Below are 144,179 nucleotides of genomic sequence, written 5' to 3'. Positions count from 1 at the left end.
GACTTTGAACGGAGCCAAAATCATTTTCATGCAAGTGGGACAAGTACAGTTTAGAGATTCGATGAGCTATTTGGCCATGCCTTTGAGTCGAATGCCTAAAACGTTTGGAATGACAGAAATGGCTAAAGGGTACTTTCCACACTTTTTCAATACGGAAGCCAATCAACATGCCGTTCTACCCCATTTACCTGAGGCTCACTATTACGACCCCGACAACATGCGTACCGAACAACGAGAAGCTTTCTACGCTTGGTACCAGGCTCACGCCTCGGACCCTTTCGACTTTCAGGAAGAAATGCTAAAGTATTGTCGTTCCGACGTGGACATTTTACGGCGTTGCTGTGGAAAATTTCGAGAACTGTTCATGGAACACGGAGGGGTCGATCCTTTGAAAGAAGCTTGCACCATTGCCAAAGCGTGTTCCTTAGTGTATCGAAAACGATTCATGCCTGAAAACACCGTGGCTGTCATCAGCCCTCAAACGACCCACTTTGTCAAGCGTCAATACTCGGTCAAAGCCCTACGTTGGTTACATTACTTGTGCGACAAGGAAGACAAGTGGATTCAGCATGCCCGCAACGGAGGAGGCGAAAAGACCATCGGAACGTATTCGGTCGATGGCTGGGACTTAGAAAACCCCAAGATCGTGTACGAGTTTAACGGTTGCTTATTTCACGGATGTCCCGTCTGCTACCCTGACCGTGACACTAAAAATCAGTTTTTGCAACGAACCATGGAAGACTTGTACCAGGACACTTGTCAGCGACGCCTAAAGTTAGAACAGCAAGGATACCATGTGGTGGAAATGTGGGAACACGAGTACGATCACCGTTTGAAAACCGATCCCGAGTTTAAACGCCTCGTGGAAAGTTACCAGTTCATGGACCCGCTGAATCCGAGGGATAGTTTGTACGGAGGAAGGACCAATGCCACCTGTTTGTTGTACCAAGCCGACGAAGAGAAAGGAGAAGAAATCAAATACTTGGACGTGTGTTCGCTGTATCCCTACGTGTGCAAATATTGTCGCTTTCCTGTAGGGCACCCGCAATTGCTGACGGAACACATCGACCTGAAAAACATTCGACAATACGAAGGCTTGATCAAGTGTAAAGTTTTGCCTCCCACGAACCTATACCATCCCGTCTTACCTCACCATTGTCAAGGCAAACTGATGTTTCCCTTGTGCCGTACTTGTGCCGAAACGTGCAACCAAGACCAACCTTGTCAGCACAGCCAGGAAGAACGGGCCTTGACGGGAACCTGGGTCAGCGTGGAATTGTTCAAAGCTCTGGACATGGGATACCAACTGTTAGAAGTGTACGAAATTTGCCACTTTCCCAAGACACAACAATGCCACAAGGGTGACCCTACTCAGAAAGGCATTTTCGCAGACTACGTGGATGCCTTTTTGAAACTGAAGCAAGAAGCTAGCGGCTATCCTTCCTGGTGTCACACTCCCGAAGACCAAATAAAATTCAAAGAGAAATACTACGAACAAGAAGGCATCCCTTTAGATGACATAGAGAAAAACGAAGGCAGGCGATCGTTTGCCAAAGTGATGTTAAATTGCTTGTGGGGTAAAATGGCACAACGACCGTGTTTACCCAAGACGGAATATTTGACAGAACCTTCCCGCTACTTCCAGATGATTCACGACAAAACCAAATACATGAAACACGTGGACGTCGTTCGAGAGGATTTAATCTTGGTCAATTACGAAGAAGATCTGGACTTTGTACAAGACGACCCTTTTGGAAATGTCATCATTGCGGCTTACGTGACAGCCCATGCTCGCTTAAAATTGTACGAAGCTTTAGAACTGTTAGGGGAACGCGTCCTGTACTTTGACACGGACAGTTGCATTTACATCCATCACCCGATTCAACATCACCCTGACATCGAAGGAGACCGTTTAGGAGCCTGGACAGACGAGCATCCCGACGACAAGATTCTAAGTTTCGTCAGTGGCGGTCCCAAAAATTACGGCTACGAATACCGGGACAAACAAGGAGAAGTGCACACGACGTGAAAAGTGAAAGGACTGACTCTGAATCATCGTACCAGTCGAGTGGTCAACTTTGGGGTATTGAAAGAAGCCTTGCAATCGGGAGAGGATGGAAACTTTAAAGTGACCACTTACCAACCGAACAAGATTGTACGTTTACCCACTCACCACATCGTCAGTCGACCTTTGGAAAAAGTTTATCAAATCGTGTACCAGAAGCGAGTTCGACTTCCCAATCATTTCACCTTACCGTATGGACACGTTGGTATAAAACATTGGTTGTAAGAGGATAGTTACCCCACCAGAAAGATGACTTCGCCACAGCAAGAATCGAGTGAGAAACCCGATGAGAACTCCAAGTTCAAACCCTACCATTTTCCAGTCTTCTTACCTGACTATTGTGATTGTGCCCGTCGATTGGACACGTTTCAGAAATGGCCTACGGATAGGGAAGGATTACCTTCTTCGCATGTTTTAGCTAGAACAGGATTTGTCTACTTGGGACCTGAGTCAGGATTGGGATACGAGGTACAGTGTTTCGCTTGCGGACTGAAGTTACGAATGGATCTATGTATCTATAAAGATTCAGCTATTCTGGAACATACTCGATGGTCTCCGCACTGTCCTTACCTTTCTATGGCCTTTCCACCCATCACACTACGGTACAATGTTGACGGTACCTTAGAGATGGTGCCTTCCAGAACAGGACATAAAAAACGTAAAAAAGGAAAGATGTACAAGCTGGAGACTGCATTGCGACTAGTATAAAAAGGGGCTATGGTCAAGATCGATAGTTCATTGTGACTACCAAGACCGAGCGAACAAGATGAATACTTTCAGAGAAACACAGAACAAGTTGTTTAGAAGGGCACAATTCAAGTGTGAGACTTCGGAAGTGGAATGCGATTGTGAGCCTTGCGATGGGTACGATGCTGTACCTTGTGACCTGAGCGATGCCGTAAAGCATCATGGGAACTTTAGTGTCCCTACCCCTGTCATGGAAAGTGATGCTGTGCGTGTCAAACCTGTGGGATGCGAAAGCGATGCCGCTCGTCCTCTTGGACATTTTACTGGGTTTCGTTTTAAAGGGGAATGTTCACCTTCACGTCTACCCCCTTACGGATGTCATCCAGCCCTGAGCAAACTCCTACCCATGTCACTCAACCCTCATCGAAACGAACCTGTGAAAGACGAATATTCGTTCCCTGTGCGTTTGTCGGAATACTGCGACTTTGAAAATCGTCTTCAATCGTTCAAAGGAAAATGGCCTAAGTATCTCGGAGGACCGACCCCTGAAGAATTAGCCAGAGCCGGATTTTTCTACTTGGGCGAAGGAGATAAAGTCAAGTGCTTCAGTTGCGGTGTGTCACTTCACCACTGGGAACCGCAAGATTCGGCCTACGTAGAACATGCTCGATGGTCACCGAATTGTCATTACCTACCCTTAGTGGGACCGAGACATTGAAGTAACTTCTTACCATAATAATCTGTTCATGGATACTTTACAAGAGAACATTCGTGCCTTGCCTGTGGAGTTGAGAGAACGCATTTATCGAGAACTGGTCAAAATACAAGTAAAACGTAAAGAACAATTGCATCCGTTACGTCACCGGTGTTTGAACCACTGGTACCTTCAGGCTATACAAGGACTGATTGAGTTGAAAGCGTTCCATTGGACAGACATTGATCAACGACCTCCTGGTTATAAAAAGGAATGGTTTGGTATGGACGATTCTATCTACTACATTGTAAACGTACTGCATCGAATTCCAGAGGAAGAGTTAACGAATTACCAACATCTTGAACACAATGTCAACTTGGTGAAAGAGCAAACTTCTGAACGAATTGTAATGTGTAGATAAGTGGTGAAACGATTTAGATTCGACAATGAATTAAAACCATGTTTGTGCAAAGAGTACATTTCTTGTGTCAGACCAAAGAGGATTTAGTATGACCTATTCATGGCTACTTTGCTAGAGAACATTCGTGCTTTGCCTGTGGAGTTGAGAGAAAGCATTTACCGAGAACTGATCAAAATACAAGTGAAACGCAAACTCAAAGTGATTCATTCGTTTTTAAATTATGCTATGTTCCAAAGTACAAGAAGACTGATTATGAGTGGATATTACATTAGGCACAAAGTTAAACGAGGCTATTGGCCACCACCCAGCGATTCCAAAAACAGTGTATATACTTATGGATACTTTACAAGAGAACATTTTGGGCTTGCCTGAGGAGTTGAGAGAAAGGATTTATCGAGAGCTGGTCAAAATACAAGTAAAACGTAAAGAACAATTGCATCCGTTACGTCACCAGATCTTTAACCACTGGTACCTGAATGGTATAAGAGGACTGATTCGTCAGAAATTTTTTCACTGGTCAGACCTTGTTGAATACTTTCAGTATATGAATGATGATGATGGGTCAGACGTTCGTAATTTTGGTTACTTGGAGATTCACTTACTGCAACGTATTGAGGAAGACGAGTTAAAGGATTACCAACGTTTGTTACATGGAATCTGCTTAGAAAAAGACGAAACATCTAGACAAATTCTGACGTTTCAGTTACAGTATGTAACATTTAAATTCCCTACTGGAGAACGAACGTGTTTGGTTAGAAATTACCTTTATTGCTTCCGAAACAAAGACACTATAAAATCAAGTTGCCATGCCACGGATTAAGTCACATATCATTCAACAGATTCCGTGGAAGGAACTCAATGACCATATTCAAACCGTGGATCATTACCATCGATTATTACAAGAACTGTATCCATTCAATTTGGGACGACAAGTGGTGTGTGTCTTAGTGACTTGTTTTCTGGGATTTCGTTTACCAGCCGATTCTTTGTGGACTCTTTACGATCAGTACTTACCATACCCCCATGGCCTTAAATGGTCACGAAAAACTCCTTTTGCTCAAAGCCTTGCGTTTTCATCTGGATACTTCTCGACCTCAACAGGAAAAAAAGATTCGTCAACTTTTAGCGACCCAAAACGTGTATGACGATGTGTGTGTAGCTTGTGACTTACATCCCCATTGGACAGATGTCCGTGCCTGGAAAGAATGGGGTTTTGAGGCTTGGACCCAAGAAGTGGCCCAGTATGCACGAGAATTGTTCAAGGAAAAAAGTTACTTTTCAACCCGTGTTAGTGACGGTGCCAGAAGAACCCGTCACCCAGGACAGGACTGTCGTGGACAGACCTGAAAGACCCTTTCGGGAGGACACTTGTGTGACCTTACCCCCTACTATAGAACTGGTTAGAACATTACCCAAAACATGTGGTTGTTGTACAGACACTTGTGTTTATTCCACGTTCATCGTTATCATGTGCCTTTTATCCTTGTACTTAAGCCTTTGGCTTTTATGTATTTTTGTCTTTCGTATTCATGTTTGAAAAAAAACATTCAATAAACGTGTTCTGAAAAAGTATATAAACTCTTGTCTTGTTTGTTTTTCGTGTCACAAGTGACATTTCTCACACCATGGCTACCTCTGCTGTCTCTGCTCCCTCTTCCTCTACTGTCAAAGTCATCGACGAACACTTAGATCGTGCCAGTTGGGAGGCTTTGTATCTTCGCCATCCCTTTAACATGCTCATTGCTGGACCTAGCGGTTCTGGCAAAACCGAATTCGTCAAACGTTTGATCGAACATAAACATCATTTGATCGATCGGCCCCCTCAACGGATCGTGTGGTGTTACAAAGAGTGGCAATCGGCGTACAGCCTCTTGCGAGAAAGTCAAGGAGATTCCATCGTGTTTGTGGAAGGCATTCCTAAAGAAGACGACGGCATCGTCTCTGACTCCCGTCTAACCCATTTGGTCATTTTCGACGACATGTTAGGAGAAGACGAAGAAGAAATTAAATTGTGGTTCACGCGTAAAGGGCATCACCGAAATGCCAGTGTCGTTTACATCACCCAAAATTTGTTTCAACAAAGTAAAGCCCATCGCACCATCAGTCTCAATGCGCATTACGTGGTCTTGTTTAAAAGCCCTCGAGATAAATCGCAAGTGCAAGTCTTAGCCAAACAGTTAGGAACGCCTTGGCTGACTCAGGCGTACGACGATGCCACTCAAACGCCACACGCCTATTTACTCGTCGATTTGAAACCTACCACCCCCGAGGATTTGCGATTTCGTACCCACTTGTTTCACCACTGGTGCCAAGACGGAGGGCCTGTCCTGTACACGTCTCCGTCCTCGACTTCATTTCACTCCCCATAAAAAAAATCTATAAAAACCTCAGACCCTTTTTCGTCTGTCTCACGCACAGTGTAAACATGACGTCCCTTCAGTCGCATCTTCCCGTCAAATTGATTCGTGCCTTGTATGGCATCAGTCGAGAAAAAGATCCACAAACACGAGCTCGTGTCTTAGAAGCTAGTCTCAAAGAGGGAGGGAGCGGTCTCTAGGAGGGGTCATCATTCGCTCACTCTTAAGATGGGATCCTAATGCCCCCAAAGTTATCCCCAAGAAGAAAAAGAAAAAGACCAGGTCCCCAAGAAGAATAACTTCTCCAGTGGCAGGACCGTCCTCTTACCAGACACCACCCCGGAAAAAGAAAAGAAGCCCCCAGAAAAAGAAACAGAGAAAAAGTCCTCAGAAAAAGAAAAGTCCACAGAAGAAAACTAGTCGCAAGAGAGGCACTTCGGCCAGGACGCAACCTTACACTCGCAAGCCACGGTCTGCCACAGCGGTGACTGCGTCCCCGGCAGCCTCACGTTTATCCACTTCTCCGTTGATGTCACCAGGAACTGAAGAGTACTTGGAGACGTTGATCACACCAAGAACTTCTCCGTTGATGACCCCCAAAAGAACTTCCCCAGTGGCAGGACCCTCCAATTTAGTGGCAGTGGCTGCTGCTCACAAAGTACCTTCTCCCAAAATCAAAGTCCAAGAAAGATCGGGCATGTTACAAAGTTTACTGGATTTGTCCAAGCAAGAACTGGCTCGATTTAGTCCGTTGCGTACCCCTGCACGACGTGTCATGCCTGTCATGAAGTTGATACGACGTAAAGACAATCAGTGGCGACGCGTTCCAGTATAAAAAAGGCCTGTGACCCAGTAGGGTATCAGTGTTTTTTTGGTGCTCCTGAAGACTCAAAGATGTCACCCTCCAGAAAACCCCAAGGAAAGAAAAGGAAAGGACTGCCACCACGTTTAGCCAAACATGGGGACATGTTATCTGTCCTGTCCAAAGCTTCTCCACCCCTACGAAAAAAACTCATTCAAACGGACTCCAAAGAGGTCATCGATACCGTGTGCGAATGTTGTTTGAACGTTTTGAAAGGCACAATCCCTTTGTCCAAACACCAGAAACAATGCTTAAGCAAACATCGTCACGTTCTTCGCCAAATGGTTCGAAAGAAAATTCCCATTCGTCAAAAAAAGAAGATGTTAGTGCAACGTGGAGGCATTTTGCCCCTCTTGTTAGGCCCCATACTGAAAGGAGTCTTGGGAACCATGTTGGGAGGACTGATGGGAGCAAGATAAAAAGGCCCTCGGAAGTCCCAAAATCTCAGAATCGACCCCTGACAACCCCATGGAAGGACGAAAACTAGCTTTAGTGCCTTACAAACGATGGATGGAATACCATCGGTGGCAAGAACAACGCACCCCGCATTTACCTCCCAATCCCAATTTGAGCGAGATGTCCCAGTTACAACACGAATTGCAATCCTTGATGGATCGCCAAGATTTGTCCGAAACAGAAAAATCGCAAAAGTACGGTCAACTCTTGCAACGACTGCAACTCTTTCACCAGAAAGCTTTAGACGAAACAGCTCTACCCACTTTGAAAGATTTTAAGACCTTGATGAAAAGTCCAGCACCATCACCAGTACCAGTACCAGTACCGGTACCAGTGGTCAAGACAGAAAAAGGAAAAGAAGAAGAAGAAGAAGAAGAAGAAGAAGGGTTTCAAACTCCACCAGAAAAAGTACGCAAGTTAACAACACCACCTACCTCCAGAATTGGATGGATTAAAAAGATGATGGCCACCCCTTCTTCATCACAAGAGAAAAAGAAAGTGAAGACAGAAGTGAAGACAGAAGTGAAACAAGAACCGATATCCCCCGCTCAGACATCCTCCTCCTCTTCAACACCTATTGCCGGTCGCACACGCAAAGCATTGCAATCCAAGAAAATACCCCAAGAGAAAAAGAGTAGCATCCTCCAAGAGTGGGTGCCTTATTAACACAAGTGCAACGATGGTTACAAGAACAAGCTACCTACACTTTACACAAACCCATTCGACGCAAGTTTGCCAGAAGTCGCACCCGAGTGGAAGGCATCGATCATCAATGGCAAGCCGATTTAGCCGATGTCTCTCATTTGGCCAGCTACAATCGTGGTTACAAATATTTGTTTTGTGTCATCGACGTCTTTTCCAAATTTGCCTGGGTCGTGCCCTTGACTTCCAAATCCAGCAGCGAGTTAGTGCGAGCCCTGCAACGGGTGTTGAAACAAAGCGGTCGTCACCCTCTTCGATGGCAAACGGACAAAGGCACCGAATTTCTGAACCAAGCTTTCCAAAAAGAATTAAAGAAACGTGACATTCATTTTTTTACCACCGAGAATCCCGAAACCAAAGCCAGCATCGTGGAACGTTTTCAACGCACTTTGAAAGAACGCAAGTGGAAATATTTTACGCATCACCACACTCTGAAGTACATCGACATCTTACCGCACCTGGTGCAAGCGTACAACCAATCTTACCATCGAAGCATCGGACGTGCCCCGCAAGACGTGACTCCCGAGAACGAAGTGGTGGTGTTTGAGCGCCTGTTCGGTACGTCCCCGACGAGGGCTGTCCCCAAGAAAAGTGGCGAGTTGACCGTAGGAGATTGGGTGCGCATTGGCAAAACCAAACGCACTTTCGACAAAGGTTACTTATCTAACTGGACGACCGAATTGTTTCGTGTCACTGGACGAGTGCATCGCCGTCATCCTGCCGTCTATAAATTGGAAGACATGAACGGAGAAGTACTCAAAGGAACGTTTTATTTGCCCGAGTTACAACGTGTCACCAAAAAAGAAGACGACGTGGACGACATCGAAAGCATTCTCGAACGCAGAACCCGTAAAGTGGGCAAACGACGTGTCAAAGAAGTCAAAGTACGTTGGAAAGGATATCCACCCAGTTTCGATTCTTGGATCGACGCTTCGCAAGTCATCGACTATAAAAAGAAGAAGTGACCATCATGCCCTTTCACACAACAGACGCAGCTACGTCGACCAGTCCTTCTTCACCTAGTTCTTCTGTGCAAGATTTACAAAAACAACCCTTGTGGGTGTGGTGTGGAGAACGTGTGCCTAAAACGCAAATCGTCTTTTTCTGCCAAATCTTCGTGGTGTATTGTGTCATCGGGGCAGCCATCGCCAATTTGAGTTTGCAACAAGGAGACAAACAATTGTGGACCATTTTATTGAGCAGTTGCATCGGTTACCTGCTTCCCAATCCCTCCCTGAAATTCTCCTCGAACGGGAACGTTGTGTCCAGTGCCAGTGCCAGTCACTACTCCAACAACCACAACCAGAACCCCATTTTGGGCGGAGACACGCCTCTGACGTCCAGTAATATCCCCTCGGACAGCCACAGAACTCTGGAATTATGAGTCACCAAAACCAATTTTGCTTAACTTTACCCAGTGACAGTTCCATGGAGGTGTTTCCCAATAACACGTTGTGCTGTTACACGGCCAAATTACCTCAAGCCATCCCCTTAGATCACGAAGCCCATTGGGAAGTGGCTTTAGTAGAAATGATTCACCCGACCCAAGTCCTCAATGTCCTTCCCAATCAAAATAAATTTGATGTGGAAGTTTATGACCAACAATTGCAACAGTGGATGGATACCCATAGCAAATATGAAAAGAAAACCCCTGGCACAAATAATCAAAAGTACACCACCTATCACTTGTTCATTCCCCCAGGCTATTATTTTAGTGGTCAACATTTGGTCAACACCATAGCCACCAGGTTTAATGGTGTGTTTCTGAAAGCTTTGGAAAGTGTCAAAAAAAGTGTCACCCTGGAATACCACAAAACAGCTCGTCGCTTCCTGATGAAATTTCCTGAGGGGGAAAAAATCATGGGTTTCTATTCTTTTGATGAATTGTTTGACATGTTGGGCGGTAACATGGAGCTGAGGAAGAAAGTAGAACAACAAAAAAAAAAAAAAAAACCCGAATTATCAGTCATTTACAACAACGAGTCTTTTGGCCAGTATTTTTGTACCCCGGTAGAACTGAACCAAGGACTGAATTTGATGTTCGTGTATTCCGATGTGGTGGAATACAACGTGGTGGGACACACCTCCGTACCGTTACTGCGTGTCATTCCTTTCAAAGTGGATTCTGCCGCAAACGCTGAGGAGGAAGGTGGAAACACTTACCACGTCCACCGCGAATTTGTCCATCCTCACTATTTGCCGGTCAGCAAGTCGTATTTGGACACGGTCAACATTACTATAAAAGGAGATTTAGGACAAAATATTCCATTCACCAAAGGAAAAGTCACGGTGAAACTCCATTTTCGAAAACGGTTTTCTCACGACTCGTAAGTAAGTCATGTATCCAGTGTACCGAGGGGTTGCACGACAGCGAGGACACGGCTTAGGAGACATGTTAAAATCGGCCTTTCGTTCGGTGGCCCCAGTCTTGAAACCGATGGTGACACCCGGATTGCACGCCTTGAAAGATGCGGCACTGACGCAAGGCAAAGAATTTCTCCAAAATGTCATCATCGACAAACAAAACCCTAAAGAAGCCTTCATGAGGGCTGGCAAAAATGTCTTGCTGCAAACGGGCAAAGACATTTTGGGCCGACGAGACACACCTATAAATGTTCTGCACGCTATCGAGTCAGGCATTCAGCAAGGACAAGGCAGAAAGAGACGACGAAGAAAACACCCTTTCACCAGACTTCAAGCGAGAAAGGCCAAGAAAAGAAGAACCGTTCGAGACTTAGACGTTTTCGATTATTGAAACACAGAAAAAAATGATGCACCGAGAATCTTGCGCCTGTTCCAAGACGGAACTGGATCTGTTTGCCATGCCCCCCCCCCCCACGATGATGACGATGCAAGAATCCCAATGGGTGGAATTTCATCCCGTCTCCTCACTGACCGATTCCGCTCCCATCGAGTTTGAAATCAAAGGACAGCCCGAAGATTACATCGATCTGAATAGCAGTTACTTGTACCTGAAAGTCAAAGTTGTAGATAAGACAGGAGGTGATATAGACACTGAAGCGGTAGCTCCCGTCAACAATTTCATGCATTCCTTGTTCAGTGGAGTGGACTTGTACTTGAATAACAAACTGGTCAGCAGCAGCATGGATACTTACCCTTACCGTGCCTACCTGGAAAATCTCTTGACGTACGGAATAGACGCCAAGAACACTCATCTCAATGCCTGTGTGGTATGGGAAGGTGACGATGCAGGCCAGTTTGAAGAAACCGAAATTGATACAAAGAAAGAACACAATGCGGGATTTGTAGAACGAAGAGACAGAATCAAAGGAGACAACAAAAGTTTAGAACTGATGGACCGTTTGCATTTGGACATGTGGTTGCAAGAGAAATATTTGCTGAACGGAGTGAATGTTCGCCTGAGACTGAATCGGAGCAGTACCGCTTTCCATTTATTGGCTAATGATGACGATTACAAAACCAAAATCCAAGAAGCCAAACTCTACGTACGCCGTGTGGAAGTGTTACCCAAAGTGGGAAACGACATCAGTCAGACGTTGAGCAGAACGACCGCCAAGTATCCGATCCGACGCGTGGAAGTGAAAACGTTCACCATTCCCGTTGGACATCATTCCATGATCGAAGATCATCTGTTTCAAGGACAGCTACCGAAACGTTTAATCCTTGGTATCGTCGAGAATGCAGCCTAAAAATCCGTTCAACTTTAAACACTTTTTAGTGAAGAAAATCGAAGTCAGTCGCGATGGCAAGACCTTGTGTACCCGACCTTTCGAACCTGACTTTGCCAAGAAGAATTACTTGAGATCGTACTTGTCCCTGTACGAAGCCACCGGACAGTTAGGAACCAACACCAGTCACGGTATTACGTACGAGGATTACGCAGGAGGCTATGCTTTGTGGGCTTTCGATTTCACTCCAGACCAAGGCAGCTACGAGGGACATTTCCACCCTATAAAATCTGGCCAGATTCGTGTGGAACTTCAGTTCGCAGATAAACTGCTAGAGACAGTGAACGTCATCCTGTATGCAGAATTTGATAATACCATAGAAATCAACAGTTTGAGAGAAGTCATTCTAGATTACTAGAAACCATGGAAGACTGTTGTCCCTCTTTGCCTAGTGGAGAAACTTTGGAGATGAAATGTGAGGAGACCGTGGAAGGAGAAGAATCTCAAGACAAAGACGAAGAAGTTGTCATGATGAAGTCGAGATGGCCAGAACAAGAAGCCCATTTAGTCTCCTGTTTTGCCAAACACTTGGTCGAAAAAATGACGGAATTGATCAAGAAAAATTGCTATGGATGTCAAAACGATCATCCCAGTCAAATTCAACACGATAAATGCCTGATGTTGAGTCAAGAAGAAAAATTGGACGAGTATCTGGACGATGCTTGGAGTCTCATCTCGAACAAAGACGTGTTGCATCAGTGGTATAAAGACTTGCGTGAACATTCTTGTCCACTATTAACCACTCAAGAGATCCATCGTATCGAAGCTCTCCTGAATCAGAGTGAGAAAACAGAACGAATAACCGTTTATTCGTCAGACATTTTCAAGCAAAAAGTCAGAATCGAATTGACGACTTATTATTACCTGTGAAGAAGAAGAAAAAAACACACACAAATCAATGGATACCTGGGAACTTTATTACCTTTTGAACCACAGTTCGTATACGGTTTCTTGGAATCCTGTCGTCTGTGCTAAAGATGAACTTCCTCATCGCAAACCTAAAGACCATCAAGCTTACGTGATCAACACGGACGACAGTCATCTCCCAGGAACCCACTGGGTAGCCGTTTACTTTCCTCAAGAAGGATGTGTGGAATATTTCGATTCGTACGGATTGCCCCCTTTGGAAGACGATATCATCGACTTTATGAAAAGAAATGCTCAAACCACCCGTTTCAATAATGTGAAATTACAAGGCACAGATTCCTTGGTGTGTGGACAGTACTGTGTGTATTTTCTGCGTCATCGCAGCCTGGGCTATTCCTTAGAACATTTAGTGACTCATTTTGATCCTCGTTCTTCTGCTAGAAATGATGTGAAAGTAGATCGATGGTTTTGTGACCATTATGCTTATCTTTTGTCTCAAGCTAGGAAACGTAGTGTCCATCAATGGCCTAATGATTTCCAACAGTGGAAATCACGATTTCATTCACAACGTTGTCAGCCTTGTTTAAAGTAGATTGTCTATTGAGAAAAAATGTTAGTGATTTGAAAAAAAATTGTTTGATGTTATAATGATGGATTATTGTTAGAGTTGTTGTTAGTTAGTGTTAAGTGATTTTTGAATAAAAAATGTTGTGTTTTGAAAAAAAAATGCCTCTGTGGTTTGTTTAGCTATAAGAATGTTGGATTGATGCTCTTTCATTTCTTACTATCCCTCTCATGACACTCACTGAACGTTGCGGCTCGAAAACCGTGTGGGGGATGTTTTCCTTCACGTCCGCGCTTTGACTTTAAGAACCGGGGTTGTTTCCAGTCTAACCATCCATTGTCGACTCATCCTCCTACGAAGATGTGCTCCAAACTAGCTAAGCTCAACGAAGCCTACGTGAATTTGCATAGGGTCAGACACAGTCTGACACCGAAGCCAGAAGAAATAGAGAATGTGAGAATGTTAAAAATCACTGAAGACCTGATAGAAGAGTTCTTCAGAGAAGAAATGAACAGGGAAAAAGAAGAATGGACAGAGAAGTACAGACTTCAGAGACAGCAGCAACAGCAGCAACAACAGCAACTGCAGCAGCAGCAACCTGAAGCTGACAGAGGCTTTGTCGATTGCCGTATCGACACCAAAGAGTTCTTCTTCTCTTTCCGAAGAAGCAGACCTATTGCCAGAAAGTCTATCCTCAGAGGACATCGCATTCTTAGAAACTAAAAAAGAATGCCATAGCAAAACAAAAAAACAGCCCTTTTCAGGGCTACCCAATACTCTAGAAAAGAAATAACGATCAATTTGCCAATGTGCGTAGGTAGAGTAGTGTGAAAATAAACACTAACTCTTTCTTAAAAAATGTGAGGGTATGTATTTGTGTGTTTGTGTTTGTGTTTGTAAGTGATAAAGTAGGTTGGTGTGGATAGTAGATTAAAATGATGTTTATTTTGGTGTTGGAGGTGTATATTTGGGGTTAGATTGGATTGCCTTGGGTATGTGAATAGTTTATTGAAGTGATTTATAAAAATTTTACAATAGTAATGGGTAGCATAAAAAAAGTGAGTGAGTGTTTCTTTTAGGTCCGCGCGTTCTTGTTTTTTTTGGTCATGATCTAGGTAAGATGAATTTTATGTTATTAGGGGGATGTTTTCCTTCACGTCCGCGCTTTCACTATAAATTGAAACTCGTTCGGCAGTCCAGCTACCCTTGTTGATTGATCAACACCAAAAATGAACACGAGACTGGAGAAACTGTTGGAGCTTCATGTGCATCTGGAATATGCCAGGCGCATATTAAATGAACTGGCCGCGGAAGCCATTGTCGAGGAGGGAAGAATAAGAGAGGAGGAAAGAAGAAACAAAGAAGAGGAGGAGAGAAGATATAAAGAAGAAGAAGAAAGAAGATATAAAGAGGAAAGAAGAAACAAAGAAGAGGAGGAAAAGGAGAGAAGAAATTTCAAAATCCCAGAGAGCGAAAATTGGGATTCTGAAGCGACATATCCTGCCTCTGCTCTCTCCCCCCAAAAGGTAAAAAGTAACTGGGGGATAAGATATGTATGTGGCGCCAGGCCTGGAAGGTGCCACCATTAACCAGGTGTCCATGAAATTCCAACCTAAACAGCCCTTTTCAGGGCTACCCAATACTCTAGAAAAGAAATAACGATCAATTTTGCCAATGTGTGTAGGTAGAGTAGTGTGAAAATAAACACTAACTCTTTATTAAGATAGTGTGAGGGTATGTGTTTGTGTGTTTGTGTGTTTGTGTTTGTGTTTGTAAGTGATAACGTAAGTTTGTGTGAATAGTTGATTATGGGTTTCTTTATTGTTTCTTTATTGTTTCTTAGCGTATGTGGAGAGTATAGTTTGGGTTTGATTATATGAAATGAGAAAGTAGGGGATGTTTTCCTTCACGTACGCGCGATGTTGGGTCATCATCTAGGTAAGATCCATTTTATGTTTTTTAGGGGGATGTTTTCCATCACGTCCGCGCTTTCAGTATAAGAACCCACCACGTTCTTCGTTGGTACCATTCTACAAAGAAGATGGCTTGTAACCAAATGGACAAGATGCAAACCTTGCAAGAGGTTTTAGACAACTTAGGAATAATGGAACAGATGCTATTAAGACTGGTTGAAGACCATTATTCCTATAGTCCCCATCGTGTGAAGATGGAAATTAATAACTTAAGGAAAGCAAAGGACAAGATTAGTGGTGTCATGAAAGAGATCAAGGAGGAGAAGGAGGATGAAGAGGAAAGAATAAGAATACGCAATTGGAACGAAAAAATTGAAAAAGAAGAAGAAAATGAAAAGAAGAAGAAAGAAGAGGAGGAAGAGAAGAAGAAAGAAGAGGAGGAGAAGAAAAAAAAGAAAGAGAAGAAGAGTGTAGGAGATAAAATAAGAACTTGGTGGAGGAAAAGAAGAAATTAGAAGAAGAAGAAGAAAACCCAAAGGCCCTTTTCAGGGACAGCCATATTTCTCGAAAAGAGATAGCCTTTCAATTGCCTACCCCTTTTTTTATTTTTTTTTTTAAAAAAAAAAAAAATCCCATGTTCCATTTCCCTTGACGCTATACAGTCCCACCCTGTTTAAATTCCTTTGACGCTATACAGTCCCTATTCCCATGTTCAAATCCCCTTGACGCTCAACAGTCCCACGATTTTTCTCCATGTTCATTTCCCTTGACGCTATATGTTCTCACGATTTTTCTCCATGTTAATTTCCCATTGACGCTATATGTTCCCACGATTTTTCTCCATGTTAAATTTCCCTTGACGCTATATGTTCCCAAGGGGTCCTGTAATGCTAATTCCCATTGACGCTATAATATCCCCCTTAACTACTCCTATACGTTATTTTATATCTGAGATGTTTCAAGTGCACCATTTTATGCATATGATCATGATTTTGTACATTATAGAAAATACAACAACAATATTCTATCTTTATAATGTCCATCATTTTTTACAACATTAAAAAAAATACTATTATACAATTCTATGTTGACAATGTTCATGATTTTGTACACTATTTAAAATGCTAATTTGCCAGTCTACGTGAACGATGCTGTGATTTATTAAATTACTTAGAACGTTTAGTTACAAGTAGAGTGAAAATAATGTCAGTTCAACGAATTTCTTTAGATTTGAATTTTGTTATTTCCAACTTATATTCAAATGTGTGTGAGAGAGAGACAGACAGACAGACATACAGACAGATGTGTGTGTTTCTATAACTACCCTGCTTTAGAAGATAAGAATAACGTGAGTTCTGATTGATGTTTTAGCTGCACAAAGTCTGAAACTGTACATCTTCTTCAAAGCAGTGAAAGTGTACGTGTTGATAGCAAGGTGTATGTTTTCACTACAAAATACGTAATGTATAAATTGATGAATGAAGCAGGGAGATATGATTACTATCATTTGAATAAAAACAAATGTGGATATTATGGATGAACATTTTTTTCTGATTACAATTCATCAAGACGGGGAGTCTAAAATATCCAAAATACGCCTGTGATTAGTGGTGTGATTCCAATAACGGACGGTCTGATCTCAATTGTTGGCTCGGAATTTACCAAAAAACCTTTGGGAAATTTTAATGGCATATGAATAATTCTTCTAATAATGTATCATACATCCAATAAATTATGCAAATGCAAAGAGTTCAGCCAAATGCACACAAAAAAATATTCAACATTATATGTTATCAGATTTCTATAAAATCGTTAAAGTTTTGACTGGTTGTCTACGTAAGAATTGCACTTTTGAGTATCCATATAGTTAATTGCAAAAAAGGGCATTCGTTTGGAAGACAGCATCATGTCGCAACGAAAGAATTATGTAGAGTCTTTGGCCAGCTGCATCAATGTCTTCGATGTTTCAGAAAAATTCAGTTTCAGTGGAAATAGTTTCTCACATGAACATTAAGGTAAAAAGTATAACACATAGTGAAAATAAAAAGGACATAATGAATTAGAGTACAACGATATAATTAATTTATTCAAGAATGTCTGTAATCGGTAACCTCTCTTTCTGCCTTTTAAAATTTAGAAACTCTGATATACTGCTGCCAAATTATATATATATATATATATATATATATATATATATATATATATATATATATATATATATATATATGTTCCTGTGTGTATATGTGTGTAATGAAAAAGACAACAAGGAATTGACGTTATTGTTTTGTTGTTTTGAATGAGAGCGAAATGGGATTATTTCAAGATAAAGTTTAAGAAATTTCTATAATTGTTACGTTTTAAGAATGTGATGCAGTTGTCTTTACCTTGTGTAGGTCTTACACTGTTTATCAAAGTGAATGTGTGGTCTCGAAAGCACGTACTACTTAAATTTGATAGTTAAAGTCCGCCATTTTTTAAAACATTATTGGAAGACAAGGGCTGAACATGGATTCTAAAATATTATTATATTCTTTTAGTGTCACTGCAAGATAAAGAGTTTAACAATTATCGTATTGATTTAGCCGTCCAGGAAACAATTAAACTAACTTCTGAAATGAGTTGTGTGATAGAATCGGCAGCCATTCTGACAACAAGCACACTCTCGGACTGTACCATTAAAGCCGGGGAGACTGTAATGGACTTATGGATGCTTTTCTGGTTACTCCATTAAGCAGTCAATAAATTATGCAAATGCAAAAGAGTTCTGTCAAACGTGAAAGGACACTCAATATAAGGAATAATCAGGTTTCAAGAAAATTTCTAATCGTTTCCTTCTAATCAATAAAATGTTTAAATAATGTATCTGCTAATATTCATTTTGATTGAGTTTCAGTTAAATGTTTGGCAGTTTAGTTGATCACTAATGTGTCTGTGGAATTATGAATACTATTACACAAATCCTGTGATAGGTGTTTTTCGTTAGATGAGACAAAGTTCTGTGATCATATTACACTTTTCTGACGTCATGAACTTGTACGTGAAATTAGAGTGTTTCTTTCCCTGTTTCTTTAGCTGAAATAATATTTTCACTAAATTAAACATATTGAAGTTTAATATTATGAACAAATTCAGGCAATAAAGCAGGCATTTATAGACATCAGTTAAGGCTAATATTTGTTTGACTGGTTCACGAAACTTTTTATGTAACTCAATAGAGGTGTTTAATTGGACATCGTTGAAGAGGACATTTCATTACGTTAATGGGATATAAATCTCTTGAAACGTAATTCCAAAAGCGTTTAAAATTAGAAATAACAGCAACCTAGAATGGCTTTTGTAGCTGTTCACCATTCTGAGGCACTTTTATATTTAATATAGTCCATACTATTAAAATAATATAAGCTATTAGATATTTCTATTATATTTTAATTTCGATTAAACTAATGATAATAGATGCCATTTTGCAAAAAGGGGAGAAGAAAACAACCGATATGACTACTGCAGAGTCTGCAAGTATAGTAGAATCGTCATCGGTGAAAGAAGAAAAGAGTTCTACTGCGGACGTTATGTGTAACAATCCACCAAATACAATCGATTCTTGTAAAACAGGTACAAAATGTGATTTCAGAATTGTCAAGTGGTGTCGGGGAATATAAAGCATCCAGCGTTATTTTCCATTATATGCTCTTCTGTGCATGACTTTATAGTCAAATTTTCTAGTAAATACCTATGGAAAAACTGAACCTATCAAGCAACCCCCTGTCTTCTTGGGCGTATTTTCACTTCCCATGGGTGACTTCTTTAAACAAGCAGACAGTTTTTAAAAAATTAGCAGAGATCTAGAACTGCCAACAGTTGAAGTTGGGAAATATAATCCTGAAACATTCACATTGTTTGAACTGATGACAAAATATGTGTTTATAGGAAACCTATACTTCCTTAGTGTTCAAAAGAAGAGTTGCTGTGTTGTTGAGACATATAAGATGTCTTAGTGAAACTGAATCATCACCATGGTCTTCCCAGTAACATTTATAAGGATAAATCACTTGCCAATATGACTTGCTTTCCAAATATTAAAACAAACATTTAAATATAGGGTAACTTCTTCCAACATATGGATTTCATATGACAGCGAAATCTTTCTTTGGTGCTTGAATTGTTGACCTAAGCAAGTGAATGGACGAAACTGCAATTATCTTAGATCAATGAAAATTTTGATGGTCAGACCTGCATCGTTAGGACGAGATGATGGAATATATTTCTCTCTTTTAAAATTATTTGTTTGGCAATATTATGTCACCCAACTCATCAATAAGTTCTAAATTTAAACTCAGTCCCATCCTTTTCCCAAGCTATTTGTCACGTTGAAAACAATCCCACTCGAAACGCAATGGTCCTTGAAGCGGTGATTTTTTCTAATTAAACCGTTATTAACGAAAAGAGCATTCGGAAAAAGGTCATTAAACATATTTCCTATAGACATATATTTTGTCATTTGATCGACTTGGTCCACGTGAGTGTGATATTTACGGATGGTATAGGTCACATTAGCATCAGAGAGTTCAGGTTATCTGACTAATACTGAAGCAATCGTACAATAAGCTATTTTAGTGTATTTTTATTTCTGATTATAAAGATCGTTGCTACCTAAATTTATACATAAATATTAATAAGAAGATAGTCAATGAGGATTGATGACATTTATGGTGACCATATTAGTTTCTTATAGGTTATCTCTCAGTCATTGCTTATTGTTTTAGGCATTCCAATGAAACATACATATTTTTATTTTAACTAAAATGGCTTTCATTATCCCATCAACTGTCTCGTATATACGACAACTGATGCATTATTTAGTTTCCTAAATAGCCATCCATCAAGATATCTGTATATCGTATAACTTTATGTCTTTAACTCCATTTTCAGTTTCTAACGGTGAATATTACATCAAAGTGTTCAAAACGCATCAAGAGGTTACATTTGACAGTTTTGCGAAAAAAGTGTATCTCACTCAGTCTTATGGGGCCATGTTCAATTTTGAGAGTCAAGTGGATGGTTCCTACCTAATATATGTCAAAATCAGCATTACTACGAACTATTCTCTTTATGTGAATGGAAGCTCTTTGTATGTCCAATCGTCGAATTCGTCTTCTTCTGTGCATCAGACATATTACTATTTAGAATACCAGTACGAAGGCAGTTTCAAGCTCAAAGTCAAATCGTTAGATTACTACATATCTACATTGGACCAATCTCTCAAATTAACAAAACAAACGTATGGAGACGATGGAAAATTCCTAATTGAAACTACTCGTAAGTAAAGTATATATTTTTTGTGTATGTGTATGAGTGTAAACGATCACGTTTATCACCATGCTAAACCTATTCCGACCAAATATGTATATCAGAGTCAAATAATTGTTTCTGATTCAAGAACATCACTGTCTATTTACTTGACCGATACATCAGCTTACTGTTTTAGTGAACTGCCAAGCCTAATACAATCATAAGAATGAGCACTCTAATTGCTGTTACAGCAACGGCGAAAAGTAAACTGCCGCGGCCGTTTGCAAGGTAAAATATTGTTTCTTACAAGTGGTAAACTCGTTCTAAGCAAGAGTTATTTAGAATTTAGTACGCATATATTTGAAATACAGTGAAGTTAAAATTCAGGAGACAATATAGAACATATTCTTTAAATTGAACTCGATTTCCGGGCATGGGTATTTTTGTAAGTTGTATGAAATAAATACTTGGTCCAGACTTCATAAAGATGACACGTCCACTTTGTCATTTGCATATGCTCTAGATATATGCCTGTCTCGTTTCAGATTCTTTACTTGTAATTGTTGCTGGCAGTGGAGACAAACTTATCACTATCGCATTTTTAAGGAAATAGTAAAGATTTATCGAATACATTTGAATTTTAGAACTAATATCGGGAATAAAATTGAAGAAACTCATTAACACTTAATGAAGATGGCCTCAAAAAGGGGTGTTTTCGCAGCGTACTCGAAACATTAATTTCAAAAAGTCGTTTAGTGTGTAAGTTTATTCTTACTTAATTATGTCTTTACATTCATAAACTAAACCTTTCTTCATGGATCCTTATACAAATAGCTGAGGTAATGCAAACAACTGCTTTGAATATTATCATAAGACACGCCCATGACCTTATATATTTCTAAAGTGCACAATTTGGGGGAGGGTATTTGGCAGAAAATTAGAGTTTTGGGACAAATACAGTAATCCTCTCATTAAATGTCCTAGAATTACAATATCATTACCATGGTTTTTGAAACTGCGATGTCAATTGTTATTTTATTTGCTCCCAAATCTATATCTGAGAAATGAAACAAATGTCGATGGCACGTTCCTCCTACAGTATTTTTTCTAACACCGGACAAAGTGGACAGTTAAAATTTAAATAGCTCCGAGCCCCCATCAGCAATGCAGACGGTCTATGTGTATAAAAAAACTCAAGATGAAAGGTATAACAATGTAATAAAATATCAACGTATTCAATTATTTCATCGACAAATTTCTCAATTGCAATTTTTTCCGAACAAATAGCAACAATTACATATTCACATCTGCCAATTACTCTCATCGTATGAAATTAAAGTCTTAAGTGAATAAGGCTCTCTTCGATGTTGATTCTTTTATTTATCTGTCCGCCTCTCGTAGCTCTCTTTTGGTAGTTCCGGTACCCTCCACCCCGTGCTCTCCTGGCACTTCCAGATCCGTTATTCCGGCACTCTCTTCCACGTTTCCTTCTGGCGCTACGCCTCCCACAACTGCTTACCTCACAATAGACTCACACGTGCTCTCCATGTGTCTTCCCTCTCTCCGATCATCGGGTGTCGCCTGTCACACACACCAGGAAAGCTGGGAGAACGGTCTAATGCCTTTCAACTTCTCTCGATCTACTCTTTGCGCCGATCACACATGTGCTAATCGGAAAATGGACTTAGTCCGAACAAATTATTATTTAGACTTATACCTAGATTTGAATCCCTCGGTTTCGATTGGATACGATCCGGTCTCTTTCAAAACTGCCCTGGAGTAATTAATTTAACACTTACCAGTCGCTCTCAGTTTCCGGTCGTGACATCACTGAGTGAGTGCAAAACAAACAAAGGCGTTTCTAACTGGTCGTAGCATTCGCTTTGAATTTAACCATGAACGGGTCGTTGCCTAATGGTTACACAACAGACAGGCAGTTTCTTTGTCCAGAGTTGGATATAATGTCGAAATATTGCACAATACGTATGGACATTACTCAAGGTGTTCTTAGCTGCAAATTAACTATAGGTAAATATGTTTATACATGAACCATGAAGCATTAGCAAATTTTCCCCACAACGTGACAGTCAACAAATTTCTTTCTTCTTCAAAACCTGCTGAGATGAGACTTAATAATGACGTATATGCTAAAGACATATATATTACTTTTGGTGTAAGTTAACGAAAAGGTTTTATGGTAATCTAAAATAACTTTACAAGGCTGGGTCCAATCAAGAAAAGTAATTTTTCAGAACTATTGTAATCTTTTCCACGAGCAAAATCATTAAAGACATCAAGGAAACGAAGGCTTTGATATCATAACACTAAATTACTCTCTTAAATCAATGCTGCTATAACATATAATTCGCACAGTTTATGCATAAGCACAAAACTACCACTTTCGTTTTGTTTAGGTCCAGCGTGGGACATTATTTTTCAAATTCCCATCGGCAGTCCCTATAATATCTACCAAGCCTTCCTTTATGGCAAAAAACAGCTGATGACAAATTCATGTGAAGTTAACACCGATGGTACATGCAAATATTCCTTTACTAGAAATGACGGTATATTAAGAGACTGGTGAAACGGATGTTAAAGTGTATGCAAGGTAATTAGCATCTGTAATGTACCAATAATCCGATAAATTTTTATGCGTGTACCCATTAAAACTCAATCTTTTTTCAACTATTGATATATTTAATTGCTTACTTGTCAGTCAAAGAATCATTTCAGGATTTTTTAATGTTATAACAATTTTAAAATACTTCATGAAAAGTGTACTTTAGAATCAAAACTTAAATCAGTTTTAGGAATGTTTTGCATTTTAATGAAAGTTTGAACTCCTACCTACCTACCTAGAAATACAATGCCAAAACTCTCGGCACATGCGATACGTTCAACAAACCATGACTTGCTATTGCTTACAAGGTTTTAGTCTAGGAAGCGAAGAGTGTCTCTAAAATGTTTATTTAGAATCAACAACAAAAAAATTATAATTCATACGAAAAGACGTTTATAAAATTCGTAATAACATCGGAAAGCGAGGACAAGACGAAAACGTTAAGATTATGTCACTAGAATTGTTGTTTGTTTTGTTGTTGCTGTTTTTGTTTTTTGTAAAGGTATTTCGCTCTCGCCTTTACGACCTACAATATTGAAAGGCATAAACCATATTTGACAGTTATAACCCATGACTGATTGGCCTTATGGTCTAGCATTTAAGTTCTCCACTGATTGAATCCTTTGCACAACGGTTGAATATTCTTAAGAAATACTGGCTTCCCATTACACCTCAAGTGTATATATGTTTTGGTTAATTAATTGTTTCGTTATTTAAAAAATATTACATATTTCAAATACAGAAGTTCTAGAAATATATGAAGCTGCTAGTTCTTAATTTAATAAAATAATGCCATGTTGTCATATATAATTTTAGAAATAGAATGTTGTTTGAGTTACTATAGGACAGACCCTCGAAATTTTACCTCCCTTAAGGGAATGGCTCTTTTCTTGGCACTGTGACAATTCAGAGCTGTTCCTGCCAAACAAATCTCATGAATGTCAGGGTGAAAACATAATCGTTATGAACAACCCGGCAACCAACACAAATTCCCGCACAATAATGGGGGGTGGGTGGGACATTTCTTACATAAGACTTACTGTAAAAAGTCTCACTTGATAAAGAAAACACTTTTTCGCTTAGAGAAATGCATGAGTATAGTGACAGAGCCCACGATAGTTCAGCAGGACCAGATAATATCCACCATCAACTTTACAAACAATTACCTGACAGCGCCCTCAATACAAAACGCAACATTTTCAGTAAAAGTTCGGACACTGGAGACATTCCATCAACCTGGCAAAAAGCAAACTTAATACCAGTATCCTCGCCTGGCAACGACCATACACACCCTTTCATCGGTCGTCTTGTAACATGAACAAGCTTTATTTGTAAACACCGTATAACGACTGATTCATAACAGAGCTGACTGGTGGCATGAATCCAACGAACGAGTGTCAGACTTTCAATAATGTAGATATAACATCTATAAAGGAATAACTGACCATCTAGTCAGAATTGAAACCTGTAAGAAAACCTTTCATAAAGACAGAATATTAGGTAACCATTGAATTCTACAAGGACATTATTTATATCAGATGGAGTTATGGAACATAAATGACATATTTAACTTAGGGCCATCAATCGACACTCGTATATTATTTTTAAAGGTAGGCAAAATAGAGTTGAGGTATTTACCATATTTTTGAAATCTTTTCCAAATATATGGGTGTACATCAGGGCAACATATTGTCATCATAAAATTTAGCAACATGCATAACTGATAAAATTCATGGAATGGCTGTTAATTATGTAAATAGACATTTCGCTCCGCAATAGGTAACTATTAGTATATCACATATTCAATGCAATATACACGTACGCTTAATTAGACTTCAGAAAGCTTTAGAGAAACGTTTCATATTTTTTAAATCAGAAACTCTCTGTACTCACATATACGTTATTACACCCAAAATTATAAAACCGCAAGTCTTTTGTCCAGACGCATCTGTTTCCTTTCAGATCAAATATTCCTTGATGAAGAACAACGTGGAAATGCTGGCTTTTGTTTTTGACGGCGTTAACACCACTCCTGAGACATGGTTTGTGGCAACGAAAGTTCAGTGGTGTAGCTACTTTCAAACTCTAACTGGTCTTTCATTGTAAGTCATAAACTAGCAACGAAGATGGCACTATAAATAGTTTTCTCTTTTTTAGCATTAATTTTATTAGAGTGTATATCAGAAATGAAGTCTGCTCCGCATTCGTTTTTATTAGTATAGTACAAACGTTTGCGATAACGTTTCCAAGCCAACCTTCACCATTTGGTATTTTTAACTCCTCATAAACCACCCCCATCTCCCCCGTTTCTTCGCTCAAGTGTATGTAAAGTACACCCAATTCGTAATGCACATGAAGTTTCATTATTACTGTAATTTGTACAGAAGATATTAATAAGAATGATTTTCTGAATATGAAGCGATATCTTTACGATTATAAAATGTAAAACAACGAAAAATAAGTTTTAACAAACATTGATTTTTCTTGATTTTACTCTGAGCTTATATTTTCGACTCTTTTTATATTATTTTTTTCTATTAAGGACCGCAGCTGAATCAGGAGACTGGTTCTTTAAGATTACAGACAAACGTAGGAATATCAACATCTTTGCTGCACATTATGAGAACCAGGCAGCTCCAAATAGGATATTTACAGCTGTCATCTTCGATATTATAAGTAAGAAACCCTTTAAAGACAGCGCGATTGTAAATTTGTAACACAGTTAACAACAATTTTAGAAATTATTAAATAAATGGTGATAAATATGAAAATGAATACGAACTTTTAACGATAGTGTAATGTTTTTATGATGTCATTATGCATATCTTTATAATATCAAGGCCGGGTTGATGTGTTGATGTAGTGTCTGTTAAGGGTATATCTGTATTTAGTTTTCTATTTCAATAGATTGTAAACACCTGTAAGTATAATGTGCATAAAATAAGACGGCACATTGTTGATACAGCGGGACCTACACTATTGAACAGTAATGGTATTTCATAAGCTCCTACTCGAAATTAAATCATGTTAGTATTAAATGCTGATGAATATTATTAATCTCGTAATCGAAATTAAATATTGCCATTGTGTTGGTACTACATACTGGAATCCATCTGTTAAACATTGCGTGACATTAATTGATTTAAGTGAAAGAATGGTTATATAAACAACACAAATTTATGAAGCTTCGGTCGATCCAGCCTCGCACAACTGAAACTAAGTTTGCTTTATATTTTTTAAAACTTTTGCCCCTGTTGCACTTTCATCAATATATTCCAGTTTTGCAGAAACACTTTATTTGTTTCACGTTTCTATTATGATACGTATGGAAGTTGTACTTTGATGCGTACATACATACATGCATACATACATACATACTTTCGGATCTAGAACATTGCCTTAGTCTAATCTAGAATGCAATCTAATAACAGACTAGAGTCAATATGCCGACTATGACATACCATGTAGTCCGTATTCCGTAACCTTTGATCAGTAGAAGGCTAATGCATACGCTGTAGTCCATAGGCAGTCTGTTGAACTTCCCGTAGTCCGTATGTCATAATCTTTGTTCACCAGAAGTCTAATGCATACGCTGTGGTCCATAGGCAGTCTGTTGCATTTCCCGTAGTCCGTATGCCATAATCTTTGTTCACAAGAAGGCTAATCCATACCCTGTAGTCCATAGGCAGTCTGTTGCATTTCCCGTAGTCCGTATGTCATAATCTTTATTCACAAGAAGGTGAATACATAGGCTGTAGTCTTTATGCAGTGTATTACATACCCTGTAGTCCGCATGCCATAATCTTTGTAAGAAAGCAGTCTAATAAACAGGTTGTAGTCAGTTTGACGGAACATTTGGTCAGTAGTACATTAATAAAAGCCCATGAAAATGGTCAGTGTCAGAATCACTTTATTTTCTATTCATATTTTATTGTTATGTCCTTACTGCTTTGATAATAATAACAATTATTAGATTAATGATAATTGGATTTTTTGCAGCATATACAATACACATGTTGTAAGTTGTGAAAAACATTTACTAGCTTACATGCAAACGATTAACATGATGCAACAGATTTAACGCCATATAGAAATGATATTATATTTACCTAACCAGGGAAATTTAAAATATGTAGGAGATAGAACCATCATCGTGTGTGTGTGTTTGTGTGTGTGTGTGTGTGTGTGTGTGTGGGTGTGTGCGGTTCAATGTTTCCAGCCTGAGACAACTATTCGCTTCAATAACCTCGTGACGTTATGTTGATAAGATAAAACTCCATTGTTAAATGCTTGACTCAGTGCAGTAATCACAATGATAAGCATATGCTTGAAAAGCTACCAAGTGATAAACTACCACATGATACCGTTTTCTCGTAGTAAGGCAGAACTCTGAATTTACAAGCCATTTGACCAAAGCATCTGGAGAAAAATCAATACTGTAAATGTGCGGCTCTAGAAGAGCAAGGTTAAAGCTATTCACAGTTTGGGCTTGATACTTTCACCTGTGGAAAAGAAGTTACAGTTCCTTAAGCACTCTTATATTCATGCATAATGTTATGATAGGCATATAGTATATCCAGTCAGTGTTCTTTTATTTACCAAAGTTTAATACAGTAACATAAAATATAATCATTAGCTGACTTCCTTGCCACATGAGGTTTTAAAAATGTTATTTGTTACAAATTTAGTAAACTTTATCAAGGCTAAATTCAAAAATTGTCTTATTCAATGTATAACTTAATTTAAATCTTCAGATTACAGTGACAAATTCCAGCAAAGGCATACCTTCTTTTGATTACAGTGACAAATTCTGGCAAAGGTATGCCTTCTTTTGATTGCAATGACTAATTCTGGCAAAGGTATGCCTTCTTTTGATTGCAATGACTAATTCTGGCAAAGGCATGCCTTCTTTTGATTACAATGACAAATTCTTGCAAAGGCATGCCTTCTTTTGATTACCGTAACTAATTAATATATCCAGCTTAAAACTTACAGTCAACTTACAAAGCATTTTTCAACAGCGAAGCATTATATTTGCCGGAAAAGAACATGCCACCGTTATGTCTCTTCAGCCGCACACTAAAACAGGTCAGTCAAACGTCAGTATTAGAGCCCATTAATGTTTCACTTAATGTTCCTTTTGTAATAAGCACGTATAAGACACTGGTACTGATATTAAATCAATATATTTTCAAAATTTCAGGTGAGTGTCCTTTTTTGAGAAACTAAGCTTATTCAACTTATAAGCATGCATGTATAAGGGAGACAATTCAGGTTTTGACATTGTTTATAAATAATTACCCTAATACATGGGAGAAATCAATTGTGCGAAGCGATCAAAGCTGAAAGATGTTGGTATATGCTACCGTGTGATAGAGATCAGTTTTCTTAACTTGACAAGAGATATGAATATATTGTAGGACTAATCTGATCTTGTTCTGGCAATATCATTAGTACCTTCATCTATTTTTCTGTTTAGTCTTCTCAAATGTTCACAAACGGACATTCCTATGTACTTGTTGTCGATTCTTTGATAATGTCTAGTTCTCCTTCCAGGCCAAACTTGGCTTCATCATTTGGCTTATGCAGTGCATTTTTTCCTTCATTCTGTTATAGAGTCTTAATGCACCAAACCTAACTAGGGTCTGTTTTTGCGCAAATTGTCATCTGGGAGTATATTTGTTATACATTACCGTGTAGATGACGCTGTTAATAGAATCCCTGCTGTGTATATTGCGCATTCCTAACAAACATGTCATCACGAGGATTTAATGTCCGCAACTCGCGAGTACAAAAAAAAAACACTATCCAAATGCTTTTTTGAGCTCTTTTCCATAATTCTTTAAATCTCTGATCTTTTAAGAATGGCTAATCTGGAGTTAGATTTGGGTTTAGTTGGTACATTAGTCCCCACGTTTGGGACACATCAATATATCTGCTCCATTGCAACGATTTTACTGAGTAATCTGACTTTTGTCAAATTTGTTTTGTTTATCTATATTTTCTAAACTCCTGGTACATGATTTTATTTAATTTTTGTTATTTTTATTCATGATTGTACATTGTACAAAATATTTTTTGCTATAAATGTGTGCGCGTGACCTGACTCTTTTTAAAACGCAAATTACATAGGATCAATAAATATATGAAAAGTCAACAAAAAATGAGTAATGTATTATGTCACGTGGCATCTATTGCGAAATACAATCTCATTCGACTGTGTATATAAGGAGAGTTTTAAGCAATCAGATTCATTTTGATTTTGGAATCATTCTCACTTCTTGTAATTTCTCTTACCAGTATGCAAAAGTGTTTTATGTTGCACTTAGACATTATTCGAGAAGAAACATAATTTTTGGACTGTGGAAATAGAAAGTGTTCATTATTTGCATTATAATATTATTCTGGAACTGTGATACATTATTCGAAGAAATTCTGGATAACACCATTTTGACAACATCACAGTTCATGGAGGACCAGTACATTTCCAGTTTTCAAATGTATGAGGAACTTTTCATTCATTTAGGACGTTCATGGAACTTTATAAAGATTAGTTTGGATTCACTTCGTAATGCTGCAAGTTCCTCTCACATTTTTCATTTATGACTTTTATAATTGAATTTTTTAATGTTTCACAAAACTTGCTGATTTTGCTTATTTCTGTTACTTAGTTTGTGACCATAGAGTCATAACGCATTATCTTTATTGTTTTAACACGTCATTCAGCCTCTCCATTGTTCTGGGTGTATCTTGGGATGCTAGTGTCCAGGTTATGGCATAGTTTCGAACAAGCAGTACATGTCAATTGAGGTCATTATGTGATATAGGAATCTGAGATTTCCATTGTATAGCAAAGACAGGCTTAAAGTGATTCTTTACAATTCTAGAAATGGCAGCAAAGATCTTTTTATAGCTTAAAAATCTTGAGAAATTATCTACAACAAGCAAATAATGTTCACATTTTAACTCCAACAAATAAGTGCAAAGGTATTGCTATGGCCAGTCTGATAATTTGGAACCTAGTTATAGCTCTATGTTAACAAGACAGTATTTCGAGTGCTTTACATCCTTAGACCTTATCATGAAGTTGCTCAGACAGAACAAATAATAAAATTGTTGATTGGCCAACTCTGTGCACTATGCTATGCAAGTCTGATAATTTGGAACCTAGTAATAGCTCTATATTAACAAGACAGCATTTCGAGTGCTTTACATCCTTCGACCTTAGCATGAAGTTGCTCAGACAGAACAAATAATAAAATGGTTGATTGGCCAACTCTCTGCACTATGAAATACTTGATTCCCCACATATCAACGCTCAAGTGGTTCTTATTGCATCATTAATGGAATATTCAACTGACAATCCGTCGTCAACAACCTGTAAAGTACAGTGAAATCATCATCTAATGGCTAGCCTGATTTTAGTTCCTTTTTCAGCTGAGTCATGCCAGAACAACCATTGTTTCCTTAAAACCATACTTTCCATAAAACCATCCTTTCCATGAAACCGTCCTTTCCATAATAAAACCGTCCTTTCAATAAAACAATTTTGCTCATAACAGCATATCTATTTTGAGCTTGTCGAACTTCATCCAATATTATTCCCAAGGCTGCAAGAATAAACTCTGAATACAATGTGTGTACGAAAAAAAAACATTGCATAAAATAATAATCAAAATGCACATGTGGTTTTCTTTCCGCGTTGTACGTTACCTGAGATGTATGGTTTATGCCTTGGCTATTTCAAATTACATGTATAAAGTGCTGACAGCGAGAAACCAGATTACTCGAGTTCGCCGGTCGTGGATTTGACCGAAATCACTGCATTTATGGCTCAAAATTACGATACAAATACAGCATGTCAGGCAAATATCCAATTAACGGAAGCAATCTTTCGCTGCAGAGCTCTTCACAAAGAGTTATTTGTGGGGTTTTGTGTAAACCGGATGTTGTGGTCCATTGTGACATTGGTTCGAAGGACGCGATCGGTTGTGCATTGTGTGGGGCCAAATATTCTCAGCAGGGCTGCAGGATGATGACAATCATGTGGGATCATTCGGTGTGCCCGGAGTAGCGGGCCCTAAGACTTAAGCTGTGGAATCTGACACAATTTATCATACATACATACATACATACACACATACACACATACTTACTTACTTACTTACTTATTAAGGGACGATATATCAGTCATAATTGTTTATAAACTCCATACTTTGATATCAATTTTCTATATATTATATCATTTGGTGAGCATTTTGCATATTATTATGTAATATCCACTGATGGGCTTTATGTTCATGATAAAGGTGTCATATTCAGTCATGATTCACATATATTATCAATAAACATCTCAGTCTCGTAATTTTGCTAAGTTTTTTCGTCATATTCGATCCAACCCACAAAGAGGATTTGTTCACTAACATCACGACGACAATACACACATGGAAGGTGATCACTGCAGAAAATGTTTAAATTTGATGGTTTATTTTGTTTAGAAAGCGACACAATGCTAAGGCACTGATATTTAATGTTTCAGTGAAACTTGTTGGGTTGTTCAGTTTGTACACATCAAATACAAATATTCCTTTCTGTTATTGACGTTTTTGCCATTACTGCCTCTCTTAGTGTACTTAGTGTAACTGAATTGGAACTATATTAAAAGTGGTGCAAAATTCAAAGCAAGATCTTGATTGATTTAATCTTTCCTGGTTCCAACGACTTTACTGTTTTGTTTCTGTGTTTGCTTGCTTTGTTTGCTTCTTTTGAACAGTTTTCGCTTCGAGAAACTACTAAATATTGTTATATTTGTCTCTTTATTTCTTTGCCTTTTTAAGTCTTGATAACATATTTCTTTTGCAGCACCTGCATCTGAGGTACGAATTTCCGTGACAGCTAATGGAGGAGGTGTTTAGGATGGTAATTGATCTTAGGCATTGATGATCTTGACCGAGTGAAATGTATTTTTTGTCATGTAATTGTCTTGCTTTTTCATTGTTTTAAAAAACTGCACTACACTTTCCAGGCTAGCAACTTTAAAATTTATACAACGTTTGTAGCAAAGCTTCGTTGATTTATAAATTTCCCAACTAAAAGGTGACATATGTAACCAGCTGGAATGTACAGTAACTGAATCATCTGGTGACTTACCATCATGAAATCAAATGTACCATCTGATGAGTTACCATCATGAAATCAAATGTACCATCTGGTGACTTACCATCATGAAATCAAATGTACCATCTGGTGATTTACCATCATGAAATCAAATGTACCATCTGGTGACTTACCACCATGAAATCAAATGTACCATCCGGTGATTTACCTTAATGAAATCAAATGTACCATGTGATGAGTTCCCATCATGAAATCAAATGTACCATCTGGTGACTTACCATCATGAAATTAAATGTACCATCTGGTGACTTACCATAATTCAATGAAATTTACCATCTGATGACTTACAATCATGCAATCAAATGTACCATCTGATGACTTACCATAATGAAATCAAATCTACCATGACGTGACTTACCACCATGAAATTAAATGTACCATCTTATGACTTACCATCATGAAATCAAATGGTCTATCTGGTGACTTACCTTCATGAAATCCAATGCACCATCTGGTGACTTACCATCACGCAATCAAATGTTCCCATCTGGTGATTAAGATACTTCGATACTTAGTTCCATTTCCTAGAGATAATATAGAATATAATGTTTTGAAAATGTTTTTACTAATCAACCAACCAAATTGTTCAACTGTATATGGGAAACAAGGCTTTATTTTTTCTTACCAAGATACTTACTTTACCATTGGTCGTACCATCAGCTTCATCCAGCAAATTTGCCATTCTTACTTGCATGCCTCATATATTTCGTTGTAACCGTGGCGGGATTACTTTTAAGATGATTAAATCTCGGATTAGCTGCTGGATGAACGCCAGTTAATCTTCCGATAAACAGAACCATGCTCCTATCCATTTTTTTCCAGCATTAAATGCTACATCTGTGTGCCGTTGTTTAATTTCATTTAGCATTACGATTTACTTTAGCATATTACATTAACCGGCCCATAGTACCCGTATAATAAGCGAGATGAGAAGCTCAGCTACAGCAGACTGTATGCTAATCACATCTAAAACTAACACAATTTGATTTCATCATCGTTTGAACGCAAGTCTTACAAAACAGACAAATTTTGAAACGGTGAAGCCTTTGGGATCAAATTCGGCGGTTGCGTTTTCAGTAGTTTACAGTGATGGCGAGTATTCGAATACAGCTGAATTATAGATGTTGTCTTATATTGTTCAATAAAACTAAGAATCTGGCAAAAGAAAAATTACCGCATATAAAATAAAAAAGCTGTTACAAAAGAATATCTCATATTCAATATTTAGTGTATGAAAATGTACAACAGAAAAGCGCGGTAGCTTAGTAGTCAGTGTGCTTGATTCATCTGCAGACGTATGAAGTTCAATTCGGGTCGACTGTCGTATTATGTCCTAAAACAATACACCTCATTCTCATCGTCCATTGGGAGACACAATACAGTACTGTATATCTTCATGTAGACCACTATTTTCCATTGTTATTCTGCAGTAGCAGCTGATCTGAAGAATATGAAATTAAAGAAACACTAGTTAATCCGACGAAGAATATTAATGTATTTTGAAAGATATTAAATTTCTTGACTGTATTCGAAGAAACCAGCACTTGTACTTTCAACAATGTCAAATTACAAAATGCATAGTCGGTACAAATCTTCATTACAATTTGTTTTCAGTGTTTACTTATTAAGTAAATTCCTTTATCTATCATTAAATGACATTATCGCACCTAACATTTCACTTTTTTCCTTTACATTAAAAGAAATTTAAAAAAAACGTTTCTTGAGATTAATTTTCAAATCGTGACCCATCATAATTTAAACAATGATATGCATTTCAGAACTTATCACGCATGTCCTCTTTGTATGTAACATATACTGAAATACAAACACAAATAAACACACACACACACACACACACACACACATATATATATATATATATATATATATATATATATATATATATATATATATATATATGTTCACACGCTCTTGTACCCAAATGCGAACGCGTATACGCGCGTACATACACATACCCACAATCCAGTTATAATCTGATTTGGATGAAATATCAAATCATCAAATGCATCTGATTTGATATTTAATCGATATTCTTTTTTGGGAGATCCATATTGTATGATAGTTTATTGTGCAGCAAATTTCTTTTCTAAATATTAAATGTTAACAAATTCATAGTTGGATTCAAATTTACACGTATTAGATTAGACGAGGCATAAATCATGATTTAATTGTACCAAATTTGATAGCGATATTTTACATTTAGCAAATATGGGCCTCTTTGTTGGTATTTTTTTAATTAAAAAATATTAGATTCTTTCTATTCTTCATGGATTTAAACGGGTTTTCGAGTGATTTGGAAACGATAAACCGTTACTCAGTAATAATCAGTTTTCACACATTATTTTTATTTTATTTTAAGATATTATCTCTGATCATATTTATTTCTCAGGATGACAAACATCCAACATGTATCTCACAGTTTAGGTTTCTTGTCATTTATCTTAGATAGCAGATTTTGCTAATTAACATTGAAATCATGAATCTATAAGCTATACTAAAAATGCTTATAGCCTTGTATCAATATTCAGCAATTTTTCTTTCTCGTATAATTTGTGCATTACATTTCGTTTAGTGTCAGTTTCAATCCCAGTTCCTGTTTCCAGCATCGATGTGAATATTTTTCGTCCCATTTCTGATTTAGAATATATTCAAAGAGCTAATATTTCTTTGTTAGTAAGCTTACGAATTTCCTTTTCTGAAATATTTTATTAATTTGAGATATTATATTTTGTATTTTCGGTGACATTAGTATGTAAACGATGTTTAATCTTTGGCCGAATAAAACGTGTTATTATCGTGTAATCTGGTATCCAGTGTCTCCTATTTGTTATCCTGTTTATAAGAAACGGTTTTCTCTTATAACTTCCATTCTATACATAAATTAAATATTCCCCATAGTTAAACCCAGCATAAAAAGATAATAATAATAAAGGCATTGATCTATAAACATAATAGTACTATCATCTCACAAAGGTTCTCAAAGGATTAGTTTGTTATCTTTTGTCTTTGATTGAAACCAGCACATTAGGATTCAGTTTATGGAGTAAATGTTTTAGAATCAACGCAATGCAAAATAGAGCTTGATATAAATTTGCAGTCATTCATAGTCTTAGAAGGATATCAGAAACGTTTCATAAAATAGTCTTTCATTTAGAAATCATCCCTCCCACAAATGGAGATCATATATATTATTCTTTAAAGAAATACTCAAACAGAAAACTTTGAGACAAACTTGTTGGCTGACGGAAAGAATTATACAAAGGGACCATTCTTGTTTCGTTGTTTCTCGTCGTTCGAGTTCCAAGATCATAGTCACATCACTAATTAGTATAGTTTATATGAGTACATGAGTGACTGATCCAGTCAGTTTGTGCTCTTAACTCTATGTGGCACACTTGACAGGAGATGCCACGTAGGTTAGCTTGATCAATATAGGACGTGCTTTAACGATATTAACACATCTAACTCTTCTGCACTCATCCATTCAAAATGTAACTCCAGTCAGGGTCAATGTTGCAGTGTTACAATGATAATTTGAAGCATTTCAATGACTAGCCTGAGATCTCCTTCCCTCCTCCAGTTCGTCTTAGAAGATCTTCTTTGGCACCGGTTCTTCTGAGATACTGGTGACGTGGCCTTCAAATCCAAGCTGTAATCTCATCAACACAGTGTGCGTACTCGGAATGCATGCTCACGTGAAAACCTAAATGTCTGGGGATCTGACTTTGCATATCATGGACCCCGAACGCCCAATCTTCTAGCAATGTTTCCAATACAGATACAGATGTAAGCACCATGTCGAGTAAATGGTAGTTACCAAACTCTTTTCAATAAATGCATTACTAATAACGCACTAAATATATATTTCATATAAAAGCATTTTTTTTATTCAAAGAGGGTGGGATACTGTTCTATACCTTGGACAAGGACTGAACTGAAAAATATTGCAAAAGAAAGGAGCATGTATTATAAAATAAGGCAAACAAAAAGTGGTTGTGGACCCTAGATAGTACAGAAATTATGTCCCAAGTTACAGACGTGCATAGTTATTACAGAAATGGTGACCTTGAAGAGATAAAGATTTGTGACAACATGTATGCAAGGCGGAGTTTGCTAGGATCAGTTTAAATACCAGTTCTTTCTGTTTCTTTATTAGCCACTTATGACACCAGACAATGCTAAAAATCAGGATCATTCAATATATTCTTTCTTGCAGTATTCAGCTTAAAGTGACATTTTAGAAATGCATAAATATTTCGTATATTCAAATGTTCACTTATATGATGATGTTATACAGGTAATGTAAATCATGTTTACTATACATGAAGTAGTAATCGAATAATGAAGTAACGGGTAGACAGCACTGTAAGAGTGAGATTATGGGACAAGCAAGACTGACTAGCAAAGTGTTGTTGCTTTCCAGGAAAGTTGTTAATTCGGCCTACTTTGTGCGATAGTGATTCTAGTGACATTTATACCTGTCTCAAACCGTAAATATAAATACCCATCAATATATTATCTAGAAATAAGAAACACTTTAATCTAAAATGCTCAAAGACAGACTTATGTTCTCAGAGTACACAATCTTGAGTACATACGAAAATATTTTTTGTGGCTCAAACCAACTACAGGTTGCGTGTATCGTTTGCTGGCTAATGACAGAGAAACGTTTAGTTCTTTTCAAACATGCTTATAAAATTTTAAAACAATGTTTATTGCTGCCTTTCTAGCCATACTGAATATTAGAGCCGGGTATATATACTAGACTTTACACTAGATTTGAAGCTATATACGTTAATCGATTTAATTAATAAGTCGCAATGGCATTTCATACATGATTCCGGTCTTGACCAACAGAACTTGAAAACCTCTCCACCACAACCATCCCTACCACCAACGGCAGTAGCAAGAATACATATGACGACCGGAACATTAACAAAACATGACGAAAGTGCACAAGTATATATGCGGAATTAATTCTCTCTTTCCGAAGCCTCGGTATATTAAACTGGTTCTTACAGAGTGATATTGATATAAAACAGATCCCATCAATGAGGTGACATATAGAATCTATGTTGGGGTTTGGGCCGAGACAAGGAAATCCCAGACAAGGGTTAATATTATTTGTCTCCCCACGAGGCTTGCCTAGTTTAAGTCGGCACTATATAGGCCGTATTATGCTGATTTGCCGTTAAGTACATCAAATTCAAAAGTTATAAGCCTCCATTACTCGGTCGTATCACATCAATAAACTTACTGATATCACAAAAAAAATATAAAACAACAACAGCGCAAAGAAAAGAACATAATTTCATTAGCAAGAACAACAAACAACAACAATAATAATACTAATAATAATAATAAGCTTATACGTTACTGCAGCAAATTCGCCCAGTGTGAATACATAACAAATGCGTGACAAACAAACTCTAGCAGTTCATTGGCAGTATTGAATGAAATACGCACTGTGCGCATCAATACGTGGGAATATTCAAATTAGAAGAAAAACAACGTTCTCGAGAAGATTATGAACACAGTCGTTTGGTTTTAAACAGTCAGGTAATAATGATAAAGCTAACTGTCTAACCATATAAATGTACATAGTTGTATCATAACTTTCACAACACTATGTTAAGAATTGCAGGACAAGCAACTTTGCCCAGTATGTTCTCTCTCGTTCAACGATGTCCACAAGAATCATGAGCAGAAGTCTAGCGCCCAAACATGTCCTGAGTGCTTATCCTGAGGAATATAAATATGAAGAATTTGGACTTCTATGACGTTCTTCTAAATAATTGCTATGCATTTATTCCACTGAAATCCATGCATTAGTTCCAAACCAAATATCATCACCTCATACGATCATACAAATGTGAAAACTGAACTGAGATATCATATATAAAGTTTACAAATTAAACAGGAATAAAACAAAGATAACAGGGAGCAAGTCATTGCCGTTTGTTCATTCACTGGCATACTTATGTGTCACAGACAAATGGTGGTGCGATATATCGTGCATGTTGGAAAGCACATTTGGCATACGTACACTAGCTTAGACCACAAAACTGTATTAATGAATTCAGACAACGATAGATTATCATATAAAAAGAGAACATGGGATTCACAAATGTTAACATTTGTAGTAAGTGTCAGCTCCAGAACTGTGCGCGCTTCCGTGGGCTAAAAGAGTTAAAGAAAAGAAAATTAACTCTATCTTTGTTACCGATGAACGTTTAATTCTAGAGCAAAACATCATCAGTACTTTATATACTGTCTGTGTCAAGCAGATGACACAAATAAACTGTCTGTGAAATATATAAAGCTGTTTGATAATTTGCTCTAGCCATGAGAGTTTTGATTCCTTTTCCTACACTGTAAGAGTTTATGAGTACACAAATGTGTAATGTACATCCTCCACTCTCAGCGTTCCCAACAAACCCATGAGCTAATTCAGTAAACCAATTCGAGGTAGCTTCCGTGCGAAATTCGCATGGTGTGCTATAATTCAAATTTGTGATTCGAATGTACAAAATGGTTATACAAATTTGTCGTTTGAATTTGCAGACGGTAGTTTAAACGTGCAGTTTGAATGTGCAGACGGTTGTTCAAAGGTTGTTGGTTTAATTTTCAGATAGTAGTTCTAATTTGTTCGAATGTGCAGAATTAAGTCAGGTGTGTAGTTTGTACGTGCAGACGGTAGTTCAAACGTGCAGTTTGATTGTTCAAATGTGTTGATTGAATGTGCAGACGGTAGTTCAAACGTGCAGTTTGATTGTTCAAATGTGTTGATTGAATGTGCAGAAGGTCGTGAAAAGGTGCAGTTTGAATGTGGAGATGCTAATGAGTACTATGCAGTGTCACAAAACTATTATTATAATTTCAATGCATATTTCAAATGTGTAGTTTGAACTGTGTACATTGTGTGTCTGCGCTAATGTGTGTATGCATTAATATTGGGTAGACGTAAGAGACGAAACATCTTATTCACATGGGTTTCAGTGTGAAAGCTTAAACGTATTATCTTTTAATCGTCCCGTCTATCAATAACATATAATTAGGCTGTATTAGACAATCTCCTCCTGTAAATACCCTAAAAAAAGAGTTTTTTTATATATTTTTTTGTTTGTTTCTTTCTAAAATGATGCTTTGATTGCGTAGTGTTTCTATTTCATAACGTGTCCTTTCACGTTGCCTGAAGTTTGACTAAATCAATACGTATGAATAAGTCATGATACACTTGTGAAAACTCGTTCCAACCTGATACATTTCTTCGTAATTAAAGGCAAAACAATTTGTGAAGCAAAATAAAGAGTACGCAAGTGTCATGTGTGTCCAAATGGTATTCAGTCAAGAAATGTTACCTAAATCTAAACAATTATAGCAAAAATATATTTCAAACTTATCTACATTTTGTATCGATAACTTCTCGAAATATGGCATGGGGTTTAAGTTTTACAAATACACACCACATATGCTCAAAAGAGGTATTTATTGTGGTCTACATATAAATAAGTTTGTGTTGCTGTTGACAACTGTTGTTGTGAATGCTTCCTCGGACTCAAGCTACCCAATTTTATATCCAAAGCATTTAAATCTTTCATGTGCAAATGTTTTCCAATTTTTCTATGATTCCCTATTCGATGGAATTTACGTCAACTTCATCGTCAAGTTCCTTCTTACATTAATGAAAGTAATTATAATTCTCAAATACAATTTCTTTTTGGTGAGAATGATTATTTTCAATTTCCCATATACACATTTAAATTTACATTTATGTAATTTTATTGAATATTATAATGTAATTGCTTTGAAATGGTTGGCAAACCAAACACCACCAATCTATGCAAGTGGTAAGGTCTCATCTAAAACTAATTCTAATAGGGCTCTGTGTTTAGGATATTGAACAGGAAATCATATGCTTTGCTGTATCATGATTTGATTCAAACGAATGCTGACTTTCATTAATCAAATGAAATGAGCATGAATAAATTGAATAATGTGTAATTAATGTTATTGAAATGGTCGGCAAATCAAAACACCACCAATCTATGCAAATTGTCTTACAAGCAACAGTCGGCAAGGGAAATAACCGTCTCATCTGTCATGGAATTTTTGTGTTCGATGGATTTCTTTTAAAATGTCATACTCAAAACGACTGTACGGACCCAAAGCTTCTATTTCGGATTGACAAGTCTACTTCTTGTTATTTGTTCTTGCAGCGGTGGAATGGTATACATTGAAGACAAGACCGTCACAAACAACTACTTCGAAGGTGACATTGTTTATACTAATAATCACACTACAATCAAGTTTATTCACTGTGTATCAGTTTGTCTAAAAGAGTGCAAGTATCCGTGTCCCTTGATCTCCTTTACGGATGGTATATGTCGATGTCAGTTCTTATGCATATACAAACGATGGACTGTATGCTAGTGACCGAGACAAAACCATGTATTTTAGGACCGCTAACAACAATGTCGGTAAGCATTACGTGCTGGTAAGTACTCTGTACAAAAAGGCAAATTTTACAGCAAGTGTTAAAGGGCAGAACATATAAGCTGAATTAAGTTTCAGAGTTGAAGACACAATAATGTATATAACTGTTGCTGGAGGAGAACTTACAAATAAGTGCTTTATTCAGCTTTAATGTTCAATTTGTTGCCGTAATTATGTTTGGGATAGAACAATTTGTCAATTTTTTTAATGTGCCATTACTGTAGTTTAATACAAAGAGTTACATTTTTTCACGAAGAATTTAGAAACCCAAACTCTATCATGAATCATAGCACGATTAGATACAATTGTAAAAAAGCTGAGGTAAATATTTAAGCCATTTTTTAAAAAAATATCGACAAGCCGATTTTTATGATTTTTAAAATGTTTTCGAAGGTGTATCCTAAAATTATTTTAGAGTTGTTTTTTTTTTCTTCTCTTTTTTTCGTGTTGGGGTAGCTCTACAAATATCATCAGATTCTGAGGGAATGGCTGGTGTAAGGTGAAGAAAAGCTGTTTACCTTTGCAATATGCACAATGAAGAGAATGTTGGTATACTTCTATGTTACATTCATGTGGCCTAAATTTCTTGTTCTCAAAAAATCAGCCGGAATTAGCCTAAAGTATACTTATCAATTATTGAAATAGAGAAAATGATTTTTGCCATGCTAGACAATTCCGGCTTCTGAAAATACAATAAATGTATTCTCGAATATATAAAATAGATACAAAGTTATAGGGTTTTGTTCTTAAGATGTACCTCTGACATGCAGAATGTGAAAATAACCATGCGGAGCTAGGAGGTTTTGGAAAGGTGCACATCTGAAGTATGGCCAAGCTAAATACAAATTAACCCGTATTCCACAATTTATTCATACACCAAAATATAAAAGAATTAAAGGTTCTTTCAATAATATCTAAAATATACAAAGTATTTTTTTAAAGCCAGTATATCCAGTGAGGAAAAACGGGGAAATTCTTTTTCTTTAAAAATCTAACCCTATGCTAAATATGAATCTGTAGAGAACCACCTTAAAACAAATATGAAACTTTGTGCAAATACTTGTCTTATTTTCATATCACAATGTATGATGTTATCAATATAATGGTATGTTAACATTGATCTTATTCATGAAAATAAGCTAATTATAGATTAAAATATATGTTAAGTATGAAAATAAGTTAATTAAGTTGATTATGATCATGCTTACGCAGTATGCTTTGAGGCAGTATTGCGTATGTAATGATCTTAATTATGACATCTCAGGAATAACTGTGGTAAGTTTTATGATACTGTCTTTCATCAGAACATTGTAAAATATCCTAACAAAATGTGACGTGCATTTTAAAATAGCTGACTTTTCATCTTTTACGTTGTGCCAGAACAAATCTAGTACTTGTGGTGTGATGCCAATAACAGAGGTTCTAACATCAAGCTCTTGCTGAGAATCTGCCTGATCCATTGGATATTTAATGGAATTATGGATAAATCTCACAATTAAAAACACGACCGAATAACAAATTATGTAAATGCACATAGTTCTGGCAAATGAATAGAAATATTTAGTGTAATTTATCTACAACTTCAACGTCATGGTATATATTATTAAATAGTCTTGTTGGAGCACCAGAAAACAAGTGCTCATATTCATTTAATGTCTGTTTTAATTCCTTCTTTTTCTGTGGCTGTAAATGCGAACGTTTCTGATCCAGATTGTTCAATATTTCTGAATTTTGAAGCTTTCTTAAGACAAACTCACTATAGTCAGGTTACATGTGATCCCTTAAATCCTCACTGTGTGGGATAGGTACAACTAAATTGACTTATTAGCGGGATTATCTCTATCAACACACTCCTTTAACATATTTATGTGGCAAAATTGTTTGTTTTCCTCATCCCATGATTGTCTAAGGTATAGGTTAAGTCGCTTACTTTCTTTCTACTTGTATAAGGACCTTAATACTTGGCCTGAAAAATATTATGCGTTTGGGCAGAACTCTATCACTAGGCTTAATATTTATTTCGTTTGTAGTTCTATGATAGATTCATTTAATTCTTGACTGTGAATATTATCTCTGAATCCAGAGACAATGTCAACAAGATTGATTTTAGAATCTTCATTGGAACGAAGTATGTCCAAAGACTTAGTTGGTACGGTACAATCTAAAATCATGGACAAAAAGTAAAAACAATATAGATCAAGACAATGTTGGACAAAAGTTAAGGATTTACTATATATATATACATATATATATATATATATATATATATATATATATATATATATATATATATATATATATATATATATATACACATACATAACAATGGATCTTTGATTGGAATGCCGAGAAAGGAAACGATGAATGAGAGGTAACCTGGTAACCTTTTCGAAACTTGCAATGTCAGGACTGCACGTGGAGAATATACATGGATCTATCCATTCACTATAAATGGGATCAGTCTCCACTGACGTCCTTCTCATTATCGTTTATGTACAAATTTTGGTAATATATGACTTTACAATGAACACATTATAATATCTGATAATTGGGGGTGCTTCAGTATTGTTCATATGACTTTAACTAGATATTTCCGATATGATCCTATGACTATACATTAATCGAACACTCATAGGCCCAATAAAATAAAAAATATGCGCCCACGTTTCTTGAACCTTTTGCGAAGTCTCTTTTGTTATCAGCGATTTATTTAGTAAATGACACAGTTTCAATCCAGTCTTAATTTCTAGAAAGATTGTTTTTAACTTGACTCATAGCCTTGGAAAAATATGACCAAAATAACGGTAAAAACTTAGACAAATTCCAACAATTCTTCATCATGATGCAACTTTGATTATCCACTATTCCATTGATCGGATGTTAGCACAGCTTCATGCAATCAGATGCGTGGGTACGAACTTAAGCAGCAAAGAAGGTTTTAGGTGAAATCCGGGAGGTTGGAAGTAGTTACCATTATTTCGATTTTCGTTCGCGATATTTTACATAATTATTTGAAACAAATTAATTTTCTAACGTGACATCCTAAACATCTTAACAATATAGAAACTCTTCTTTTGAAGATTAATAAATGTAGGTTCCAAATAAATTAGTCGTTTGCCGTTAGTTAAACCTATGCGAACGCTTCACCGCTATAGTTCATAACTTGTACAGTTGGCAGTTCTAAATATGTGCGAAGTATTTGAAAACTGTAAACCCATCTTAAGAAAAAAACAGTGGTCCCATAAATCCACTTGGTTCATTTACAGAGGTTCAGTTTCTCAACAGGTAATTGCTGAAAGAATGCGACCGTTCAGGAATTACAGAAATGCGTCCTATTGAAAATAATGTTATATGCTTTAGGCTTCGTCGCCTCCATTAAAAAGAGAGAAATGACGTTCCGTACATATTTTACAAGAACGTACTGTACTTGGTCCATTGCTATACGTATTGCCCATAGTAGAACAATCTTGTCTTTTCTTTTTGAACAAATGAATATTCAAATATATTTGATTTTTCTGCTATAGTCATATCAGTTGTACCTCTGTCTGCGTGGGTTCGAGTCTTGGATTCAGCTAATGTGGATATGTGAGAAAGCTTGCCAGTAGCTTCTCGTGGGTCGGTGGTTCTTTCCGGGGTTTTCCCGGGTTCTTCCTCCACCATTAATACTGGCCACCATGTATAGCCTATCGTGTGCTGAAAATGTTAAATCTCGTATTCATCAATCTCAACCAAAGGCTATAACTGTTTGATATCATTGATTTGTTCACAATTTTAAACTTCATTATGTTTTCGTTTAGTGAAGATGTCATCTCGGCTAATGAACCACACAAAACCACACTAGTGAACCACACTATTACGTCTGTATGGCCTTAAGCTAAATAACAGAAAAGAGCGAAAACAATCACGTTTTGTTAAATTCAACAACTTGCACTACTGTGAATTGAATCCCATGTACTCCTAAACGTTCTATCACATTCCCATATGTATAAAGTTCCAACTGAACCCCAGTGGAGTTCCAAATAAATTTCAGTATTGAATGACTTAATGTGCCTGTAGTCCTGATTGTGCTAATGTTCCAATGGCCTTGAATGTGACGATGTGTTAACAGCAACGTATCACAGTAATATAATCCAAAACGTCTTTGACTAAATTCATTATAAAACCAAATTAGTAATTTAGTCCAAGTATCATTATTGAACTCTTTGAAACTTCAGTGAATAATTTAAATAAGTAAATACACCAAAACTATAAAATGAACACAACAATAAGACTGATTCCACTTCGGATAATAATGTAAGAAGGAGTAATGTTTCAAAGAAACAATATTGATATTAAATACTTCGACCAAATTATAGAACCAGGATCTAGGCCAGCTAACTTTCTAAAAGACTCAAAGTTGTCAACACGTTTAAGAATTTCCAAGTGAAAAACTAATGTCCTACACACAAATAGAAATAAACACGTCCACCTTCATTATCTGAATATTCAATATTCAATCCTATACAAATATTAGCTATGTAGTTCACAAAATAAATGTCGCATGTCAGATGAACAATGAACATGATTTTGGACTAATCTCAATTATACAATTCAAATATGCATAACATATAGCCATCGAGAAAAGCCAGTTAATAATACAAATAAAATATACATAACTGTATGATTTCACCTGAAGTTCAGTTATGTTAGAAAAGTGTAGTATGATCACTCGGCCTTGACTCATTAGACGAACAACATATATCACATGAATTGTGTAATAATATTAATTATTCCACCAACAGATTAGTGATGAGATACGATCAGCTAAGTAACCAAACATGTAACGGAATATAAAATGCGACAGCAGTAAAAAGGAATGTTAGCAAATCCATTATTAAAACATTTCATCGATTAGAAGGAAAAAATTAGCAGTTTTCTTGAACTTTGATAATTTCTTGTATCTGTTTTTTTTTTTTCTTCTTCAAGTTTGATAGAGCTCTTCTGAATTTGCATACTGTATACGCTGTCTAATAGATTGATAAAACAAGAATTCATACCACCATTAAGATCTTCCAAGACTTTGCTGGTACAGTTTACAGTGCTTGTTGTCTGAGTGTGTGTTATTGGTTTCACACCACTCAATTCAGAAGGCAGCTTAATTGTTTCTTTATCGAATAATATAATACGATAATTGTTAACTTCATGCATGACAGTGACAATCAAAGAATTAAATAGTTTGGAATACATTTCTGATCAATTATTAAAGGAAAATAATATTTCTCCCTAATCTTCAAATTAATTTGAAAAATAATAAACTACAATAATGAAATTGACCAGTGCTTACTATCAAAGAAGATATACAGTGTTAGATTGGGACAAGATAAAACAAAGACACAGTTCATTCTTAGCTGCCAAATCAGAACAGCTAAAGAAACATTATAATTATTATTTCGAAACCTTAGATCGTGTAGATCAAAGAATCCCATTCAAACCTCGGTTAAAACAATACCGTCTCATCGATTCAGAATTATGTCCGTTTTTGTGCTAAAAGTTTTATATATTTTAAATGATAATTTCTCTGCGTGAGGCTATTTCCACAGCTTTTGAGGAATCGCCATGAAACTTAGAGGACATTATTGACACACTGACCAAAATCCATATATCGTTCTTCCATCGTTATAAGAGGAAATCTGATAACTCATTATAAGAATATTAATATGTATTTGCATGATTTATTATTCTGTTTTGTTTATTATTGGAAGAATTATTCATACATCCATTACAATAACCAATGGATTTGCATTAGATTATAGATTATCAATATATGTCGTGCATACCTTGGAGTTAACAGATACACTTTCACAGCTTTGGACAAGAAACACCCTTGGTAACATTAATAAGCTATAACCATAAATTAAGATGCATTTTATTCTTATCTTCTAAAGCAAGGTAGTCATAGAAACGACTTATTTGGGCATTATAAAAGCACATTTAAATGTTAATTGGACATAAGAAAAATCAAATCTAAAGTGATTTTTACTTAAAACCGCCGAGCAACTGACACCGTTTCCACTTTCTTATTTTAATTAATATTTCAAATAACTTGAAAAAAACATGAACATCGTAAACATAGAGTTGTAAAATAGCATTTATATCCTTCAGTACATTCTACTAAAATAATGATCAAAAAGCCTTCATATACAATAAAATATGTAATCAATCTGTATTTTTATACAAATGTTCATCTTCCGTTGTATAGTGTCCTTTGTAAATTTGATTTCATTCGTCTGATTATAATGTTAGACATATATAAGTTTCTTCAATCGCTTCATACAATTTATACACTTTATAAAATGCGGTTTCTCATCGTATTATGCTACAGAAGTTTCAAACTTTTAGAAATATTTATCTTCAATTTTTAGAAATGAATATGATATTGATATAATTCATTTATTGGAAAATGATAGAGTCTGCATTTTGAAATCTTTGTGAAAACAAAATCTCACGCTCACTTTTAAACGACTGTAGTGATATACTCAAAAGCTGAAAAGTGTTCTATCCCTATTCACATGCAACAGAGGATTAGACACAGTGGTGTGTGTGTGTGTGTGTGTGTGTGTGTGTGATTTGGATTTTAACGTAGCTTTAATAATTGTTCGGTCATATATCTACGATGTCTGTTATGTGACAGTTTATTGTGACATCTAGCTGTGGGGCATCATGCCGCAGACATGTAGCATTATGTCCCACTCTGTCCCATTATCCTGACATCAGGCCGACCAGTACTAACAGTAACCTCTTAGTGATGAGCGCTAAGCGAGGCAGCTGCTAATACCATTTTTATAACTCGGTTGTATGACAGGCAGTCTCAAAACGGATTAACGAAAATAATTCAGTATTAATGCTTGCTAAAGCACTTATTCGTAATTTCTGCTGTAACAACTGTTGCATGCATATTTTGCGTCTTCAAGTCTGAAAATTAATTCAGGTTATATCTACTGTCCTTTAAATCTGTTGTAAAATTTGCCTTTTGTAAGAAAGTAATAATCTAATAGATGAATCTCAGTCTGGCGTTAGAAAACTTTACAACATTTGTGATAATATAATTAGTTTGCATGCAATTGTTCAGAAGTATATATGTAAATCTGGTAGTAATTTTGCTGTTTACTATTTTTATTTTTAAAAGCTTTTGATCATGTACAACATAATTAACTTTGGTTTTCTCTTGTACAGAAGGATACTGATGGAAATATTTTACAAGTTTAAAACAAAATATGTATTTTTGTTTGAAAAGCTTTGTACAAACAACAACTTGACTAACCAGATATGTAAATATTGTAGGGAACAAGATAAGGATGTGTTCTAAGACCAATTCTTTTTGTAATTGTATTGATGATTTAGTTTGAAAATTAAGATCCATGTGTTATAAGGGTAGTGGCATCACAGCATATACCAGAGATCTTTGCCTTACTGTATGCAGATGATGTGGTTAACTGGGCTAAAACTGTATTGCAACAACAAATGCCACAGATGTACTGGTGTTGAAACAAGAATGGCAACTATCTATCAAAAGCAAAAATAATTGTCTTTTGAAATTGTGGCTTTCTGGGAAATTATGAACGTTGTATTATAGGGCAAACCTATTGAAACAGTGCCGTCTTATAAATATATGGTGTTGCCTTTCAAGTCTAGGCTGAGCTGGGTAAGGCAAAAGACATGTTGGCGTCACAGACGTTGAAATCAGTGTCTAAAATTTTACGTATCAACAAATATTTGAAGGATTACATATACAGGATATATTTAAAATATTTGATGCTATAAACAAACCAATATTATGTTGTGGCTAAGAAATATAGGGGTATGAATATTCACCACACATAGAAGCTATTCAATACAGGTTTTGTAAAAGATCTCTTAATGTACCAAACACTGTAAAATAAATATGTTAGTCTTGGTGACTGTGGATTATACCCCTTGAGTACAACTTGTATGTTCAGATATGTAAAGCGCTGGACGAAAATTATACATATGCCGACAAGCAGCAATCCTTTCCAATGTCATATTATGTTTGCTTTTTTTAAAACCTGGATCATGCCGGCAAAAGTACATAGGCCAGTAAAGTTAAAACATGTTTAATTCTCTCAGGGATTTGGTTATGCATGGCTAGCGCATGAAATAAGTGACTGAAACAGTGTTCTATGTTTAGACAACGGCTATTTTATTCCTCGTTACAGATCTGGTCCAGTACAAGAGGCGATTCTACAAACTTTGTTTATTATAAGTCAGTATACGTCAATGTTAGATATTGAGAAATATTTAGCATTAGGTCTTCCTTTTGCAAATAAACATTTGTATCTTTCCGATGTTCTAAATATGATTTAATGATTGAACGAGGAAGACCATAAAACTGAAAGAGATTTAAAGAGTTTGCAAATTTTGTCTTAAAGAAAATATCAAGTGTGTCGTTCATGAGTGTTTTTTGGTTTTTTTTACAAATGTCTACTTCTTATCGCGATTTAAGATGGAAATATCTCGACGATATGTATTTGATCAACCCTTCAGCAGATAGTTTACAAAATGTCCGCTCAGAAAATAAGGTTTATTACAAATGTTTCAATTTTTTTTTATTTTGCTTTTAAAGTAAGAGATGAGCTGTCAAAAAGTACTAATATCAACACTTAAACAAGTATATTTTGCTATACTGTTCATGGCGCACTATTATACTCTTTTATTATATTATGTATTATGAGCCGTTGCAAAAAGGACTGAATATGCTTTCTGTTCTGGTCTGCTTGAAGCTAAAGGACAATTGAGGACAAACAGCACCGATGGCATTTCATACGACGAGTATGGTTTGTGGGGATTTCATATCACTCCTAACATTGGTAGCGGAAAGGAACATTTCCACCCTATAAAATACGGACATATCCGCACTTCAGTTTATATTTACTCTCATGCAAACAGTGAACGTGATCTTGTAAACCGAATTTGATAATACCGTTGAAAGAAATCAACGATCTTAGAGAAGTGATCATATACTACATAAACATACAAACAGGAGCAAAAACCAATGAATATAAGCGTGGATGATGTTCAAAACAGAAACTAAAGCAGTCAAAAAACCTAAGTGGAGAAGAAGAGAACAAAAAGACACCATAATGATGTCATAACCAGAGAACAATATTGTAATTGTCCAGTCGATCTTGCAAGTACAGCATGACCAATTGATTTCCTTGGAGACGAAACTCATCAAAGTTCTCTTGCAGCAAAGTACAATGACTTCCCTATCACCGGTTTACTTGGCAAATATTTTTGAAGAAAAAGTTAAGTGAAAGAAATTCCTTATCATTACCGTGAAAAACGAAAGCAGGGAATACATAGGAAAATAATTACCTCCTAACAAAAGTTCGTACACAATTGCTTGGCATAGCGTAGTGTGTGTTAAAAATGACCTTTCCTCTAAAACGTAATGACGTTTCACCTGATGTCATTAACACGAAGAACATCACCCATTAACCCAATGGTTAGCCATCTACTTTCCAAACTCACACGGCGAGGTATATATTGATTCCTGTGGTTTACCTCCACTGAAACACGATATCGTATATTTTATGATAAGGAATGTTGTATCCACCCAATTCAATAATGAGATTACATAGATCAGATTGTATGGTGTATGGACAATGTAGTGTATTTTCATCATCAACGTAGTCGTGCATTCCAAATAGAACAGTTACTGTTTTTGTTTTGAACGTGATTTCCATAGAAACAATGCAAAATATATATGTTTTCTTTAACTCAAAAACGTATTGCCCATTGATGGCAAAATAACACTGTGCTAGATCATCGAAAGTCCAGTTTTATTACTCAACGTTTTCACCCTTGTAAGTACGTTCATGAGTAAAATGTTTATCACTTTATTCACGACATGGAGGAACTGGCACTTATCTTTCCTCTTCACTTCTTGGTTCATGATTGAGTTAGCACGGCTTTTTTTTTAAATCTTCATCTTGAAAAAAAAATGGCGTTTCTTTTGCAATTTTTCTGCCAACCATCGTCAATTTGACTAGAATTGATAAAAACATTGTGAAGTATGCAAATTAAGTGAGGCCAAGTGCTTGATGAACACAGTGGAACGTCTCCTGGATGTATAAAAGAATTGGAGATCTTCCCGTTAGAAGGCACGTGCAGAAAGGGTTGATTCGTGTTAGAGAAGCAGGTGATAAGAAAAGTGTTGGAGGAAGAGAATACTAGACTGTTGTATTTTGTTATTTAGGTCTGTAAATTGGACAATTGTCGGCCCTGCTTTCAACAGCTTTGCAGGAATTTGTCCGCACATACACGAGAGAGCGCGCGCGCGCGCGCACACACACACACACACACACACACACACAGAATATAAACTGCTTATCATTTTATACATATAATCATGGTTCACGTGGTTACATTCAAAAACTATGTAGTCGATTGCATCGACACTTTAATGAGTTAATTTTTCAAAAGGCAGTGACGCAACATAATATTATGTCTACCCCCCCCCCCCCCCGGCGGTAAACATTAATCCTCGTAACCCTTCCCAATAATAATAATAATAATAATAAATTGCTTACTTAAACGTTTAGGCCCCAAATGGGCTTGGGCTCCCACAAAGCTGCTGGGGTTGCTTGGACTGTTACTATGCCTTTTGTCTACTGTCACATCACATACAAGTTACTTCAAACATTTGGTAATGTTATCCAAAGTAGATATCTCCCCCCCCCCCTCTCTCTCTCTCTCTCTCTCTCTCTCTCTCTCTCTCTCTCTCTATATATATATATATATATATATATATATATATATATATATATATATATATATATATATTGGAACCTCGTTAATCCTGACACCTTTGTTCCCAGTGAATATAACTGAATTAACAAGTTTTCCGGAGTATTGAATTATATATATTTTTATTTTACGATGTCATCGTCGGACCGTATACATGTACATGTACTTCCCTGCTGTACATGTACTGTATATGCAATACTGGTTGAAACACACACACACACACACACACACACACACACACACACGGTCACATGATAAACTTTTATTTATAACTTTGACGTACCAATCAATTTGATCAGAGACTGATAAATTGACACACCTCCAAATTTACGTAAGTGAATTTATGTTATCCAACTGACTGTATATTCATATATAAATCTTCGAATTTTCTTACTTTTGGTTGATAATTTCCAATTTTACGCAATCGAAGTTGACGAATTCCAAGCCATTACTTGATGACAAGAAAGAAAACGGTGCAATCTAAAAAAAATAATTTAAAAATTCATTTAGTATGCATCAAATTCCTTGAAATTTGTATAAGATTGCAAAGTACACTGTCTCTTAGCTCATTTAAATACGCATTATTAAAATCATCTCATTTTAAAACGTACTATCTAAAACTCTAATTTAAAACGTATTATAAAAATCGTCTCATCTAAAAACGTATTATCAAAATAATCTTATTTAAAACGTATTCATACACTGATTATGTTCATTCGTTAGCAGTAGATATACATGAGATGCCGTTTTTAAAGAATTTAAGTTCTCCGCCTAAGTAGGTAAGATTTTATCCTAACACAGTGGCATTTAGTAGGCAAAATGATGTAAGACACCGGATTTAAGAGTTGCCTCTCTTTTCCCACACGTGTGTTTACATTCTGCAGTTAAGATGGGAAAAACGAATAAGCCTACTTTTTTCATAAAGGTGACAAAATATAATTGTATTCATCTTATTCTCTGTCGCTTGATTTCGTATCCTTTAAACCCAATGCATATTTAGACGACTTTGCTTGATTCGAACATAGGAGTCTTACGTTTTATCAGTAAAGTATAAATTTATAGTACCGATATTAAGGTGTTTTCGTGCTGACTGAGATTTCATCGTATTTTATTGAAAAAACGTCAGACTCATGTGATTCGAAGTACAGCTTCTTCGTTTGTGAATCTTTTAATCGGAAAGAAACGAAAAATTTGATGTCTACCTGAATATATTTTATACTGTCTTACTCGACACAGTTACATGAATGCCGTCGCCGAATATTCAGGTTTCCCCTACAAGAGTTTTAAGTAGTACTGGAATGTAAGACGTCTTGTCCTACACTGATATTTATGTCTTTGGGTCGACGTCTTGCCCTGCAATGTAAGACGTATTACGTTATTTTATGTTTTACTGCCCAAATAACGGCCTTGTATAGCGTGTTCCAATGTCGGTTGACATCGGAACAAGTAGTCAGAAAGTTTAACGAATATCTCACACAGTTGGCAGCCCATATAGAGACTCTTCCAAAAAACGAAGTATGTTCAAGCAGGTTCATATGGTGGAATATCTTTCTTGAATGAAACAAAATTTTGTTTACAGTTCCAATAGGCATAATATATATTTATTTGTTTCATTAAAGAATCGTTCATCAACTTAACCCGATTTTGGCATTCCTGGCTTCTATCACTTTCCAGCCAACTGAAATGTAGGCCAACAAAATTTGAAAACAGGCCCATTTGCTTGTGTGAGAATTTAATTTCTTAGAAAAAATACATCAGAGTAAGTAAAGTGTTACCAATACATGATAAATTTAACTTGTAGAAAAGAGTTGCTAAGTGTGTGAGATATTACTGAAAAATTTACTTCTGTTACAATGACAGTCGACATCAAAACATACTACACAGTGCTGTCATTTAGACAGTAAGACCTTACCTCAACATCCAAAACATAAATATCAAGGATGAGGTCTTACATTGTAGGACTAGGTTCACGTTTTAGTTAACTGCCTAAATAATGACATTGTGCAGTGTGTTCCTTGGTCAACTGACATTGGAAGAGAGATGCCAAATTTTTAGGATTATCTCACACTTAGCAGCCCATATTGACAATTTTCCACAAATTAAAGCCATATTACTTTAGTTGGACGTTACTTACTCGGATGTCTTTTTTTATCTAATAAATTTAACTTCTAACAAGCAATTGGACTTATTTTAAAGTTCTGTTAACCTACATTTCATTTGGCTGAAATGTCGTGGCAGCTGGGAATATGGAAATGAGATTAAATCAAAGTTTCTTTAGCGAGAAAATTGTTTCGATAGCTTCTTTTCTTTCAAGATACTTGTCAAGCTTTTAACCAATTTTGGCCTTCCCAGCTTCCATCACATTCCAGCCAACCGAAATTAAGCACTCACAGCTAGGCTAATAGTTGGTTGTTCACCATTTTTTTTTTGAGATAGACCAAAGCTGCTTGGCACCATGCTGGGGTTTTCTGGCAAGATAGTTTGGGACAGACAAGCAAAATCCCACTTTTGACCCATGGCATTAAATCCTTCATAACATTAACTTTTTTATTATTAGTCCTTTTCAGAACAGAACACCTGTGTATCCATCATTTATTGACTTGATAAATGTTAACTTGCTAACTCATACATGGAAGGAAGTGGCATGATAGTCCATTAGAGCTAAAGCCTCAAAACTCTACCACTAGTAATGTCAGAAAGAAAAGGTGTAACTCTACTTGTTTTTCTAATTGCTGTGGTGTTTTTTTCACTATATAATTTTTAGTCCTAGGATATCACTTTGAAAATTCTTTCATACCACAAATTGTGTGCACTATTGTCACATTTCTTTATATAATTCTTTGGCATCCTCGCATGCCATCATTTGTCAGCCTTTGCAACTTTATGATGCAGAATAAATTGGATCGACACAACTTGGCTTGTGAAGATGATAACAAAGTGGCTACATTTTCACTATGGATCTCTTTTGTGGTGCCCATGAACAGCACTCTACAGAGCAAGGATCTCAACAGAGTTTCAGGATGAATAATCTTGGACTCCTTACTCATGGAATTCAGGAATTGCCATTTCACTAGTCTTGCCTTTGGCCTGAGAATTTGCATCCTTTGGCTACAGGGTTCAAGCAGTATTCTGACTTTCTGTTGCTTACTTCATTTAGACTTACTTCATTCATTCCAAGAGAAGAGCAGAGTTTTGACCATATCTTTCTATCCATCTGTTATCATCTTTTGATGAAAGTTATTTTATTCATCTAAAGGCAATAACCTCAGTTATCTTAAGTGAATCATCATGAGGCTTTGCCCACATATATGTTGATAGGGAAGGAATGTCCCTTGGGGTATAAGGTCATGGTCACAGGAGCCATTGTTTTAAGTTTAGGTGTGTGGTCATTGGATAAAACTTTTCATGTATTATTTTTGATATTGTAAAGTACTTCAAGCTTCTAAAGATTTGGTGCTGTATTAAATCCATGTTATTATTATTATTATTTTTAATATTATTATTATTATTTGATTTTCAGATTTTGTTAGATTCTGTTGCTCATGTGAATTCTACCTAATTTGCATGTTAAAATGCATATGAGACTAACATGAGTCAAATCTCATATGATGAGAATCTTACGTGCAAGAAGGTAGCCAATTTTCTTGAGAAATGAAATGAGTGAGATATGACTGTTTTCCATATTTTGCAAAAGTTTTCTTGCAGCTTTTTTGTAGTATATAATGACATTGTTAAACTGGAAGAGTTCAGACATCAGTTCTTCTGTAGTTTTCTTTGACATCAAACAACTGCATTTTTTATTGGAAATAAAGTAGTTTTGCAGTTTTTCTGTGGTGTTTAATGACATCATTAAACTGGACTATAACTGATCAGTTTAATGTAGTTTTTGTGTCATCATAAAACTGCTTATCTCCGTTACGGATCACTGCCATCTCACCTCTGTCTGCATAGGTTTGAGTCTCGGATTCGGCCAATGTGGGTATGTGAGAAAGCTTGCCAGTAGCTTCTCGAGGGTCGGTGGTTCTTTCCGTGGATTTCTCGGGTTCTTCCTCCACCATTAATACTGGCCGCCATGATGAGCCTATCGTGTGCTGAAAAATGGCGTTAAACCCTACAATAACAACAACAATAAAACTGCTTATCTAGTTTAAATATTTTAACCGATTGCACCACATTTTAACTGCAGCTAGACTGAATACTGCAAAACATACTGATATATATGCAAACAAATTTAACATTCACTAGTTTAACTGTTATTTACCTGGTCTGAAAGAAAACGGTGTAAAACTACAATTTTACTGCAGTTCTTTTTCCTAAAGGAATGGTTTTCGACCCACTTCATTTCATGATGAGCAACAAACTAGATCAACACAACTTGTGAAGATGAGAGCAAAATGGCTTCATTTCTACTGTGGATCAGCTTTGTAACACTCATGAACTGTATTATAAGGAAATCTCTACAGAATTTCAGAATGATGAATCTTGGACTCTTCGCTCATGAACTTAGTAATATCTGCCTTGAAATACCACTGGTTTGGAGAACCACCAATCTTTTTCATGCATGGATCAGGAACTAATTTGATTAGGCCGATAATGAGACTTACAACCATATTCAACAGCATACATAGGAAATCCATGGGAATGATTGGTTGATTTGTTATGGTGTTTTATGGCACAGCAACACAAGTAGGATATTTCTTGTTATGGCAATAAAAGTAAAATGCATTGCTGATCCAACAGTAGGATTTGAACTACACACACTTCTGGTCACATGTTCAGCATTTGGTTGTTGGTTCCAAATATCTAGGACAGAGATAAAAGGGTGAACTGTTCTTTATCTTTTGTTTTTAAAATGGGGAGGGGTTAGGGAAGAGCTGTTTGAAAGGGGCTGTATCTCATGTTTCCCGAATTGTAATCAAATATTTCACATAATTAGCTGAATGAATGATTAAAAGGTCAGAGGTCAGGGTCACTGTTTAGTTGCAGGTGAGATGATCAAGTTAAATTTCTTTTCTTCTCTTTTTATTTATTACTAGGATAGAAACTCCAGGAAAGGAAGAAAGGCAGCACAACTGCACAAGAAACAAAAATCTATAGTAGTTGAAGACATAGATTTACTACACAAAGATCATCTAAAGAAAATTATGTGAGTTACTTGGTTCACATTTTTGATGGAAGTCCTATGATTCACATTTATTATGGGAGTCCTGTGATTCACATTTATTAATGTCACATTAATTGCGGGGTTATTAAAAACATGGTTCAAGTTTAAGATGCCGTCCAAGTAGAAGATGGGAATTTTTAAGTGGTGGTATACAAAGTCACAAGACTTAAGTATTAACTTAATGTAAAAGAGTGTTCATTTTAAATTGGTATCATAGACCACCAATTATCCAGATGATACAGTTTTGTTCACATTGACTTCAGTATATCCCTTGGAAATGTAATTTCCCACTTGATGAAAATTAATCAACCTTATTTTATGGACAAAGTCATTATCACAGTTGATTTAGATCATTGGCATTTTTCAGTATTATACGAAATACACAAGGTGTGGAAAATGAGTCCAAGATGGATTGTTTTGGTTCACAAGCATATATCTGGCAGTTGTCTGTATGAATTTGTAAAGAGAGATGCCATTTGAACATAATATTTATCACACCAGCCAACAAATGGACTGCAAATATAACTTTCCAGGGGGTGATGGAAGCATTGTCATCAAGAAGATATTCTGGTTTTGAGAGTCAAATACAATGGGATAGATTGTAGCAGAGTTTGCCAATGATACTCTCTTCTTCAAAGCCTTTATTGTCAGATATACTTGATATATGTTAAATCATTTGTAAACTGTATAGTCCAGGCTGTAGCGTGAGAGTGAAAGAAATGGAAGAGCCAGTCAGAATTGTGAGCACCTTTTTCACGGAAATTCCATCCAGTGTGTATTTATGACAGACATTGATTTGGGCTGGAGCATCAGTCTTAATTACCCTTGAATCACATAATTTCCTACTGTGCACTCACTGTGCATAACAAATTCACTGTATGTGCAAGTACAAAATTAGCTAGAGTACTGTTTTCACCATATCAGTCAATGATATTTTGCACACATGTAAAACCAATACTAGGCAGAGCCAACAGTTCACCCATGTCACACATGTGCATAACTGAAACGAGGTTAGGTTGTTTTGAGATTATCTCTAATGTTTATGATAGAGGCAGAGGAAATCAATTATGATTTGATTGGATTAACTTTTGATCAGATATTGGCTTTTGATTGCCCATCAAATCAGTTATGGCATGAAAATGAGATTATGGGGTCAAGAGTCAAATGACTCTTCTGTTTTCTCAATTTATTGAGAACCCAGGATTAATATGTAAACTTGTTTACATGATTGCATGTTTTAATTACAATGGTCCCACTCATGAACAGCCCCCCTGTCCAGTGGCCACCCACTCTTTACAGCCAGAATCCCTCTAACGTGACTAACAGCCAACATATTAGTGCACAAATGTAACATTTACCCATTCAAGCACACACATTTTTTTTATACATATGTGTCCAGAACCAATATTTAATTATGGTAAGGTAATTAATCTAATTAATTATCCAGATATATGTTTCCTTATGTAAAGTTTTTGTTACGGAAAGAAGTGTTGGCTAAGTATATGGACCACTGCGGTTATTATTATATCATTAACGCCGACAGGAAATGGTGTCAGCAGTGTTTTAATAGAGCATTGGGCTTCACACAGATTTTTTTTATTGATGATTACGACTGGACGTTTTTAATTGTCAAGATCATAACATGGTTAGATAGGAATGGGGTCAACAATGTTCTGAAAGAGCTTTGGGCATCACACAATGGATTTTTTTTAAAAAATTGACGATTACAACCAATATAAATGTCAAAATAATGACATGGTCAGATAGGCTAAAAATAGATTTTGTGGATTAACACACACAATAAAACAATTAACGTTAAACAAAACAGGGTACTAGGCAAAGACCAAAAAGTCGTGTGACAGTACATAAAACTTTAATACGTCATCATGTAAACAAGGAAATAATACTTTAGAAGAAAAAGTAAAAGTTATTCAATTTGACAACAATGAGAGGAGTTCACTTGCCGAAAGATTTTATGTTGGGAAGACTCAAATAAACAAGATCATAAAAGATAAGGAGAATATTATGTAGCAGTGGGAAAATGGAGTAAATGGAAAGAGCATTATTTTAAATACAAAACAACATATGTACCAAGATTTAAATAACGTTTTTTAATCTGCATGTCAACAATACCCCACTCGCATTTCATGCCTCAGAATACAAATTATTAATTTATGTTACCTTGAAATAACTCTTTTTTGAAGACAAAAAGAACATTTTAATAATTAATACTACTTTTAGGTGAAGATATTTACTGATTTAAGTTATATGTAGCTTTCTTACTATGTACACATACATATACACATCTCACAAATATAGTCCCCCTCTGGAAAGCCACTCGACTTATAAGGCCACTTTCCTGGTACAGAAGGGGTGGCTGTATGAGAGGGGCACCACTGTATCCCTTTCTACTTTTAAAATTATCCTTACCGTAAATAGAGCAGTGCATTTGCAGCAGGTATTCAATGACATTTACTTTATTGACCGCAGTACAGGTCAACAGTGGCTTTTAACAGGCTGTTTGGAGAAATATATTTAACCTACTGAGGATGCAAGATAGCACACTTCGGTGTCACACATTGAGTGTGTGCTCATGGGTTTCTTATGGTGGATTGTTGACCTAGGTCCTCAGATTTTGAACTTTTTCGTCTGAAAAAAGGTAAAAACAATACCTTCAGCTTTCTTTAAGGAATGTCCATCCATGTCTCCCTTGATGCTAGCAATTGTCACTGTCTTGAATGATAAAATCTGCAAGATGGCAATGAGTACCTATTTTAAAACATCTGGCAATGAAAATATTGAAGGTTTGTGGTAGTCAGCTGAATTGCAGCACACATGTAAAGTGTTTGATGGCTGTCAGTGTCATGTTTCCATGCACTTCACCCTTGTTAACTCAAACCTGTTTATAACTTGGGATCCAGTGTGGATCCCATTTTTGTCTCCTTTAAATACAAAAAGGTGGCCCCATTTCTTGAACATGAAGAAAATCACAATAAAAACTGGTAAATTAAACTTTGATACATCAATCATCTTAAAGTCAAAAACTGCCTAAAGAAATTTGTAACTTATAATAAATCATATCCTTTGTTAAATTTTCTTTGCAAAACAATTCTTATTATACTACAAATAACAATATTAAACAAAATTTCAATAAATGAAAATGTCAGTAATGTCTACTAGTGGCAGCACTTTAAGATATATGTACTAATTAAAACAATTTTGTAAAGTGAAACTGCTGTTTTAGTTCTATATTTTAATTTAGGGTAAACATCTTAAATTCAGTGTTCCCTCTTGTATTTAAATGGTAAAAATGTAAATGTATGATCACAGCTATGTGTGTACCTAATTAAGTGCCAAATGTTTTGAACATTTGTGGAAGTGTTGTACTGTTCAACTAATTAAAAACAGTCCTGGTTTGTATTGTCATATTAATTATATTCTTTGTATCAAATCAGATAAAGGGTGTGCAATTAACAAAAATTTAAAAAGCATGCAACTCCAACCCATGTAAGAGTTAGCTTTCATGGCAATGTATCAGGTTAATTCATTTCCATTAACTAAACACTATATCAAATTATTATGTAGGTAATTTAAAGTATCTAACATAATCAGTGGTTTATCCTTCTGATTAGCAAATGTGATCAGTGATAGCAAGGGAAGCAAGTGAAAGGAGTACTATGTGCATGAAAATCTTTCTTTCACAGATAAGTTCATTGTGGAGAAGCACATTTCAAAAGTGTTGAACTTAAAATTTCCAAATTGACAGTAAATGATTTGAAGGATATGCTGCAGAGATTTCACTGTTACTTGCACTTCATATCAATATATTACTAAAAGAACAATTTAAAAAGTAATGTTTTACTGGTGACAGTTTCTCAAATTAAATGCCCTTTGAAAAAGGAATCTTGTTTTTGTTATAAATCAACAATTACATGAGAATATATTCACATGTTAAAGGAATGACAATATACAATGTTTTTGCAGGTACAGTGTGTTAAAACCTAATGGAATAACATCAATTAATGTTTTACTGATCTTTCACAGGTTGGCTATCTTGAAAGCTTGTATAGATAAAACATCTTCATCAGAAAAATCATTTTATTGACAATTATTCCTAGCACAATTATAAAATTAGTATTAGACCATTAAACAGCCCCTCTTTCTTGACTTAGTACTGATGTCCAGCCAGGATGACAGCCCTTTTTTTTAAATCAGATATCCCTCGGTAACTTGTGCCCTTGCATATACTGCAGTCTGTAATTTTGGACTGCATTGTGCACAAGTTACAGAGGGAGAAGTGTATTTCCAAGCATCCACAGAAGGCCCTTTCAGATCAGTGCAAGGTAGTACACTTCTGTTTTCAACACACAGCTTTCATACATGATATTCAATCAGGTTTGTACTGGATAAGACCTTTAGGTTGACCTCATCCAAATATGTCCACTTTAATATTAATCTCTGCCATAAAATATGAATTTATGAGGGTCCAGAAAAAGTAAATAATTGACATGTAATGACATGTGCAATAAAATTCTTCAAAATTACACCCAGTACTGAAATTGTTGGTACTGAATGCCAGTGTGACATGTACAACTTCTACTATAACAGTGTGACATGTACAACTTCTACTATAACAGTGTGACATGTACAACTTCTACTATAACATTGTGACATGTACAACTTCTACTATAACAGTGTGACATGTACAACTTCTACTATAACATTGTGACATGTACAACTTCTACTATAACAGTGTGACATGTACAAATTCTACTATAACAGTGTGACATGTACAACTTCTACTATAACAGTGCTCCTATTATGTCACTCCAAGGTTAATCCTTTTCAGCCAGTAAAATTAAACTTCTAGAGACAGACATTTATAATGGCGTCAGGAGCAGATTTTAAGAACAGTGATTTAAATAAAAAAGAAAAACAAAATAATTGTCTGGTTTTATTGATGCATTATATTTCCTCTATTTTGAAACAAAGTGAAGAGTGTTCTTTTACTGATTTATCTTATATGTCCTGTCACAGTTGCAACATATCATTGTCACAGTTTAGTTTGAAGTTACTTTCTGAATGCTAAATAATGTTAACAGTGACTGCTAGAGCTAGAGCAATGCATTGTAAAGGTGACTTATGTTATCGTTATGTTCTGGCTATTTTCAGTAAAAATCCAACCTGTGGAAGTGTGAAAATCTCAGGTAAGAAGAGAAGACAGCTGCTGAAGAGACTAAAGCACAGTAAAGCAGAAAAGAGCAAAATGGAGGGTAATTTGAGGATTCATAGGCTTGTAGCAGTCAGTTTTGGAGATATATTCTTAATTAACAAGTTATAGATTTACACTTGTTTTTTTAAAAAAGTGTTTCAAAAATTAATTGATTTTGATTTAGGATCCAAGTTCAAGTTACATCAATAATAGAACCGCATCTGTCTAGAATGTTAGGTCATTATGCCCGCAGTTGACTTGTTTTTCCAAATGAATACAGCATAAGTTAAGAGAAAAGTAATATTGAAAAAAGAAACATGGGATAGAAGAATTTGACCATTTACTTGCACATGTAATGTAAAGAAAGTAATTTTTGACCCAATTTTCTTTTATATGATAGATGGGAGGTAACTCTTGATGTAAACAAGAAACTAATAGAAATGAAACTAATTCCTGTTCAAGATTTCTGGCTTGTGATAGATGGGAGGTAACTCGTCATGTAAACAAGAAAAGATACCTCTTCATGAGTCAAATTCTGCCTTTTCTATCATTAGGATAGTATTTTCTATCAAATAGAAATATCCCTCATTTTGATTGCATAATTTTTCTTTTCTTATTTCTGTTAAATAGAAATATCTCTAATTTCTATTGGACAAAAATATATAATTTCTGTCAACAGAAATATCCCTCATTTTTTACTGGATATCTTATCCTGTTGTTATAGATAAGCATATAATAATGATAATAATAATAATAATAATGATAATAATGAGGACATTGTATAGCGCTTAATCTTTAGAAGCTTTACAACATCAGACAACACCTATAACATAAAAAACATATAATGATATGATTACAAAAAACAAACACCATGAAATTAGAAAACATAAAAAATATGCTTAAAATATTTAAGGTAGGAAACATTAGGTCTTTAAGTTTGTTCTTGCATTTTTTGCTTGGCGTGACTGTTATCATTGGCAAACTGTACATTTTCTTATACTAAATTTGATTAAAATAAAGCTTTCCAACATTACAGAGGTTTGATGAATATTGATACAAGGTTATGTTCTACTGACCTTTGCATTCACCAGTGCAATTCACATGTATGAAAGAGCAAACTTCATTCACAACATACCATTTGTATCAACAACTCTAGCAAACTTCATTCACAACATACCATTTGTATCAACAACTCTAGCAAACTTCATTCACAACATACCATTTGTATCAACAGCTCTAGCAAACTTCATTCACAGCATACCATTTGTATCAGCAACTCTAGCAAACTTCATTCACAGCATACCATTTGTATCAACAACTCTAGCAAACTTCATTCAGAGCATATCATTTGTATCAACAACTCTAGCAAACTTCATTCAGAGCATACCATTTGTATCAACAACTCTAGCGAACTTCATTCACAACATACCATTTGTATCAACAACTCTAGCAAACTTCATTCAGAGCATACCATTTGTATCAACAACTCTAGCAAACTTCATTCAGAGCATACTATTTGTATCAACAACTCTAGCAAACTTCATTCAGAGCATACCATTTGTATCAACAACTCTAGCAAACTTCATTCACAGCACACCATTTGTATCAACAACTCCAGCACAAAATGCAGAGCTTTATTTGATTAGTTTCTTAAAAAATAAGTGGACTGGGAATTACAGAGATCAGCAGAAATTTGACCTTTGTCCACCATGTCCATGCCTGTCAGATCTACTTATTAGATTATTAATTTTTAATCATATTAATACTGGACTGCAAATCAATTACTTGGTTACATTTATTTTGAATATTTATTGATGATGTAGCGGATGATGTTAGTATTTACATGATAGTGTTAGTGCTGCTTCCAAACTATTTTGTTTATTCATTTCATAGTTAAGTCTACTGTTTGTGATGAGGCAAATTTTTATGCAACAATATGGAATTCTTTACTCCATATTTAGACCATTTTAGATTTAAAGAAAACACAAAAAAAAGGAATTAAGACGAGTTTTTTGCTCATATTTGGTGGAAATGGGGAAATTCACACCCTTGGGATAACTATCGTTGCAAGAAACCTTTGTCCCAACAAAAGTTTATCCATCTGGTTTAAATATTCTTGTCTCCACCAAAAATCATTGATAGATTCCAGGGTTCTCATTTTCTGAAGGATCATTGCATAAAACTAGTCTATAAAACATGTTCATGTTACTGCTTTTGTAACAGCCATCATTCTTCATTTTTAATAATTAAAACACACCAAATTTGTTTATTAATGAAACATTTATTTTGTAATTGTCAGCACAAAATATCAATATGACTTATCTGTATTATTATTCAAAGCTTTTAGTTCATCTTTCTGTACTTTATTGCATCTTCCTTCATGAAACTGGTTTGTTCGCAAATATTGTGTTAATGAACTGTTTTGGTACCATTTACCATTGCTTATAAATTGAGCCCAATTGCAAACTGCACATACTGAGATCTGCCATTGCATAACTTATCAGAAGATCCGAGTCTGTGCACTTTGTTTGGAGTAATCACTAGATCGAACAACATAGACCCTCATCAGCCTTCACATTATGTGACAGCAGATCAGGATCTATATTGTTTGCAGTTGAACTCAAGTTACAAGCAAGTATATATGCATTAAGTAATTTTTGTTGGTCACTGTCATCAGGGTTATAGTTTGCTGATGCATGAAGTATAGTGTGGTTGGAGGGCTTATCCATCTTTGAACATTAAAACATGGTATTTTTAAATTGTAATCAATACACATATGCATCTATGCATATACCTTGCTTTGACACTGATCATTTGTTCTGAAAACTTACTTTCTGCATTTGCTTACTTTTAAGTTGGAATAAATGTAAACATTTCAGGTGTTTGAATAATCTTCCAGTAGTTTTATAACAAAAAGTGTTTTTAGTTGTTTGAAATATAATTCTATACATGTGGCTCACTATTTTATCCGAAAAGAAAGTGGTAACATTCTTGCAAATGTAAAGGAGTAACTGGGGGAGTTTAGAAACCAGCTAATTGACACCAAAGGGTGAATAAACTCATTCACTTGTCATAAATTGTCACTTCTGTATGTTGTTATTGGAACAGCTATTATTTTAGTTGACTAATTGCATACATAACATTACAAGCCAATGCATGTGAACTGCCAGAAGGTCAAGGGTTTGTATGTTCATAAAAACATTGCTAATGTAATCAAAATATTGTTGGTGGATTTTGGTATTATTGTTTACTGAGAATCACTTTTGAAGGTGTCTGGTACAACAACCTATATAAATGTCTGGGGAAAACTTGGGCTTTTATTTACCATATATATTGGCTTATAAGTTGAGTCCAACTGCAAAATGCACAGACTCAGATCTTCTGTCAAATAATGCACTAGCAGATCATGGTCTATGCAGTATTTGTTAGGAGTAATCAGTAGAAAAAACATTATAGATCTTGATCTACCATGCATTATGTGATAGATCTGAGTCATTGTTACTTGCAGTTAAAGCTGTCGTAAGTTTAGAAAACTTTTACCTGGTACGCGTTGATCCTAATGATCAGTTATCCAGGTACCTGTTCAAATTTTATTAAATTGTACAAACCTGAAGTCCATTTTTTTGTAAAATTCACATTATCCTAAAAAATATCACTTCCTAATGTCATCTGGTACAAAAATTCATCCTCCTTGTCTGATAAAGTTCTGAAATCTTCCATCATCATTTGGTAAATCTTATAGTCATCATAAATATCTGACTCCCTCTCCTTGGCCTCACTGTCATATGCAGATGCTTTAATACCCTCCCATTCTCCCCTCAATATGATCATCCTGTTACATGAGGTTCTATTCAGCTTAAAACTAGCACCACCTGTAGATGGAATGAGGATCTAATGGCAAGAGTTATTGCCCTTTGTCTATATAATACGAACAGATAAGACATATTTACTGAAAAATGTGCTTTCACCTGTGGCTGCCTGCAATAAGATTTCCTCATTTCTCATGAAATGCATACACAAAAATATATATCATCAGTGAGCCAATGAAATGGGCTCTTGTACATCAAATGAAGTAACCTCTTGTCCATCAAAAACTGAAAATGTTTGGAATAGAAAACCTGATTGGCTCACTCAGTTAACATGAAAGATCATGATGGGTCAGTCTTTTGACAAACGTTTACTCAGGATTATGCCTATTCCAGACCTGCCAACAAAAAAAAATCAAAATTAGGAATTTGCCTCCAAATCACCATTAAAATTAGGAGACAGGGTAAAAAATCACGAAGTACAAGAGTAAGGTGTATATATCACGATAAAGATGTCTACTTTTGTTAATTCAGTCCATTGTATGTTGCAGATTTACATTTCTGCAAAAGTTCATCATTTATTTGTCCTTGGGTGCCAAATTTGCTAACAAGAATAGTTTCCAGGGTTGATGCTGACTGGCTGGTTCTTTGGAGGGTTCTGTTTTTTCTGACCATTGAGAATGCTCTCTCAGCATTGCTGTATTATTGAAAGTATTGATAGCATTTATCTTCCAAGGGTTGGAAACAACAGTTGATCAGATCCATCCTTTTTTTTCTGAGAGCAACCCACTAAAGAATGACTTATTTATTCATGCAAGTGTTGCAGATGTGTCTAAACAATCTGTAGTAATGTTTAAGGACCTGGCCTTTTTCTCCAACCAAATGGAAGGAATCAACACTGATGATTTGCATAAGGAGTTTCAGCTTTACCAAATCTATGATTTTGATGCAGAATTGAATGTGGAAAGAGCTGATCATCAGTGGCAGAATGCATGATAGGCCCCACGAGTCGATGGACGAATGAAAACAAACTGCTTCTCCCAGTCACTCCTATATCTTTTATCCCATTTCTTTTTCATCAGTTACAGTACTTCCTTTTCTTTTTTGCTTCTTGCTGAGAAACTTATCCATTATGATGCTGAGATTTGTTGATGGAGTCGAATAAAGAGAACTACACTGTGAGACAAGCTCTTTGTATTGGCAGATTAAAATCAGAAATCAAACCGGATATTGTAAAGTACTAAGAAACATAACAGAAACATGGAAACAAAAAATGTTTTTGTTAAAAAAAAGGTGTTTTTTTTCCTCAGGGAGTTGAAAAATCTGGAATTTTTCTTAAAATCAGGGAATCGGGAGATAGGTCCATAAGTCAGAATTCTTCCGATCTTTTCAGTAGGGTTGGCTTGTCTGCTGTTCATGAAAAACATGAAAATCTTATAGACAGCTATGGGTGAAAATAGAATGGTACAGATTTTGCCAGTGACTTGCAATGATTACATTTAGAAGGAAGTTTATAGCAAAGCTTAATAACAGAATATGCTTCAGCTTCTTATCATGACTTGTACTGAGATGTGAAACACAACAGAAATAACTAAACAAACCTCATTGCTAACTCTTTTCAGTTGAGGTTGATTTACCAAAGAGAAAAACAATTGCAGATAAAGACACAGAAATGAAGGAAACAAAGAACAAGACAGAATCAGAGGCTAAAGACGTTGACATGGGATGATACAGTGGACAGTCTCAAGGACTGATCAATATCAGTCAATTATGCTAAGACGCCAAGTTACCATTCATTCATTATCAAACAAAATGGCTCCATAGATAACAGCATTACTGCAGGTTACAGTTAACAATTAAAGTCATCTAAATTTGTTATCTGTGGGTAATTTTCAGTAATTTGCTCCTAAAAAAAAGAGATATAATTTATGTCTGAACTTGTTTTATCTGCCACTTGCTCAGATCTTTTTTACATTAGAGGTAGTGTGCAACTAGACTGCACTGCTAGAGAATTACTTCCTAAATTAAATGAACTTACAGATTAGGTTTATGGAAGGTAGGGGTTTGGCCATTTATATTTATACGATTTCAACAGTAAAAACCTAATTTTGGCTGTATAAATGTGTAATGTTTGGCAGATTATGTCACTAGCATTGAGAACAGAGTTCAGGTATGCAAGATGAAATAAACATTGCATCATTTTTTATTTGAGACAACACTTAAATATATCTATCATTTAAAATTAAACTGAATTGCTTATACTACAAGAGTTACACTATTATCGGAGTTAGACATTAGCTATGATATTAACAATTAAAGACAATTGAATACCAGATGTGATCTCTTTGCCTTCTCTTATTTCAACACTAAACGTTCGTATAAAACAGTATTCATTATGAATCTTGATTCTTCAGTTCAGGTATGAAAGCTTCATTCCCTGGGTTTGGTAAATGTACTTATCTTAATACACAACAAACTTGAACTGAAAACTTGACTAATATTTTCCAGCAATCTGGCTGGTCAAAGGATGGTAGGAGTGCATGGATAAAAAAGGCAACGCTTCCTGATCTTATAGTCTAACTGCAATACTTATTTTTCCTATGAAAGCACAGACATAGGCACAAACATTAACCAAAGCCTTAATCATTGTTATGGATCCAGACTGAGCAATATCGTATTTTACCTCTACTAAATCAGGCAAGACGACTAGAAAAGATATTGGTAAATTCGGATCTTAAATGTGTACCATTATTGTTGAGTTTGTTACTCTAATGCGTGTTGAAAATTATTAATCATTTACCATTTTTAAAACGGTTTAATATATAAATACACATGGGCTCCTTGGTAACAGTTAACATGAGTACACACGGAATTAACATAAACAATACCTGGTTACACTAATATTTTCTGCATGAAATCAGATACTTCTTGCCTCCAGAATAGCAACCAAAAAATATTTTAAGATTAATTTTTTATAAATATCTTTAGATGACTTTACATAGGCAGCCACACAACAGCTGCATCTTACATAGACAAAGGCAAACTTTTGTTATATAAAAGTGTTATATAATTAGCCTTTCTAACTTCAAACTGAAATACAAGTTATGACAAACCAGATGCAAAGCTTTTATCTTCACACATCCAGTTATATGTAAATGTATCACCATTTTGTATTTATCCTAGCAAGTGGTACAAGTAATGAGCACATCAGCACAAGCAGCATAATCCACAGAAAGTATTATTGCATCTTAAAAGTGAAATACGTTTACTTTTCCAATTTAAATACACACATCTTCTCATTTATCACAGTCAAGCTGGAGTAATTTAACTGTCTTCAAAGGTGCCACCAACTATTTATGTAAATATTGGTAATGATGTGCACTTTTTTTATAATTATAAATATTGTAATAAGCTTAGGAAAAAGGAAAACATTGCATAGAGAAATATATGCACAGAGATGATAAAAAAGGAGTGTGTTTTTGATCTGGATTTTTAATGTAGCTTTAACAATTTTTCAGTTATATTGCTACGATGTCTGCAGTGTGGCAGTTTATAGTGATGTCTAGCACTGGGGCATCATCATGCCACAGACATGATGCATGCTGGCCCACCCAGTCACATTATCCTGACACCAGGCCAACCAGTCCTAACACTGACCTCTTAATGCTGAGCACCAAGCAAGGCAGCTGTTAGTATCATTTTTTTTAGTCTTTGGTATGACTCTGCAGGGTTCCGACCTCCCGCATCCGAGGTGGATGCCGTAATCACTAGGCCACCAGGGCAGTCTGAAAAAGAACACAAAAAAAATAGTAAAGTGATGTATCAAATCATTTTTGCTTGTGTTTTTTTTGCATACTGTTTAAATGTGGTTCTACATGAAATTATGAATCTTGTTGAGGGGATGCAACTTTACAAATACTACATGCTCATCACAAAAGTAGGTCATTGTTACCCATATTTCATATTTATAGACTGCTGGTACTGCTGGCTGTCCTTTAAGGTTATTCAAGGCCTCTGAAGCAGAAGTTAAGAATAATGATTTTAAAACTAGAATTCCTTAGTGGGATTGATGCTTTATGGACCAAAAAAGATCGTTCAGGAATCTAAGACAAGACTGTTTCTTCTTTTACCTGCCAAGTGTTGAAACCATCTCTGTTATTCGCGGGCGAGAAGATTTTCAAATTGGCCATTGTGGCAACCATACTGGATGTAAGATTATTACAGATCTTATAGTATGAACATCCATTCCTCTAGAGCAGCAAAAGGACGTCATGTAGGATTGGCACCATTTAGGACCAACAAAATATCATCAGTCCTTGGTAAAAATCTTATATCAATATGGCTGCGAATTTTTTTCAGTAGGAGAAGCAGTAACGAGTTTTTAAAGAGGACTGCTATGGTGGCCATATTGGATATCAGATCGGTGCCATTTTCATGAAGGACCAACTAATCATCATAAGAAGCCTTGGTGAAAACTTCAGTTAGATATGACCATCCATCTAGCAGGAGTAGAGATAACAATATTTGAAATGGCCACTATGACAGTCATATTGTAGGCAAGTTAAGCACTATTGGTATGTCAAGCCCCCCAGAAAATTTGAAAATGTGTGGTGTGGTTTATTATATCAAATGTAATGATTATGAGAATGACTACATTGGGTAAATAGGTGGAGTGTTAAAACTTGGATCAAGGAATACATCAGTTGAAGAATCGGACATACATGAACATTGTAGCAGTATGGGACATTCCATCATTCACAATAAGACAAAGGTCAGAATATCAGAGGAAAACATGGAAAAAGAAGCTGAAGGAGGCAGATGGATAGCGGAGGCCAACACTAAATAGGGATTTCCTCATATCTCATGACCATTTTAAGCCTTTTGATCATCATTAATCACTGATGAAGTCGGTGTGATATTGCCAAAAATTTTGAATTAAGAAATTTAAGCTCTGAGTATGAGAAATGACTAATGATTGTTTGAATCCAAGTTCTTTGGTAACACGATGTTTTTCATGTCAACTTCTTAAAAAAGATAATTGGGTTAAAATGTAACAAATTAGTAACTAAACTTATAAACAATTGTTGCTTGACATGTGGGTACATTTTACAGCATTTTCATTTAGACTGAAAGAATGTACTAGGCCAAATAAATCAAACCTGCATTAACAATTGTTTCAACCAAAAATATTTTAAGGGATTAATAAAGTTATCACTTCTATCAGTCCATTTAGTAATATTACATGTAAACTTGTCAAATGACCAAAACCAGCAGTCCTAAGTATAAATGTTAAGCTGTTGGTTAAATAATGCTTCATCGCATGCTTCATATAGTCTGCATAAAATTGGTAGGCTACAGTAAAAGTAGACAGGTCTAGTTCCTGAGAAAAAGTATTGCAAGGTCAAATACTAAACAGGCTGGACTAATAGAGGTTGTATTTGGACAGTGCTGTGTATATTTCATTGTGTGGAAACTTTTACACAATTTAAAGGTAACTGGAGGAATGAAAATATAAATCACAGCATTCCACACATTTTATGTGTTCATAACAGAATAAAACCCAATATAACTTGCATGAGATTTATTTTTCCTTTTTTTTTTTGTTTAAATGTATAACCTCTCATTAAAATTACTACATGTAAACTTGGTATATTTTGTGAAGTATCAAATTATTCTCAACATTCATTGCTCAGAAATGTATCATTCACCTTTCACAATACACCTACAAGAAGGCATTTTAGTAGGCAAGTCTTTGAATATTAAATGGCATTTTGTACTGCGGCTGAGCCGAAAGGTATGTTCTACGCAATATAGTGGACAGCCAATATTATCTAACTATACTGCTGCGACTTTCTAACTGGGACAATAAAACTTAATCTTTCCACTACAAGCCACAATGACCCCTATGTCCTTTTCATGACAGGAACAGCGTGAAATGATTAAGGTCCACCGTGGGAACAGAATTTCTGTAAACTCTGATATGTGAACTGCATGTATGTATGTTTGTATGTATGTATGTGGGGGGTAGGTAAGTAAATAGGTATGCATGAATGTATGTATATATGTATTAGCCTTTAAGGTCACCTCAGCACAAAGTCAGAGTTAAGTGTCTTTCCAAGGACAGACTGAAGCAGTTGACCCAGACTGACTTGAATGGATCTCAAACCCATGACCCTTGGTCACAACTATGACATGCTACCAAATGGACTGTTGCTGTTAATTATGTGATCTGTTTCCTAGTCTGAAGCACAATGTTTGAATGCTGAAGATATTTTAATGAAACATTAGCCAATTATATATCATATACAGATCATGTGTTGTATATCATGGCCACATCTCCATGCCTTAAAATTATATATCATATACAGATGGTGTGTTGTGTATCATGGCCACATCTCCATGGCTTAAAATTATATATCATATACAGATGGTGTGTTGTGTATCGTGACCACATCTCCATGGTTTAAAATTATATATCATATACAGATGGTGTGTTGTGTTATCATGGCCACATCTCCATGCCTTAAAATTATATATCATATACAGATGGTGTGTTGTGTATCGTGACCATATCTCCATGGCTTAAAATTATATATCATATACAGATGGTGTGTTGTGTATCGTGGCCATATCTCCATGGCTTAAAATTATATATCATATACAGATGGTGTGTTGTATATCATGGCCACATCTCCATGCCTTAAGGCCAAGCTTACCCCAAGGGAAATCCTTCTTTGGAGTATTATTTTTAAATCACTTGAAATACTTTAATGAAACTTTACCCTGTTATATATTGTGACTAGACAGTGTGTCAAATACCAAAATAATGCCCCCATGCCTTAAGGTCGAGATCAAAGCAAGGGAAAATATAAATCAGTAGGTATAACTTTAAACCAGTGAAGACACGAAATTGTAGCCTTTTATGTCTGAACTTATCTCGTGTGTTCAGTCACATCGTATCCTTAGCAAGGCTGTTACTTTTTAAATCCTACAATATTTTCATGAAACTTTACATGTCCACACCATATCATACAACAGTCGAGCATCTAGTGTGAAGGTCAATATTGTTCAATTTGATAATGACTAATTTTAATAAAGAATACAAAACTTCACATTTCTAAACATTTTATTTATAAAAATGTTATCAAGGGTATTACAGTTTGTAATAAATACATTTATAATTTGCGAGGATCACAGTAACTGTAACGGGCCCCAAATCTGGTAATTTTTCAGTTATTGTCATGCTCTTCAGTATCAGTCTCAGAAATGCATTCTACTTTGGATATTTCATTTTCTTTCATTTTCTTTCATTTGGAGCTGACTGTATATACAGTGACTGAAGTCAGGTCTACCATTCTTCATTGGTAAAAGCAAAATCTATTCTTTTGTATCTTTTCTTATTGAAAGTGTTTTAATAATTTTTTAAACCCATAAAATGCATTGAATTTACAATAAGTAAAAATACAACCACAACTATAAAAATAATGAAGAGAATTTGTCCGAAAATTGTATTATTTCCTTCAATTCAAATAAAAATTGCATTAACACAACTATGAGTGATGATGTTACATCAATGGCATTGGTTGTGTCTACCTCAACAAGATCAATGTCATGGCTCGCAACAAGCAAACAATTTTGTCAGTGTACAGAATCTGGTTCCATACTGTTCTGCAAAAGGACTTTCAAATATAGAAATTTAGCTGCGGCTATTAATGAATACATTTTTAAATCTATTCTTGAAATACAGAGAGGGCTCTGATCATGGAAATTTAGTCTGGAAGTAATCAATTACTGAATTCATGGATGAAATGCAATCACATTTAGTTTTATTTTTGTTTATCACCCATAGTTCTGCATTTGTACTCGTCATATTTTTCCAAATGCACATCTCATTTAATTTGTATTTCATTCCTCATTCCAGGTTCATTTTACCAGTAAAATGACCTCTTTCAAGATTTGTACATGAAGCATGCATAGTAATAAATCAGCTGGAAGTTTATTCTTTCTTGCTGACTAGACAACTGGTTAAAAATTGTACAGAGCAATTCCTGTTAATAACACAGTTTCAAGGAAACCAGAAAAGTATTGTGTGTTATCACTAAGGTTGCCTTATATTCATATATGTATCAGCATGGCAGTGTCTGACAATGATAAAACTACCAAAACTTGAAGTTATTAATCAATGTGAAGCAACATTACAACTGATTTTCAAACTAAAATCAAGTGAAATGAATCAAGCAGCCAAAATGGAATATATTTTAGGGCTGTTCCATTCAAACATACATGGTACCCAGCAAGGCATTTAAAAAACAAAATACAAGCCAGGTTACTTTGAATTCACCAAGTTCATATTAAATTGATAAGAAAATTTTAAATCACATCTATGGGCGAGTACTCCACATTAAAAGTGCCTTCCGTGGGTCCCAGGTATGTTTTACTGGAACAGCCCTTACCAATTTACCATATATACTTGCTTATAAGTCGAGTTCAACTGCAAACTACACAGACCTGGATCTGGGTCTATGCAGTGTGTTAAGAGTAATCAGTATGATAAACAATACAAACACTGATTTGCCGGCACATTAAGCAATAGCAGATCCAGGTCTATCCTTTCTGCAGTTGGACTGGACTTCTATTCAAATATCATGGTACAGCACAATAACCAGGTTATAAAGAAAGTGCTATACTGAAAGATTTTACAGAGATCATAGCATTAGTATCTGAAGTTTGAAAACCAGGTCACTGTAAACCCCTATTGTTGATGACCATTTCTGAAGAGAAATCCACAAAGCCGTCAATGAATTTTCCAGAAATTGTGTCAGAGAAGCAGGGTTGCATACAAATCCTAGGTTTCCAGTGGACTGGGAAAGAGGTTATTGTGACCTACAATACATGTACTGGTAGTAAGTGATAAGATCAATTCATAATTAACAACAGATTACCACAGAATTATACTTTGACAACAAATAGATGCAAAAGTTTGGATACTGACAAATCCTTCTGCAAGTGTGTTCAGTGTTAATGATATAATGAAACATTACCTGTATAATTCTCATCTGATCAGTATTCACTTTTCACAGGTGATACCATTCATACTGCTATATGGTGTCATTATATAGTCCATTATAGCTCTAATGACAATGTTCTTTGGTTTTTAATGGCACTTTCAGCATATTATTATGCAGTTGTCATGGTAACCAAACGCCTTTTTAAAAGAAAACATCAGTCAGCTGAACTGCAAACTAGCACTCGTGGGAGACAAAAATATCTTTCCCTCACATCCATTTTCTCTTCATCATTTACAACAACATAGACCTTGATTTGCCAGTGCGTTATGTGATGGCAAATCAGTATATTTTGTTTGTTCTACTGATTGCTCTTAACCACACCCACTCGGATATGCTGGCACATTGTGTAATGGTAGAACTGGGTCTGTGGAGTTTTGCAATTGGACGACTTACGATTGATTATATATGGTAATCCATTTTCTGTTAATTACTCGTCATTTTGTGCATTTTGTGGTTACTAAATAAAGAAGCAACATAAATGATTCTTCTGTGGAAACAAATAAGTTCTCTTCACCAATCCATGTAAGTTGAAGAGTACAGATAAGATCATTTTATACTAAATCATACAATATTTTCCAAAGAAAATAAATGAATTTGCAATATATTACTAAAATTCCTGCATTTGCATGGTCATTATAAACAGGACGGGGAACTGTAATGGCATGCTGCATACATGATCACAATCAGACAGCTGCTTTACAAAGTATATAGCAACTATCATCTTATTAAAGCATTTACTACTATCTAAACTTAACACATGGTAGAAAAGGCAACTGTCATCTTTTAGAATCTGCAGACAGCTTAAAAGAAGAGGCAATCTCAGAATTTTTTTCAGCATGATAAATTCTGGACACTTGAATCAGAACAGGTGCTGTCTCTGGGTCATTAAGCCACTGGCTAGCAGTATGGGGTTGTTCCAACATCTGAATAAATGCTGTATTAAAAAAATAAAAGTAAAAATTACTTCACCACTTTTTAAACATGATGACACTTTATTGTACATGGATTGTTAAGGAAACTTTAGCAACACATACTAGAGAATTATTGGGGCCCCAGTGGCCAACTGATCTAAATCACTCGCCTTTACCAATCACTGACATCTCAACTCTGTCCATGTGGTTTTGAATCTTGGGCCTCAACAAAGTAGGTATGTGAAAAAACTTGACAGTAGCTTATCATTTATTGTTGGTTCTTTGTTCTTCCTCCACCCGTTATACTAGCTGCCATGTATAGCCTATTGTGTGCTGAGAAATGGCATTAAACAAAAATAAAAAACAACTACAATGATAGAGACTCTACATTACAGACCCCAAATCTGCCTCACATGATTCAAGGTACACTCAACTCTCACTATAATGATATTTATGGAATAAAATATTTGTATTTTAACAAAAGTGATAAATGAATATTCAGCTTTCAAGTTTGTCACTAATTTCCCTGGAACACAAACGTGCATATTTCTATATAGTTTGTTCTTGAAAAGTTTAATATACTGAAACGGATATCACTACTCCCAAAAACAATTTACACAGTCCACCTATGTTGGGTTTTAGATGCATTCGAAGAACAAAATATGAAGAATAAACATTTCTACATGCTGGCTTGAGAATAAAACTCTTCTAAATTAAAGACCCCCTCATTACTTGACAGATTTATTACAAAGGAGAATATCAAATAACTGGAAACCAACAATATCATCATCCTGAGATTTTACTACATCTAACTACATCATTACTTGACAGATTAGTTACAGAGGTTGAAGAAAATAATAACTGGATACCGACCTGATCATTGTCACGAGATTTGACTACATCTAACTACATCGTTACTTGACAGATTTATTAAACAGGAGAACTAGAGTCCTTTGAAGGGACTGACATTCTACTCAGCAAAAAGAAATTCCAGCAATTCAAGATAAGACCCTTTCTTCCTTTTAACTGCTAAGTGGTTAAAGCATCTCTGATATTCTTCAGCAATAACAAGATTTTCAAATTAGCTGCTGTGGTGGACATATTGATGTAAGATTGGCACCATTTTCAATTAGGACAAATTAGACATTAGAAGTCGTCGGGTGAAAACCTCATGTCCCTATGATCATCCACTTTTGAGTAGTAGCAATAATGCAATTTTCACAACAAGCATCATGGCAGGCAATCTCGATGTATGATTGGCAACATTTTCATTTAGGACATATTGGAAGTTGGATGGGTACCATTCATACCTGTCAACTTTTCAAAAACTAATTAGGGAGATTGAATAAAAGAGTAAGAAAGCCTTGTGTTCACTAAGTATTGACCATTCTTCTGGGTCCAGAAAGTATGAAATTCTTAATGGATGTGCTATTCTGTGACATGCCTTATTTTCCCCCAGGATGTGCCCTCTTTTCATATTCTGGTCAGCAGTGGCCAAACTGCACAATAGCTAAATGTTGGTCTTAAGTAAACAGGCAAGAAAGCCAGTGTGACTAATTAACAGTTAATCTTTATCATTGCAATTATCTTGTGAAAAGGACTGGCCCTCTGACCTAATTCAAAGACACCATGTTCTACAGTGTGTTATGTTAAGCACCAGCAATTGATTGGCAAATAAACAATGCCCTATTTTGCTGTAAATACACACAGTCAAGCTACCATACATATGGCAACTATTTTTCCCATATTTTATATCTCACATTATTTCCTTATTCTCAACTCGAAATGCATTTAATATTGTTTACTAAATAACATTATTCTGAATTAGTTCTTTGAGGGCACATTAGCTGCATGGTATGTTTCTTCATTCTTTCTCTAATTTAATGATGGTAATTAACGTTTGTACATACAGTACAGTAATGCCAGGTGTTCACTTGTATAAAGTTTGTGTATAGTGCTATAGAATTCACAGTGATCGTTTCATGGGATTAAAACTATTTGCTGACGATTCTATTATTTTTTGCTGTGGTTTATATTCTGATTTTAGTACTGTTCTAAGGTTAAAACAATTCATAAATTGATGTGAATAGTACTTAAATATTCTATTTACTGAAGAAAAAATTCTTTTGCAGTGTGATAATAATTATTTCCTCACTACAATATTCATGGTTGCTAAACAGAACATGGCTGTTGTGGACTGCACACAATATATCTATTGATGAAGGATTTTTTTATAGGAGAAACGAAAATTAACAGACATAATATTATAATCAGGAGTTCTCTGCAAAAATCAGGAGGTATTATAAAAATTGGAAATTAGGCTTGGAATGACCCCCAAAATAAGTTTTTTTTCTCTTGGCATGAGAGTTGACAGGTATGATAATTTTCGTTTAGGACTAACTAGACAATGCAGCCATACTGGATGTCAGTTCAACACCATTTCCATTTAGGACCAACCAGACATAAGAAAACTCCATACTGATAATACCATCCATTCAGTAACCAAAATAAGATTTTAAAAATGTCTATTATAGTGACCATATAGGATGTGCAGCACCATTTGTATCTAGGACCAACTAGATAACAGGATGAAGGTGTATGTGAAGTGTCATGGCAATCTTCCAAGTAGTTTAGGAGGAGTAACAACAACAAGTATGCTAACCAATATACAGCCAAAACAGCCAATCCCATAAGCTATTCCCGTCTATGACCAGAAAAGCTTTAAAAAAAAAATGTAAGCCAGCTTGGTCATCGTCTTGAGATCTGACTGTATTTAACTAATCAAATTTCTGTAAGAATTCAATTTCATCAAATCATCCCATCAGACTGCTGGATTAAAGATGTTTCGAGACCAAACTCAATGTACATTTTTACTGATATATGGGTAACTGTCATAATTCAGTAAAAAGAAAGATGTTGTTCACAACATAGTGGCCATAAAGAATTGATCTCAAATTTTCAAATTTTACTTGAATTCATAACTACCATATATACTCGTGCAAAATTCAGATCGAAAGGCACAGACCAAGATCTGCTGTCACACAATGCAGTAGATTTGTGTCTGTACAGTTTTTAATAAGTAACCAGTAGAAGAAACACAAACTGTTGACCCTGATCTGCAAATGCATTATGTGATGGCAGATCTTGGTCTGTTGTTTATAGATGGGCCCGATCTATATGCTACTTCATAGGCAACAGTTATGAACTGCAGAGCCAGATCCGCTGAATTGTAGAGTGCTGCATGCTGAATCATACGCATCCAGTGAATTATTGTTTTTTGTCACATATATTACAATACTACAAATCATACCACATACCTTTACAAACAGCCTAGGCCGAAATAGGCTGCCAAAACGTGCAAAATATAAATTGAACATGACATTAAGTTGTATGAACAAATGCAATGTTCTTTAAGTAAATTTCTTTTGTATATGAAACATCAAATAGTTGAACACTAATAAAAATAAACACAATGAAATCAAAAATAAACAGAGTATCGGCAATTGTTCTTTTTCATAATATCTTAACTGTACCATTGATACAATTTAGTTGTTGTACCATCATGGATAATAACATAATTTTGGCTTTATAAATATGGAAAGAAAACAAATTAAAAACCTGATACAAACCAAGTAAACATCTGGGATTGTTAAGACCTAGTTGCACTGTGGGGTTGGCCATGATGGCTCTGTAGATGGGACCATCTGTGTCTAAACCTTTGTCAATATCATCAGGACGCTGCTTTCTGTCACCAAGTAACCACTCGCACTGCAGAGATACAATTTATATTAGAAAGACACATTGTAAAAAGTAGGTAAAAGTTTTTGAGAGATCAGACATTCAGTATGCCTTACATTATCATACTGGACTATTAATATCCATAAAGGTTTAATTATACAATAAGCTCAATGCAAATTGTTTGTGTGCAATTTAACCTGCCCACTCATCTTTAATGTGAGTTTGTCATTCAACTTGACAGGGTTTTTTATAGTTGTTTCCTGAAGAAAATACTCTCTTGTGAATGCAGCTTGAAATACACAGTCCTGCTGTGTGTATCTGGGATCTTTCATTAAATGTCACATCTTGCATGGAACATGTTTCTGGAATTCCACACAAGACAATTGTTTTTCATAATAAAGACTTGTTATACAAAAAAGCTGCTGTAACAGCAAGTACATAGCAACAACAATATCACCTACTACTGCTGCTACTGAGAACTTCAAGACTTCTCTATGAAACAAAAACAAAGTTATATAATTTGGTTTACAGTATACACAAACCCATATAACATTAAGTTTGGTTTACATTATACACAAACTCCTATAATATAAAGTTTGGTTTAAATTATACACAAACTCTTATAATATTAAGTATGATTTACATTATACACAAACCCTTAAATTAAGTTTAGTTTACAGTATACACAAACCCTTATAATGAGTTTAGTTTACATTATACACAAAGCCATATAATACTAAGTTTGGTTTACAGTATACACAAACCCTTACAGTATACACAAACTCTTATAAATTGGTTTACAGTATACACAAACCCATATAATACTAAGTTTAGTTTACAGTATACACAAACCCATATAATACTGAGTTTGGTTTACAGTATACACAAACCCATATAATATTAAGTTTAGTTTACAGTATACACAAACCCATATAATACTAAGTTTGGTTTACACTATACACAAAACCTTACAATATTAAGTTTAGTTTACAGTACACACAAACTCTTATAATAAGCTGGTTTACAGTATACACAAACTCTTATAATAAGTTGGTTTACAGTATACACAAACTCTTATAAGTTGGTTTACAGTATACACAAACCCATATAATACGAAGTTTGGTTTACACTATACACAAGCTCTTATAATGTTAGGTTTGGATTACATTATACAAAAATGCTTATAATGTTAAGTCTGGTTATGCTATACACAAATGGTTATCCTTATAATATTAAGTTTGGTTTACAGTATACACAAACTCTTTTAATATTATGTTTGGTTTACAATATACACAAGCTTTTAGGTCTCGCTGGATAGTTTCGTATTTCAACACCTCCCTAACTTTTAAGGTAGAAGGCATGAACCAAACTATCATAAGCCATGGGTTTATAAATTCACACATAAGTTAAATCTGTAATGTGGTTTACATTTACTTTGAGTTAGGCTTGAAAATGGGCTGGCTTGTTGGTGACTGCCTGTCACAGTTAGACCAGCATTGGAGATCAAATGTGTACCTTGGGCTGCAAATATCTAAATATCTAGATGGTTGAGGGGTGATGAAAAGTATGCTAATTTGTTATAGCACTTGTGAACTTTATTCATGCATAAGGCACATACTGTTTTAGTTTCCTTGTTATAGGAAAGTATTTAAAATATCTCTTTGTTGTCAAAAATGAACGCAAATAAAGAGGGGCTGATGGCAATGTTGGTTCAGTATAAAAGCCACCAGTTGTATAAGGAATTAACCTGATTGTCGCAGTCAAAATCTCATATGCATGTTTTCTACAAAAACTATTAGTTTGTTTTTATTTGTAACTTCAGTGTAAAATTATTCTAATTTTTCTGCAATAGGTCATTGTCAGATGAAAATTCACCAGATAAACTGTCCAGTGAGACCTTATAATATTATGTTTGGTTTACACTATACACAAACTATTATAATATGAAGTTTACTTTGCACTTTACACAAATCCATATAATATTAAGTTTGGTTTGAACTATACACAAACCCTTATAATATTAATTTTTAATTGCACCATACACAAATCCATATAATATTAAGTTTGGTTTGAACTATACATAAACTCTTATAATATTAATTTTGGATTGCACTATACACAAATCCATATAATATTAAGTTTGATTTACGCTATACACAAACTCTTATAATATTAAGTTTACTTTGCACTATACACAAACTCGTATAATATTCAGTTTGGTTTGCACTATACACAAACCCTTATAATATTAATTTTTAATTGCACTATACACAAATCCATATAATATTAAGTTTGGTTTACACTATACATAAACTCTTATAATATTAATTTTGGATTGCAATATACACAAATCCATATAATATTAAGTTTGGTTTACACTACACATAAACTCTTATAATATTGATTTTTAATTGCACTATACACAAACCCATATAATATTAATTTTGGTTTACATTATATACAAACTCTCATAGTATTAAGTTTGGTTAGAAAACATAACCAGATGTGTAAACAATTCCCCAAAATACTTCTTCAGTGATAAAAATTCCCATTTCCAGGGATGGGGGCCTGAAACTTTTATTGTTGGAATCATCCCAACCCTGATGGGTCAATAAGTTGTCAATAATCGTTCCTCATAGCTGACAAACTTGTACCGTATGTATCCATTGTTACATATTTAATTTATATTTATTTTAATTTTATTGTTTGTTTGTCAGCTTTAAATTTTTTGATTCTATTACATGCTATTATAAAATAATCTTGTTTACATGATTTGGAAATAGTTTCCAGAAAATAGTTTGACCTTTACTGTTCATTTGTAAACACTTAATGCTGACCTAGTTCCCAACCTTAATTGAAAATTAGTAACAGCCATATGAACAAGTCTTTTTTTAAATTCATTTTTAATGTGTGAATGATAACTGTGGAATCAAGGCTGTACTGGTTTACATGCCATTAGACTTGCAGATTTGTTCCAAGGCTTTCTAGAATGTGATCACATGACCCTCATCCAGGCATCTGTTTTGCGCAGTATTCAGGTTTTATACCAATATCTATAGAGAATTTAGTCAGTCTGGGCTTAAAACACTTGATGTCAAGTTGTTTTCTTCTGTTGTAGCCAGTAATCGAGTTATATGTTAATTTTTCTTCAGATTATTTGGATTCTAAAACATTAATTCGTTTCTCTGGAAATATTTGTGTGCTCATACAGAATTCTTGAACAAAGACATTTCTTAAAAAATTTCATTCGGAGTGTTATTTCTTGTGTTTCTACAAGGAACTGTAGACAATAATACTTAACAGGATACAGCAAACATCATCGCCTTCCATCTTGGATTCTTTATCAGGACTCAAACTTGAATTCATTATAACATTTCATTATTAGGACTTCTAAAATTTAATTTGTAGATTATTCTTGGATTACTTTTGGATTTGATTCTTAAATGAGTTCTTATTTTTTATTATTTTTTATTTTTTTCTTCACAGAAATAAATTATTTGTTAAATTTTCCAAAGCTTGTGGTTTTTACTGTTTCTTTTGTTACTGTTTATTCCAGCCTAAATACGTACCATACGACCATATACAGTGTAAACATAACGATGAACAAATGTGGACCAATATCAACTAATGCCCAATGTGAAAGCCAATCAAAGCCTACAATGTTTGCATGAAATCAAAGACTGAGCAAAGTTAATTGGGATCTGCCAGAGTATTAGGCGACAGCAGATCCGTGTTTATACTGTTGCATTTGGATGAAATTCAGTACTTACAGCAGCTTCTCTGTCATTTCTGGAAATTCTTAATGCTTCGGTGGCATCCTTTTCATCAAATCCCATTTCAATTAGATGCTGCAAGGCCTGTAAAAGATGTATATTATACAATGCATATAAAATTTTCCAACAGAACGAACAATCTACATATGAATATTAATTTTCACAAGTTTTTCATTAAAAAGAGTAGAACTTCAAACCAAAGAAGAATATTGAAGTATAAACGATATGGTTCCCAGAGATCATATTTTTGCTTGACATCACAGAAACAACACATTTTCCCAAACTGTGGCAACATTCCATTCACTCACATTTAATTAAAACTGATGAAGAAGACTAAACCTGCATTTAAAAAACCCAGTGAAGTTGGTCATGAGAAAACAACGAGACTAAGATAAATTTTAAAGCAGTTTTATAGCTCATAAATAAAATTCAACTTTACCTGTGTTTCTAAATCGTTATTTGAATGAGACATTCAAATAAACATGCATTTCAATATTGCTTTATGAACGATACATTCAAATTCACATGCATTTCAATATCGTTATATGAACGATACATTCAAATTTACATGCATTTCAATATCATTGTATGAATGATACATTCAAGATTTTGTTTATATTGGGGTGTAGATCATATACTTTTATTTTGTTGATCGGTGATAGGACATAATTCACGTTTGTTTGAAATTCCATTTGTTAAACTCATGTTTGAGTTTTTTCTCGTTGAGTTAATTGTTGTTGATAGTTCCATGTTAGGAACTTTATAATTCTCCATATCTTTTTGTTTATAATTGTGTCAGGTTTGTTAATATTTAAATTGCGTTTGTAAATAAATATCTTGTAAACGCAGTTGCTTTTGGTGTCTTCCCTAATCCAGTCCCAACCCGGCTTCATCTTGTGACACCTGTATAATGTTACATGACAAGCCATCTTAACAGTGCATTGTTATATCATAATCCGCATATATTGACATCCAGCATGAGTACTGTATGCTATGAGATATCTGCTTTTTTGTTGTTGACATTTCTGCTAGCGGAGACGAGGCATTATATCACAATCTATCTTTCACTGGATGTTTGGCCGCTCATTAGTAATTAATATATTTACAAAGACTGACATATGTATGTGTATAGTAAGTAAAATTCCTCATCTTTTCACTCAGAATTAAATCCTTCAGAATGCTCACATTTTCTGTAGTAATTATACCAGAACTCCCGCGTCTCTATCGTCTGTTGACCCTTTTCTTAAATTTCTGACGCATATGTGGAAAACAGCAACACTACGTTACCACAAATGTAAACAAAACAAAAACAAGATCTTACTTGTTGGTCTTTTCAACAGTCAGGGAAGAACATACAATCAACCATATGATGGACAATTCCTTTTTTAAAAACGTACCCAGATAAAATAATTTGCTGAAATTTCAAAGAAAACAGATTACCTTTGAAGCACTGATTGTTATGAAAACGTACAATGCAAATGAGAAAAAACAAATCAGTCTCAATCATGCAATACAATTATTTGATGTTGCTGCCACAATAAGAATGGGCATTTGTTTGGTTCTCTAAAGCTGGCATTTAGCAGTGACTTTAATAACACATGCACCCTTCATCAAAGAAAGCCAACTACAATCTTCAATAAAAACAAAGAACCTTTCTTCAAAGGAAGTCAGTACCAAACTTAAATAAAAGCAATGGAATCTGATGGATTGTTTCATTTTCCAATGTGACTGGAACACGTTATATGTGCCCTGAAAGTTTGCAGGAAACATGTTTATGCTTATGAATGCTACCAACAGCGGCTTAAAATGTAAACTAACTTTTACCAACTTGGGACGAACTGAAAAGTAAACGTGCTTCATCATTTGTTACATGACTGTGCTATTTTTATCCACTGAGACAAAATTACTATTTTAAATTGTGTGTGTGTGCAGATTTTCAATGAAATTACGTGTATTATGGATTCAATGTATGTGATGAGATTCGTGGGTGAGTAAACTGTGTAGATACTCTATTCATGCCATACATTAGACATGTATATTTAAACAGAATACACATATGTGTACCAATGTGTGGTTCTCTGAATAAAATAAAATATTATACATGCCTTCTCTGTTTTCACTACAGGTGTATTTCTCATTTAATATGCATCGATTTAAGATGGTCACTGTGCCAATGAAGCACATATATTTGTGCCCACATTTATTACCTACCTGCCCCCCCCCCATACCCCTCCTCCCCCCTGCAAATTTTTTGGGGTAAAAGCATAATTTACTTCAGTTAACTGTCCTGGTTGCTTATAACATGGTTTAGTCTATAACAGGTCGGGTTCTATGGCTCCCAACTACTGTGTTATAGCAGGGTCACACTGTATTTCTCAGTTGATATTACTCCACTTTTTTTCTTAAGGACTTTTCAAGACATCTGGCAGGAATTATAGAACTTTTTAATGCTTACCAGTAATGTGACTTCAATGATTTTTAAATAACACTGCTCACATTACAGTTTCAACTCCTGACATCAAACTCATGGTGTCAAAAATGGGGCAGATAATTTTGAGAAAAAAACTCTATATAACCAACCTTTGGATTTGCAGTAAATTCCCTCTTTTTATAAGCTCGAAGTGACTGAAGTATATTTGAAACTCTGGCTTGGGATGGGACTTCAGCATCAGTTACCTCGGTTTTCCCTCCAACTGCTCCATCTGCCTGGAACAGGAAATAACATCTTAATATTATTATTAGGGTCCCCTGGGTGGCTGAGTTGTCTAAGGCACTCAACTTTACAAATCACTGACATCTTGCCTCTGTCTGCATGAGTTCAATTCACAGGCACTGCTAACATGGGTATGTGAGAAGGCTTGCCAGTAGCTTCCCATGGGACAGTGGTTCTTCCTCCACCCTGCCATGTACAACTGATAATAAGCTGAAGAATTATATCAAGCCCACAAAAACAACATTGTTATAATCACCATCTGAACATCCATATGTGTCCTAGGTTTAAATGAAATTGTGATGCCAAATGTATTAAATATTTGTAGTAACGATGTCTGATTATTTAATACTGTTTAGCATTTGATCAAATTAAGAGAAATGTCTGATGACAATACACTTGTGAAAACAGAAAACAGCAAGAAGATCCTTTTCTTGGAATTAGACCTGCTGATTATCAGCCAAACCCTAACAGGTGCCATTAATTACAGCTCTCTATCCAATAATATCACTCTGAAAGGTATGAAGTACAACACAGTTTACAATCATACTTCAAGCCTGTCAAATATTCTGGACCAATGTCTATCGCCAAGCTGCTTCCCACAATATATCATATTTAAACTCAGATTATTGTAATTTCAACATTTTCAACGATTTTAATTGAAATATTCCAGACAGTAAAAAATTACTACTAATTTAAAAGGGGGTAAGTTGTGACACAAAAGCTATAATTTATATGATACACACTGCTAACGAGTAGATGTTATTTCTGCTCTGATAATAAGTCAAGTGACAGGCTTATTAACATCAAATCAATGTAAATTCTTTGCTGGAAGTATAAGTAATTATCCCATTAATGCAGAATCAAATTAATAGTAATAATTTAAAATATTCAGATGACAATAAAAATTATTTTACCAGACCCACGATAAAGAGAAACAAAAATATTACTGTAAAATAATGGTTCATGCTTTTTTATAAAAACTTTAAAATTTAACCATCTTGTGAAAAATAATGAAATAACTACAAATATACCTTATATGTTTATCAGCCAATATTTTACAATTTTAATTATAATTTTAAAAATATCAGAATATTTTAATTATTACTTTAAATGCAATCAAAGTAGTAGCATTCTATGTGCTACTTAATTATTAATTTATATAGAAATATTATAAAGCCATTTTTTTGTATACACTGCATTATTTTCAAATGTGTGGTATATAATTAACCTAAAAAAATTATACCGTCTATATTCTACATACATTACATTTGTATGATGCAGTAAGAATTTTTTCACAGTAGCGTCATCTCCTTTAGCGGTGGGGGGGGGGGGGGGGGGCAGCAAGTTAAGGACTTTAAGCTAACATCAAAACCCCTATGCAACCATTCCTAAAGAAAACAAATTTGTAACCCTCCCTTGGCCCACACATTCCTTTCTGTGAATCAATGTTTTTCAACAAAACTGTGTCCATGTGTTAGCACATTAAGCTGACCTATGCACGAGTAAAATGAAAACAGTTTACAATAACATTTAATAACTGAATGTTACAAATATAAGTTTACATATGATAAAAAGATCAATGTGCATGTGTGAATGAATATTGTTGAACACATGATAATGCCATTTTTAATGGTGGAGGTCCAATTATATGTACAAAATGTGGTATTGCTGTAAAGTCTATGCACTGTGTAAAAAATGTCGAGCTGGTAGTCTCTGATGGAAGATCTGGATTGACACTTGAAAAACTTCTGCAAACAACAAAAATTAATAAAACAATTTTTTTCCAGATAAATAAAGAGATAATGAAAGCAGACTGTCAGAAGCTTGTTTATAATACATTATTGTAAAAAATGTATCCAAATCATATGAACTGTTAAATAGACTTCTTATGGAAATGGGGAGGATTACCGACAACAAAAAAGTTATAAAAGGAATTGCAGAGACAGTCAGAGACCGAAAATGACAATCAACATTGAGATGATCTCAACAAAACATTTCCTCTTCCAGTGGCTCCCCCACAAAATGTACCAATTGATTTACATTAAATATTTTCATTATGCCACAAATGAGTTTTCTGCTATGTTCATGTTTCTACAACATGGCAAATTGAGCAACCAGATCCTGAACAATGACTTAATAAAAATATCACACACTGCATCTCATGAGATAACATTACCAATAATGAATGAAAGGATGATCCACATGCAATGGAATCATTTTTGATGGTAATCATCCAAAAAAAATTTATCTTTTCAGGATTAAATTTATCACATACGATGTCAATGAATAATGAGTAGTCCAGGCTACACTATAACTAATACGCAGAAAAACATCATCATGGAAAACATGTCTGTATTATTCAGAAATTCTTGACCAGGTTCATTAACCAAGACCAAAAAATCCAATTTATTTACCTTGTAATAAGACACAAATTTCTTGTTTGAGGTTTTACCTGACAAATGAAGATAGACATTTACTCAATTTAAGATAACTCACCCAAAAATATTGTATAACTGATATTCCAGTCATTGGGAGAATAAAACACCACACATGCATCACGCTAGCAAAGTGAATAGGCAGCCATAAAAAACATGACTATTGTACATTCCAGAGTGATATTCGCATGTGCAATAAATTCATGACTACCTGTATACTGTGCATATTACAGACTCTGTGACATGGTTGAAGGTCTTTTCAGGACTGTGGTACCAAAAGTACTAGTGCCAATCAGTGTACAACAGGCTCCAAGTCATAAATTCATAGCGTTCTATGATTAAATAGTCAATCACAAAATCCTATGGCGTTTGATAGATTAAGAGACTCTGTGGTGTCAATCAGACTAAATGACCATCAAGAATCATTAGAAGTTATACTTTTTGGTAAGAACCAAGTCCCATGAGTATACCACTGACTATTGTTCTTCATGGATTGACATCAAAATGCTGATGGTGGAGTGCAAACTCTCAGAAGGATTTTACTGTATCTAATTCCAATTTATTACTTTTCACTGGAATATCTGGATTTCTTAAGACAGTTTGTCGTTGATATGCATTTGTAAGCACATGTTGAATGCTGACAGGTTGTTGATGATGATTATGTCCCCACATGTATTGCAGTGATCCCGTCAGATAAAACTTTGCAGCACAAAGGTACTGGACAACAAATGGAGGTTGTTGATGCAGCAATAGAAAACATATGATGTGATAGCACATAGTGCAACAAAGTCATCCAACAAGCACACAATTAAAAATAAATCATATTTTGTGGCTTGTTTGGACCAGATAACCTGCAGTTAACTGCTGCACAAGTGAATCAAATCACAGCTGCTTAATTCTCTGGCACGGTGGTAACCCTAAAATTAGATGCATCTGACATCGCCACAATGGCAAAACATGGGGGAATAATGCCATTCCTACAATTTATTTTTAGAAGCACTACCAGCATTTACAAAAGCAGCAACAACAGGTGGCACAGGTACAATTAGTAGAGCTGCTGAATCTGGTGCACAACTACAAACAACTTAAGGGTAGAGATAATGGACCAAAATAAGACAACCCTTGCAAGGGTCGGTACTTTGAATTTCACAAATAGGATAACCCTTGCAAGGGTTGGTTCTTTGAATTTCACAAATCAGACAACCCCTGCAAGCGTCATTACTTTGAATTTCACAAATAGGACAACCCTTGCAATGGTCAGTACTTTGAATTTCACAAATAGGACAACCTTGCAAGGGTTGGTACTTTGAATTTCATAAATTGGACAACCCTTGCAAGGGTCAGTACTATGAATTTCACAAATACCCATTTAAAAAAGGCCTTCTGACTTTCCAGAGTATCAATACTAGCATAACCTCTATCAAAATTTGCCCTGCAGAACAAAATAAAATAAAACATTTCAGAGGTGTTTTCATGCGATAATTATCATCAATGAATCTGAGTGCAAGTTACCTGGATCAGCAATAGCAAATTTTGAGCTGCTCAAGCTGGCAAAGCAAGATAAACAATAAAACACCTCAGAATTGTTTTATGCATGATGAATTATAATCACTAACTTTCAACACAATTGATCAGGATCAGCAACAATAATAGATCATTATTTTATTCAACATTATCAACAGACACACACTGATGCCACAATGATCCCCCAATACGCAGATTAGAAGTTATACACACAAGAAGAAATCATGAACAAATCCTGAAAAGGTCACAATGGATTATACACAAGCGCAACTATCATTGCCATAGCTAAGATCTAAAAAAACTCAAGATTTTTGGTAACAATTATTTGCTTCTAGCACAAGTGCTCCTGAATTGTTGAATGATCATGATCATGAAATGTCTTCAGATATTTATAAATGATCAAGAAAACTCACCTGTGCTATGTAAGCAGACTGGGTGCAGTCATTTACACTTCAAAGTTTGCCATGAAAGATGATTTAGCCACAATGATGGATCTTACCAGGGTTGGATGTGATGAACTTGTTGTATTTTTAAATAGGTATTGAAAGCTGAAAACCAACAACGTAAAATCCACTGATATAAACAACAGGATCCCCCAGGTGAGGTCATGGGAAATTTTCCTGACATCAATAAGTTAATCAGAGGGTAAATGAGAAATTATGTCATATCCAAGACAGGTATTGGTAAACAGATCCAAATGAACATAATAAAATCTGACAATATTATCCAAGGTGATGTGAATATGAATTGCAATTGGGTTAAAATTGGGAGATCCAGTCAATGACAAAGGTGAGGCAAAAAAATGTATACTGATGATAAAATACAATGCACTGATACAGTTGAAGGTGAACATTAGGCAGTTGTCCACATTAAGGCAATCAAATACATACCTGCAATTGAAGTGTTACATGACAAAATAATGGTCAGACAAATGTATAACTGAAAAGATCCCATATACGATAATGTAGTGTCTGATGATTATATGTTTGAGCATGGAACAAGATTTCTTGATATAATAACATTAATGCTGGCAATGTATCATTGTCCAGGGTTGATATATACTGTTCCAGGGAAAACTAATGCCTCATGGCCTCAGAGATCAATCAGGTCCAAGGTAACAAATGAAGGTAAAAGAAAGCATCCATGTAATTTCATATATCAATCAAGTAATCCAGACAACAAAATAAAACATTTAGTGTACCCATAAAACTATCCATGCAAGGTAATATTATAAGCTTGGGAATAAATATTCACATGGAGTTACATCTTTATGTGGTTGTAATTTGTATTTAACCTCAGCCAATTCACTAATTGGTATTTTATATTACAATAAATAACAGTGAAAGCTCTTATGATGATAAGATTGTTGGTCATAGAACCTGACAATGAAGATAAAGTTGCCAAAGTCTTGGATCAGCTGGGAGAAAAAGCAGACATAGAAAAAAAATTAGTGCCACTCATGGATGAATATCTACACCAATCTGGAGTTAAGCACAACATCATATACTATCTTGTATAATCAAAAAAAAGCTGTACTATCAAATCATCATACATCCAACTCATGGTCAACTAGAAGTCTTAGTACTGATCATGGTAGTACAAAAAGTGCAAAAATATTTGAAAGAAATGTAGTTTAAGATAAACTGATAAATATAGACTTGCTGTTACTGTGCTTCAAATGAAGATAGGTCGCTTGATACATATAATTAGAGGAAGTCAGGAAAAAAATGTAATGGTACAGTAATATTGACAGAAAAACTACAATAAATACATGGTGTGTTTAATTCTCATATGTTAATACTTGAAAAGCTTGTTCATTATGTGCATGGCGCATTATTCATCCTGGACAATGTTACTAAAATCATGAATCCAACAGATGCACTATAAAACTGATCCCCAACATAGCATCGATGCACAAGTGGTGGTGATACTCAAGACACCATTGATGCACAATGTAGTACTAATGCTCAACACAGCATCAATGCACAATGTGGTACTAATGCTCAATAGAGCATCAATGCACAATGTGGTACTAATGCTCAACACAGCATCAATGCACAATGTGGTACTAATGCTCAACACAGCATCAATGCACAATGTGGTACTAAAGCTCAACACAGCATCAATGCACAATGTGGTACTAATGCTCAACACAGCATCAATGCACAATGTGGTACTAAAGCTCAACACAGCATCAATGCACAATGTGGTACCAAAGCTCAACACAGCATCAATGCACAATGTGGTACTAAAGCTCAACACAGCATCAATGCACAATGTGGTACTAATGCTCAACACAACATCAATGAATAATGGTACTGAAAAAATGAATTCCACTAAACCACAACTGCATGACAAAACATGCAATACACTCCTTGGATGCCAAACTACATCCTAGAAAACTTTAAAACCTGACTACCTCTCAAAGAATTATGTGTGCCTTGACTTTCATTTTGTGTGCAACTCAACTTATACTAGACCATCTCCTCAATAAGAAAAAAAAACATTTTTACTGCAAAAGTGATTTGAACCTGAAATGTCTTGATCAGCATTACAGCATAACTCTCTAACTGGGGGTCCCAAGTGGCCGAGTGGTCTAAAGCGCTCTCCGTTAAGGATCACTGCCATTTCACCTCTGTCTTCATGGGTTCGAGTCTTGGATTCAGCCAATGTGGGTATGTGAGAAAGCTTGCCAGTAGCTTCTTGTGGGTTGGTGGTTCTTTCCAGGGTTTTCCCAGGTTCTTCCTCCACCATTAATACCGGCCGCCATGTACAGCCTATCATGTGCTGAAAAATGGCGTTAAACCCTACAACAACAACAAAACTCTCGAACCAATCAGGCTATGGAGAACTTTTACACATACACTAAAAAATCATGTGTAGAAATAACCACACTGGGGAGAAAATGCATAATATGCCCCATCTCACCAACAATAATATTAACCTTGACTGTTGACAACAGTTCAATGCAACAAATCTAGTTTCTTCTTTAAGAATTAAAGCACAGAGAACTCTCTTGTTTAAGTGACGTGCACCAGCCAACAAATGCTAGACTAATGAGTCATTCAATGACTGGTTTAAGGTAAAGTCACAACCATTAAAAAACAAATGAATGCTCTCACAGGGACCACACATAATTACTGGTCATTATTTTTCTGTGGATCTGTGTTTGTTTCTATGTCAAAGAGTCTATCAGATAAATAGTTATATTTGATCCACAACTTCCCGTCTGTAACAATGATATCCATTATTTTTCTCAACTCATGGTAGCTGACATCAGCTTCGATTTTGTGGATGAATTTTATCACACAACGTCAATGGTTCTGTAATGATTTCCATTCAGCATGATAAAGATCATGAAGACATTTTTGGTAATAATCATTTATATCAAATTTTCTTTATGCCTATAACCCACTTGAGATTTTATTTCAATATCTCAATCATAAGTTGTTTGATTTGCTCACCACAATATTTTCTCAGATTCTTTCATGACCATGATTATATGTTACGCTAATATTTTATATATTATTGATTTTTCTCCATACACCATTAACACAAACCAATTGGTCAACATGATGTGCTACTACACGTCTCACAAAAATCATGTAAAACGGCAGTTCAAAGAAAGAATAATGGGAGCTAAGGGAGGGTTACATTTGTTTATTTTAGGAATGGCCAGATAAGTTCTGATGCTTAAGTCTTCAGCTAGCCCCCACATGATTCTCCTTTATTTTAATTTTACTAGCAGTTGTTATTTTGTACATTATATAAAATATGGATGTACAAATTTTTAATTTTACCTGCACCAGCAACCAAACAACAACTATGCACCTTACAATGTACATTCAGTTACTCTATCTACAAAATAGCATGTCTGTAACACTGCATTTGCCATTCATGGCTTCAATTTTCCAAATTACAAACATTTGAGCAGAAGGAACAAGGTTTGGTTTGAAATCTGTAAGGTATGATGGAATTAAATATTCCTCGGCCAGACTGTAACTGTTCCAGGTTAACAAGAAAATACTTTTGATGACAGGTTGGGTGAAATTCATAATGGACCAGTTCTCTTTCTCTGAAGTAGTTTCCATCGAAGGCAAAGGTCACATGATGGTTAACAGCATGTGCTGTAGATATTAGAAATGCAAGTAACTACACAATGAACTTCGAAAATATACGTCTTCTTTACTGATGCAAATCTTGATTAATCAAAGTGTGCCGTAAAAATGTTGTTCCCTATCTACTAAGGTCAATAAACCTCAGATATTTTTAACAAGTGGAGAAAATTTTACTAGTAATCATTCTCAAAAACACTGGTTGATGATGCCTAAGTTTGGCTAAAATTGGTACATTCTTATGACAAAATGGTGATATGATTGTTAATTTCAGATAATATTACAAAACATAACTCAACTTGGCTTTAATAATTGTTTTGTTCCATAACAAAATATTCCACTTGTATGCACTGTTCTGTTTGGTTGTTGTTGTTATATAGTTTAATGCCATTTTTCAACACAAGATAGGCTGTACATGGCACCAGTACAAATGGTAGAGGAAGAACCCAGGAAAAAAAAAAAAAGAACCACCGACCCACAAGAAGCTACCAGCAAGCTTTCTCACATTCCCACATTGTCCAAGCCTGAGACTTGAACCCATGCAGACAGAGATGAGATGGCAGTGATCTGTAATGGTGAGCACTTTCGACCACTGAGCCCCATGTTCTGTTTGGTATATTTTCACATACATTGTCTATACACGGTCTAGTACTTTTAAGATATGTTACATAATCAAATCATTGTGGAAGACCCAAACTGCCTATGCAGCTCTAAAGGAACATAATTCAAGGGAATTAACCTATGTTACCTCAGGCTCCATGTTGGCAGAGGAATTATCTGCCTTTGGAATTTCCTTTTCAGGAAAAGAAATGTCTATATCTGGATCATTTTCATGCTGCAAAAGCCACTCCATGGCTGACATCACTGACATGCTGCAAATGAAAACAAAGTTTTGCTCCTGAGATATTATACCAGTAGCCTTTAATCTCTTAAAACAGTAGTCTCTAATTTTGCTCCTGAAATAGTACCCTAAGGGATAGTTTTAGTATCACAGCTCATTACATTCAAAATTGTCCACAACCCCAAGCTCTTCCCTCAAGGATTTTATCAGTCTACAAATGCTCTGCACATCTTGGGACCACCCCTATCTTATTACAATGCTAGATGTCTTAACTGGTGTAGATGGCACTCTACAATATTACTAATGCATGCACACATATCCTGACAAAATCACATAATTCACACATTTCGTTGAAAAGAATGGGGATAATGAGTATGGTTTATGCCAAACAAAAAAAGACTAAATTTCTAGCTGAACTATACAGTTGTCACAGCAATGCAGCTTGCATAAATGTCTGAAGAATATGGTTATGTCACATGACAGACTAATATCCAGTCCACTTTGAAACCAAACCAGACCAGACACAAACAAAAATCTATTAAATTAGATAGCAAATGTAATCATATCCAGACAAATTTCAAAATGGTCTAGATCAGATAAAAATTTTATCAGACCTACAATGATTTTTAACAATGTTTACAACAATAAATTCAACTTTTCAAGAGACCTGTTTAGCATTCCCAGTTCTTTCTCCAAAATATACAAAGACATTGCAAAAAATGCAGAATGTTTCCCCTGAATTTTCACTATTTGAATGCACTGACCAAGACAGCACTATAGCATCTTCAAATCTTCCTCAGTAACTTAACTCTGTTCTAACCAACCCCATTTAAACCTAACTTTTTGTCATTTTTTATTTCTTTCAATTGAAAACTGTCATACCTGTCAAGTAGTTTCAACTCATAATTTATTTTTAGTGTCTTTTCACAAACACCAAGCTACATGATGCAACCAATAACTGATATCTTTTAAAGACATTGTCCACTCCAATAAGTTTGTTGAAGAAAATAAAAAGTTATTATGAAAGCAGATTCAATCAGGTCATTATGAACCCATACAAAATCATGCTACACTTTTATTTGAAAACACTGTCAATACAAAACAAGGTTTTGCTTATAAGCAACAGGAAATTTCTTATTGTACTCATGCATCTACCCCCACCCCACACTCATTATCACCTCAAATTTACACTGATTTCAGTTGTTACATATTCAGCAGGACAAAAAGCAGAACACTCCGTGGAAGTGGCACATGAACAAAAACTATACAATGTACAATACAAAACCCTGCTCTTACTCCTTTTGTACGGGGGAAAACTAAAAAAAAGGGCACAAGAAAGTCCTGTACCCAATTTTGAGCCCTTTACATGACACTAGACCTTACCTACCTGTTGAGAAGTAGGGCCTTCTTTGCCCTGTTTTCTGGGAAGCCCATGTCAGTCAGCTGCTTGACAGAACTTTCATCAATCTTGGGACTGGGAGGATCACTAAGGATGGCTGCAAGAATTTAAAAGTCAATGAAAAGAGAAACATCATCATATCTAGCTATCAGACTTTACAGAAATTTTAAAGCTTTCTTTGTTAAAAACAAAGCGTGTTTAAATACAAGTGTAGACTTTCTTGGCCAACTTTGAACAATAAAAAGGAAACAGATTTTGTCTTCTAAAGATGATAGGTGAAAAGCTTCAATCTTGCTTAACATAATATTTTAATAATTAGAAAATCAAGGAATGTGTTGTTTTATTTAAAGTGTAACAAAATTAAGAAATCCACTTTTTGTTAAAGTACTATAGAGTAATGAAGACAGTAAGCAGCACTTATGTGCACAAATCACAATTTTATTTCCATACAGCAATTTCAAAATATGAAACATTTCGATGAATCCTTGACTCAGGGCCAACTCGGATTTGGGCATGCAAAGTACGTAGTCCAAATTGAGATTCCAGAAAAACTACATTTACCTTTTACTTATCAAATAATTTTAAGTGAACGAAGCCTTGTTAGACGAGATAAATTTTACTTAAGTTCAATTCTGATCTGCAATTATACAAAAAACTTTCAGTTATACGAGCCCCTGTTTCAGCAACCTCCAATATCCAGCTATGCACTTGCATAACTATGTCTATAGGATTCAATGACATCAATAGCTAGCTGGTACTAAAATGTAAAATGTAAAATATATGTAAAATAGATTTCCATTAAATCATGTGGGGAGGACATGGACAAACTTGAATATCGAGCATGGAATACAACAAGCTACCTTCAGCTTGCTTGAAGATTTTAGAAGCTTCAGGGTTCAAACATAACAGCTTCTGGGAGGTTTCTATCAAGGAGATCAGAATCCGCCTCAACTCTGTTTGAAACTGGAAAACAAAAATGTGTGAAACTGAAAAATGGCCAAGAAAGCCAAAATCAACCCTCTTCCAAATGTCCCCTCAAAAAAAAATATGAATGCCAAACTGCATTGTCTCAAAACTAACCTAATCACAAACCTTAAGCAAACAGATGAACATTCATGACAGAGCATACAAAATCAGCCAAAATTAAATTTCAAGAAAATCTGAATAACTTATTAAAACAGGATGACAATTTTAAGAGAATCTAAATAGATTCAAAGAAGTTAATGTGATCAGAGGCACTAAGAAGTCATGCACTAAAGAATTATGCCAGTTAAAGTGGCAAATTTCCATTTTCTTATATGTATTGGTATAGTGTTTTTAATTTTTTCCATGATTAAGAGTAATGCTTACCTGATTTTTGTCATAATTCTAAGAAAAAAATGTTACATTAATCTGAGTTCAGGGCTGAAGTTTTTCCCAAGGAAATTCTATTGCGTCTAAGTCAAGTAGAATTAGTTTCTATAGGATTTGGTAAACAATTATTCATTCCTATTTTATGACCAATCTCTGGAATAATTTATTTAAATTACTGACTGGAGTTACAAAGTGCTCATCAACTATTTGGACTAAAATGCTACATTGGAATTATTGAGGACTCATTCAAAAACATTATGGATTTATATGTCATTGTGGTACATCAAGACATTCAAGACTGTTGGAAATCATTCAGAACATTCCATACTATGGTCTTATGATAGAACAATTATATGGAACCTAATTCACAATACCTTGTCGTTTGTTTTGATATTGCATTCTAGGGAAATAATTTATCTGTTGAATTTTACTTAAATTTTTGGGTTCACTTCCTTTCTGTCAGAAAGTTATTAAGACCACAGTATCATATCAGTTTTCTCAAATCAGCATGGTTTTGAATGTTACTCGTAAATATTGCACACTGAGATCTATCTAAATCAAATGTTCAGTTCACTAAACAGTTTCTGGATAAACACCAAGAACCTTGCATGAAAAGAAAAAATAAACTTCCTGGCATCCTGGAAACTCATTCAACATGCTAAAATCATGGGCCCTTAGAAGAAATAATGCATATATGTCATGGGACATGAACACAAGCCTTTCATGCTCTTATTGAACATAAAAGATCAATTTTGTAATCTTTTTAACTCACCCTTTTAAAATCATCTACATCTCCTTTTTTAGCACTAGCATCAGCAGTCTTTTCAGTACCTCCTTCTGCCTGGGACTGTGGAATACCTTCTGTTTCTCTTTCAATGGTTTCCAGAGTTGGACCCTTCCTATTGTCTTCTATCTGCTGTAAAATATTTAGTAATACCCTTCAATACAAACTATTAAAAGCAGCATATACCTTTTTAAAGAGCAATTTCCTGCTTTAGCAATGTTATTTTTTGTATCAATTGTTGAGAAAGTCATATTATTTCCCTTATAGAAAATTCAAAGCACAAAATTGTGTTCAAAAGACATTTTTTCATCTTAGCAGATGCTGATAACAAAGTGTTGCTAAGAAACCACATTTAATTTTGTCATGTTGGTCATCTGCGATTTGCACGTTTTGAGTACAGCGTAATTTATGCACTCCCCAGTTTATAGACTGAACATGTTTAACATGAGCAATAGGTGAAATCTGAAATATGTGTGTGATTTGGATTTTTAACGTAGCTTTAACAAGTTTTCAGTCATATCGCTACAATGTCTGCAGTGTGGCAGTTTATAGTGATGTCTAGCACTGGGGCATCATGCCGCAGACATGTAGCATGATGTCCCCACCCAGTCACATTATCCTGACACAAGACCGACCAGTCCTAACACTAACCTCTTAATGCTGAGCGCCAAGCGAGGCAGCTGTTTAGTACCATTTTTGTAAGTCTTTGGTATGACTCGGCCGGGGATCGAACCCACGACCTTCCGCATCCGAGGCGGACACTCTAACCACTATGCCACCGAAGCGGTGAAATTTGAAATAAGTAGAAGGTTTACATTACTTCGCATCAGTGTAAAGCTACCAACTTATTTTTTCTCTAATAACACCTGCTTCAGTCTATTACGAACTGTGATGATATCATAGGCCCTTGAAGAAGGGAACTACAGCTGTACAACAAGATGTAAAATTTATGTTTTTAGCTTTAATGAGTTAATGGATTTTCTGCAATTTCTCTAGAAATGTGCAAGAATCAATATTTTTGTAACTTTTGAACTGTATCAATGCAAAAGCAAAAAAACAAGAAAGAAACATTCAAATTTAGTGACATCTATTAAATTTGCTCCAGCTATGTTAACTCATTATCACTGAGAGCTTATTTTCATTTTCATGTACAATGGGTAGAATAGACTGCTTACTTGTTATGTCCGATTTAATACAAGCACATCTGATTCTGATACTTTGCTTAGATATGTATAAAAAATATGGCAGATTGGCTTTCTGGTCCACACATAAGTAAAAAAGTGAAATTTGGACTTCATGTTTTTGCTTTCTGTAACATTTTTTGTGTTTACTGAACCCAAGATTTTTCCCTGCATATTTCTTTACACCCCAAATCCCAAACTTATTCTGGGGTTTGTGAAGTTTCATCTGTTTGTGTTAAGTTTGGCCAGGTCTGCTTTAGGGCTAATGGGAGGAAGTCATAAGATCCAGACAAAAGTCCAGTCCTAATGAATTTCAGCTGTATTTTTGTAAGGTGAATAGATTTCATAGAATAACTATATTACTCCGCATCAGTGTAAAACTATGCCCTTCGTTTTATTCTTTAAAGCCACTTGCTTGGGTCTATCTTTAACTATAATGATGTCAAGAGGCCCTGGAAGATGGATGCCACCTCATGAAAACATTGTGCCATTCTGCCCTAATGAGTTAATCTAGTATGGGTTCTTGTGCCCCAATGTTACCATTCCTGGAATGAGCAATTCCTTGTTTTCTGCTTATTGTTGTTGTTGTTGTAGGGTTTAACGCCATTTTTCAACACAGGATAGGCTGTACGTGGCGGCCAGTATTATTGGTGGAGGAAGAACCCAGGAAAACCTAGGAAAGAACCACCAACCCACAAGAAGCTACTGGCAAGCTTTCTCACATACCCAAACTGGCAGAATCTGAGACTCGAACCCACATTCTGCTTATTGTAACCTTCTTTTAGTTTTGTTTATTTAACCCATAATGTTTGCCTGCTTATCTCCTTTTACCCCAAAATCCCAAAGTTACTCCAAGACTTATGAAGGTTCATCTGACCGTGTCAAGTCTGGTCAGGTCTGCTTTAGATCTAAGAAGAGGAAGTCCAAAATCCAGACAAAAACTCCAGTTCTGAAGAAAATTTGGTCTGAAAATTGCTGTATTTTGTAATGTGAATAGAATGCGTAAAATGACTACACCACTCTGCATCAATGTAAAGCTATGTCTTTGTTCTTTTCTCTAAAACTACTTGCTTGGGTCAATTCTTAACTGTGATCATGTCAGAGGCCCTGAAAGAAGGGTACCATTCATAACACAAAACTGCATCTTTCATCCATAATGAGTTAATCTAGTATGGGCTCATGTTACCCCCTTTTTTCTATTCCTGGAACGAAAATACTAAACTTTCAAAATCATATCTCTCTCCTTCCCTCTCTTATCATACTTTAATCAAGCACTTAAACTATTAAAAACTGAATCCACTGTACCAAATGTCACTTTCTTGTCTGTTTTACTATAAAACAGGGTTTTTCCTAAATAAATCACTATGTGATAGCAATATTTCTTCCATGTACACAGATAAAAAAAATGTTTTCAAGAATCTTTCTTCCCCTCATTCTTTCAAGTTCCCATTTAATGCACAAAAAAGTAATGTGTGGCATAGTTAACACTAACCATATATGTTCAATAGCAGAAGATACAAAACTAAAGAAGAACAAGAATCCCTTAAAGGGACTGACATGCCACTGTCCAAAACTAATTTAAAGGAATTCAACACAATACCATATCTTCTTTTTTATCTGCTGAGTGTTGAAACAGAGTTTTCTTTTAACCTCATTTATGCATCAGAGACCCCCAAATATTTAATCTGAACCTCACTTTTGACACCAAGGTTTGTATTTTAATCAATCTGACCCCAGTTCTGAAACCATCTCTGGTATTCTTTTGTAAAGATTTTCAAATTATCCACTCTGGGTGAAAACCCCATGTTCTTATGATCATCCATTCAAGAAAATAGGTGCCTATATAACTCGAAAAGGTCATGCATTATGTTAACATTAGATGTCCTACATATAATATATTTTATTACAAATCACAGACCTGTCTACTTAGACTCCTGTCAGTTCCTCCTTCAAACTGTGAAGGAACAAGTCTTCTCCTTAAAAGTAAGAGCTCATCTGCAACAGAAGAAATAAGTGTCAATGGTCTAGATTCCAAGAAATCCATCATCCTCTAAAGGAGTTATAAATACATGTACAAGAATAGTGCACAGCAAAGGCTGATTGACACAGAGTTCAACAGAGCACATTAAGGTGGGCCCTGTCTATTACAAGCTCAGATTCTGACAGCTTTAGTAGAACAAAAGTGCTCATTCTAAATAACTACATTATGAATTAGTTTATTTCCATTTCAAAATAAAAATGGAGTTCAAAATGAACAAATTCAATGGACTCTGATTGAGGCTGCATCATTCTTTCTTTTAATGATTGTTTTCTTTGTCAAAGGCCCTCCTGGTTCAGCAATGAATCCTCCCTTCCATGCACTTGCTTGAGTCAGTTACCGTTTTTATAAAACACACCAGTACTTCAAACAATTTCATCTATTTTAAACAATTTACAGGTTCTGCCAAAAGATCATAGAACTTTTTACTAATGAAATCACTTTACAGATTTCCCTAGTCTTGGTCATTGACTTGTTTGTTCTGTGTCTGGTTTTGCATGTGTGTGATGAGATTTTAAACATACATACAGTGAAAAGAAGATATGCTAGTAAATGTGAGTAAAACAATGAAAAAAAAGAAGTCAAAAGATGATATGCTAGTGTCTGAGTAAAACAATGAAGAAAACTAAGTCAAAACATGATGTGTGTGATTTGGATTTTCAACGAAACTTTAAAAAACTTTCAGTCGTATTGCTATAATGTCTGCAGTGTGACAGTTTTTAAAGTAATTTACAGCATTGGGGCATCATGCCAGACATGTAGCATCATGTCCCACCCAATCAGATTATCCTCACACCAGGCTGACCAGTCCTAACACTAACCTTTTAATGTTAAGAGCCACGAATTTGTATAAGTCTTCGCTATGATTCAGCAGGAGTTTGAAACCTCCCACATCCAAGTCGAAAGCAGGCTCTATCCACTTTGGCCACAGGTGTCACTGTGTCTGGTTTTGCACCGGAACAAGTGTGTTTGTGACCAAGACTAGGCTATCCCACTACTGAGATCTTCTACGCACGGTGTATGTTCTAACCAATCATTAAATAATATTGATTTATTGCTAATTTAGACCAACGAAGAATTCTGGGTCTGCAATTGCAAAAATAGCAGGAGTAATGATCAGAAAAATTATCCTGAAACAGAATCAGAACCATGTCTTTTGGATGGAATAGCTAAAAGAGCAAGTGTCAGTTAAGTATGTTTTTACTGCGTAATAAACTAAACAGTTATTGTTGCTGCTTTTGTTATGGGGTTTAATGCCATTTTTCAGCACAAGATAGGCCATACATGGTGGCTAGTACGACTGGTAAAGGAAGAACCGGGGAAAAAAACCAAACCGACCCATATGAAGCTACTGGCAAGCTTTCTCATGTAAACAAAACAGCGCAAGAGGCCTAAATGCACATAACACTGAACAAATTTCTCTGCAAAATAAATATGATAGGAATCAAATGGTATGTATGAATTTCTATAAGGAATTCAAATGTATTACTTACAAAAATCCACTTAACAAAAAATATATAGGTATCAACATTTTCAGCATTCCTTTGTTTTCCAGATTTTCCATGCAAATATTGACAAATTCCAGTCTCAATTTTATTACTCTGCTCGCAATTTAGAAAGTCAGTCCACAAATTTGTAATGCTAAACAGACTACTTGCCATAAGTGGCATTTTTCTATATGTGTACTGAAATAGCTTAGTATACAGTGGTTCCTTTCATACATTTTGTGAAAACTGACATTCAACAATTGTTCAGGAATTTATTTTATTTTCTAACATTACTAGCTATGGCTGAGGACAACAGTATAAGCTTTAGTTCAATGCTGAGCTGAAGGCATGGATGCCTTAGCAATTTGTATAGGGGTTCAACAGCTGCTAGACCACAAAGTGGTCATTTCAAAGAGAAATCCATAATAAACAGCAGGTGTCTGGAAAAATCCAATACTACGGATAAATTGAAGAGGGATTCCATTTGCTGTCTGGATGCAAAGGTCAGTCCACATAATTAAGACACCATTTGCAAGCCACCAAAAATCTAGACTTTGTACAAGCAGACTGTCCACCACTGAATATGTCTCAGTTAAGCTGTTTTCCACCATGGCCAGGAATGTCAAAAAATAAAAAAACGAGCAAAGAATAATTTGTTGGGTATTTATCTAAAGACCAGAACAAAATGTAAGTATCACCTAAATGGACTCTGCAATCACTGAAACAGAGTTAGAAATCACTAACAAAAGGCCTTTTAAATGTATCAATAGTCTGTTGGCCAAAAAGGTATTTCCAGGAATCCTAGACAATTTGGTTTCTTCCTGAGTATTAAAACCCTCTGATATTCTTGAGAAACTGCAACATATCAAAATTGGTAACAAAAGTATTTTCTTACATTTGATGTAGAATGTTCAGAATATACATGTATGTGCAGTACAAAAGTCTTAATAATAATAATAATAATAATAATAAAATAATAATAAAAATAATAATAATAACAATGCTTTATTTAAAGAGGGTGACTCATTAGTCAAGGACTATTCACCCTTGAGGCCCTCTTAAGGAGAGTATAACAATGCACATTATATGAAGATAGCAATAATTAGTGTTTATTTTAACATGTTTAGTATTAAAATACTAAATTCCATTATCTATTAGAAACACATACATGCTCATGATATCTTTTCTTAAATACTCTAATATTTTTAGCAGATTTTACATGTAGTGGAAGCTTATTCCACAGAACTGTACCAGAGTATTGAAAACTCTTTTTAAATTGCTCTGTTCTTGGTTTTGGTATTAGAAGGTTTCCATGTGTTTATCATGGCCTTCAACTTTGAACCTGATAACATTGATTGAAGCTCTCTGTACTTACCTTAGACTATGCCAAAATGAAAATACATGCTATGCATGTTACATCTGCAATATTTTGCAGGAGATAAAAAATGTTTTTATTGAAGTGTTATCATTCCTCTTCAAAAATATCCAAAAATCTGGGCTAATTAACACAAATATATTCATGCTTGTTTGTGTCATCAGGCATATAATTCAGTAGTAATGCCATGACTTTTGACCTAACAATCAACGTCAGAGTGCTTACTATTAACTTGTTTATTGGAATGTACATCAATTCAAAGTCTGGTCAAAATTAATTTATATATGTATTAATCACTTCATGGCCTCAATTAAGTACAAAAATGCAAGCAGTGACTTTTCACATAACTTATGACAGAGTCAATTAGGTCTAGTTTTCAAAGCTCGTTAATAAAAGTGTGGACATGTTGTGGTCAGATCTGAACCATTTTCATTCAGAACCTAATAAACACTTCCAGAAGTGTCTCAATGAAAATCCCATGTCAGTGCCACCATTCAAGAAAAAGGAATAGTGATAATAAGAATTTTGAGATGACCATGGTGTCATGTTGGAGATCTGATGAGCAACATTTTCATTAGAGCTAGCTACATAGAGCACAGAACCAAACAGACATGATGAGAAGTCTTTTATCAAAAACCCAATCTTAATATGACCATCCATTCAAGAGCTGTGTTAAAAAGATTTTCATGATGGCCACCTTAGCAACTATAATGGAGGTCAAAGGGCATGTCTTTAAGTGAATCAATAGGATCATGTGTTAAGATGAGCAGCAACAAGATTTATAAGATGGCCATCATGGTGTCCACACTGGAGGTCAAAGGGCATGTCTGTTAGGCACCATTTTCACTTAGCACCAACTAGACATCATCTTTGAGTGAAAACCTCCTGATGATGCAACCATTTAATCTACACTACTTTATTTTGAGGCCAGCTAGTCAGCATAAGAAGAATTTTAGTGAAAACCCATGATGATATTACTATCCATCCTGGAGGCATAGTGATAGGATTTTCAAGATGGCCACTATGTCAGCAACATTTACCAAAATTTCTAAATAGTATATAATGACACTTAATCTAACCAACTAGAAACTCAAACTTTCAGCACAATATATATGCTAGGAATACAGCTTACACCTACCTGGACAAGTCATATAACATGGCACACCACACATTCATATTAACATTTAGATATTATGGTATGATTTACCTTTACTATTTATAAAATGTTGATTGCATTTCCCCACAAAATAAAAATATCAACATAAGAAATGCAAATACTGAAACTTTAGAATGCAAAGTCCAAGATAATTGTGCCATTTATAAAGCCATTAACATTGTGCCATATCAAGCACAACTTGCAAATTGTGTATCATTTGCTTGAGGTATTTTACTTCTTATTACACCAAGTTTTAGTCTGCTTTTGCTGAATACATAACATTTCAGATCAAACATCCTTACGGTCAATGCAACACAGGAGCATGTAAATAATGACAAAATCTACCACACAACCAGACATAGTGCCTAAACAAATGAGTAGGGTGCTTCCGCAGGATTTACAATGAAACTTTGCAATCGTTTACAAGCTTTGATTTTTCTATAAATTAAAACCAAACTAAACTAAGTTGTTTATAGATGTAAACACTGCAGCCTTAATGTCTGATTAGCACAATTTTCATTTCTGCAACCAACTAGACATCATAAGATATCTTCTAATGAAACCCCATGTCAATATAACAATCCATTCAGAAGTGATAACAAGATGGCAGCCATGGTGGCTATATTGGCTGCAAGACTGGCACTATTTTCATTTATGACCAACTATATACAGTTTTAAAAAAAGTCTTTAAATGAAATCCTACATCAATATGATAATCCATTCCAGGGATAGCTCTGGGCTTCGCCAATGTCACAAGTTGCGATTTGATTTTCTTTTCCTTATTGGCAACAAAATATACCATCTGGCGATCTTTATGGCGACATTTTTGACCATTCAAAATTTTATATAGTTTTGGGTTTGGAGTTGAGAAACTCAAAGGCATCATGACAGAAAGTCACAAACTTGGATAAAAAAATTTCACTGGAATCTGTTGTTACATAAACAAATCTTCTGCTCATATTGACAAACCACCCTAACAGAGCATTGTTATATCATAATCCGCTTATGCTAATGTCTGGCCTTTGTACTCTGTGCTGTAATATAACCCAAATAGTCATGCAACCTGACTAGCTACAATCGGCCACCTCTGAAGGTGGGAACGCTTATGACTACAGTCTACCAGACCATGGCAATTTTTTTTCCTTTTTGAAATATATACCAGAAAAATTGTTTTGCTAGAACTTCAAAGAAAACGGATTACCTTTGAAGCATCAATGATTCTGAATAAATACTAAGAAAATGAAAAAAATTATGTTTCCATCAATGTTTTACAATTATCTGATGTTGCCGCAGCAATAACAAACAGGCATTTGTTTGGTCCTTCAAAGAGCGCCTTTAGTGGCACCTTCAATAACAGTTGAACCTTCATCAAAGCAAGCCGAAGACCTTTGATCAAAGGAAGTCAGCAACAAACTTAAATAAAAGCTTTGTTTCATTTTTCATAGTGATTGGAACATATTTATTGTGCTGTGAAAGTTTCCTGTATGCAACAAAAAATTTCTTACTTAAGATCACTACCAATAGCGGCTTAAACCCAAATTAAAGTTGCAATATTTTGAAACAATAGATATCTGGCCCATGAGTTAAATGAAGGTGGGACATCTCGCAAGAATGAGAAATCTTTTCATTTGTTCACATTTTCATTTCCCTATGAATAGACTCATCCCCTTGGTAGCCTCAGCATCATGGTAGTTGTCTCTGGCTGACCAAAATCTAGACTAATTCAGTACATTGACATGTAGCATATAAACAACTACACAGCCATGTGCAGCTTGGATAATAAATATCAGAGTAAATTGTTTCAGGAAACAACAGGATACAGATCAAACAAGGACTACCCTTTTTTATATACAAGTTTTAGCTGTTGTCTTCTAACGGGATTTGACTGATATATGAATTTTCTAACATATGATCAAATTCTCTAATTCATGGATTTTTCATATGCATGTATATTATTTAACTCATTGTAGAGTGTACTACACAAATGTAAGTTGTCAATATACAAGTGTATTTCAGACAAGTTGTCTTCATCTAATCAAGATTTCCAATTTTTTTAACTGTATAAATCCTAGTCACAGACAAAAGGTCATCTCTTAAAAATTTCCACTTATGTTGACAATATTAACTTGGTCCTGTGGAAGCAGAGATAAATGGTAGTACTGTATTATGAAAATGGCAGCATTTTTTAAAAATTGGCAACAAAATATTGAGGTTGGCAATTTTGGGGGCAAAAACTTTTTAAGCCAGCACCATCCCTGCATTCACAAAATATAGTGATAAGATTTTCAAGATGGACAATTTGTTGATAACAGGATAACATTTTCATTTAGCACCGACAATACATCACAAGTCTTTTAGTCAAAATTCCCTGTCAATAGGGCCATCCATTTTGAAATTGTGGTGATAAGATTTTCAAGATGGTTTTGAAGGTGGTCACACTGGATATCTGAGGGACACTGTTTTCAAAGGGGATCTTTGAATGAATGTATGTTTATTTGTAAAGTCTAATGGCAATCTGCAAAGTAGCAATACCAAACTTGTGCCAATGGACAAGTCGTGGACATTGATAGATTAAGTTATTTTGGTCTGACCAAAGAACTAAAAATAAATCCAAATCATCAAAACAACAGGAGTTATAAAGCACTGAAACTGAGTTTGAATCACCAAAACACTGCTGTCAATTTTAAGTCAACTTAAAATCACCAAAATGGGACTAAAAAAAGACAACACACAAAATGGTATTACATTATGGCCCCTCTAATAAAGAGTGTCTACCAAAAAATGGTTTCTCAAGACAAGCGGTCTCTTATAAAAGGTTTGTATACCCTGAATTTGTTCTGCCAATGTTTAAACTGCTATTTTGCAAGTGGTCTCCTCTTTTCACATCATTCAATTACTATAATTCTTTTCTCCAGATTTCAAATTTGTCTGCTTTTAGTTGAATTTCATCCATTGTTATTATGGTGCAATTATTATTATGGTCATTGTAACAATATATATATATATATATATATATATATATATATATATATATATATATGTACATTGTTTATGTACCGATGAATGAAATAAAAGGACAGAATTATCTCATCCAGAAACAGATTCATTTATTCAGAGACAAAAGCCAAAAGGCTTAATTCACAGGTAACATAAAGGTATTAACTTTATAAACGAGTGTAACCAGCCACACCAACTTGAACAGACAACCGCTTGGTGTGTGGAATGTAATCACTTGTAACACCAAAAAAAAAGCAACAAACAATACAAGCCTTTAACACTATCAAACTTGGAAAAAAATTATCACTTGCTGGTTTAATAGACACAGACCTCATGCACCCCCAGGCAATTTGGATTAACTCAAAAGACAAACAATCAAACAATGTATACCTCTCCCTGGATAATTCATGCACAAAGGGGTTTACAAACAAAGACTGCACTATAATTGAGGGTGCGAGTTACCGAGGGACCTAAAAAAATCCACAAAACATCCAGAAATCATGGGGGTGGGGACTGGGCTGTTTAATGACTGTATAGTTTTATAATCGTGTCAAGAATAATTGTCCATAAAGGGCTTTTTCTGATGAAGTTGTTTGTTATTCTGTAAAAATTATATTTTTTTCAAAATGTCTAACATCTGAAAGATCATTAACATGATACCAACTGGTTTCAACATCCACCACATGTACACAAAAACGTTTGTGTATCACATCACTGCTTTTTATTTTGTTGATTAGAATGGTTCCTGGAGTGGGACAGATAATGTTGTTTTGAAAAAGATATTCTGTGTAGCAGGGAACCAGACTTACTGTTGATACACCACCAAACAAGATTCCTCTTTCTCAAAAACCTGTGACATTTATTTTGTGAGATATTCATCTCCATCAAAACTAAATTTTTGTATTGTTCAATTAGTAAAATGTTGATGATGTGATTTCACTGCAAGTAATAGTAAAATTTCTTATCATCCTTGAGGATATCTCTAAGTGCCATTTCAGGAATTCTCTGAAACTCATTTTCCCCCACAATCGTCTGTATCTGTGAAACAAAGCTCTTGATTTTACAAAGTATTAATTTTGCTTGGCTGCCTTGCTATCTTTGATCACAGCTATAATTGAGTAGGTTAGTTTAAAGTAGTTTAATTAGATTACGTACACAATAACATTTATAACAGTGGCCGACTGATCAACTAAGTGTTCACCCGACATATGACCAGGGTAGCTAGAACTTAAGCATTTAAGATTTGCATGACTTGTAACTTTTTTTTAATTCCACCTCCTTTATTTGACTCAAAGGAAGTAATTAATGTGATAACAGAAAGGAAGCCAGCTTTCAATTCAGTACAACTATAAAGCAAATGCTTCCACTAGTCAGATATCAAAACACGGTTGGCACTTAATTAGGTTCTCAGAGAAATGCTCACGCACATAGATGTTAGGGTAGATTGACACATTTTAGGATTAATTACATGAGGTCGCATTGCATTTATGTCAATTACATTTAAAAAGAACTAAAAGATACATCTAGAACACAAATTTCGCTTGCTAAAATATTTTTTATATTTTTTAATTGGTATTTATTTTTTCAAATACTGCATCCACTAGGCATACATGACATTTCCATACTTGAAATTTCCTTAAAATCATTATTTATAGTGACTAAGAATGTTGTTTGGAAAGAAAATGTAACAAATTATATGGCTTCTTATTAAAAGTTGATATTACATATGGCTGATTACAACTTCCAGGTCCTATCTACCATTTTCAACAATAAGTGATTTTGTTCAAGTTCATCAAACTGGAACCAATTTTAGGGTATCTTCTGGTTCAAAAAATGGGATCCACACCGGACCCAGTATTATAATCAGGTTCATGAGTTATCAGGGTGCAATTTATTGAGGGAGTGGTGTATGTGACCACTACCTTGACTTCAGCACTAAAATGGCAATTCATGACATGTACTTTAGCCTGGTTTACAGTCTATAATAAATATCAATACATGTTTGCCCTGCCAAATTTACAAATGGGTAACACTGGTCAACAGTGAAATCATTACTGACTTGAAAAGGCCCTAATCTGTAGTATTTTGGTGTGCCGAACACGAATATAACCGTGAAAAATTTGTATTGGCTCTCGTTTTGAAGATATTCATATACCTCATTTTCTATGTTTCACTGTGTAAATTTCTCCAGTAGGACTGCAGCAACATCCGGAATAATGATGTAAGATTGCATAATACCATCATGCTCACATCATCCACAGTTGATTGCATCATTTTCTGATGCAATGCAATACTAATGCCATGCGGCTGCTGAAGTAAGTTGACGTCAGCAGTGTACTATACATGTGTAGGCCTATTATACTAATGCCAGGCGGCTGCTGAAGCTGACGTAAGCAGTGTACTATATAAAGCCCAATCAGATAGGTTCAGCATTTAAAATATTTTAGACGTTGTGCGAGACAGTTCAAGCTACTGTTACATAAAACTTATTATTTTATCCATTTACGTACAATAAAGAACAGTAATGCCTCGAAAGTGTGTTAATACCGCGGACAATTTTTGCTATATTTGTGGGGAAGTGACATTTGCCAACCAGAAGAAAAGTATCAATTCTCAAGTGAAGAAGGCATATCATCTTTACTTCGGATGCAAGGTTGGTGACCAAGACAAGCCTTGGGCTCCGCATATATGCTGTGCTACATGTACAACACAGCTTTCACAGTGGTTGAATTGCAAAAGGTCATCAATGCCGTTTGCAGTCCCAATGGTGTGGAGAGAGCCAAGCAACCACCTAAATGACTGTTACTTCTGCTTGGTTCCTCCTCTTTCCGGCGGAATAACGAAGCGAAAGAAGTCGAGAATAGTCTACCCAAACATTCCGTCTGCATTGAGACCAGTTCCACATGGTGAGGGACTTCCTATTCCGGAACCTCCAGCAGAATATTCTCTTGATTCATCTGACGAAGACAAAGGTGAGTCGACCTGTTCTTCTCCTGGTCCATCAACATGCAGTGATCCAGATTTTCACTGTGGTGCATCATCAACCCCACACAGAATAACACAGGAAGAACTAAATGACCTGATTCGTGATTTGGACTTATCAAAGAACAAGGCAGAATTGCTAGGATCAAGACTCCAACAATGGAATCTTCTAGAAGAAGATGTCACAATTACTGCATATCGAAAGCGCCACAAGCAATTGGAGCCTTTCTTCAGAAAGGAAAGTAATCTGATATTCTGTTCCGATATTGAGGGCCTCATGAATGCTTTAAAAATCACTCATGACCCACAAGAATGGAGACTATTTGTGGACTCTTCGAAACTGAGTCTCAAGGCTGTGCTTTTGCACAATGGAAACATTCTTCCATCTATTCCAGTAGCGTATGCTGTCCACATGAAAGAGACATACGATAACTTAAGGCAGCTACTGAATTCCATTGAGTATAACAAGTACAGCTGGCACCTCTGTGGTGATTTGAAGGTAGTTGCCCTTTTAATGGGACTGCAGCAAGGATATACAAAATACATGTGTTTCTTATGCGAGTGGGATAGCCGAGCAAGGGAAATGCACTACATGAGGAAGGAATGGACTCACAGGCAGAATGTAGCCATTGGAGAGAAGAATATCCAACACCCAGCTCTGGTTGAGGCTCAGAAAATCTTGCTACCACCCCTTCACATCAAACTAGGTTTGATGAAGAACTTCGTGAAAGCCATTGACCGGACTTTGCCAGCATTCCGATACCTGCATGAAAAATTCCCTCGACTCAGCGAAGCAAAGATTAAAGAGGGAGTTTTTGTGGGTCCTCAGATTCGAGAGCTTTTCAAAGATGACCAGTTCAACAACTTGCTGGAAGGTGACGCGAAACAAGCATGGAATGCTTTTTGCCTAGTTTCTACAAACTTCCTCGGAAATGTTAGGGCAGAAAACTATAAGGAACTAGTAGAAGACATGTTGATGAAGTATAAGAAACTTGGCTGCAATATGTCTCTAAAGATTCACTTCCTTCATTCCCATTTGGATTTCTTTCCTAGCAACTGTGGTATTGTTAGTGATGAACACGGCGAACGTTTTCATCAAGATATCGCAACAATGGAACAAAGATACCAGGGAAAATGGTCCACTACAATGCTGGCTGACTACTGCTGGACACTCCTCAGAGATGCTCCCGAACAGCTGTACAAGAGACAGGCGAAGAAATCTAAGATGTAGTCAATGACTTGATTTTTTATAGGTAGGCTATTACAGTTGACCTTTTACTATTGGAATGCATTTCGTTATGTAAACATTAATTTCTTGCAGATTACAAAAAAACTAGAGCCAATTTTGCAATTTGACTGTCATATTCGTGTTCAGCACATAAAAATTGATAAGAATTGACTAATTTTATTTCAGTAACATGACTTTTGTAAAAATTTGTTGTCCAGTGTAACCAGACTCATTTTTCTTTTTCTTCTTTTGTTTAGAACAGACTATGCTTTTGAAGCGGCCTTGTTTACAAAGAATTACATAAAAGTCAGTGGTGTTTGTCTCTGTTCATGTGATATGGTCATTCATAGTGATTTACATGTACTTTAGTCTCATTTACATATACAATTTGGCACTACATGTATGACCCATACAAATTCGAAATCAGCAGCAAGCCTTTTCTTGACAACAGTCCAATCAGTCAAAGTTTTCAAAGATTAAATAGATGTTGGTTTTGGTTATCCCTGTTTTTGTGATACAATCGTTCATAAATAGTGTTAAAATGCTTATTTTGCCAAGACACTATGGTTGCTGGTTGTGTTCAGCAGGTGGATGCTCATGACAGTGTATTTATATAACAAAACTGATCTTGCATTATAAATGTGGTCATAAATGACAAGTGGTCGCTCATAGCAAAAGTTGCTCAATACAAATTTTACTGTACTGATTAGTACATTAAATCTATTTTCATGTCTCATATCTTCTTATATTTTGGTCCATTTCTATCTTTATGGGTTTCAAAAGGTAGGTGAAATTCATAGTTGTGCTATGTATATTTGTGTCCATCTGTCCCAACATATATGTTTGTTTTGTATGTATTTATATGTGCATCTATCCATGATGTGTATATCTGCATGGATTTCAATACTGTACAAGTTAACATCAATGAAGGAACAATATGTATTTGTAAGAAATTTGTTTCTATATTGTGTCACTTGCTGTTAGACATTTCACACTTGCAGATTTAAAGAGGCAAGTGGCAAGGATGTCAACAATATATTGCCTTTAGCTGCAAGTGCAACCAACAACAGGTTCTCTGCCTTTTTTTCTGACATTGCTGGTGGAGGAGACCAATGATGTTTGGCACTGTTTGTGCTGGAGTTTGCAGCCTTTTTGCTCTAATGGATTATCAGACACTCGCTTCCACGTGTCTCAGCAATTAAAAATTGTTCAAGTCAATAATTCATGGACAGCAGGTATTCTGTTCTGACTGGGATTAATATTAAGAAAGTTAGTGTTCGAAAGATTTAATGCTATAGGTCAAAAAGAAGACTCAACGTACATATGTTGGTACAAAAAAATTATTAATTACTAGAAAGCGGCAGATAGTCTTACTCTATTTGGCTGGAATTTTCGAATAAAGCATTCATATCTGTCACCAGTAATGTCAATAAAAAAAAAGGCGGAGAAATACTTGCTGGTCTAGCTGCTAGTGTTGCATGGAACGAGAAATTACTCGCCATCTGCAACTCGCATAACAAAGGAAGGTGGACTTGAAGTTCGTTCGGGATTTTCCAACTCTGTTTGGGTGATTCAAACTAAGTTTTCTTTTTACTGTCATTTCGTTTCTGTGTTTAGACAAAGCGCTTGTTAATCTATCCGACTCTATACATTTGTCGAAAATAGGGAGATGTCACGCATCTCGTCATCTAGTTCCCTTGTAATTTATTTCAGCCTCTTTACCATTATCCTGTACTCCCTGATCCTGTAAAGTCTTCTCGTCTGAAAGATACAATCCCGTCCGGACCAAAATAACTTTGTGATACAGAGAACTTTTGACACTTTCTGCCGGATCATCAAACTGCGAAAGAGCATACACTTTTAGTTTATCAACTGTCAATTCTGGGCTCAAATCTGCTATAAATTCCATGCCGTTCATAATCGTGACTCGAACCTTCATTGTAGAAGGTGGAAATATGCTAGAATCTGAAACAAACATAATAAAAGTTCTCTGTTGGTGGGCAAATTGTACAGGTAAACTTGTCGAAAAGTACCATTTCCGGTAAGGGGGTTCCTACTAAACACCGCAAAGACGTGCAAAGGTGGCGCTCTACAGATATTATGAACTTAATAGAGACTGACAGGTGAAGAGAGAAGTTGTTTGCAAATGCTATATGCATAGCGGAGAGAATCTTGGTATGTTACTTTCATGTGCTGTGGTTGAAACTTCGTTGGATATTGTACTGGTGGAACCTGTACATGATCGAAGCAGACAGCTAACCAAAATGTCATGTGCTCCAAAGATAACCTGAATTAGTCTAAAATACACAATTTTTAACAGTTATTAAAATAGGGAAAACGAATTTTGACAGACTAAACAATACTAGCTTCTGAAAGTGCACTAAATGAATTGCCATATATATATATATATATATATATATATATATATATATATATATATATATATATATATATATATAAACGAAGTTATTGGCATGTTTAAAATACAAGTTACCTCTGAAAGTCATGGAAGTGAAAATGTATGCCGATAAATCAACCTTTCACCCTAGGCCGATAAATCACCCCTTCACCCGTGATGATATTGATTTTTGTCCATCAGTATCAACACACGCGGGGGGGGGGGGGCTGGTTTATCGGACTAGCGAAAATGGTGAAAAGGAACTAGCAGGTTTTCTTTATAGTTGCACATCTGAAGTAAGGCCCAGTTAATCAATAAAACAAAGCAATGGGAATTCAAAGTTTTTTAACGTTACCTAAGATATACTATATCTTTTCAAATAGCCTGCATAACCAGTGAAGAAAACCAGAAAAAAATCGTTTTCATTAAAATATCAAACCCAACTATGCAAAATACAAAACGGAAGATAGCCACCAAAGACAGGGTTATCGTGTGTGTGTGTGTATATATATATATATATATATATATATATATATATATACACACACACACACGATAACCTTTTTGCATCTGTTTCAAATGAGATAACATATTTTACCAACAATGACGAGAAGATTACATTGCTTTGACTAAACGCAATATTGAATATTTAATTTAATTCATTACAATGTTAAATGCAAAATTGATACCGCTCCGGTGGCCTAGTGGTTAGAGCGTCCGCCTCAGATGCGGGAGGTCGTGGGTTCGATCCCCGGCAGAGTAATAGCAAAGACTTACAAAAATGGTACTAACGGCTGCCTCGCTTGGCGCTCAGCATTAAGGGGTTAGTGTTAGGACTTGTCGGCCTGGTGTCAGTATAATATGACTGGGTGGGACATCATGCTACATGTCTGCGGCATGATGCCCCAGTGCTAGACATCACTATAAACTGCCACATTGCAGACATCGTAGCGATATGACTGAATTTTTTTTAAAGCTACGTTAAAAATCCAAATCACATCACATCACAGCAAAATTGATATATATTTTGTATTTAAAAAAAGACCGACCAACACATAAACAAAGTAAACATTTCAAATTATTTGATGTTTATTTAGAAGTTTTATATCAACAGTAAATAGTTGCCGCCCATGTCAGTTTAACTGTCTTTGTGCCGTCTTCGCCAAGTCTTTGTCCAGTCTTTGCGCATCAAAGCCCCGTATGCGCATCAAAAAATTTAAGTGGACTGGGTAAGGGACACAACTTTCGTTGCCTTAAGACCGAATAGAGCCAATTACATTAGTAGTGAATGGGGCCACCCTAGCCTCAATGGGAATTATCATTACAGAGACCCCTGGGCCACTCTAGCCTCAATGGAAAATGAACGTGGAGAAAAATCGTGGGCCACTCTAGCCTCAAGGGGAATTTAACATGGGAAATAGTCTTGGGCTACTCTAGCCTCAAGGGAAATTGAACATGGAGAAAAACCCTGGGCCACTCTAGCCTCAAGGGGAATTGAACATGGGGGAATAAAGTGTGGGTCTATCTAGGGACAAGGGGAATTGAACATATGGAAATTGAACATGGTGGGTCTGTATAGCGTCAAGGGGAATTGAACATGGTGGGATTGTCTAGGGACAATGATGGTAGAGGGTCAAACACAACAGAGACAGAGACATACATAACTAGTACAAGCGTGGGATTTATATATAAAGCATTAGCAAGACCTGAAATCTTGCTGGGGTGTTCAAACATTTGCATAATTGTAATGATGCTATAAATAGCTATAATCAAGGAAATGCTCAACGACAAAATGGATGTGACTAAAAGTAACGTTAAAATGACGAAATTGTCCCAGAATTTAAAGGAAAATAAACATATCCCCGAAAATTAAGTTACAATGGTTTAGACTAAACTGGATAAAATTAGTAACTACTTACAATATCAACTTCTGTGACGATCGTGGATAAATACCTATGTATCTATAATCAGCTGAAATTCCTATGAAATCCCACTATCTATTTATAGCTCCAACTTGTGGGTTTTTCCTTTGGAAAATCCCACTATCTTTTTATAGCCTCAGCTTGAGTGACGTTCCTGTTTATGAATTCTAGTATATATGTATAGCTACAAAATGTGGAAATCCCCAAGTCGATATTTATAGTCTCAAAATTTCCAGCGTCAGTGACGTCACTGTACTGAACACTAGGGGATAAATGGCAACAGTGTTGCAAGTGGCTGACCTGAATACGCGCTACTGTAGGTAGGTAGGTAGAGTGTATCTGATAGGGATAAAGTGAGTTTTATAGGGACAAACAGAGACCAGTACACACACACACACACAACATACGCGCGCAGACACACTCACACACACACACACACACACACACACACAGAGGAAAGAGGAAAAAACAAACCCGAAATCTACTATCCACACTCGGGAGGAAGAAAAAAAAACAACCAAATATACGATCTACACAACGTACGCTAACACACACACACACACACACACACACACACACACACTATAAAATGGATAAAATTAGTAACTACTTACAATATCAACTTCTGTGACGATCGTGGATAAATACCTATGTATCTATAATCAGCTGAAATTCCTATGAAATCCCACTATCTATTTATAGCTCCAACTTGTGGGTTTTTCCTTTGGAAAATCCCACTATCTTTTTATAGCCTCAGCTTGAGTGACGTTCCTGTTTATGAATTCTAGTATATATGTATAGCTACAAAATGTGGAAATCCCCAAGTCGATATTTATAGTCTCAAAATTTCCAGCGTCAGTGACGTCACTGTACTGTACTGAATACGCGCTACTGTAGGTAGGTAGGTAGAGTGTATCTGATAGGGATAAAGTGAGTTTTATAGGGACAAACAGAGACCAATACACACACACACACACACACACACACAACATACGCGCGCAGACACACTCACACACACACACACACACACACACACACAGACTGAGGGAAGAGGAAAAAACAAACCCCAAATATACTATCCACACTCGGGAGGAAGACAAAAAACAACCAAATATACGATCTAAACAACGTACGCTAACACACACACACACACGCGCGCGCGCGCGCGCGCACCACAGAGGGAAGAAGAATAAAACCATTATACACTATCCACAACGAGTGAAGAAATAACCCTTTACATATACTATCAACAGAGAGTGAAGAAAATAACCCATTATATTCCATCAACAAAGAGTGAAGAAAAAGTTTTTTGAAAGCACCTAAGCCCTCACCTGCAATGACCAACTCTGCCAAACACCTACACCCCACCCCACCCCCACTCCCAACACTACAAAACCCATTTAACCCGTTATTTTATGGCATCAGTGTGTGCTTTAGGAAACATCAAGACACAAAAATGATGGATGAATAGACTGACTATTGTTTACGGACTTGCATGCCTAAAGAGCGTGCGTGAAGGAAAACATCCTTCCATTTCGATTCTAACTAAAACATGATCCAGAGGGATAGAGAGAGGTGAAAGAGCACAATTTCATAAAGTGTGAGTAAAAACAAAACACGCCATCCTTATTATACAATGTCAAGACCAAGAGACACTTACGTTTTCTTTCTGGTCTATTCTCTTTTAGAAGGTAGTATGAAATTTCACATCAAGGCCAACGCATCGGCTCACATTGTCAATTTTTCCATTTCCATGTCTTTACTGGCACAAGTTCTTCATCATCTTCAATTTCTTCTTCTTCTTCTTCTGAATCCCTCTTCTCTGTTTCGTCTTGTGTTTTGTTTCTTCTCTTTTCTCGTAGGGCACTCTGAATTCCAGTGTCCTTTCCCCTGACAACGATATTGGGTATCTTGACTTTTGTCTCTCTTTCTTAGACGAAGCAGGTATTTTGGAGACAAATACCCATTTACCTTTGCAGATATAGCAAACTTCGTTAGCACACACTTTCGTATGACTCTCATCAAATCAACGACCAAAAGAGTAAGTTTTGTTGCCACTTTCGCCTGTGAATTATGCTTTCGTATGACTTTTAGCAAATATTTGACCAGCAGGTCGATCTGTGCTGACTCTTCCATCTTCGTGATCGTTTGAGAGCGGAATGAATACTCTGACGCTAAGACACTTTCCTTATATACAGGGACCTGCTGCGTATGAAACCTAGTCAAATGTAATTTTGCAATAAGATGAAACGATTTCATTGAGGAAGTAAAAGGCAATGATGTACCGTATCGCCTCACACAAAACCTGAAGTGTTAGCTCAGATCCGTGTCAGCAATTTCGAAGACGACATAACTGAGCTTTCATCAATGTTCTCTAATTATGCCACAAAACCACGAGTCCTGATTCACGCCAAAAGAAATTTCGTTCGGTCCATAAAAATTAGTATCACATCTGAGAAACGCAAAAACGAACTTCCAGAAAACTGAGAACGACGGCTTACACCTACAACGTAAATGTATGAGTTCAAGTAGTGCGTACAACTTAGTCAAATTAAATTTTTATAGTCAAGACGAAACGATCTCTTTTCAAACAAGAAAGCAGACACCAAGCGACAATGGCAATCCGTGTCACACAACACTTTTCAAAATGTATATGATCAGAGGTTTGTTCTAGCGATCTGCACGGTTAAATTAAATGTTGATGTATTTTGCAATAAGACGGACACAATTTCCATGGGATCGCCATTGGTACGATTGTTCGTGCATTAGTTTAATTTGTAAAAATATTTTTTATATAAATCGCCTATAGGATAGACCCAGTAAAGCATGGCCATTCTCGTCACTGTCTGAATAGCTACTCAAGTCAATTCGAAGTGAACGCGGTAAGAAAATAAGTATAGCCAATGAAATGGCTTACAACGGGTGATGCATTGTTTTGTTCTAGGACTGTGTGGCATAATAATCCCTATGTTCTTGCGTTGTTACCATTACAGTACAGACAGACTGAAATGTGAACTTACAAGCCCTCTTTGTCTGTGTTGTACCATTTCTTCTTACCACATCAAAATACTGAGCGTCACAGTATTGGTTCGCGTTTTCAAGCTGACCATTTTTTTTATATCTCACTTAAACATTTTAACATAAACACTCACACTCACATCGGTAGAGTCAGAACAGATGTGTTACAGTATTGAGGGGCATGCTATCTTTTTTTTCAAACTAATAAATTTGGGGTTTGTATGAAGTAAAGAACCGAAAGTACAGTGGAACTCAAGGATGATGACCCAATCTGTCTGTCTATTGATGCGTGTATTTACTTAAGAAGAAATATGACCTCTAAAACACAAAGAGATACGGCAAGCATGATTAGAATGAACATAACGATGTTTTCCTTCCCGCCCGTGTAATTTAGAGCTTCAATCCTCTTTGAAGACAAACTTGGTCTCCTTTTGTAGGGCTTGAAATAATAAAAAAAAACCTGAAAAAATCTTAAGCACTTTGCTATAGATAATTTCATCAACAGACTAAACAACATAAATACCGTTACAACACTAGAAAGCCTTAAATCTTCTATCAAAAAGAAATGCATCAAAAAATTAAAGATTAACGATAACTAACCAGTGAAACCGAATTTAACAAAGGCAGTGACATGTGAAGAAATGGCTCTCACTTTGGAAAGGTAGGCGAATGTACTCTGTCATGCACCATCAACTTGAAAAAATATTATAAACAGAGAGAAACCTGAATTCAAAATTCAGTTGTTTTTTCTTATAAATTGTTTCGTTTCTTTTTTCTTTTTTGGAACAAATCTAAGCACTAATATAGAGTGGAAAAGGGAAAATGCACATGCAAGCTTTGATATTTCTGAAAAAATGAGGGGATATTCCTAACGTTCATAACCACCTATGGACTTGGACTTGTCTGTGACTTATCCACAAAACAAGATGTACATATTTCTGGTCAAGCTGCAAGTGTGTGCGTGTTTTTGAAAATGGTAAAAATTGGATATACAATTTTCTCGTGACACTTATAAAGTGAAGAGTCTGTGCAAGTGTCAAAAGCCAAAGTCATATAAGTTTTGTATTTTGTACGGCTTGTAAAGATTTCCACTTTAGAAAATGTGAAGTATCACAAGTTATTATCACAAACAGAAGTGGAACATAGGGGCTTGCAAGAAAGAAAATAACCCATACAGTTGGTGTCATCAAGAGTGCTAGAGACGGTACCCGAACTTGCTTGCTTGCTTACTTGAATTAAAGTGATTTTCGCTCTAATGGAGCATATATCACTGGTTTAATAACGCACCGCGTGATTTTTAATTACTCCTGGGGAAGGAAAGAGAGCCTCATCCCCCATGCTTTTATATACTCACAGACTACTTTTAAATTTAGCCACTCAGGTGTAGGACTAACTAATCCTTAACAACCTGACTGAAAGGCTTTAAACATGAGTGGGAATAGTCTCACCACACACTCATTTTTCTGTCCGAGCGTGGTAAAGGAGGGAAAAGGTGCTCAGCAAGACAGCCATGGGTGTTAAGTACTCAACAAAACGCTAGCCCGTACTTATTTCAAATCAAGTCCCGTTTTTGCTAATGGACAGTAAAAAGTACCAATAATGTGTTAACCACTTGTGCAATTAGTTCAAATCTAACGATTCTGTTAAATTTCCTACTTCCTAACATATCTATCTAATATTAGTACTTAGTGTACATAAAAATAGCCATACTGATCTTATTTAAATTATTATGTCTAAGCGACATATACCAGTTTGGTCACTGTTAGGTTTAAAAAGTTAAGTTTGTTGCGGTGTTCCAATGGGTCAAGTTTGTTTCGAGAATAGTTTAGTCAAGGAGGGATACCAAGCCAAATATGGTTCCCTAGTTAATTAAAAGCAATTTTTTGGAGCCCTAAAAAAGGCTGTTTTTTTCTGTTAGAAGGTAACACGTCTCTCTTTTGCTTTCACGTTCTTTCCCGCACTCCTAGTCTCATGATTCTTGATATCAGGAAATGCGTAGCCATGATGGGCGGCAATGTAAGCAGCGGCTTCTACCAGTTGACTGAGGGGGTATCCAGTGTAGGTTTGTCTGTAGAATTGGGCAAGAACTCTGACCCTAATCCCCATTGAGAAGGTCTTGGTTTAAAGGTGTCTAGAGATTTGTAGGCAACGTATTGTATGGCTCTAATAAACTACCCTGCTTTGTTGACGTCATACAATGCTTGATCTAGTCCCATTTCGGTGTACTTCTCAACGAGTGTCAGCGTCCCCCTCCTCCTCCTCCTCAATCGCCTCAATTTCCTCTTCTGGTTCAGATACTAATTCTTTAGTTGAGGTAGATAGTTTCAAATCCGCTGTTATGGTGTCTGTCGCTGTTATTGTTGTTGTGGTTGTTCTTTCAACTGAGATTGCCTGTAGTATCGGAGTGAGAAAAGAACGTTGTTGTTGTTGTAGGGTTTAACGCCATTTTTCAGCACGCGATAGGCTATACATGGCGGCCAGTATTAATGGTGGAGGAAGAACCCGGGAAAAACCCGGAAAGAACCACCGACCCAAGAGAAGCTACTGGCAAGCTTTCTCACATACCCACATTAGCCGAATCCGAGACTCGAACCCACGCAGACAAAGGTGAGATGACAGTGATCCGTAACGGAGAGCGCTTTAGACCACTTGGCCACTCGGGGCCCCAGAAAAGAACGTAGTGCCTCCGATAATTACATTTGAGTTTGTCATACCGTTTGTCTAACATAATTGGCCCTTTGTTTTACCACCACTCTTTCCGGGGCAGGTTGTTTGTTAGGTATAGTCGGATGTTGACTAGATGTTATTTGTGTTCTCGAGGTGGGTGGAGTGATAACTGGTTAGGTCTGCATTTCTTGCTCCCGCTACTGTTGCGTATATTTCTTCCCTCCACACCGAGTTCTGGGCCTAATTCTTTTAATTTCGTTGTACCCGAACTTACATTATCCATATTATCACCAACAAAAAAAAAAAAGCACAAACCTAAAAGAAACACTCACTCACTTTTTTTTACAGAACATTACTATTTTTAAAATTTTGATAAGCGACGGAAACGAAGGACTTAGAGTCGCACTTTCTAACCAAGATAAAAAAATCATGTGCTGATAGACTCACTTCTGTATTTTTTCTTCTAACTGACTAACATATCATAGGCAGTGGAATGTTATTTCTTTTCGAGAGTATGGGGTAGCCCTGGATATTTTTTTTTTGGAACTTGAAGCAATGGCGGTCGCTTAGGTTATAAGATGGCGACCTCCTCTGACGACCGGCTTTCTCACAGGATAAGGTCTGCTTCTTCTTCTTCTCTTTTCCGAAGAAGCAGACCTTATCCTGTGAGAAAGCCGGTCGTCAGAGGAGGTCGCCATCTTATAACCTAATATAGTGATAAGATTTTCAAGATGGACAATTTGTTGATAACAGGATAACATTTTCATTTAGCACCGACAATACATCACAAGTCTTTTAGTCAAAATTCCCTGTCAATAGGGCCATCCATTTTGAAATTGTGGTGATAAGATTTTCAAGATGGTTTTGAAGGTGGTCACACTGGATATCTGAGGGACACTGTTTTCAAAGGGGATCTTTGAATGAATGTATGTTTATTTGTAAAGTCTAATGGCAATCTGCAAAGTAGCAATACCAAACTTGTGCCAATGGACAAGTCGTGGACATTGATAGATTAAGTTATTTTGGTCTGACCAAAGAACTAAAAATAAATCCAAATCATCAAAACAACAGGAGTTATAAAGCACTGAAACTGAGTTTGAATCACCAAAACACTGCTGTCAATTTTAAGTCAACTTAAAATCACCAAAATGGGACTAAAAAAAGACAACACACAAAATGGTATTACATTATGGCCCCTCTAATAAAGAGTGTCTACCAAAAAATGGTTTCTCAAGACAAGCGGTCTCTTATAAAAGGTTTGTATACCCTGAATTTGTTCTGCCAATGTTTAAACTGCTATTTTGCAAGTGGTCTCCTCTTTTCACATCATTCAATTACTATAATTCTTTTCTCCAGATTTTAAATTTGTCTGTTTTTAGTTGAAGTTCATCCATTGTTATTATGGTGCAATTATTATTATGGTCATTGTAACAATATATATATATATATATATATATATATATATATATATATATATATATATATATATATATGTACATTGTTTATGTACCGATGAATGAAATAAAAGGACACAATTATCTCATCCAGAAACAGATTCATTTATTCAGAGACAAAAGCCAAAAGGCTTAATTCACAGGTAACATAAAGGTATTAACTTTATAAACGAGTGTAACCAGCCACACCAACTTGAACAGACAACCGCTTGGTGTGTGGAATGTAATCACTTGTAACACCAAAAAAAAAGCAACAAACAATACAAGCCTTTAACACTATCAAACTTGGAAAAAAATTATCACTTGCTGGTTTAATAGACACAGACCTCGTGCACCCCCAGGCAATTTGGATTAACTCAAAAGACAAACAATCAAACAATGTATACCTCTCCCTGGATAATTCATGCACAAAGGGGTTTACAAACAAAGACTGCACTATAATTGAGGGTGCGAGTTACCGAGGGACCTAAAAAAATCCACAAAACATCCAGAAATCATGGGGGTGGGGACTGGGCTGTTTAATGACTGTATAGTTTTATAATCGTGTCAAGAATAATTGTCCATAAAGGGCTTTTTCTGATGAAGTTGTTTGTTATTCTGTAAAAATTATATTTTTTTCAAAATGTCTAACATCTGAAAGATCATTAACATGATACCAACTGGTTTCAACATCCACCACATGTACACAAAAACGTTTGTGTATCACATCACTGCTTTTTATTTTGTTGATTAGAATGGTTCCTGGAGTGGGACAGATAATGTTGTTTTGAAAAAGATATTCTGTGTAGCAGGGAACCAGACTTACTGTTGATACACCACCAAACAAGATTCCTCTTTCTCAAAAACCTGTGACATTTATTTTGTGAGATATTCATCTCCATCAAAACTAAATTTTTGTATTGTTCAATTAGTAAAATGTTGATGATGTGATTTCACTGCAAGTAATAGTAAAATTTCTTATCATCCTTGAGGATATCTCTAAGTGCCATTTCAGGAATTCTCTGAAACTCATTTTCCCCCACAATCGTCTGTATCTGTGAAACAAAGCTCTTGATTTTACAAAGTATTAATTTTGCTTGGCTGCCTTGCTATCTTTGATCACAGCTATAATTGAGTAGGTTAGTTTAAAGTAGTTTAATTAGATTACGTACACAATAACATTTATAACAGTGGCCGACTGATCAACTAAGTGTTCACCCGACATATGACCAGGGTAGCTAGAACTTAAGCATTTAAGATTTGCATGACTTGTAACTTTTTTTTAATTCCACCTCCTTTATTTGACTCAAAGGAAGTAATTAATGTGATAACAGAAAGGAAGCCAGCTTTCAATTCAGTACAACAATAAAGCAAATGCTTCCACTAGTCAGATATCAAAACACGGTTGGCACTTAATTAGGTTCTCAGAGAAATGCTCACGCACATAGATGTTAGGGTAGATTGACACATTTTAGGATTAATTACATGAGGTCGCATTGCATTTATGTCAATTACATTTAAAAAGAACTAAAAGATACATCTAGAACACAAATTTCGCTTGCTAAAATATTTTTTATATTTTTTAATTGGTATTTATTTTTTCAAATACTGCATCCACTAGGCATACATGACATTTCCATACTTGAAATTTCCTTAAAATCATTATTTATAGTGACTAAGAATGTTGTTTGGAAAGAAAATGTAACAAATTATATGGCTTCTTATTAAAAGTTGATATTACATAATGCTGATTACAACTTCCAGGTCCTATCTACCATTTTCAACAATAAGTGATTTTGTTCAAGTTCATCAAACTGGAACCAATTTTAGGGTATCTTCTGGTTCAAAAAATGGGATCCACACCGGACCCAGTATTATGATCAGGTTCATGAGTTATCAGGGTGCAATTTATTGAGGGAGTGGTGTATGTGACCACTACCTTGACTTCAGCACTAAAATGGCAATTCATGACATGTACTTTAGCCTGGTTTACAGTCTATAATAAATATCAATACATGTTTGCCCTGCCAAATTTACAAATGGGTAACCAGACTCATTTTTCTTTTTCTTCTTTTGTTTAGAACAGACTATGCTTTTGAAGCGGCCTTGTTTACAAAGAATTACATAAAAGTCAGTGGTGTTTGTCTCTGTTCATGTGATATGGTCATTCATAGTGATTTACATGTACTTTAGTCTCATTTACATATACAATTTGGCACTACATGTATGACCCATACAAATTCGAAATCAGCAGCAAGCCTTTTCTTGACAACAGTCCAATCAGTCAAAGTTTTCAAAGATTAAATAGATGTTGGTTTTGGTTATCCCTGTTTTTGTGATACAATCGTTCATAAATAGTGTTAAAATGCTTATTTTGCCAAGACACTATGGTTGCTGGTTGTGTTCAGCAGGTGGATGCTCACGACAGTGTATTTATATAACAAAACTGATCTTGCATTATAAATGTGGTCATAAATGACAAGTGGTCGCTCATAGCAAAAGTTGCTCAATACAAATTTTACTGTACTGATTAGTACATTAAATCTATTTTCATGTCTCATATCTTCTTATATTTTGGTCCATTTCTATCTTTATGGGTTTCAAAAGGTAGGTGAAATTCATAGTTGTGCTATGTATATTTGTGTCCATCTGTCCCAACATATATGTTTGTTTTGTATGTATTTATATGTGCATCTATCCATGATGTGTATATCTGCATGGATTTCAATACAGTACAAGTTAACATCAATGAAGGAACAATATGTATTTGTAAGAAATTTGTTTCTATATTGTGTCACTTGCTGTTAGACATTTCACACTTGCAGATTTAAAGAGGCAAGTGGCAAGGATGTCAACAATATATTGCCTTTAGCTGCAAGTGCAACCAACAACAGGTTCTCTGCCTTTCTTTCTGACATTGCTGGTGGAGGAGACCAATGATGTTTGGCACTGTTTGTGCTGGAGTTTGCAGCCTTTTTGCTCTATTGGATTATCAGACACTCGCTTCCACGTGTCTCAGCAATTAAAAATTGTTCAAGTCAATAATTCATGGACAGCAGGTATTCTGTTCTGACTGGGATTAATATTAAGAAAGTTAGTGTTCGAAAGATTTAATGCTATAGGTCAAAAAGAAGACTCAACGTACATATGTCGGTACCAAAAAAATTATTAATTACTAGAAAGCGGCAGATAGTCTTACTCTATTTGGCTGGAATTTTCGAATAAAGCATTCATATCTGTCACCAGTAATGTCAATAAAAAAAAAGGCGGAGAAATACTTGCTGGTCTAGCTGCTAGTGTTGCATGGAACGAGAAATTACTCGCCATCTGCAACTCGCATAACAAAGGAAGGTGGACTTGAAGTTCGTTCGGGATTTTCCAACTCTGTTTGGGTGATTCAAACTAAGTTTTCTTTTTACTGTCATTTCGTTTCTGTGTTTAGACAAAGCGCTTGTTAATCTATCCGACTCTATACATTTGTCGAAAATAGGGAGATGTCACGCATCTCGTCATCTAGTTCCCTTGTAATTTATTTCAGCCTCTTTACCATTATCCTGTACTCCCTGATCCTGTAAAGTCTTCTCGTCTGAAAGATACAATCCCGTCCGGACCAAAATAACTTTGTGATACAGAGAACATTTGACACTTTCTGCCGGATCATCAAACTGCGAAAGAGCATACACTTTTAGTTTATCAACTGTCAATTCTGGGCTCAAATCTGCTATAAATTCCATGCCGTTCATAATCGTGACTCGAACCTTCATTGTAGAAGGTGGAAATATGCTAGAATCTGAAACAAACATAATAAAAGTTCTCTGTTGGTGGGCAAATTGTACAGGTAAACTTGTCGAAAAGTACCATTTCCGGTAAGGGGGTTCCTACTAAACACCGCAAAGACGTGCAAAGGTGGCGCTCTACAGATATTATGAACTTAATAGAGACTGACAGGTGAAGAGAGAAGTTGTTTGCAAATGCTATATGCATAGCGGAGAGAATCTTGGTATGTTACTTTCATGTGCTGTGGTTGAAACTTCGTTGGATATTGTACTGGTGGAACCTGTACATGATCGAAGCAGACAGCTAACCAAAATGTCATGTGCTCCAAAGATAACCTGAATTAGTCTAAAATACACAATCTTTAACAGTTATTAAAATAGGGAAAACGAATTTTGACAGACTAAACAATACTAGCTTCTGAAAGTGCACTAAATGAATTGCCATATATATATATATATATATATATATATATATATATATATATATATATATATATATATATAAACGAAGTTATTGGCATGTTTAAAATACAAGTTACCTCTGAAAGTCATGGAAGTGAAAATGTATGCCGATAAATCAACCTTTCACCCTAGGCCGATAAATCACCCCTTCACCCGTGATGATATTGATTTTTGTCCATCAGTATCAACACACGCGGGGGGGCTGGTTTATCGGACTAGCGAAAATGGTGAAAAGGAACTAGCAGGTTTTCTTTATAGTTGCACATCTGAAGTAAGGCCCAGTTAATCAATAAAACAAAGCAATGGGAATTCAAAGTTTTTTAACGTTACCTAAGATATACTATATCTTTTTAAATAGCCTGCATAACCAATGAAGAAAACCAGAAAAAAATCGTTTTCATTAAAATATCAAACCCAACTATGCAAAATACAAAACGGAAGATAGCCACCAAAGACAGGGTTATCGTGTGTATATATATATATATATATATATATATATATATATATATATATATATATATATATATATATACACACACACACACGATAACCTTTTTGCATCTGTTTCAAATGAGATAACATATTTTACCAACAATGACGAGAAGATTACATTGCTTTGACTAAACGCAATATTGAATATTTAATTTAATTCATTACAATGTTAAATGCAAAATTGATACCGCTCCGGTGGCCTAGTGGTTAGAGCGTCCGCCTCAGATGCGGGAGGTCGTGGGTTCGATCCCCGGCAGAGTAATAGCAAAGACTTACAAAAATGGTACTAACGGCTGCCTCGCTTGGCGCTCAGCATTAAGGGGTTAGTGTTAGGACTTGTCGGCCTGGTGTCAGTATAATATGACTGGGTGGGACATCATGCTACATGTCTGCGGCATGATGCCCCAGTGTTAGACATCACTATAAACTGCCACATTGCAGACATCGTAGCGATATGACTGAATTTTTTTTAAAGCTACGTTAAAAATCCAAATCACATCACATCACAGCAAAATTGATATATATTTTGTATTTAAAAAAAGACCGACCAACACATAAACAAAGTAAACATTTCAAATTATTTGATGTTTATTTAGAAGTTTTATATCAACAGTAAATAGTTGCCGCCCATGTCAGTTTAACTGTCTTTGTGCCGTCTTCGCCAAGTCTTTGTCCAGTCTTTGCGCATCAAAGCCCCGTATGCGCATCAAAAAATTTAAGTGGACTGGGTAAGGGACACAACTTTCGTTGCCTTAAGACCGAAGAGAGCCAATTACATTAGTAGTGAATGAGGCCACCCTAGCCTCAATGGGAATTATCATTACAGAGACCCCTGGGCCACTCTAGCCTCAATGGAAAATTAACATGGAGAAAAATCGTGGGCCACTCTAGCCTCAAGGGGAATTTAACATGGGAAATAGTCTTGGGCTACTCTAGCCTCAAGGGGAATTGAACATGGAGAAAAACCCCGGGCCACTCTAGCCTCAAGGGGAATTGAACATGGGGGAATAAAGTGTGGGTCTATCTAGGGACAAGGGGAACTGAACATATGGAAATTGAACATGGTGGGTCTGTATAGCGTCAAGGGGAATTGAACATGGTGGGATTGTCTAGGGACAATGATGGTAGAGGGTCAAACACAACAGAGACAGAGACATACATAACTAGTACAAGCGTGGGATTTATATATAAAGCATTAGCAAGACCTGAAATCTTGCTGGGGTGTTCAAACATTTGCATAATTGTAATGATGCTATAAATAGCTATAATCAAGGAAATGCTCAACGACAAAATGGATGTGACTAAAAGTAACGTTAAAATGACGAAATTGTCCCAGAATTTAAAGGAAAATAAACATATCCCCGAAAATTAAGTTACAATGGTTTAGACTAAACTGGATAAAATTAGTAACTACTTACAATATCAACTTCTGTGACGATCGTGGATAAATACCTATGTATCTATAATCAGCTGAAATTCCTATGAAATCCCACTATCTATTTATAGCTCCAACTTGTGGGTTTTTCCTTTGGAAAATCCCACTATCTTTTTATAGCCTCAGCTTGAGTGACGTTCCTGTTTATGAATTCTAGCATATATGTATAGCTACAAAATGTGGAAATCCCCAAGTCGATATTTATAGTCTCAAAATTTCCAGCGTCAGTGACGTCACTGTACTGAACACTAGGGAATAAATGGCAACAGTGTTGCAAGTGGCTGACCTGAATACGCGCTACTGTAGGTAGGTAGGTAGAGTGTATCTGATAGGGATAAAGTGAGTTTTATAGGGACAAACAGAGACCAATACACACACACACACACACACAACATACGCGCGCAGACACACACACACACACACACACACACACACACACACACAGACAGAGGGAAGAGGAAAAAACAAACCCCAAATATACTATCCACACTCGGGAGGAAGAAAAAAAACAACCAAATATACGATCTAAACAACGTACGCTAACACACACACACACACACAACATACGCGCGCAGACACACTCACACACACACACACACACACACACACACACACACAGACTGAGGGAAGAGGAAAAAACAAACCCCAAATATACTATCCACACTCGGGAGGAAGAAGAAAAACAACCAAATATACGATCTAAACAACGTACGCTAACACACACACACACACACGCGCGCGCGCGCGCGCACCACAGAGGGAAGAAGAATAAAACCATTATACACTATCCACACGGAGTGAAGAAATAACCCTTTACATATACTATCAACAGAGAGTGAAGAAAATAACCCATTATATTCCATCAACAAAGAGTGAAGAAAAAGTTTTTTGAAAGCACCTAAGCCCTCATCTGCAATGACCAACTCTGCCAAACACCTACACCCCACCCCACCCCCACTCCCAACACTACAAAACCCATTTAACCCGTTATTTTATGGCATCAGTGTGTGCTTTAGGAAACATCAAGACACAAAAATGATGGATGAATAGACTGACTATTGTTTACGGACTTGCATGCCTAAAGAGCGTGCGTGAAGGAAAACATCCTTCCATTTCGATTCTAACTAAAACATGATCCAGAGGGATAGAGAGAGGTGAAAGAGCACAATTTCATAAAGTGTGAGTAAAAACAAAACACGCCATCCTTATTATACAATGTCAAGACCAAGAGACACTTACGTTTTCTTTCTGGTCTATTCTCTTTTAGAAGGTAGTATGAAATTTCACATCAAGGCCAACGCATCGGCTCACATTGTCAATTTTTCCATTTCCATGTCTTTACTGGCACAAGTTCTTCATCATCTTCAATTTCTTCTTCTTCTTCTTCTGAATCCCTCTTCTCTGTTTCGTCTTGTGTTTTGTTTCTTCTCTTTTCTCGTAGGGCACTCTGAATTCCAGTGTCCTTTCCCCTGACAACGATATTGGGTATCTTGACTTTTGTCTCTCTTTCTTAGACGAAGCAGGTATTTTGGAGACAAATACCCATTTACCTTTGCAGATATAGCAAACTTCATTAGCACACACTTTCGTATGACTCTCATCAAATCAACGACCAAAAGAGTAAGTTTTGTTACCACTTTCGCCTGTGAATTATGCTTTCGTATGACTTTTAGCAAATATTTGACCAGCAGGTCGATCTGTGCTGACTCTTCCATCTTCGTGATCGTTTGAGAGCGGAATGAATACTCTGACGCTAAGACACTCTCCTTATATACAGGGACCTGCTGCGTATGAAACCTAGTCAAATGTAATTTTGCAATAAGATGAAACGATTTCATTGAGGAAGTAAAAGGCAATGATGTACCGTATCGCCTCACACAAAACCTGAAGTGTTAGCTCAGATCCGTGTCAGCAATTTCGAAGACGACATAACTGAGCTTTCATCAATGTTCTCCAATTATGCCACAAAACCACGAGTCCTGATTCACGCCAAAAGAAATTTCGTTCGGTCCATAAAAATTAGTATCACATCTGAGAAACGCAAAAACGAACTTCCAGAAAACTGAGAACGACGGCTTACACCTACAACGTAAATGTATGAGTTCAAGTAGTGCGTACAACTTAGTCAAATTAAATTTTTATAGTCAAGACGAAACGATCTCTTTTCGAACAAGAAAGCAGACACCAAGCGACAATGGCAATCCGTGTCACACAACACTTTTCAAAATGTATATGATCAGAGGTTTGTTCTAGCGATCTGCACGGTTAAATTAAATGTTGACGTATTTTGCAATAAGACGGACACAATTTCCATGGGATCGCCATTGGTACGATTGTTCGTGCATTAGTTTAATTTGTAAAAATATTTTTTATATAAATCGCCTATAGGATAGACCCAGTAAAGCATGGCCATTCTCGTCACTGTCTGAATAGCTACTCAAGTCAATTCGAAGTGAACGCGGTAAGAAAATAAGTATAGCCAATGAAATGGCTTACAACGGGTGATGCATTGTTTTGTTCTAGGACTGTGTGGCATAATAATCCCTATGTTCTTGCGTTGTTACCATTACAGTACAGACAGACTGAAATGTGAACTTACAAGCCCTCTTTGTCTGTGTTGTACCATTTCTTCTTACCACATCAAAATACTGAGCGTCACAGTATTGGTTCGCGTTTTCAAGCTGACCATTTTTTTTATATCTCACTTAAACATTTTAACATAAACACTCACACTCACATCGGTAGAGTCAGAACAGATGTGTTACAGTATTGAGGGGCATGTTATCTTTTTTTTCAAACTAATAAATTTGGGGTTTGTATGAAGTAAAGAACCGAAAGTACAGTGAAACTCAAGGATGATGACCCAATCTGTCTGTCTATTGATGCGTGTATTTACTTAAGAAGAAATATGACCTCTAAAACACAAAGAGATACGGCAAGCATGATTAGAATGAACATAACGATGTTTTCCTTCCCGCCCGTGTAATTTAGAGCTTCAATCCTCTTTGAAGACAAACTTGGTCTCCTTTTGTAGGGCTTGAAATAATAAAAAAAACCTGAAAAAATCTTAAGCACTTTGCTATAGATAATTTCATCAACAGACTAAACAACATAAATACCGTTACAACACTAGAAAGCCTTAAATCTTCTATCAAAAAGAAATGCATCAAAAAATTAAAGATTAACGATAACTAACCAGTGAAACCGAATTTAACAAAGGCAGTGACATGTGAAGAAATGGCTCTCACTTTGGAAAGGTAGGCGAATGTACTCTGTCATGCACCATCAACTTGAAAAAATATTATAAACAGAGAGAAACCTGAATTCAAAATTCAGTTGTTTTTTCTTATAAATTGTTTCGTTTCTTTTTTCTTTTTTGGAACAAATCTAAGCACTAATATAGAGTGGAAAAGGGAAAATGCACATGCAAGCTTTGATATTTCTGAAAAAATGAGGGGATATTCCTAACGTTCATAACCACCTATGGACTTGGACTTGTCTGTGACTTATCCACAAAACAAGATGTACATATTTCTGGTCAAGCTGCAAGTGTGTGCGTGTTTTTGAAAATGGTAAAAATTGGATATACAATTTTCTCGTGACACTTATAAAGTGAAGAGTCTGTGCAAGTGTCAAAAGCCAAAGTCATATAAGTTTTGTATTTTGTACGGCTTGTAAAGATTTCCACTTTAGAAAATGTGAAGTATCACAAGTTATTATCACAAACAGAAGTGGAACATAGGGGCTTGCAAGAAAGAAAATAACCCATACAGTTGGTGTCATCAAGAGTGCTAGAGACGGTACCCGAACTTGCTTGCTTGCTTACTTGAATTAAAGTGATTTTCGCTCTAATGGAGCATATATCACTGGTTTAATAACGCACCGCGTGATTTTTAATTACTCCTGGGGAAGGAAAGAGAGCCTCATCCCCCATGCTTTTATATACTCACAGACTACTTTTAAATTTAGCCACTCAGGTGTAGGACTAACTAATCCTTAACAACCTGACTGAAAGGCTTTAAACATGAGTGGGAATAGTCTCACCACACACTCATTTTTCTGTCCGAGCGTGGTAAAGGAGGGAAAAGGTGCTCAGCAAGACAGCCATGGGTGTTAAGTACTCAACAAAACGCTAGCCCGTACTTATTTCAAATCAAGTCCCGTTTTTGCTAATGGACAGTAAAAAGTACCAATAATGTGTTAACCACTTGTGCAATTAGTTCAAATCTAACGATTCTGTTAAATTTCCTACTTCCTAACATATCTATCTAATATTAGTACTTAGTGTACATAAAAATAGCCATACTGATCTTATTTAAATTATTATGTCTAAGCGACATATACCAGTTTGGTCACTGTTAGGTTTAAAAAGTTAAGTTTGTTGCGGTGTTCCAATGGGTCAAGTTTGTTTCGAGAATAGTTTAGTCAAGGAGGGATACCAAGCCAAATATGGTTCCCTAGTTAATTAAAAGCAATTTTTTGGAGCCCTAAAAAAGGCTGTTTTTTTCTGTTAGAAGGTAACACGTCTCTCTTTTGCTTTCACGTTCTTTCCCGCACTCCTAGTCTCATGATTCTTGATATCAGGAAATGCGTAGCCATGATGGGCGGCAATGTAAGCAGCGGCTTCTACCAGTTGACTGAGGGGGTATCCAGTGTAGGTTTGTCTGTAGAATTGGGCAAGAACTCTGACCCTAATCCCCATTGAGAAGGTCTTGGTTTAAAGGTGTCTAGAGATTTGTAGGCAACGTATTGTATGGCTCTAATAAACTACCCTGCTTTGTTGACGTCATACAATGCTTGATCTAGTCCCATTTCGGTGTACTTCTCAACGAGTGTCAGCGTCCCCCTCCTCCTCCTCCTCAATCGCCTCAATTTCCTCTTCTGGTTCAGATACTAATTCTTTAGTTGAGGTAGATAGTTTCAAATCCGCTGTTATGGTGTCTGTCGCTGTTATTGTTGTTGTGGTTGTTCTTTCAACTGAGATTGCCTGTAGTATCGGAGTGAGAAAAGAACGTTGTTGTTGTTGTAGGGTTTAACGCCATTTTTCAGCACGCGATAGGCTATACATGGCGGCCAGTATTAATGGTGGAGGAAGAACCCGGGAAAAACCCGGAAAGAACCACCGACCCAAGAGAAGCTACTGGCAAGCTTTCTCACATACCCACATTAGCCGAATCCGAGACTCGAACCCACGCAGACAAAGGTGAGATGACAGTGATCCGTAACGGAGAGCGCTTTAGACCACTTGGCCACTCGGGGCCCCAGAAAAGAACGTAGTGCCTCCGATAATTACATTTGAGTTTGTCATACCGTTTGTCTAACATAATTGGCCCTTTGTTTTACCACCACTCTTTCCGGGGCAGGTTGTTTGTTAGGTATAGTCGGATGTTGACTAGATGTTATTTGTGTTCTCGAGGTGGGTGGAGTGATAACTGGTTAGGTCTGCATTTCTTGCTCCCGCTACTGTTGCGTATATTTCTTCCCTCCACACCGAGTTCTGGGCCTAATTCTTTTAATTTCGTTGTACCCGAACTTACATTATCCATATTATCACCAACAAAAAAAAAAAAAGCACAAACCTAAAAGAAACACTCACTCACTTTTTTTTACAGAACATTACTATTTTTAAAATTTTGATAAGCGACGGAAACGAAGGACTTAGAGTCGCACTTTCTAACCAAGATAAAAAAATCATGTGCTGATAGACTCACTTCTGTATTTTTTCTTCTAACTGACTAACATATCATAGGCAGTGGAATGTTATTTCTTTTCGAGAGTATGGGGTAGCCCTGGATATTTTTTTTTTGGAACTTGAAGCAATGGCGGTCGCTTAGGTTATAAGATGGCGACCTCCTCTGACGACCGGCTTTCTCACAGGATAAGGTCTGCTTCTTCTTCTTCTCTTTTCCGAAGAAGCAGACCTTATCCTGTGAGAAAGCCGGTCGTCAGAGGAGGTCGCCATCTTATAACCTAATATAGTGATAAGATTTTCAAGATGGACAATTTGTTGATAACAGGATAACATTTTCATTTAGCACCGACAATACATCACAAGTCTTTTAGTCAAAATTCCCTGTCAATAGGGCCATCCATTTTGAAATTGTGGTGATAAGATTTTCAAGATGGTTTTGAAGGTGGTCACACTGGATATCTGAGGGACACTGTTTTCAAAGGGGATCTTTGAATGAATGTATGTTTATTTGTAAAGTCTAATGGCAATCTGCAAAGTAGCAATACCAAACTTGTGCCAATGGACAAGTCGTGGACATTGATAGATTAAGTTATTTTGGTCTGACCAAAGAACTAAAAATAAATCCAAATCATCAAAACAACAGGAGTTATAAAGCACTGAAACTGAGTTTGAATCACCAAAACACTGCTGTCAATTTTAAGTCAACTTAAAATCACCAAAATGGGACTAAAAAAAGACAACACACAAAATGGTATTACATTATGGCCCCTCTAATAAAGAGTGTCTACCAAAAAATGGTTTCTCAAGACAAGCGGTCTCTTATAAAAGGTTTGTATACCCTGAATTTGTTCTGCCAATGTTTAAACTGCTATTTTGCAAGTGGTCTCCTCTTTTCACATCATTCAATTACTATAATTCTTTTCTCCAGATTTTAAATTTGTCTGTTTTTAGTTGAAGTTCATCCATTGTTATTATGGTGCAATTATTATTATGGTCATTGTAACAATATATATATATATATATATATATATATATATATATATATATATATATATATATATATATATATATATATGTACATTGTTTATGTACCGATGAATGAAATAAAAGGACACAATTATCTCATCCAGAAACAGATTCATTTATTCAGAGACAAAAGCCAAAAGGCTTAATTCACAGGTAACATAAAGGTATTAACTTTATAAACGAGTGTAACCAGCCACACCAACTTGAACAGACAACCGCTTGGTGTGTGGAATGTAATCACTTGTAACACCAAAAAAAAAGCAACAAACAATACAAGCCTTTAACACTATCAAACTTGGAAAAAAATTATCACTTGCTGGTTTAATAGACACAGACCTCGTGCACCCCCAGGCAATTTGGATTAACTCAAAAGACAAACAATCAAACAATGTATACCTCTCCCTGGATAATTCATGCACAAAGGGGTTTACAAACAAAGACTGCACTATAATTGAGGGTGCGAGTTACCGAGGGACCTAAAAAAATCCACAAAACATCCAGAAATCATGGGGGTGGGGACTGGGCTGTTTAATGACTGTATAGTTTTATAATCGTGTCAAGAATAATTGTCCATAAAGGGCTTTTTCTGATGAAGTTGTTTGTTATTCTGTAAAAATTATATTTTTTTCAAAATGTCTAACATCTGAAAGATCATTAACATGATACCAACTGGTTTCAACATCCACCACATGTACACAAAAACGTTTGTGTATCACATCACTGCTTTTTATTTTGTTGATTAGAATGGTTCCTGGAGTGGGACAGATAATGTTGTTTTGAAAAAGATATTCTGTGTAGCAGGGAACCAGACTTACTGTTGATACACCACCAAACAAGATTCCTCTTTCTCAAAAACCTGTGACATTTATTTTGTGAGATATTCATCTCCATCAAAACTAAATTTTTGTATTGTTCAATTAGTAAAATGTTGATGATGTGATTTCACTGCAAGTAATAGTAAAATTTCTTATCATCCTTGAGGATATCTCTAAGTGCCATTTCAGGAATTCTCTGAAACTCATTTTCCCCCACAATCGTCTGTATCTGTGAAACAAAGCTCTTGATTTTACAAAGTATTAATTTTGCTTGGCTGCCTTGCTATCTTTGATCACAGCTATAATTGAGTAGGTTAGTTTAAAGTAGTTTAATTAGATTACGTACACAATAACATTTATAACAGTGGCCGACTGATCAACTAAGTGTTCACCCGACATATGACCAGGGTAGCTAGAACTTAAGCATTTAAGATTTGCATGACTTGTAACTTTTTTTTAATTCCACCTCCTTTATTTGACTCAAAGGAAGTAATTAATGTGATAACAGAAAGGAAGCCAGCTTTCAATTCAGTACAACAATAAAGCAAATGCTTCCACTAGTCAGATATCAAAACACGGTTGGCACTTAATTAGGTTCTCAGAGAAATGCTCACGCACATAGATGTTAGGGTAGATTGACACATTTTAGGATTAATTACATGAGGTCGCATTGCATTTATGTCAATTACATTTAAAAAGAACTAAAAGATACATCTAGAACACAAATTTCGCTTGCTAAAATATTTTTTATATTTTTTAATTGGTATTTATTTTTTCAAATACTGCATCCACTAGGCATACATGACATTTCCATACTTGAAATTTCCTTAAAATCATTATTTATAGTGACTAAGAATGTTGTTTGGAAAGAAAATGTAACAAATTATATGGCTTCTTATTAAAAGTTGATATTACATAATGCTGATTACAACTTCCAGGTCCTATCTACCATTTTCAACAATAAGTGATTTTGTTCAAGTTCATCAAACTGGAACCAATTTTAGGGTATCTTCTGGTTCAAAAAATGGGATCCACACCGGACCCAGTATTATGATCAGGTTCATGAGTTATCAGGGTGCAATTTATTGAGGGAGTGGTGTATGTGACCACTACCTTGACTTCAGCACTAAAATGGCAATTCATGACATGTACTTTAGCCTGGTTTACAGTCTATAATAAATATCAATACATGTTTGCCCTGCCAAATTTACAAATGGGTAACCAGACTCATTTTTCTTTTTCTTCTTTTGTTTAGAACAGACTATGCTTTTGAAGCGGCCTTGTTTACAAAGAATTACATAAAAGTCAGTGGTGTTTGTCTCTGTTCATGTGATATGGTCATTCATAGTGATTTACATGTACTTTAGTCTCATTTACATATACAATTTGGCACTACATGTATGACCCATACAAATTCGAAATCAGCAGCAAGCCTTTTCTTGACAACAGTCCAATCAGTCAAAGTTTTCAAAGATTAAATAGATGTTGGTTTTGGTTATCCCTGTTTTTGTGATACAATCGTTCATAAATAGTGTTAAAATGCTTATTTTGCCAAGACACTATGGTTGCTGGTTGTGTTCAGCAGGTGGATGCTCACGACAGTGTATTTATATAACAAAACTGATCTTGCATTATAAATGTGGTCATAAATGACAAGTGGTCGCTCATAGCAAAAGTTGCTCAATACAAATTTTACTGTACTGATTAGTACATTAAATCTATTTTCATGTCTCATATCTTCTTATATTTTGGTCCATTTCTATCTTTATGGGTTTCAAAAGGTAGGTGAAATTCATAGTTGTGCTATGTATATTTGTGTCCATCTGTCCCAACATATATGTTTGTTTTGTATGTATTTATATGTGCATCTATCCATGATGTGTATATCTGCATGGATTTCAATACAGTACAAGTTAACATCAATGAAGGAACAATATGTATTTGTAAGAAATTTGTTTCTATATTGTGTCACTTGCTGTTAGACATTTCACACTTGCAGATTTAAAGAGGCAAGTGGCAAGGATGTCAACAATATATTGCCTTTAGCTGCAAGTGCAACCAACAACAGGTTCTCTGCCTTTCTTTCTGACATTGCTGGTGGAGGAGACCAATGATGTTTGGCACTGTTTGTGCTGGAGTTTGCAGCCTTTTTGCTCTATTGGATTATCAGACACTCGCTTCCACGTGTCTCAGCAATTAAAAATTGTTCAAGTCAATAATTCATGGACAGCAGGTATTCTGTTCTGACTGGGATTAATATTAAGAAAGTTAGTGTTCGAAAGATTTAATGCTATAGGTCAAAAAGAAGACTCAACGTACATATGTCGGTACCAAAAAAATTATTAATTACTAGAAAGCGGCAGATAGTCTTACTCTATTTGGCTGGAATTTTCGAATAAAGCATTCATATCTGTCACCAGTAATGTCAATAAAAAAAAAGGCGGAGAAATACTTGCTGGTCTAGCTGCTAGTGTTGCATGGAACGAGAAATTACTCGCCATCTGCAACTCGCATAACAAAGGAAGGTGGACTTGAAGTTCGTTCGGGATTTTCCAACTCTGTTTGGGTGATTCAAACTAAGTTTTCTTTTTACTGTCATTTCGTTTCTGTGTTTAGACAAAGCGCTTGTTAATCTATCCGACTCTATACATTTGTCGAAAATAGGGAGATGTCACGCATCTCGTCATCTAGTTCCCTTGTAATTTATTTCAGCCTCTTTACCATTATCCTGTACTCCCTGATCCTGTAAAGTCTTCTCGTCTGAAAGATACAATCCCGTCCGGACCAAAATAACTTTGTGATACAGAGAACATTTGACACTTTCTGCCGGATCATCAAACTGCGAAAGAGCATACACTTTTAGTTTATCAACTGTCAATTCTGGGCTCAAATCTGCTATAAATTCCATGCCGTTCATAATCGTGACTCGAACCTTCATTGTAGAAGGTGGAAATATGCTAGAATCTGAAACAAACATAATAAAAGTTCTCTGTTGGTGGGCAAATTGTACAGGTAAACTTGTCGAAAAGTACCATTTCCGGTAAGGGGGTTCCTACTAAACACCGCAAAGACGTGCAAAGGTGGCGCTCTACAGATATTATGAACTTAATAGAGACTGACAGGTGAAGAGAGAAGTTGTTTGCAAATGCTATATGCATAGCGGAGAGAATCTTGGTATGTTACTTTCATGTGCTGTGGTTGAAACTTCGTTGGATATTGTACTGGTGGAACCTGTACATGATCGAAGCAGACAGCTAACCAAAATGTCATGTGCTCCAAAGATAACCTGAATTAGTCTAAAATACACAATCTTTAACAGTTATTAAAATAGGGAAAACGAATTTTGACAGACTAAACAATACTAGCTTCTGAAAGTGCACTAAATGAATTGCCATATATATATATATATATATATATATATATATATATATATATATATATATATATATATATAAACGAAGTTATTGGCATGTTTAAAATACAAGTTACCTCTGAAAGTCATGGAAGTGAAAATGTATGCCGATAAATCAACCTTTCACCCTAGGCCGATAAATCACCCCTTCACCCGTGATGATATTGATTTTTGTCCATCAGTATCAACACACGCGGGGGGGCTGGTTTATCGGACTAGCGAAAATGGTGAAAAGGAACTAGCAGGTTTTCTTTATAGTTGCACATCTGAAGTAAGGCCCAGTTAATCAATAAAACAAAGCAATGGGAATTCAAAGTTTTTTAACGTTACCTAAGATATACTATATCTTTTTAAATAGCCTGCATAACCAATGAAGAAAACCAGAAAAAAATCGTTTTCATTAAAATATCAAACCCAACTATGCAAAATACAAAACGGAAGATAGCCACCAAAGACAGGGTTATCGTGTGTATATATATATATATATATATATATATATATATATATATATATACACACACACACACGATAACCTTTTTGCATCTGTTTCAAATGAGATAACATATTTTACCAACAATGACGAGAAGATTACATTGCTTTGACTAAACGCAATATTGAATATTTAATTTAATTCATTACAATGTTAAATGCAAAATTGATACCGCTCCGGTGGCCTAGTGGTTAGAGCGTCCGCCTCAGATGCGGGAGGTCGTGGGTTCGATCCCCGGCAGAGTAATAGCAAAGACTTACAAAAATGGTACTAACGGCTGCCTCGCTTGGCGCTCAGCATTAAGGGGTTAGTGTTAGGACTTGTCGGCCTGGTGTCAGTATAATATGACTGGGTGGGACATCATGCTACATGTCTGCGGCATGATGCCCCAGTGTTAGACATCACTATAAACTGCCACATTGCAGACATCGTAGCGATATGACTGAATTTTTTTTAAAGCTACGTTAAAAATCCAAATCACATCACATCACAGCAAAATTGATATATATTTTGTATTTAAAAAAAGACCGACCAACACATAAACAAAGTAAACATTTCAAATTATTTGATGTTTATTTAGAAGTTTTATATCAACAGTAAATAGTTGCCGCCCATGTCAGTTTAACTGTCTTTGTGCCGTCTTCGCCAAGTCTTTGTCCAGTCTTTGCGCATCAAAGCCCCGTATGCGCATCAAAAAATTTAAGTGGACTGGGTAAGGGACACAACTTTCGTTGCCTTAAGACCGAAGAGAGCCAATTACATTAGTAGTGAATGGGGCCACCCTAGCCTCAATGGGAATTATCATTACAGAGACCCCTGGGCCACTCTAGCCTCAATGGAAAATTAACATGGAGAAAAATCGTGGGCCACTCTAGCCTCAAGGGGAATTTAACATGGGAAATAGTCTTGGGCTACTCTAGCCTCAAGGGGAATTGAACATGGAGAAAAACCCCGGGCCACTCTAGCCTCAAGGGGAATTGAACATGGGGGAATAAAGTGTGGGTCTATCTAGGGACAAGGGGAACTGAACATATGGAAATTGAACATGGTGGGTCTGTATAGCGTCAAGGGGAATTGAACATGGTGGGATTGTCTAGGGACAATGATGGTAGAGGGTCAAACACAACAGAGACAGAGACATACATAACTAGTACAAGCGTGGGATTTATATATAAAGCATTAGCAAGACCTGAAATCTTGCTGGGGTGTTCAAACATTTGCACAATTGTAATGATGCTATAAATAGCTATAATCAAGGAAATGCTCAACGACAAAATGGATGTGACTAAAAGTAACGTTAAAATGACGAAATTGTCCCAGAATTTAAAGGAAAATAAACATATCCCCGAAAATTAAGTTACAATGGTTTAGACTAAACTGGATAAAATTAGTAACTACTTACAATATCAACTTCTGTGACGATCGTGGATAAATACCTATGTATCTATAATCAGCTGAAATTCCTATGAAATCCCACTATCTATTTATAGCTCCAACTTGTGGGTTTTTCCTTTGGAAAATCCCACTATCTTTTTATAGCCTCAGCTTGAGTGACGTTCCTGTTTATGAATTCTAGCATATATGTATAGCTACAAAATGTGGAAATCCCCAAGTCGATATTTATAGTCTCAAAATTTCCAGCGTCAGTGACGTCACTGTACTGAACACTAGGGAATAAATGGCAACAGTGTTGCAAGTGGCTGACCTGAATACGCGCTACTGTAGGTAGGTAGGTAGAGTGTATCTGATAGGGATAAAGTGAGTTTTATAGGGACAAACAGAGACCAATACACACACACACACACACACACAACATACGCGCGCAGACACACACACACACACACACACACACACACACACACACACAGACAGAGGGAAGAGGAAAAAACAAACCCCAAATATACTATCCACACTCGGGAGGAAGAAAAAAAACAACCAAATATACGATCTAAACAACGTACGCTAACACACACACACACACACAACATACGCGCGCAGACAGACTCACACACACACACACACACACACACACACACACACACACACACACAGACTGAGGGAAGAGGAAAAAACAAACCCCAAATATACTATCCACACTCGGGAGGAAGAAGAAAAACAACCAAATATACGATCTAAACAACGTACGCTAACACACA

General features: G+C 35.9%; 2 protein-coding genes across 3 annotated transcripts; one reads left to right on the top strand and one right to left on the bottom strand.

Moving 5' to 3' along the window:
* Positions 1-52,537: 52,537 nt before the first annotated feature.
* Positions 52,538-68,222, top strand: LOC149778832 (uncharacterized). Its single transcript, XM_089939581.1, has 4 exons — positions 52,538-52,630; positions 56,742-56,851; positions 62,042-62,142; positions 67,510-68,222. The coding sequence occupies exons 1-4, from the start codon at positions 52,595-52,597 to the stop codon at positions 67,614-67,616; spliced, it is 354 nt and encodes a 117-aa protein (XP_089795707.1). The 5' UTR covers positions 52,538-52,594; the 3' UTR covers positions 67,617-68,222.
* A 4,777-nt stretch (positions 68,223-72,999) lies between these two features.
* LOC149778831 (ubiquitin-associated domain-containing protein 1-like) lies at positions 73,000-115,036 on the bottom strand. 2 transcript variants are annotated; one of them, XM_089939579.1, is made up of 10 exons: positions 114,708-115,036; positions 101,641-101,717; positions 98,530-98,673; positions 97,265-97,367; positions 96,393-96,501; positions 94,913-95,036; positions 85,958-86,083; positions 83,375-83,461; positions 79,496-79,634; positions 73,000-75,889 (listed from the first exon to the last, which is right to left on the bottom strand). In XM_089939579.1, exons 1-10 carry the CDS (start codon positions 114,961-114,963, stop codon positions 75,732-75,734), a joined length of 1,323 nt encoding a protein of 440 aa, XP_089795705.1. In that variant the 5' UTR covers positions 114,964-115,036; the 3' UTR covers positions 73,000-75,731. The 2 variants fall into 2 exon arrangements, with proteins under 2 accessions (XP_089795705.1, XP_089795706.1); XM_089939580.1 differs by having other exon boundaries at positions 98,530-98,670.
* Between the last annotated feature and the right edge of the window lie 29,143 nt (positions 115,037-144,179).

The sequence above is a fragment of the Sinohyriopsis cumingii genome, chromosome 17 (genome assembly GCF_028554795.1).
Source record: "Sinohyriopsis cumingii isolate HCF-2022 chromosome 17, ASM2855479v2, whole genome shotgun sequence".
NCBI classification, from domain to species: Eukaryota; Metazoa; Mollusca; class Bivalvia; order Unionida; family Unionidae; genus Sinohyriopsis; species Sinohyriopsis cumingii.
This window is presented reverse-complemented; position numbering and strand designations above follow the sequence as displayed.

What these genes read in the sequence shown, in the direction of transcription:
- LOC149778832 (XM_089939581.1), top strand. Translation starts at nt 52,595, where the DNA reads ATGGGAAAAACGAATAAGCCTACTTTTTTCATAAAG. An exon ending in AGCCTACTTTTTTCATAAAG is followed by an intron (nt 52,631 to 56,741) that starts GTGACAAAATAT and finishes ATTTATTACTAG; the next exon opens with GATAGAAACTCCAGGAAAGG. An exon ending in GATCATCTAAAGAAAATTAT is followed by an intron (nt 56,852 to 62,041) that starts GTGAGTTACTTG and finishes GGCTATTTTCAG; the next exon opens with TAAAAATCCAACCTGTGGAA.
- LOC149778831 (XM_089939579.1), bottom strand. Translation starts at nt 114,963, where the DNA reads ATGTTTGTTTCAGATTCTAGCATATTTCCACCTTCTACAATGAAGGTT. An exon ending in TCAGGGAGTACAGGATAATG is followed by an intron (nt 101,718 to 114,707) that starts GTAAAGAGGCTG and finishes CTTCTGTTGCAG; the next exon opens with ATGAGCTCTTACTTTTAAGG. An exon ending in CTGCCAACATGGAGCCTGAG is followed by an intron (nt 86,084 to 94,912) that starts GTAACATAGGTT and finishes TTCCTGTTCCAG; the next exon opens with GCAGATGGAGCAGTTGGAGG.